Source organism: Ranitomeya imitator, chromosome 5 (assembly GCF_032444005.1).
Source record: "Ranitomeya imitator isolate aRanImi1 chromosome 5, aRanImi1.pri, whole genome shotgun sequence".
NCBI lineage: Eukaryota > Metazoa > Chordata > Amphibia > Anura > Dendrobatidae > Ranitomeya > Ranitomeya imitator.
The window spans coordinates 565,820,187-565,964,365 of NC_091286.1; the positions used below are offsets into that span (position 1 = coordinate 565,820,187).

The 144,179-nt window shown below is 44.7% G+C and overlaps 1 protein-coding gene across 1 annotated transcript; it reads right to left on the minus strand.

Annotated features, from left to right (window-relative positions):
- Window positions 1-48,116: 48,116 nt before the first annotated feature.
- AGXT (alanine--glyoxylate aminotransferase) lies at window positions 48,117-108,733 on the minus strand. Its single transcript, XM_069727732.1, has 11 exons — window positions 108,260-108,733; window positions 86,869-87,061; window positions 85,857-85,921; window positions 82,164-82,264; window positions 73,687-73,757; window positions 70,057-70,141; window positions 69,666-69,761; window positions 55,638-55,707; window positions 52,431-52,526; window positions 49,627-49,755; window positions 48,117-48,403 (listed from the first exon to the last, which is right to left on the minus strand). The coding sequence occupies exons 1-11, from the start codon at window positions 108,488-108,490 to the stop codon at window positions 48,296-48,298; spliced, it is 1,245 nt and encodes a 414-aa protein (XP_069583833.1). The 5' UTR covers window positions 108,491-108,733; the 3' UTR covers window positions 48,117-48,295.
- Window positions 108,734-144,179: the final 35,446 nt, after the last annotated feature.

Sequence of the window (144,179 nt, forward strand, 5' to 3'; positions counted from 1 at the left end):
CAAAGTGGCATGAGAAAAATGAAAATGTGTATTTTTATCACCTAAATGTCACTAACTTCTGAACAGGTTACTAGAGCTGACAGACTCTAAGGCCACTATTTGGTCATGAATTTCCATGACAAACATCAGGACCATGCAATCATGATCTGAGACCACCAATTGGGATAAAGAGGAAGCCCCCACACTCTGTTAACCGTTTATAATGATGTAGTCACTATTGACAGCAGCATCTAAGGGGTTAAATAGATTTGGACGGTGCAAACACTGATCATGGCTGATGCAGCAAGTTGTCAGCTATAGTGGACAGCTGACAGCTACTGGATTGTCACCTGTATGGGGATATAAGTCTCTTATATCTCAGGTCAGTTAAAAGGCGTATTGGTGGTCACTACATTTCCCATTTATTATCTGTATTCTTATTTCTGAGGATATTGTCCCAGTCTACCAGATTAAGGGCATCTCTAAGCTGGACTAGTAGTTATCTCTGAGATTCATTGTTCAGTGTTGGCTGGGCATCCTGGAATCTTTGGTACCAGAGATTTGGTGGCTAGATCCTTTTGGTGGCCGTCTTTGTCACGGGATGTGCGTTCTTTTGTGCAGTCCTGTGGGACTTGTGCTCGGGCTAAGCCCTGCTGTTCTCGTGCCAGTGGGTTGCTTTTGCCCTTGCCGGTCCCGAAGAGGCCCTGGACGCATATTTCTATGGATTTTATTTCAGATCTCCCCGTCTCTCAAAAGATGTCGGTCATTTGGGTGGTTTGTGATCGCTTTTCTAAGATGGTCCATTTGGTACCCTTGTCTAAATTGCCTTCCTCCTCTGATTTGGTGTCATTGTTTTTTCAGCATGTGGTTCGTTTACATGGTATCCCGGAGAACATTGTTTCGGACAGAGGTTCCCAGTTTGTTTCGAGGTTTTGGCGAATCTTTTGTGCTAGGATGGGCATTGATTTGTCTTTTTCCTCGGCTTTCCATCCTCAGACAAATGGCCAAACCGATCGAACTAATCAGACTTTGGAAACATATCTGAGATGCTTTGTTTCTGCTGATCAGGATGATTGGGTGTCCTTTTTGCCCTTGGCTGAGTTCGCCCTTAATAATCGGGCCAGCTCGGCTACTTTGGTTTCGCCGTTTTTCTGCAATTCTGGTTTCCATCCTCGTTTCTCTTCAGGGCAGGTTGAGTCTTCGGACTGTCCTGGTGTAGATACTGTGGTGGATAGGTTGCAGCAGATTTGGACTCATGTGGTGGACAATTTGACATTGTCCCAGAAGGCTCAACGTTTCGCTAACCGCCGGCGCTGTGTGGGTCCCCGACTTCGTGTTGGGGATTTGGTTTGGTTGTCGTCTCGTTATGTTCCTATGAAGGTTTCCTCTCCTAAGTTTAAGCCTCGTTTCATTGGTCCGTATAAGATTTCTGAGGTTATCAATCCTGTCTCATTTCGTTTGGCCCTTCCAGCTTCTTTTGCCATCCATAATGTGTTCCATAGGTCGTTGTTGCAGAGATACGTGGCGCCTGTGGTTCAATCCGTTGATCCTCCTGCCCCGGTGTTGGTTGAGGGGGAGTTGGAGTATGTGGTGAAGATTTTGGATTCTCGTATTTCGAGACGGAAACTCCAGTACCTGGTCAAGTGGAAGGGTTATGGTCAGGAAGATAATTCCTGGGTTTTTGCCTCTGATGTTCATGCTGCCGATCTGGTTCGTGTCTTTCATTTGGCTCATCCTGGTCGGCCTGGGGGCTCTGGTGAGGGTTCGGTGACCCCTCCTCAAGGGGGGGGGGTACTGTTGTGAATTCTGTTGTCGGGCTCCCTCCTGTGGTCGTGAATGGTACTTCGGCTGGTTCTGTCCATGGGCTTCCTCTGGTGGCTGTGGGTGTTTCTGAGTTTCCTTCCACAGGTGACAAGGCTAAGTCGTTAGTGGGCTGCTCTATTTAACTCCACTTAGATCTTTGCCCCATGCCAGCTGTCAATGTTGTACTATTGGTCTAGTTCGCTCCTGGATCGTTCTGGTTCCCTGTTTACTCCAGCAGAAGCTAAGTTCCTCTTTGCTACTTTCTTGTTGCTATTTTTTCTGTCCAGCTTGCTATTGTGAATATTGCCTTGCTTGCTGGAAGCTCTGGGACGCAGAGGGGCGCCTCCGCACCATGAGTCGGTGTGGAAGGTTTTTTTTTCCCTGCTCTCTCTGCGTGGCTTTTTGTAGGTTTTTGTGCTGACCGCAAAGTTACCTTTCCTATCCTCTGTCTGTTCAGTAAGTCGGGCCTCTCTTTGCTAAATCTATTTCATCTCTGTGTTTGTGATTTCATCTTACTCACAGTCAATATATGTGGGGGGCTGCCTTTTCCTTTGGGGAATTTCTCTGAGGCAAGGTAGGCTTTATTTTCTTTCTCTAGGGCTAGCTAGTCCTTAGGCTGTGACGAGGCGCCTAGGGAGCGTCAGGAGCGCTCCACGGCTATTTTTAGTGTGTGCGATAGGATTAGGGCTTGCGGTCAGCAGAGCTCCCACATCCCAGAGCTTGTTCTGTATGAGTTTAACTATCAGGTCGGGTGCTCCTAACCACCAGGTCATAACAGGCAATATGCTGGACACGCTGGGGCAGAATGCTGGACACACTGGGGGCAGAATGCTGGACAAACTGGGGGCAATATGCTGGACACACTGGGGCAGAATGCTGGAGACACTGGGGCAATATGCTGGACGCACTTGGGGCAATATGCAGGGCACACTGGGGGCAATATGCTGGACACACTGGGGGGCATTATACTGGACACGCTGGGGCAGAATGCTGGACACACTGGGGGCAGAGATGCTGGACACATTGGGGGCAATATGCTGGACATACTGGGGGCAATATGCTGGACATACTGGGGCAATATGCTGGACACACTGGGGGCAATATGCTGGACATACTGGGGGCAATATGCTGGACACACTGGGGCAATATGCTGGACACACTGGGGCAATATGCTGGACACACTGGGGGCAATATGCTGGACACACTGGGGCAGATTGCTGGACACACTGGGGGCAATATGCTGGAGACACTGGGGCAATATGCCGGAGACACTGGGGGGCAATATGCTGGACGCACTTGGGGCAATATGCAGGGCACACTGGGGGCAATATGCTGGACACACTGGGGCAATATGCCGGAGACACTGGGGGCAATATGCTGGACACACTGGGGCAATATGCAGGACACACTGGGGCAATATGCTGGACACACTGGGGGCATTATGCTGGACACGCTGGGGCAGAATGCTGGACACACTGGGGGCAGAATGCTGGACACACTGGGGGCAGAATGCTGGACAAACTGGGGGCAATATGCTGGACACACTGGGGCAGAATGATGGAGACACTGGGGCAGATTGCTGGAAACACTGGGGGCTGAATGCTGGACACACTGAGGGCAATATGCTGGACACACTGGCGGCAATATGCTGGACACACTGGGGCAGAATGCTGGACACACTGGGGGCAATATAATGAAGACACTGGGGCAGATTGCTGGACACACTGAGGGCAATATGCTGGAGGCACTGGGGCAGATTGCTGGACACACTGGGGCAGAATGCTGGAGACACTGGGGCAATATGCTGGAGACACTGGGGGGCAATATGCTGGACGCACTTGGGGCAATATGCAGGGCACACTGGGGGCAATATGCTGGACACACTGGGGGGCAATATACTGGACATGCTGGGGCAGAATGCTGGACACACTGGGGGCAGAATGCTGGACAAACTGGGGGTTATATGCTGGACACACTGGGGCAGAATGATGGAGACACTGGGCAGATTGCTGGTCACACTGGGGGCTGAATGCTGGACACACTGGGGGCAATATGCTGGACACACTGGGGCAGAATGCTGGACACACTGGGGGCAATATAATGGAGACATTGTGGCAGATTGCTGGACACACTCGGGCAGAATGCTGGACACACTGGGGGCAGGATGCTGGACACATTGGGGCAGAGATGCTGGACACTGGGGGCAGGATGCTGGACACATTGGGGCAGAGATGCTGGACACTGGGTCAGAGATGCTGGACATTGGGGGCAGAGATGCTGGACACTGGGGTCAGAGATGCTGGACACTGGGGGCAGAGATGCTGGACACTGGGGGCAGAGATGCTGGACACTGGGGGCAGAGATGCTGGACACTGGGGCAGAGATTCTGGACACTGGGGCAGAGATTCTGGACACTGGGGGCAGAGATGCTGGACATTGGGGCAGAGATGCTGGACACTGGGGGAAGAGATTCTGGACACTGGGGGCAGAGATGCTGGACACACTCTGGGGGCAGGACTGGAGACATGGGCAGAATGTAGATACGGGGCACGATTGGAGACACGGAGCAGAATGAAAGACATGGGGCTGGATTGGAGACAGATTGTGCAGGATCATGGGGCAGGAGGGATACAATGGAGACTGATGGGGCAGGATGGGGAGATCATATGGGGCAGGATGGATGCTCATGAGGGCAGGATGGGAGAACATATGGCTGGAGCCAGGAATGAGATACACGGGGCCAGAATGGGGGGATATTATTACCATAGGGGCTAATTAAGGGATATTATTACTGCAGTGATGTATTTTATTTTTGGAGGACACTGTTTTAAATGGGGGGTGGTCCTGTTACTGTGTAGAGTGACACTATATCGCCTTTTTTTCTTCATGTGGTGTAATGTAGAAGTTGGGAAAAATTAAGTAATGTGTTCTGCAAGCGGAGCTCGAGATAACTGTGTTATTTCCTGCAGAAACGAGTCCTGGCTGGAAGGAATGATGGCGGTCTGTGCTGGATGAAAGATGAAGGACTTCACCTAGAGACGTCACTGGTGAGTCAGTGTTACCTATACACTGACACTATACACTGTATACTATATACAGAGGTCCTGTGTATAATGTCACCGATGATCTTTGTATTACCTCTATACAGACACTGCATACTAAGTACAGATCTCCTGTGAATATTGGCAATTTTGGTGATAGTATTGTTTTTTTTTGTTTGTTTGTTTTTCTTCCTAACTGAAGGGTAAATTGACTAGATCAACGGATGTTTGACAGGTTATAGTTTCACACAGCAACTATTTTTCTGAAATAATCTGGTTCACGTATATGATGACCCCATCGCATGACCCCGTCACATGACCGGGGGCCCACAGTGTCTGAACAGCCCGGGGCCCTGGCTACCCTTAACCCACCCCTGTATATATGTATATTTACCGCATATACTCAAGTATAAGCCGACCCCCTAATTTTGCCACAAAAAACTGGGAAAACTTAATGACTCGAGTATAAGCCTAAGGTGGAAAATGCAGCAGCTACCGGTAAATGTCAAAAGTAAAAATAGATACCAATAAAAGTAAAATTAATTAAGACATCAGTAGTTTAAGTGTTTTTTTGAATATCCATATTGAATCAGGAGCCCCATATAATGTTCCATACAGTTCAAGATGGCCCCATAAGACGCTTCATACAAAATACGCCCCATATAATGCTCCATACAGATTATGATGGGCTCCATAAGATGCTCCATATTAAAATATGCCCCATTTAATGCTGCACAAATGCTGATTATGGCCCCATAAGATGCTCCAGAGATATTTGCCCCATATAATGCTGCACATGGCCCCATACAGATATTTGCCCCATATAATGGTGCACATAGCCCCATAAGATGCTCTGTACAGATATTTGCCCCATATAATGCTGCACATGGCCCCATACAGATATTTGCCCTATAATGCTGCACATAGCCCCATAAGATGCTCCATACAGATATTTGCCCCATATAATGCTGCACATGGCCCCATACAGATATTTGCCCCATATAATGCTGCACATGGCCCCATACAGATATTTGCCCCATATAATGCTGCACATGGCCCCATACAGATATTTGCCCCATATAATGCTGCACATGGCCCCCTTAAGATTTTCCATACAGATAATTGCCCCATATAGTGCTGCACATGGCCCCATAAGATGCTCCATACAGATAACTGCCCCATATAAAGCTGCACAAATGCTGATTATGGCCCCATAAGATGCTCCATACAGATATTTGCCCCATATAATGCTGCACATGGCCCCATACAGATATTTGCCCCATATAATGCTGCACATGGCCCCCTTAAGATTTTCCATACAGATAATTGCCCCATATAGTGCTGCACATGGCTCCATAAGATGCTCCATACAGATAATTGCCCCATATAACGCTGCACATGGCCCCATAAGATGCTCCATACAGATATTTGCCCCATATAATGCTGCACATGGCCCCATAAGATGCTCCATACAGATATTTGCCCATATAATGCTGCACATGGCCCCATAAGATGCTCCATACAGATATTTGCCCCATATCATGCTGCACATGGCCCCATATGTTGTGAATTCTGATGTCGGGCTCCCTCCTGTGGTCATGAATGGTACTTCGGCTGGTTCTGTCCATGGACTTTCTCTGGTGGGTGTTTCTGAGTTTCCTTCCACAGGTGACGAGGTTAATTCGTTAGCTGCCGCTCTATTTAACTCCACTTAGATCTTTGCTCCACGCCTCCTGTCAATGTTCCAGTATTGGTCTAGTTCTCTCCTGGATCGTTCTTGTGACCTGTCTTCCCAGCAGAAGCTAAGTTACAGCTTGTATTTCTTTGGTTTGCTATTTTTTCTGTCCAGCTTGCTATTTTTATTGTGTCTTGCTTGCTGGAAGCTCTGGGACGCAGAGGGAGCGCCTCCGCACCGTGAGTCGGTGCGGAGGGTCTTTTTGCGCCCTCTGCGTGGTCTTTTTGCAGGTTTTTGTGCTGACCGCAAAGTAACCTTTTCTGTTGTGAATTCTGTTGTCGGGCTCCCTCCTGTGGTCGTGAATGGTACTTCGGCTGGTTTTGTCCATGGACTTTCTCTGGTGGGTGTTTCTGAGTTTCCTTCCGCAGGTGACGAGGTTAATTCGTTAGCTGCCGCTCTATTTAACTCCACTTAGATCTTTGCTCCACGCCTCCTGTCAATGTTCCAGTATTGGTCTAGTTCTCTCCTGGATCGTTCTTGTGACCTGTCTTCCCAGCAGAAGCTAAGTTACAGCTTGTATTTCTTTGGTTTGCTATTTTTTCTGTCCAGCTTGCTATTTTTATTGTGTCTTGCTTGCTGGAAGCTCTGGGACGCAGAGGGAGCTGTTGTGAATTCTGTGGCAGAGCTCCCTCCTGTGGTCACAAGTGGTACTTCGGCTGATTCTCTCTGTGAGCTTCCGTTGGTGGAGGAAAGTGGTACTGCGGCTTCTGAGTTTCCTTCCTGAGGTGTGTGGTGAAGTCGTTAGGTGCTGCTCTATTTAACTCCACCTAGTGCTTTGATCCTGGCCTCCAGTCAATGTTCTAGTATTGGACCTGTTTCCTCCTGGATCGTTCCTGTGGCCTGCTGCTCTGCATAGCTAAGTTCTGCTTTGCTATTTTGTTTGCTGTTTTTTTCTGTCCAGCTTGTCTATTTGTTTTTTCCTGCTTGCTGGAAGCTCTGGGACGCAGAGGGTGTACCTCTGTGCCGTTAGTTCGGTACGGAGGGTCTTTTTGCCCCCTTTGCGTGGTTTTTGTAGGGTTTTGTGTTGACCGCAAAGTTACCTTTCCTATCCTCGCTCTGTTCAGAAAGTCGGGCCTCACTTTGCTAAATCTATTTCATCTCTACGTTTGTCTTTTCATCTTAACTCACAGTCATTATATGTGGGGGCTGCCTTTTCCTTTGGGGTATTTCTCTGAGGCAAGGTAGGCTTATTTTCTATCTTCAGGCTAGCTAGTTTCTCAGGCTGTGCCGAGTTGCATAGGGAGCGTTAGGCGCAATCCACGGCTGCCTCTAGTGTGGTTGGAGAGGATTAGGGATTGAGGTCAGCAGAGTTCCCACATCTCAGAGCTCGTTCAATGTTTTTGGGTTACTGTCAGGTCACTGTATGTGCTCTGACCTCTATGTCCATTGTGGTACTGAATTGCCTTATCATAACAGGGAGCGCCTCCGCACGGTGAGTCGGTGCGGAGGGTCTTTTTGCGCCCTCTGCGTGGTCTTTTTGCAGGTTTTTGTGCTGACCGCAAAGTAACCTTTTCTATCCTCGGTCTGTTCAGTAAGTCGGGCCTCACTTTGCTAAATCTATTTAATCTCTGTGTTTGTATTTTCATCTTTACTCACAGTCATTATATGTGGGGGGCTGCCTTTTCCTTTGGGGAATTTCTCTGAGGCAAGGTAGGCTTTATTTTTCTATCTTCAGGGCTAGCTAGTTCCTTAGGCTGTGCCGAGTTGCATAGGGAGCGTTAGGCGCAATCCACGGCTATTTCTAGTGTGTTTGATAGGATTAGGGATTGCGGTCATCAGAGTTCCCACGTCCCAGAGCTTGTCCTTATTATCAGTAACTATCAGGTCATTCCGTGTGCTCTTAACCACCAGGTTCATTATAGTCCTGACCACCAGGTCATAACAGTACAGGAGGCCCAAAGTACTCATGCATCTCAATAGAGGGATAAGAGAAGTTCTGAGACCATTTTTTTTTCTTCTTTGCAGTGTGTTTTGTCTCTCTTTTCCCCTTTACCTCTGGGTGGTTCAGGACACTGGTGTAAACATGGACATTCAAGGTCTGTCCTCTTGGATGGATAATCTCACTACAAGGGTACAAAATATTCAAGATTTTGTGGTTCAGAATCCGATGTCAGAGGCTAAGATTCCAATTCCTGATTTGTTTTTTGGTGATAGATCTAAGTTCTTGAATTTCAAGAATAATTGTAAATTGTTTCTTGCCTTGAAACCTCGCTCCTCAGGTGACCCTGTTCAACAAGTAAAGATCATTATTTCTTTGTTACGTGGTGACCCTCAAGACTGGGCATTTTCCCTTGCGCCAGGAGATTCGGCATCGCGTGATGTTGATGCGTTTTTCCTGGCGCTTGGATTGCTTTATGACGAACCTAATTCAGTGGATCAGGCAGAGAAAATCTTGTTGGCTCTGTGTCAGGGTCAGGATGAAGCGGAGATATATTGTCAGAAGTTTAGAAGGTGGTCTGTGCTCACTCAGTGGAATGAATGTGCCCTGGCAGCTATCTTCAGAAAGGGTCTCTCTGAAGCCCTTAAGGATGTCATGGTGGGGTTTCCCATGCCTGCTGGTCTGAATGAGTCTATGTCCTTGGCCATTCAGATCGATCGACGCTTGCGTGAGCGTAAAGCTGTGCACCATTTGGCGGTATGATCTGAGCATGGGCCTGAGCCTATGCAATGCGATAGGACTTTGACCAGAGCTGAACGGCAAGAACACAGACGTTGGAATGGGCTATGTTTTTACTGTGGTGATTCCACTCATGCTATCTCCGATTGTCCTAAGCGCACTAAGCGGTTCGCTAGGTCTGCCACCATTGGTACGGTACAGTCTAAATTTCTATTGTCTGTTACTCTGATTTGCTCTTTGTCATCCTATTCTGTTATGGCATTTGTGGATTCAGGCGCTGCCCTGAATTTGATGGACTTGGAGTATGCTAGGCGCTGTGGTTTTTTCTTGGAGCCCTTGCAGTATCCTATTCCATTGAGAGGAATTGATGCTACGCCTTTGGCCAAGAATAAGCCTCAGTACTGGACCCAATTGACCATGTGCATGGCTCCTGCACATCAGGAGGATATCCGCTTTCTGGTGTTGCATAATCTGAATGATGTGGTCGTTTTGGGGTTGCCATGGCTACAGGTTCATAATCCAGTATTGGACTGGAAATCTATGTCTGTGTCCAGCTGGGGTTGCCAGGAGGTACATGGTGATGTTCCATTTTTGTCTATTTCGTCTTCCACTCCTTCTGAAGTTCCAGAGTTTTTGTCGGATTATCGGGATGTATTTGATGAGCCCAAAGCCAGTGCCCTACCTCCTCATAGGGATTGCGATTGTGCAATTGATTTGATTCCTGGTAGTAAGTTTCCTAAGGGCTGATTGTTCAATTTATCTGTGCCAGAGCACGCCGCTATGCGCAGTTATATAAAGGAGTCCTTGGAGAAAGGCCATATTCGCCCGTCGTCATCACCGTTAGGAGCAGGGTTCTTTTTTGTGGCCAAGAAGGATGGTTCTTTGAGACCTTGTATTGATTACCGCCTTCTTAATAAAATTACAGTCAAATTTCAGTATCCTTTGCCGTTGCTGTCTGATTTGTTTGCTCGTATTAAAGGGGCTAGTTGGTTCACCAAGATAGATCTTCGAGGGGCGTATAACCTTGTGCGTATTAAACAAGGCGATGAATGGAAAACAGCATTTAATACGCCCGAGGGCCATTTTGAGTACCTGGTTATGCCATTCGGGCTTTCCAATGCTCCATCAGTATTTCAGTCCTTTATGCATGACATCTTCCGAGAGTACCTGGATAAATTCCTGATTGTGTATTTGGATGATATTTTGGTCTTTTCGGATGATTGGGAGTCTCATGTGAAGCAGATCAGAATGGTGTTCCAGGTCCTTCGTGCAAATTCCTTGTTTGTGAAGGGGTCAACGTGTCTCTTTGGAGTTCAGAAGGTTTCATTTTTGGGGTTCATTTTTTCCCTTCTACTATCGAGATGGACCCTGTTAAAGTCCAGGCCATTTACGATTGGACTCACCCGACATCTGTGAAGAGCCTGCAAAAGTTCCTGGGCTTTGCTAATTTTTATCGGCGCTTCATTGCTAATTTTTCTACTGTTGCTAAACCGTTGACTGATTTGACCAAGAAGGGTGCTGATGTGGTCAATTAGTCTTCTGCAGCTGTAGAGGCTTTTCAGGAGTTGAAGCGTCGTTTTTCTTCTGCCCCTGTGTTGTGCCAGCCAGATGTTTCGCTCCCGTTTCAGGTTGAGGTTGATGCTTCTGATATTGGAGCAGGGGCTGTTTTGTCGCAAAGAAGTTCTGATGGCTCGGTGATGAAGCCATGTGCTTTCTTTTCTAGAAAGTTTTCGCCTGCTGAGCGTAACTATGATGTTGGTAATCGTGAGTTGTTGGCCATGAAGTGGGCATTCGAGGAGTGGCGTCATTGGCTGGAAGGAGCCAAGCATCGCGTGGTGGTCTTGACAGATCACAAGAATTTGACTTATCTTGAGTCTGCCAAACGGTTGAATCCGAGACAGGCTCGATGGTCGTTATTTTTCTCCCGTTTTGATTTTGTGGTTTCGTACCTTCCGGGCTCTAAGAATGTGAAGGCTGATGCCCTGTCAAGGAGTTTTGTGCCTGACTCTCCGGGTGTTCCTGAGCCGGCGGGTATTCTCAAAGAGGGGGTAATTTTGTCTGCCATCTCCCCTGATTTGCGGCGGGTGCTGCAAAAATTTCAGGCTGATAGACCTGACCGTTGCCCAGCGGAGAAACTGTTTGTCCCTGATAGATGGACTAGTAGAGTTATCTCTGAGATTCATTGTTCAGTGTTGGCTGGGCATCCTGGAATCTTTGGTACCAGAGATTTGGTGGCTAGATCCTTCTGGTGGCCGTCTTTGTCACGGGATGTGCGTTCTTTTGTGCAGTCCTGTGGGACTTGTGCTCGGGCTAAGCCCTGCTGTTCTCGTGCCAGTGGGTTGCTTTTGCCCTTGCCGGTCCTGAAGAGGCCCTGGACGCATATTTCTATGGATTTTATTTCAGATCTCCCCGTCTCTCAAAAGATGTCGGTCATTTGGGTGGTTTGTGATCGCTTTTCTAAGATGGTCCATTTGGTACCTCTGTCTAAATTGCCTTCCTCCTCTGATTTGGTGCCATTATTTTTCCAGCATGTGGTTCGTTTACATGGTATCCCGGAGAACATCGTTTCTGACAGAGGTTCCCAGTTTGTTTCGAGGTTTTGGCGATCCTTTTGTGCTAGGATGGGCATTGATTTGTCTTTTTCCTCGGCTTTCCATCCTCAGACAAATGGCCAAACCGAACGAACTAATCAAACTTTGGAAACATATCTGAGATGCTTTGTTTCTGCTGATCAGGATGATTGGGTGTCCTTTTTGCCGTTGGCTAAGTTCGCCCTTAATAATCGGGCCAGCTCGGCTACTTTGGTTTCGCCGTTTTTCTGCAATTCTGGTTTCCATCCTCGTTTCTCTTCAGGGCAGGTTGAGTCTTCGGACTGTCCTGGTATAGATACTGTGGTGGATAGGTTGCAGCAGATTTGGACTCATGTGGTGGACAATTTGACATTGTCCCAGGAGAAGGCTCAACGTTTCGCTAACCGCCGGCGCTGTGTGGGTCCCCGACTTCGTGTTGGGGATTTGGTTTGGTTGTCGTCTCGTTATGTTCCTATGAAGGTTTCCTCTCCTAAGTTTAAGCCTCGTTTCATTGGTCCGTATAAGATTTCTGAGGTTATCAATCCTGTCTCATTTCGTTTGGCCCTTCCAGCTTCTTTTGCCATCCATAATGTGTTCCATAGGTCGTTATTGCGAAGATATGTTGCGCCTGTGGTTCCATCCGTTGATCCTCCTGCCCCGGTGTTGGTTGAGGGGGAGTTGGAGTATGTGGTGGAGAAGATTTTGGATTCTCGTGTTTCGAGACGGAAACTCCAGTACCTGGTCAAGTGGAAGGGTTATGGTCAGGAAGATAATTCCTGGGTTTTTGCCTCTGATGTTCATGCTGCCGATCTGGTTCGTGCCTTTCATTTGGCTCATCCTGGTCAGCCTGGGGGCTCTGGTGAGGGTTCGGTGACCCCTCCTCAAGGGGGGGGTACTGTTGTGAATTCTGTTGTCGGGCTCCCTCCTGTGGTCATGAATGGTACTTCGGCTGGTTCTGTCCATGGACTTTCTCTGGTGGGTGTTTCTGAGTTTCCTTCCACAGGTGACGAGGTTAATTCATTAGCTGCCGCTCTATTTAACTCCACTTAGATCTTTGCTCCACGCCTCCTGTCAATGTTCCAGTATTGGTCTAGTTCTCTCCTGGATCGTTCTTGTGACCTGTCTTCCCAGCAGAAGCTAAGTTACAGCTTGTATTTCTTTGGTTTGCTATTTTTTCTGTCCAGCTTGCTATTTTTATTGTGTCTTGCTTGCTGGAAGCTCTGGGACGCAGAGGGAGCGCCTCCGCACCGTGAGTCGGTGCGGAGGGTCTTTTTGCACCCTCTGCGTGGTCTTTTTGCAGGTTTTTGTGCTGACCGCAAAGTAACCTGTTCTATCCTCGGTCTGTTCAGTAAGTCGGGCCTCACTTTGCTCAATCTATTTCATCTCTGTGTTTGTATTTTCATCTTTACTCACAGTCATTATATGTGGGGGGCTGCCTTTTCCTTTGGGGAATTTCTCTGAGGCAAGGTAGGCTTTATTTTTCTATCTTCAGGGCTAGCTAGTTCCTTAGGCTGTGCCGAGTTGCATAGGGAGCGTTAGGCGCAATCCACGGCTATTTCTAGTGTGTTTGATAGGATTAGGGATTGCGGTCAGCAGAGTTCCCACGTCCCAGAGCTCGTCCTTATTATCAGTAACTATCAGGTCATTCAGTGTGCTCTTAAACACCAGGTTCATTATAGTCCTGACCACCAGGTTATAACACCCATAAGATGCTCCATACAGATAATTGCCCCATATAACGCTGCACATGGCCCCATAAGATGCTCATAGTAACATAGTTAGTAAGGCCGAAAAAAGACATTTGTCCATCCAGTTCAGCCTATATTCCATCATAATAAATACCCAGATCTACGTCCTTCTACAGAACCTAATAATTGTATGTTACAATATTGTTCTGCTCCAGGAAGACATCCAGGCCTCTCTTGAACCCCTCGACTGAGTTCGCCATCACCACCTCCTCAGGCAAGCAATTCCAGATTCTCACTGCCCTAACAGTAAAGAATCCTCTTCTATATTGGTGGAAAAACCTTCTCTCCTCCAGACGCAAAGAATGCCCCCTTGTGCCCGTCACCTTCCTTGGTATAAACAGATCCTCAGCGAGATATTTGTATTGTCCCCTTATATACTTATACATGGTTATTAGATCGTCCCTCAGTCGTCTTTTTTCTAGACTAAATAATCCTAATTTCGCTAATCTATCTGGGTATTGTAGTTCTCCCATCCCCTTTATTAATTTTGTTGCCCTCCTTTGTACTCTCTCTAGTTCCATTATATCCTTCCTGAGCACCGGTGCCCAAAACTGGACACAGTACTCCATGTGCGGTCTAACTAGGGATTTGTACAGAGGAAGTATAATGCTCTCATCATGTGTATCCAGACCTCTTTTAATGCACCCCATGATCCTGTTTGCCTTGGCAGCTGCTGCCTGGCACTGGCTGCTCCAGGTAAGTTTATCATTAACTAGGATCCCCAAGTCCTTCTCCCTGTCAGATTTACCCAGTGGTTTCCCATTCAGTGTGTAATGGTGACATTGATTCCTTCTTCCCATGTGTATAACCTTACATTTATCATTGTTAAACCTCATCAGCCACCTTTCAGCCCAAGTTTCCAACTTATCCAGACCCATCTGTAGCAGAATACTATATTCTCTTGTATTAACTGCTTTACATAGTTTTGTATCATCTGCAAATATCGATATTTTACTGTGTAAACCTTCTACCAGATCATTAATGAATATGTTGAAGAGAACAGGTCCCAATACCGACCCCTGCGGTACCCCACTGGTCACAGCGACCCAGTTAGAGACTATACCATTTATAACCACCCTATGCTTTCTATCACTAAGCCAGTTACTAACCCATTTACACACATTTTCCCCCAGACCAAGCATTCTCATTTTGTGTACCAACCTCTTGTGCGGCACGGTATCAAACGCTTTGGAAAAATCGAGATATACCACGTCCAATGACTCACCGTGGTCCAGCCTATAGCTTACCTCTTCATAAAAACTGATTAGATTGGTTTGACAGGAGCGATTTCTCATAAACCCATGCTGATATGGAGTTAAACAGCTATTCTCATTGAGATAATCCAGAATAACATCCCTCAGAAACCCTTAAAATATTTTACCAACAATAGAGGTTAGACTTACTGGCCTATAATTTCCAGGTTCACTTTTAGAGCCCTTTTTGATTATTGGCACCACATTTGCTATGCGCCAGTCCTGCGGAACAGACCCCGTCGCTATAGAGTCCCTAAAAATAAGAAATAATGGTTTATCTATTACATTACTTAGTTCTCTTAGTACTCGTGGGTGTATGCCATCCAGACCCGGAGATTTATCTATTTTAATCTTATTTAGCCGGTTTCGCACCTCTTCTTGGGTTAGATTGGTGACCCTTAAGTTAGATTGGTGACAGATATTTGCCCCATATGCTGTTGCTGCGATTAAAAAAATAAAAAATCACATACTCACCTCTCAGGCCCCCAGCACTTGCTATATTCACCTGCTCCCCGTTCCACCGCCGACCGCCGCTGCATCTTCTCAGTCCTATGCACTGACTGTTCAGGCAGAGGGCGGCGAGCACACTAATCGCGTCATCGCGCCCTCTGACCTGAGCGTCACTGCAGAGAATGAAGAAGACGCAGCAGCGCCGACGGTGAAACGGGGAGCAGGTGAATATAGCGCACTGCGTTATACTCACCTGCTCCTGGCGCGGTCCATGCACGTCTGTTCCCCGACGCCGGCAGCTTCTTCCTGTACTGTCCATGGTACCACTCATTACAGTAATGAATATGCGGCTCCAGCCCTATGGGAGTGGAGTGGGGTCCATATTCATTACTGTAATGAGCGGTACCATGTGACCACTCACTACAGGAACAAGCTGCCAGCGCCGGGGAAAAGACGTGCAGGGACCGAGCCAGGAGCAGGTAAGGCTAGTTCCACACTAGCGTTTTTTGCAATAGGTCGCAATGCGTCGTTTATGGCAAAAAACGCATCCTGCAAAGTTGTTTGCAGGATGCGTTTTTGCCCCTTAGATTAACATTAGCGACGCATTGCCACACGTCGCAACCGTCGTGCGACGGTTGCGCCGTGTTGTGGCGGAACGCCGGGAGCAAAAAAGTTAAATGTAACGTTTTTTGCTGCCGACGGACCGCTTTTTCCGACCGCGCATGCGCGGCTGGAACTCCGCCCCCACCTCCCCGCACCTCACAATGGGGCAGCGGATGCGCCGGAGAAATGCATCCGCTGCCTCCGTTGTGCGGCGCATCAAACGCTAGCGTCGGAATCTCAGCCTGACGCATTGCGACGGGGAGATTCCGATGCTAGTGTGAAAGTAGCCTAAGTATTATTACACAGCTCCGCTCCCCCACCCATGCCGACCCCTGCATATGTCTCGAGAATAAGCCGAGAGGGTTACTTTCAGCCCAAAAAAGTGGGCTGAAAATCTCGGCTTATACTCGAGTATATACGGTATATTTAATACATAGCTAGATAGCTTAACCCCTTCATGACCCAGCCTATTTTGACCTTAATGACCTGGCTGTTTTTTGCAATTCTGACCAGTGTCCCTTTATGAGGTAATAACTCAGGAACGCTTCAATGGATCCTAGCGGTTCTGAGATTGTTTTTTCGTGACATATTGGGCTTCATGTTAGTGGTAAATTTAGGTCAATAAATTCTGTGTTTATTTGTGATAAAAACGGAAATTTGGCGAAAATTTTGAACATTTTGCAATTTTCACATTTTGAATTTTTATTCTGTTAAACCAGAGAGTTATGTGACACAAAATAGTTAATAAATAACATTTCCCACACGTCTACTTTACATCAGCACAATTTTGGAAACAAAATTTTTTTTTTGCTAGGAAGTTTTAAGGGTTAAAATTTGACCAGCGATTTCTCATTTTTACAACGAAATTTACAAAACCATTTTTTTTAGGGACCACCTCACATTTGAAGTCAGTTTGAGGGGTCTATATGGCTGGAAATACCCAAAAGTGACACCATTCTAAAAACTGCACCCCTCAAGGTGCACAAAACCACATTCAAGAAGTTTATTACCCCTTCAGGTGCTTCACAGCAGCAGAAGCAACATGGAAGGAAAAAATGAACATTTAACTTTTTAGTCACAAAAATGATCTTTTAGCAACAATTTTTTTATTTTCCCAATGGTAAAAGGAGAAACTGAACCACGAAAGTTGTTGTCCAATTTGTCCTGAGTACGATGATACCTCATATGTGGGGGTAAACCACTGTTTGGGCGCACGGCAGGGCTTGGAAGGGAAGGCGCGCCATTTGACTTTTTGAATGAAAAATTGGCTGCACTCTTTAGCGGACACCATGTCACATTTGGAGAGCCCCCGTGTGCCTAAAAATTGGAGCTCCCCCACAAGTGACCCCATTTTGAAAACTAGACGCCCCGAGGAACTTATCTAGATGCAACGTGAGCACGTTGAACCCCCAGGTGCTTCACAAATTGATCCGTAAAAATGAAAAAGTACTTTTTTTTCACAAAAAAATACTTTTAGCTTCAATTTTTTCATTTTCACATGGGCAACAGGATAAAATGGATCCTAAAATTTGTTGGGCAATTTCTCCTGAGTACACCGATACCTCACATGTGGGGGTAAACCACTGTTTGGGCACATGGTAAGGCTCGGAAGGGAAGGAGCGCCATTTGACTTTTTGAATGAAATATTATCTCCATCGTTAGCGGACACCATGTCGCGTTTGGAGAGCCCCTGTGTGCTTAAACATTGGAGCTCACCCACAAGTGACCCCATTTTGGAAACTGGACCCCCCAAGGAACTTATCTAGATGCCTAGTGAGCACTTTAAACCCTCAGGTGCTTCACAAATTCATCCGTAAAAATGAAAATGTACTTTTTTTTCAAAAAAAAATTATTTTCACCTCAATTTTTTCATTTTCACATGGGCAATAGGATAAAATAGATCCTAAAATTTGTTGGGCAATTTCTCCCGAGTATGCCGATACCTCATATGTGGGGGTAAAACACTGTTTGGGCACACGGCAGGGCTCGGAAGGGAAGGCGCGCCTTTTGACTTTTTGAATGGAAAATTAGCTCCAATTATTAGCGGACACCATGTCGCATTTGGAGAGACTCTGTGTGCCTAAACATTGGAGCTCCCCCACAAGTGACCCCATTTTGGAAACTAGACCCCCCAAGGAACTTATCTAGATGCATATTGAGCACTTTAAACCCCCAGGTGCTTCACAGAAGTTTATAACGCAGAGCCATGAAAATAAAAAATAATTCTTCTTTCCTCAAAAATAATTTTTTAGCCTGGAATTTCCTATTTTGCCAAGAGTAATAGGAGAAATTGAACTACAAATGTTGTTGTCCAGTTTGTCCTGAGTACGCGGATACCCCATATGTGGGGGTAAACCACTGTTTGGGCGCACGGCAGGGCTTGAAAGGGAAGGCACGCCATTTGGCTTTTTAAATTGAAAATTAGCTCCAATCATTAGCGGACACCATGTCGCGTTTGGAGAGGCCCTGTGTGCCTAAACATTGGAGATCCCCCACAAATGACCCCATTTTGGAAACTAGACCCCCTAAGGAACTAATCTAGATGTGTGGTGAGCACTTTGAACCCTGAAGTGCTTCACAGAAGTTTATAACGCAGAGCCATGAAAATAAAAAAAAATTTTTCTTTTCTCAAAAATGATTTTTTAGCCCGCAATTTTTTATTTTCCCAAGGGTAACAGGAGAAATTTGACCCCAAAAGTTGTTGTCCAGTTTCTCCTGAGTACGCTGATACCCCATATGTGGGGGTAAACCACTGTTTTTGGCACATGCCGGGGCTCGGAAGTGAAGTAGTGACGTTTTGAAATGCAGACTTTGATGGAATGCTCTGCGGGCGTCACGTTGCGTTTGCAGAGCCCCTGATGTGGCTAAACAGTAGAAACCCCCCACAAGTGACCCCATTTTGGAAACTAGACCCCGAAAGGAACTTATCTAGATGTGAGGTGAGCACTTTGAACCCCCAAGTGCTTCACAGAAGTTTATAACGCAGAGCCGTGAAAATAATAAATACATTTTCTTTCCTCAAAAATCATTTTTTAGCCCACAATTTTTTAATTTTCCCAAGGGTAACAGGAGAAATTTGACCCCAATATTTGTTGTCCAGTTTCTCCTGAGTACGGTGATACCCCATATGTGGGGGTAAACTACTGTTTGGGCACTTGCCGGGGCTCAGAAGTGAAGGAGTGACGTTTTGAAATGCAGACTTTGATGGAATGCTCTACGGGCGTCACGTTGCGTTTGCAGAGCCCCTGATGTGGCTAAACAGTAGAAACCCCCCACAAGTGACCCCATTTTGGAAACTAGACCCCGAAAGGAACTTATCTAGATATGTGGTGAGCACTTTGAACGCCCAAGTGCTTCACAGACGTTTACAACGCAGAGCCGTGAAAATAAAAAATCATTTTTCTTTTCTCAAAAATTATGTTTTAGCAAGCAATTTTTTATTTTCTCAAGGGTAACAGGAGAAATTGGACCCCAGTAATTGTTGCGCAGTTTGTCCTGAGTATGCTGGTACCCCATATGTGGGGGTAAACCACTGTTTGGGCACACGTCGGGGCTCGGAAGTGAGGGAGCACCATTTGACTTTTTGAATACAAGATTGGCTGGAATCAATGGTGGCGCCATGTTGCGTTTGGAGACCCCCTGATGTGCCTAAACAGTGGAAACCCCTCAATTCTACCTCCAACACTAACCCCAACACACCCCTAACCCTTATCCCAACTGTAGCCATAACCCTAATCACAACCCTAACCCCAACACACCCGTAACCCTAATCACAACCCTAACCCCAACACACCCCTAACCACAACCCTAACCCCAACACACCCCTAACCCTAATCCCAACTGTAGCCATAACCCTAACCACAACCCTAATTCCAACCCAACCCTAAGGCTATGTGCCCACGTTGCGGATTCGTGTGAGATTTTTCAGCACCATTTTTAAGAAATCCGTGGGTAAAAGGCACTGCGTTTTACCTGCGGATTTACCGCGGATTTCCAGTGTTTTTTGTGCGGATTTCACCTGCGGATTCCTATTGAGGAACAGGTGTAAAACGCTGCGGAATCCGCACAAAGAATTGACATGCTGCAGAAAATACAACGCAGCGTTTCCGCGCCAAGGAGGGCCAATAACCATGGTCCCTCTCTAGGCTATTAATATCTGCCCTCAGTCACTGGCTTTCCCACTCTGGCGGAGAAAATTGCGCGGGATCCCACTCCAGTTTTTTCTGTGATTTAACCCTTTATTTTAACAGCTAGAGCTCCCAAATTTTACACACAGACACTTCTAACATTAGTAGTGAGGAATATGTAAAAATATAAGGGATATGAAATGGTTTACTGTATGTAAAGCATGTCTCATATCCTGTCGGGTTTGATAAGGAGATAGCAAAAGCCGGCTTTTCTGCTATCTAGTTCTGTATGAAAGATAGATAGATAGATAGATAGATAGATAGATAGATAGATAGATAGATAGATAGATAGATAGATAGGATAGATAGTATATTTGTTTTCACAAATATTTGAGCCCATGGATCCATTATATGTCCATTATGCAAGCCGTCTTGCCGTATGGATGCCATACGGATGACACACGGATAATTTTTGGAAAAAAAAAATCGCATCCTCGCATTGAATACGGATCACTGTTCAGGAACTTTTCTGCGTTTTTCGGCCGTAAAAAAACTGAACGTATTTTGATAGATAGATAGATAGATAGATAGATAGATAGATAGATAGATAGATAGATAGATAGATAGAGGGTATTGAGGTGCAAGACTTGTCCGAATTTCTCGCAAGTGTGACCCCGGCCTTAAACACATTATCTGTTTAATTTAAAAAAAAAAATGGAAAAAAAATTGCATGGGCTCCCGGACAATTTTCAAGTCTAGAGTGGGAAAGTCGACGCTTGGGGGCCGATGTTTATAGCCTGGTAAGCTGGTAATACCCATGGATCTTCCCAGGCTATATCGGCCCGCAGCTGTCTGCGTAGCCTTTACTGGCTATTAAAATAGGGGCTCACAAAAACGTGGGTTCTCCTATAATTTGTAGCCAGAAAGGCTACGCAGACAGCTGCAGGCTGATATTCAGAGCCTGGGAAGGGACAATGGATATTGCCCTCCCCTGGCTACAAATACCAGCTCCCAGCCGCCCCAGAAAAGGCACATCTGTAAGATGCGCCAATTCCGGCATCAGCCTCTCTCTTCCCACTGCCCTGTAGCGGTGGCATATGGGGTAATAAGGGGTTAATGTCACCTTTGCATTGTAAGGTGACATTAAGCCTGGTTAGTAAGGGAGAGGTGTCAGTAAGACACCTATCCATTACTAATCTAATAGTATTGAAAGAGTTAAAAAACAGACACAGCCAGAAAAAAGTATTTTAATATTCTTAATTTCACCATACTTACAACCACGCCTAATTCCCCGAAGCCATCAATCGCCTGCAAAAAATAATAAACCAACAGTATACTCCCTGTTCCGACGTAGTCCATTTAATAATGAGTGTCCCATGACGATCTCCCCTATAGAGCAGTGACATCAGGAGATGTAACCACTCTATAGGCCTTCAGTGACACACTGACAGGAGACAATGGCTCCTGCAGTGTTATCACTGAGGGCTCAATTAGTTCATTGCTCTCACTTTACGGCACTGCTGCGTGAGAATTTTCCCACGCAGCTGCGCCGCAAGTGACAGTATGAACTATACTGTACTCACAGCGGCGGAGGGATACAGTGCGGAAGGATACCTTCCGTCATTGTATCCCGGAGCTCCTGGAGAGCAGTGGCATCTACTGATGTGACAGCTCTCCAAGGGAGATTGTCGTGGGACACTCGTTATTACATGGATTACTGCAGATCAGGGAGTATACTTTTGGTTTATTATTTTAATATTTCTTACAGGTGATCGATGGCTTTGGAGATTAGCTGTGTGGTGAGAATGTACTGTATGCTGTATGTATTGTATGTGTGTTTGTATTTTTGCTTTTTTTTACACTTGAACACAGTAGCCAGATGATGGGGCTATACTGTCCCATCATCCGGCTAGCTGTCACTGTAGCAGGCATAGCTGAATGGGACTAGTAGTCCCCCTTCTGATCTGCAGCGTTTCTCGCACGCAACTCCGCAGCAAAACCGCAGATCCTGTGGTTTTGCTGCAGATTTGACTGAATCAAGGAAGACAATGGGTGCAGAAACGCTGCAGATCCGCAAAAAGAATTGACATGGTCCTTTTTTGAATCTGCTGTGTTTTCCGTGTGGATTTTTCCGCACCATTAGCACAGCATTTTTTTCCCCTTATTGATTTACATTGTACTGTAAATCACTTGCGGATCTACAGTGAAATCTGCAACGTGTGCACATACCCTGAGGATTAGTAGACCTGCTCTGAAAACTGCTGATGCTTGGGGACTTGTGACTTTGTAATGTTTATAATGGCCGCATGTCCCGAACTGAGAAGGAAGAGAAGGAGCTGAACAGCTGTATAGAAATCAATGGGCTGGAGAGAGGTGGCTGAAATGTTAGGAGCTAACTCCTCTCCTGGAATTTACAGCGGCATGTAAAAGTCTGAGCACCCCTTGTCGAAATGAATGTTATTGTGAACAGTTAAGTAAGTTGAAGATTAACTTTAGCCCTTTTAGAGGTGATTTACGGTAAAGATGCCACCTTTCCTTTGTATTTTAGGCAAAAATACATATTTATATTGATCTTTTACATTTTAAAAATTACAAAAAGTAAAATGGCCCGATGCAAAAGTTTGGGCATCCTGCATGGTTAGTACCTATTAACACCCCCTTTTGAAAGTATCGCAGCTTGTGAATGTTTTTTTGTAGCCAGAGAAGAGTCTTTCAGTTCCTGTTTGAGGCATTTACATTGAAATATATGTGGACCAGAACTTTGGAGCTGAAAAAAATTCTCTCCCTCTGCAACGGGCGTCACCTGGAACTCTGAACGTTGCAACAGACTTCCCGGAGAAGACACTAAAGGTCACAATGCGTCGTTTTGCAGAAAAAACGCATCCTGTAAAAGTGCTTGCATGATGCGTTTTTTCCCCATAGACTTGTATTGACGACGCATTGCGACGGATTGCCACACGTCGCATCCGTCGTGCGACGGATGCGTCGTGCTTTGGCGGACCGTCGGGAGCAAAAAACGCTACATGTAACGTTTTTTGCTCCTGACGGACCGCTTTTTCCGACCGCGCATGCGCGGCCGGAACTCCACCCCCACCTCCCCGCACCTCACAATGGGGCAGCGGATGCACCGGAGAAATGCATCCGCTGCCTCCGTTGTGCAGTGCGTTAAACGCTAGCGTCGGAATCTCTGCCCGACGCATTGCGACGGGGAGATTCCGACGCTAGTGTGAAAGTAGCCTAACAGTACAAACAACAAACGTTTGAAGTTGGGGTTTATTCACCTGTAATGGTGACAGGAGCTCTTTAAGGCTGGATCTCTCAACAAGAGTCCTGTTTTCAATATCAACCAGCAACATTGTGTCACTGGACGATATAAAATGACTGTAACGTAGGAACAGTGCAAGACAGAAGTAATATAAAGCAATCCAAAATGACTCACACTGGTATTAAAATATTTATATTTATTGTAATAGTGTTTCAAGGTGGACTACACACTTAAAGGAGAAGTCTACTAAATTGTTAGACATGAAGGGATATTAAAAATAAACAAGTTATTCCCTATCGGATAGATTATTCCCAGAGATTGTGAGAAGTGAGCTCTACAGTCCTGTCCTAAAAGGAGCTGTACACGGCAGTCCCATAGACAATGAGTGGAGAAGCGGCTGAGCTTGTCACCTCTACTTCTGGGCTACAGAGGGGTCCCAGTGGGCAGGGAGTTACCTCTTCTCCTATGCAACAACTAGGATCGGGGACAGGTAGTTTTGGGGGAATAAACACTACAGTACAGAACATAGTGGTGTGCTGCTGATGGGATCGGTGACAGTCGGGGTCCTGCTGAGGACCCCCATGGCTGCCATGTTGGAAGCTCAGCTGCAGGCTGTGCCGAATACTGGGGCTCTGCACTATACACAACCAGTAATAGTAAAGGTAAAATACGTTTTTAAAACTTGAAGAAGTTCAGACTAACAAACTATAAATGATTTCTCTGGGATAACAATGACATGTCAGGCTGGCACTTGTAGTTCTGCTGCCTGCTCCTCCATACACCGAGCACAGAGGCTGCAGTAATCCCTGACATGGCCAAGAGGTTCCTGAAGAAACCAAGTGCGCAGGACGTGCCCTCACCTGAATCACGGCCTCCAGCTTCAGAGCGGAACCCTCCTCGCTGGCCATAGTGTCGCGATCCGCTCCGCACCTCCCCGCGATCAGGCACGTTCTGACCGTCTGCTGTGGGCCAAGAAGCCAGACCTTACCGTTACCATGGTAATAGCGGACGCCGCGGCTCCGGCCGTTACCCTGGTAACAGAAAGCGGCGGCAGCGGTGGGCTAGGGAAGCGAGCAGTGATTGGCAGTTAAGGGCGGGGTTTTCCAGCGGTAACCAAGGCGATGGCAGCTGTGGGCGTGGTTGTGTAGAATAACTGGAATTGACGAGCGCTGGTGGGCGGGGCGAAAGGAGAGCGCGGGAAAGGGCCGCCATAAGGAGGGAGAGGAGGACGAAGGAGGCCTCAGAGCCTATGCCGTGACTAAAAAGCCACGAAGCTGAAGTTGGTTTCTTATTCCTCAGTTTCTTATTCGGAGTTGAAGTTGGTTTCTTATTCGTCAGTTTCTTATTCGGCAATTTTTTCTTTTCTGTTTTTTATAGGTTTAACAACAAAAAATAATCATCACAATAATAACATACAATGCAGCGAGGAGCCCTGATGTGAATACGCTTAAAAACGGCTACAAAAACAATAAAACTGGCACAAAAATGGGCATCAAAGTGGGCACCAAAGAGCGCTGAAGAAAGGGTTAAATGCCTTTGGGCCACTGATCTCACACTGCAGACATATAGAACAGGGCGCCCCACATCCAAACCTGTTATTTCCAGCCTGGCCCAAATGGGTTCTGGGCATCAGAACTGGCATCAAAGTGGGCAAACAGCCCATTTTCTTAGATTTGAATAAGTAACTGATGTTTTTAGGGGGTTAAATGCCTTTGGGCCACTGATCTGACACTTAAAATATACAGACAGTGATGCCCTGCATCAAATCCACGTCCCTCCAGCCTGGCCCAATTGGGTTCTGGGCACCAGAACTGGCATCAAAGTGGGCAAACAGCCCATTTTCACATATTTGAATAAGTAACTGATGTTTTTAAGGGGTTAAATGCCTTTGGGCCACTGATACAATACTTAAAATTCACAGACAGTGATGCCCTGCATCAAACCCAGGTCCCTTCAGCCTGGCCCAAATGGGTGCTGGCCACCAGAACTGGCATCAAAGTGGGCAAACAGCCCATTTTCACATATTTGAATACGTAAATGATGTTTTAAGGGGTTAAATGCCTTTGGGCCACTGATACAACATTTACAATACACAGACAGTGATGCCATGCATCAAACCCAGGTCCCTTCAGCCTGGCCCAAATGGGTGCTGGCCACCAGAACTGGCATCAAAGTGGGCAAACAGCCCATTTTCACATATTTGAATAAGTAACTGATGTTTTTAAGGGGTTAAATGCCTTTGGGCCACTGATCTGACACTTAAAATATACAGACAGTGATGCCCTGCATCAAATCCACGTCCCTCCAGCCTGGCCCAATTGGGTTCTGGGCACCAGAACTGGCATCAAAGTGGGCAAACAGCCCATTTCCACAGATTTGAATAAGTAACTGATGTTTTTAAGGGGTTAAATGCCTTTGGGCCACTGATACAACACTTAAAATTCACAGACAGTGATGCCCTGCATCAAACCCAGGTCCCTCCAGCCTGGCCCAAATGGGTTCTGGGCACCAGAACTGGCATCAAAGTGGGCAAACAGCCCATTTTCTTAGATTTGAATAAGTAACTGATGTTTTTAAGGGGTTAAATGCCTTTGGACCACTGATCTGACACTTAAAATATACAGACAGTGATGCCCTGCATCAAATCCACGTCCCTCCAGCCTGGCCCAATTGGGTTCTGGGCACCAGAACTGGCATCAAAGTGGGCAAACAGCCCATTTCCACAGATTTGAATAAGTAACTGATGTTTTTAAGGGGTTAAATGCCTTTGGGCCACTGATACAACACTTAAAATTCACAGACAGTGATGCCCTGCATCAAACCCAGGTCCCTTCAGCCTGGCCCAAATGGGTGCTGGCCACCAGAACTGGCATCAAAGTGGGCAAACAGCCCATTTTCACATATTTGAATAAGTAACTGATGTTTTTAAGGGGTTAAATGCCTTTGGGCCACTGATACAACATTTACAATACACAGACAGTGATGCCATGCATCAAACCCAGGTCCCTTCAGCCTGGCCCAAATGGGTGCTGGCCACCAGAACTGGCATCAAAGTGGGCAAACAGCCCATTTTCACATATTTGAATAAGTAACTGATGTTTTTAAGGGGTTAAATGCCTTTGGGCCACTGATCTGACACTTAAAATATACAGATAATGATGCCCTGCATCAAATCCACGTCCCTCCAGCCTGGCCCAAATGGGTTCTGGGCACCAGAACTGGCATTAAAGTGGGCAAACAGCCCATTTTCTCAGATTCGAATAAGTAACTGATGTTTTTAAGGGGTTAAATGCCTTTGGGCCACTGATACAACACTTAAAATTCACAGACAGTGATGCCCTGCATCAAACCCAGGTCCCTTCAGCCTGGCCCAAATGGGTGCTGGCCACCAGAACTGGCATCAAAGTGGGCAAACAGCCCATTTTCACATATTTGAATAAGTAACTGATGTTTTTAAGGGGTTAAATGCCTTTGGGCCACTGATACAACATTTACAATACACAGACAGTGATGCCATGCATCAAACCCAGGTCCCTTCAGCCTGGCCCAAATGGGTGCTGGCCACCAGAACTGGCATCAAAGTGGGCAAACAGCCCATTTTCACATATTTGAATAAGTAACTGATGTTTTTAAGGGGTTAAATGCCTTTGGGCCACTGATCTGACACTTAAAATATACAGATAATGATGCCCTGCATCAAATCCATGTCCCTCCAGCCTGGCCCAAATGGGTTCTGGGCACCAGAACTGGCATTAAAGTGGGCAAACAGCCCATTTTCTCAGATTCGAATAAGTAACTGATGTTTTTAAGGGGTTAAATGCCTTTGGGCCACTGATACAACACTTAAAATTCACAGACAGTGATGCCCTGCATCAAACCCAGGTCCCTTCAGCCTGGCTCAAATGGGTTCTGGGCACCAGAACTGGCATTAAAGTGGGCAAACAGCCCATTTTCTTAGATTTGAATAAGTAACTGATGTTTTTAAGGGGCACTGTGAGACGGTACCCTTAGAAGGAGACCCAGCCAACATTTCTGTTTCTTATACTGCAAACATTGTTTTTAGATGTTTTTAATTTGTTTTTTTTGTTTGTTTGTTCTTGTACACCCAAATAAAATTGACTTTTTAAGATATTATCTATAGATTTGTTGGTCCCTACTTTATGACATGTCTCTTCTATATTCTTTTGAAAGTAGACCCAACCAGGAGCATACACATTTACAACAATTAGTGGCAGACACCAACAAAGTGGCATCAATTGCAGTAAAGTATAATTAGTATAGCGGGGACCGACACCTCTTACACTACAGCCAACACAGCAGATTGAGACTGTAATGGGCAAGGTGGTGGAATCACTGTTCCGTATCCCTCTGAAAGCATGGAAGGGGTGTAACTAGGTGGCCTACCAAATCCCTACTCGGACAAGTGGCAGCAGGGGAAAACTGTGACCCAAGGAGGTACAAAGAGGTGGCACCAGGTGCTACTCCATAGCTGACCTACAGAATGTGGCAGCTGACCCCCTAGAGCGGTTAAGTTGATAAGGCCCAATGAATTGAAGAAAAATGCAGTCAGGCACTGTAGGGACTCTGGAACCACGGATGCAGATGTGACTGGCTGAGGAACAGAAAAGTACTGGCAGGTGCGCTCTGGACTGGGAGTTAGGACAGATGGGTGCTGGCAGGTGCGATCTCGCCCGGCTGATGGACAGAAGAGCGCAGACAGGTATGAGCAGTTGGGCACAGACAGGTAATAGCAGATGGGTACAGGGTAGACAAGCAGACAGACTGACCTGGGGAACCTGACAACTAGCAAGCATGCAAGGAAAACTAACACTGTAGCTCTGGCACCTCCATATTCAAGGAGAAGCCCTTTAAATAGAAGGTGTCACCCAGCACATAGGGGGCGAGATGAGGAGGTGGTGTGTGAGTGGGAGTTACTGAATGTCCTGTCTGTTAGGTATGAGGAGATCCAACTAAAGGCCAAATCTGTAATGTCAACAGATCAGAACGTCTGTAGTAAGAGGGAATGGTCCACTGTATCAAAGACAGATGGCAGATACAGGAGGAGGACAAACTCGTGTTGCTTTTATTTGGCAGTAAGGCTACGTTCACATTTGCGGTGCGTCTGGCGCAACCGCTGCGACGCATGCGCCATGCGCCCCTATATTTAACATGGGGGGGCGCATGGACATGCGTTTTGTTGCGTTTTGTGACACATGCGTTTTTGGGCGCAAGCATCGGCGCAGAGAACGCAGCTTGTTGTTTTTTTTTGCGCTATAAAAATGAACGCATGCGTCACAAAACGCAGCGTTTTGCATGCGTTTTTGCATGCGTTGTGTGTTGCGTCGCCGACGCAGCACACAACAACGCAAATGTGAACATAGCCTTAGTAGGTTGTTGATGACTTTAGTCAGGGCAGTTGCAGTGGAATGCTGCGGTCTGAAGCCAGATTGTACTTGGTCAAAGAGGGAGGAAGTGGAGAGGTGGGATTAGTTTAAAATGAACATGCTCCAGTAGTTTCGTGGCCTAGGGGAGAAATATGGGGCAATAGGTGATCACAGAGGATGGGTCAATGGCGTGCTTTTTGAGGATGGGTGTGATTGAGATATGTGTCAATCAGGAGAGAAGACACAAGTTATTAGTGACAGGTTGAAGAGGTGGGTTAGGCTTGTGATGAAGACTGTGTTAAAGTTTGGAATGAGGTGGGATGTTATTGTGTCACGTTCACAGGTGGTGAGGCAAAGTATTCAGATGAGAGGAAAGTGTGGGGGAACTGGTGAACGCAGAAAAGAATTGAAATTACTGAATAGCTGTTTAGGGTTGTGAGACAGGTATGATATGAGGGCTGAGAAGGCGGTTGGTTTTGCTTCATTCATAATTTCAACAGAATTTTTACTACTTCTGTTACTGGATGGGTAACTCCTCTCACTTTCTTTTCCAGCCGTACAATGGTACGCTTTGTAGATGAGGGCCAGAAAGAACATGTGCTCCAGTATATGGCAACCGCTGCATCAAGTGGCCTCTGCTCTTCTTCCTCCACTTTAACATCACACTCAGTATAGTCCTCAGTGGTGACACTCCAACTAAACTTTTTTTCCCCAACATCACAACTCTCCAAGCTCCCAACTGACTGTGGGGAACCACAGATGGACGATTCTGCAGAGCTGTTCACACACTATATTCCATATGTATCATATGGCTGCTCTAAACATTCACAGAGTCAAGTTTATTAAATAATCTGAACCAATGGGCACATATTTTCACACTTAGATCTATGGCCTGACAAATTTTATTCAGAGCATAAACCAAACCCTCTTGAACAGACGTTAAATCCATTGGGTGAAGGTGATCCATTTGTGACAAGACTCAGATATTTGAAGCATCCACAGACTGTACTGTGCTGTCAAGGCAGTAAGAGGAGGAGGGTGCCTCTCAGGGTGAGGAATGGGAGAACAGAGAGGATGACGATGAGGTAGTAGCTCACACATGTTGTAAACCCCAAGGCATGCAGCTAACTAGCTCAGCAGAGGAGGAGGATGAAGATGAGGTTGCGTACACAGAGTTATGCAATCACGACAACCAATGCATCCTGAGGCCCAACTCTTGCAGTGGACAGCATTTTTGGTGGTTTTGCATTTGCCTAGCATGGGTCCTTTTTTGCACACTTTAAAAAATAATAAAAAGCATTCTGTAAAAATTTGGTAAAAACAGAGTAAAAAAAAAAAAATTTCAGTACTACATGAGGGGCCCAAAGGCATTTAACCCCTTAAAAACATCAGTTACTTATTCAAATCTAAGAAAATGGGATGTTTGACCACTTTGATGCCAGTTCTGGTGCCCAGAAACCATTTGGGCCAGGCTGGAGGGACGTGGATTTGATGCAGGGCATCACTATCTGTATATTTTAAGTGTCAGATCAGTGGCCCAAAGGCATTTAACCCCTTAAAAACATCAGTTACTTATTCAAATCTGAGAAAATGGGCTGTTTGCCCACTTTGATGCCAGTTCTGGTGCCCAGAACCCATTTGGGCCTGGCTGGAGGGACGTGGATTTGATGCAGGGCATCACTGTCTGTGTATTTTGTGCATCAGATCAGTGGCCCAAAGGCATTTAACCCCTTAAAAACATCAGTTACTTATTCAAATATGTGAAAATGGGCTGTTTGCCCACTTTGATGCCAGTTCTGGTGGCCAGCACCCATTTGGGCCAGGCTGAAGGGACCTGGGTTTGATGCAGGGCATCACTGTCTGTGAATTTTAAGTGTTGTATCAGTGGCCCAAAGGCATTTAACCCCTTAAAAACATCAGTTACTTATTCAAATCTGTGGAAATGGGCTGTTTGCCCACTTTGATGCCAGTTCTGGTGCCCAGAACCCATTTGGGCCAGGCTGGAGGGACGTGGATTTGATGCAGGGCATCACTGTCTGTATATTTTAAGTGTCAGATCAGTGGCCTAAAGGCATTTAACCTCTTAAAAACATCAGTTACTTATTCAAATCTGTGGAAATGGGCTGTTTGCCCACTTTGATGCCAGTTCTGGTGCCCAGAACCCATTTGGGCCAGGCTGGAGGGACGTGGATTTGATGCAGGGCATCACTGTCTGTATATTTTAAGTGTCAGATCAGTGGCCTAAAGGCATTTAACCTCTTAAAAACATCAGTTACTTATTCAAATCTGAGAAAATGGGCTGTTTGCCCACTTTAATGCCAGTTCTGGTGCCCAGAACCCATTTGGGCCAGGCTTGAGAGACGTGGATTTGATGCAGGGCATCATTATCTGTATATTTTAAGTGTCAGATCAGTGGCCCAAAGGCATTTAACCCCTTAAAAACATCAGTTACTTATTCAAATCTAAGAAAATGGGATGTTTGCCCACTTTGATGCCAGTTCTGGTGCCCAGAACCCATTTGGGCCAGGCTGGAGGGACGTGGATTTGATGCAGGGCATCGCTGTCTGTGTATTTTGTGCATCAGATCAGTGGCCCAAAGGCATTTAACCCCTTAAAAACATCAGTTACTTATTCAAATCTAAGAAAATGGGATGTTTGCCCACTTTGATGCCGGTTCTGGTGCCCAGAACCCATTTGGGCCAGGCTGGAGGGACGTGGATTTGATGCAGGGCATCGCTGTCTGTGTATTTTGTGCATCAGATCGGTGGCCCAAAGGCATTTAACCCCTTAAAAACATCAGTTACTTATTCAAATGGCAAAAATTGACTGTCTGCCCACTTTGATGCCAGTTCTGATGCCCAGAACCCATTTGGGCCAGGCTGGAAATAACTGGTTTGGATGTGGGGCGTCCTGTTCTATATGTCTGCAGTGTTAGATCAGTGGCCCAAAGGCATTTAACCCTTTCTTCAGCGCTCTTTGGTGCCCACTTTGATGCCCATTTTTGTGCCAGTTTTATTGTTTTTGTAGCCGTTTTTAAGTGTACAGTATTCACACCAGGGCTCCTCACTGCATTGTCTTTTATTATTGTGATGATCATTTTTTGTTGTTAAACCTATAAAAAACAGAAATGAAAAAATTGCCGAATAAGAAACTGACGAATAAGAAACCAACTTCAGCTCCGAATAAGAAACTGAACGAATAAGAAACCAACTTCAGCCTCGTTAAAAAGCCGCAGTAATAACGCACCATTGTACAGACATTACAGTTCCAGGGTTAGGGTTGTCACCAACGGGAAATTCCAAGTTTTTGATCCCTGGAGGCCACATCAAAGCGGGGGATACTGACATCGGCTTATTAGTATGTCCAATGTCAGTAAGGGGTTAAAAGTGTTCAGTGAAATTAAAAAAAAACCAACGAACTTGCGGAAAAGTGGCTAGTGTTCCCGCCATGTGGGACTCTGCGCTATACAGGGTGCAGCCTATTAGTTTCCTGTGACCCAGTGACTGAGATCCAGCAGATGTTCAGGTGTCCATCATTTTTTAAAGCATTAACCCCTTCACGACCTTGCGATTTTCCATGTTGGTGTTTTGCTCCCCTTTTCCCAGAGCCATAATTTTTTATTTTTCCGCCAATGTGAGGGCTTGTTTTTCGCGGGACGAGTTGTACTTTTGAACAACGCAATTGATTTTGCCATATATTATACCAGAAAATGAGAAAAAAATTCCAAGTGCGGTGAAATGGAAAAAAAATGCAACTCCACAATTATTTTCTTGTTTTTTTATTTATCATGTTCACTAAATGCTAAAACTCACCTGCCGTGATGATTCTCCAGGTCATTATGAGTTCATAGATACCAAATGTTGTATAGGTTCTTTTTTATTTAAGTGGTGAAAAAAAATCCCAAAGTTTGAGTAAAAAAAATGGCGCCATTTTACGAGACCGGAAGTCTCTCCGTATGTCTCCATTTTTTTTGTCATCTGGGACTGGGTGAGGGCTTATTTTCTGCGCTCCGAGCTGACGTTTTTATTGATACAATTTTGGTGCAGATTCAATTTTGTTATCGCTCGTTATTGCATTTTATTGCAATGTTGCGGCGACTAAAGAAGCATAATAGTGGCATTTTGATTTTTCTTTTCTACTGGTCAGATTAATTTGTTACATCTTGATAGATCAGCATTTCTGAATATGACGATCCCAAATATGTGTATACTGAAGAGTACGGCGGAGCATGTGAGAATCCACAACCCGTTCCACCTCATGCTCGGTAACTATGTGTCGGGATGTGCTGCAAAAAACTGGAGAAAAGGGAGGTCTACAGAAAACAGCTATGGATGTGAAAAGTCATCATGGCATCTACACCATGTTCCAAATTATTATGCAAATTGGATTTAAGTGTCATAAAAATTTAATTGTTTTGTTTTTCAAATAAACTTGTGGATGGTATTGTGTCTCAGGGCTCAATGGATCACTGAAATCAGTCTTAAACACACGTGATAATTAGTTTTACAGGTGATTCTATTTAAAGGAAAACTACTTAAAATTATGTTCCACATTATTAAGCAGGCCACAGGTTTCAAGCAATATGGGAAATAAAAAGAATCTCTCTGATGCTGAAAAGCATTAAATATTGCAATGCCTTGGACAAGGTATGAAAACATTAGATATTTCACGAAAACTTAAGAGTGATCATCATACTGTGAAGAGATTTGTGACTGAAACAGCACAGACAGAGTTCATGCAGATAAAGGCACAATGAGGAAGGTTTCTGCCAGACAAATTTATTGGATTAAGACAGGGGTCTCCAACTCCAGGCCTCAAGGGCTGCCAACAGTGCAGGTTTTCAGGATTTCTTTAGTATTGCATCGGTGGTAATGTAATCATCTGCACAGGTGATGATTCCAACCCCTGTGCAATACTAAGGAAATCCTGAAAACCTGCACAGTTGGCGGCCCTCGAGGCCTGGAGTTGGGGACCACTGGATTAAGAGATCAGCTGCCAAAATACCATCTCAAAGCAGCAAACAGTTATTTGAATCTGCTGGTGACTCTGATGTCCCTCGAACCTCAAGGTGTAGGATCCTTCAAATGCTTGCTGTGGTGCATAAACCTACTATTCGGCCACTCCTAAACAGTGTTCCCAAGCAGAAACGGTTGCAGAGGGCCCAGACATACATGAAGACTAATTTTCAGTCTTGTTTACTGATGAGTGTCGAGCAACCCTGGATGGTCCAGATGGATGGAGTAGTGGATGGTTGGTGGATGGCCACCATGTCCTAACAAGGCTGCAACGTCAGCAAGGACGTGGAGGTGTCATGTTTTGGGCTGGAATCATGGGGAAACAGCTGGAAGGGCCCTTTAAGGTTCCTGAAGGTGTGAAAATGACCTCTGCAAAGTATATAGAGTTTCTGACTGACAACTTTCTTCCATGGTCTAAAAAGCAGAAACGTGCCTTCAGGAGCAAAATCATCTTCTTGCATGACAATGCACCATCTCATGCTGCAAAGAATACCTCTGAGTCATTGGCTGCTATGGGCATAAAAGGAGATAAACTCATGGTGTGGCCACCATCTTCCTCTGACCTCAACCCCATAGAGAACCTTTGGAGTATCATCCAGCACAAGATCTATGAGGGTGGGAGGCAGTTTACATCAAAACAGCAGCTCTGGGAGGCTATTCTGACTTCATGCAAAGAAATACAAGCAGAAACTCTCCAAAAACTCACAAGTTCAATGGATGCAAAATTGTGAAGGTGATATCAAAGAAGGGGTCCTACGTTAACATGTAACTTGGCCTGTTAGGATGTTTTGGAGGTAAATAGCTTTCTTGTTCAGTGAATGTGACCTCCTAATGCTGCAAATTCCACAAATGAGCATTTTCAGTTCTTTAAAACATATCAAATGTTTAGAAATTCTACTGTGCCTAATAATTTGGAACAGTGCATTTTGAGTTTTTATTCATTATGGAGATTATACTGTTATCATTGTGAGGTTTATTCAATAAAATTCGATGTATACTCTATTGGGTGATGACTTTTATTAGACTGTTATTTGCACCGACCATATAGGAAAATCCTAGAAAAATGTAATTTGCATAATAATTTGGAACTTGGTTTAGACGCATTGGAGATGATAAGAAAGAGACGACTCCAGAGATGATGTAATCTATATGGTACCTGGATGTAAATGTGATACTGGCAATTCTCATCAGTACTGTGGTTCCTGTATGGTCCACAGTCTGATGATGGCGGTTAATAACAACTCCCAGTATCTCCTTTCCAATGTTAAGGACATACTGGGAGTTGTAGGATCATGTTATACAATTGTTTATGGGGTTCTCTTGATATTATTCTTGGTTGTATTCAAGTACTCTTGGTTCTGGTCATGTATTCATATACTGATGGAGGTTCTGTTGACTTTAATTTACTGATGGTGGTTGTGATGATGTAGTCAAGTACTGATGGTGGGTCTGTTGATGCATTCATGTACTGATTGTGGATCTAGTGATGCATTCATGTACTAATGTGTTGTGAATTCTGTTTTCGAACTCCCTCCTGTGGTCATCAATGGTACTTCGGCGAGTTCTGTCCATGGACTCCCTCTGGTGGCTGTGAGTGGAGCTGCTGCTTCTGAGGTTCCTTCCACAGGTGATGTAGTTTATTCTTTGGCTGGCTGTTCTATTTAACTCCACTCAGATCGTTACTCCATGCCAGCTGTCAATGTTCTTGTACTGGTTCAGTTCGCTCTTGGATCTTTCTGGTGACCTGTCTACTCCAGCAGAAGCTAAGTCCCTGCTAGTTAATTATTTGTTCATTGTTTCCTTGTCCAGTTGGCTATCATGATTTTGTCTTGCTAGCTGGAAGCTCTGGGATGCAGAGTGGCACCTCCGCACCGTGAGTCAGTGCGGAGGTCTTTTTGCACACTCTGCGTGGTCTTTTGTAGTTTTTTGTGCTGACCGCAAAGATACATTTCCTATCCTCAGTCTGTTTAGTAGTCTGGCCTCCCTTTGCTGAAACCTGTTTAATTTCTGTGTTTGTGACTTTCATCTTAACTCACAGTCAATATATGTGGGGGGCTGCCTTTTCCTTTGGGAATTTCTCTGAGGCAAGGTAGGCTTTATTTTCTATCTTTAGGGCTAGTTAGCTCTTAGGCTGTGAAGAGGCGTCTAGGTCGTGTTAGGTACGCTCCACGGCTATTTCTAGTTGTGTGATAGGATTAGGGGTTGCGGTCAGCAGAGCTCCCACTTCCCAGAGCTTGTCCTGTGTGAGTTTAACCATCAGGTCGTCCCGGTTGCTCCTAACCACCAGGTCCATAACAGTACAGCTGGCCCAAAGTATTAATGCATCTTAATAGAGGGATAACAGAAGTTCTGAGACCATTTTTTTTCTCTGCAGTGTTTTTTGTCTTTCTTTTCCCCTTAACCTCTGGGTGGTTCAGGACACAGGTGTAGATATGGACATTCAAGGTCTGTCCTCTTGTGTGGATCATCTCACTGCAAGGGTACAAAACATTCAAGATTTTGTGGTTCAGAATCCGATGTTAGAGCCTAGAATTCCAATTCCTGATTTGTTTTCTGGGGATAGATCTAAATTCCTGAATTTCAAAAATAATTGTAAACTGTTTCTAGCTTTGAAACCCCGCTCCTCTGGTGACCCCGTTCAACAAGTAAAAATCATTATTTCTTTGTTGCGTGGTGACCCTCAAGACTGGGCATTTTCCCTTGCGCCAGGAGATCCTGCATTGCGTGATGTAGATGGGTTTTTCTGGCACTTGGATTGCTTTATGATGAACCAAATTCAGTGGATCAGGCAGAGAAAATCTTGCTGGCTTTGTGTCAGGGTCAGGATGAAGCGGAGGTGTACTGTCAGAAGTTTAGAAAGTGGTCTGTGCTTACTCAGTGGAATGAGTGTGCCCTGGCGGCAATTTTCAGAAAGGGTCTTTCTGAAGCCCTTAAGGATGTCATGGTGGGATTTCCCACGCCTGCTGGTCTGAATGAGTCTATGTCCTTGGCCATTCAGATCGATCGGCGCTTGCGTGAGCGCAAAGCTGTGCACCATTTGGCGGTATTCTCTGAGCATAGGCCTGAGCCTATGCAATGTGATAGGACTTTGACCAGAGCGGAACGGCAAGAACACAGACGTCGGAATGGGCTGTGTTTTTACTGTGGTGATTCCACTCATTCTATCTCCGATTGTCCTAAGCGCACTAAGCGGTTCGCTAGGTCTGCCACCATTGGTACGGTACAGTTTAAATTTCTTTTGTCCGTTACTCTGATTTGCTCTTTGTCGTCCTATTCTGTTATGGCATTTGTGGCCAAGAAGGATGGCTCTTTGAGACCTTGTATTGATTACCGCCTTCTTAATAAGATCACAGTCAAATTTCAGTACCCTTTGCCGCTGCTGTCTGATTTGTTTGCTCGGATTAAGGGGGCTAGTTGGTTCACCAAGATAGATCTTCGAGGGGCGTATAATCTTGTGCGAATTAAACAGGGCGATGAATGGAAAACAGCAATTAATACGCCCGAGGGCCATTTTGAGTACCTGGTTATGCCATTCGGGCTTTCTAATGCTCCATCTGTGTTTCAGTCCTTTATGCATGACATCTTCCGAGAGTACGTGGATAGATTCATGATTGTATATTTGGATGATATTTTGGTCTTTTCGGATGATTGGGAGTCTCATGTGAAGCAGGTCAGAATGGTGTTCCAGGTCCTTCGTGCGAATTCCTTGTTAGTGAAGGGGTCAAAATTTCTCTTTGGGGTTCAGAAGGTTTCATTTTTGGGTTTCATTTTTTCCCCTTCTACTATCGAGATGGACCCTGTCACGATATGGTATGAAATATCATATAATTTTAGTTGCTCGTCAGCTCATGAGGTGGGCTAAACCCCCCCCCTCACTAGCTGACTCTACTTGTTTCTCTCTGGGCTACGGACTGTATGCTAGAAGGGGGTTTTATTGCTCTGGGGTCGTAAATTCCAGGCTCAGAGGAAAGTCCCTCACCCCTCCCACATTCTCTAGTTCAAACTGGAAAAGTGGCTCCAAGATTCAGGAAAGATTCTTTGTTTAGTTTTTGTTAGATATTAGGCAAACGATTTAAGCTAGGAACATGAAAATATATATTCGTAGTCTCACTCGGTGTATCTACACCTCCCATGAAACTCGGGTTTCTAACTCCGTCTGGTAAAGAAGTAGGGTTTTCTCTGTAAATATGTATCCCAGATAGGACATATTTGATCTCATTAGAATGCTCACGTTAATCCGAGATGAATGATAGGTTTGGTCTGACCCTGACACGTTTTGTAGTGAAGTTATAGAAATTAGAGAGAATAGTTTAAAGTTTAGGCAGAATGTAGAGAGAGGAGGGTCTGGATAAGCCAGCCTTTCTGTGATGTCACAGCCTTAATGTTTTAAGTGTCTGGCAGGCTCTGAGGAGTCTCTTGCTGCTTGATTCCTTGTCTTGTCCTGGAAGAGCCCTGCTCACGTCCAAATGAGCTGGGACGTATGGGAAAAACTGCCCTAGCCTGGTTGCCTGTCATGCTTTGAACATGTAAGTGTTGCTTTTTCTCATTTATTCCCTTTATGTTATAATTACCCTTGTACATATTTGCAATTGTCTCATTTATAACTTCTTTATAAAATATTTTTGATAAAGCACTGCCTAATTAATTTCAATGGAATATACTATTATATATTAGTTCGTTCATCCATGCTCTAAACTTACCCAGTCTTCTGAAGTGAAATACGCTACTGTTATTGTTGTGTTGGGTTAGCTTCGGACCCGTTTAATCGAAGCTGGTGGCAGTGATACCGATAGTGTGCAGACTTTTGGGTGATGCTGAAGCGGCTGCGGGGTTAATAATTATTGTTCCTGCCTGAGTGGGAGTAGTTATCGCGTCGCTGCAGCGTGCCCAATAGCCAGTACATAGCAGGCAGCCTTTCTGGCGACTAATTACCCAGGGTGCAGTACCTAATCTGACCTGAGAGTAAGGGGGCGCCAGAGAACTGCAAGTGTTAAGTTGAACTGTAAGCGGGATATACATAAATCCCTGCAGTTTGTGGTATATTGAAAGCAGTGGGATACCTAGAATAAGCCCCTGCTGTAAGCTAAGAGGTCAATAGCCTTGTGTGTGGTTTTTCATCACATCGTGGAGTGGAGGGATAACTAAGATAAGCCCCCCTGCACATGTGATAGCCGTCTGTTGGCCTAAAGTCACCTCAATCCGTGACGTAGGGGTGACGGTCACGGTGTGAATCCTGACCCATTGGTGACAGCGGTCAGGGGAATCGTGACAATTGGTGGCAAGGCGGTGGGATATCTTAGAGCATTAGTGATTTGGTTTGAGTAATCATTCCTCTCACTAAAAACTTGCAGAAAGTTCTTGCGAGGACTCTGCGCAAATAAGTTTGGAGAACGAACTCAGTGCTTTTTAGTTGTGAGACAATTGCGTACTGGTAATTATCCCTTCCCTTTCTCTTCGTTTTTCTATCCTATCTTTTATTTGGCAACCATGGTTGTGCTGGGAGAAACCTTCTATGAGCAGCAGACCAGAGACACCCTTGTCGCCTTATGCAAGTCACAGCACATTGACTTTGCAAGCAAAAACAAAGCCCAACTGGTCGCAGATCTGGTGCAATGGGAAGCCGCTCGAGACCGCTCTCAGAGCGCAGAGGCCGCAGAAGCCAGCACGAGCAGAGGTGCTGCAGCAGAGGTCCAACCACTGAATGCTGGCCCTGTTAGCAATCCGGGCGAATTGGACCCCCACCTGCAGGCGGCCTTGAAAGAATTCCCCACTGACGACCATGAGGGACGTCGGCAGCTGATTCAGCAATACCGGCAAGAGGCCCGAGCTGAGCGAGAGGCCCGAGCTGAGCGAGAGGCTCAGGCCCAGCGAGCCGAGCGGGAGGCTGAGAGAGCCGAGCGCCAAGCCCAGCGAGCTCATGAACTGGAGATGCTCCGGCAGGGGGGGATGCCCTCCACCGCCCAGAGACGTGAGCCCAGCAGCGCTCAGATACCTAAGCCCCGGCCCGATCACTTCCCTGTTATGGAGAAGGATGGGGACTTGGACACTTTTCTGCGGGCCTTTGAGAAAGCCTGCAGGCAGTACCAGCTGCCTACAGATGAATGGGCACGATACCTGACACCAGGGCTGAGAGGTAAAGCTCTGGAGGCGTTTGCTGCCCTCCCTCAAGAACAAGATGGTGACTATGAGGCCATCAAAAAGGCTCTGATAGCCAAGTACCAGCTTACACCCGAGGTGTACCGTAGAAAGTTCCGGACCCTCCAACGTGGCCCACACGACAGTTACAGTGATGTGGTGCATGGACTGGGGACCCACTTTGGCCAGTGGACCCAAGGACTGTCAGTGACCACCTTTGCACAGCTGCGAGACCTGATGATCAAAGACCAGTTCTTTCATCTTTGCCCAGCTGAGGTGCGACAGTTCGTGATGGACAGAGAACCCAAAGACGTGACGAAAGCAGCGCAGATTGCCGATGCCTATGAGGCCAACCGTAGATCGGAAGCGCGGAAGCCAGTCACCACCAGCTGGAGAGGGGGTAAGCCTGCAACCAACGCCAGTACCCCTGCCAGCCAGCACACCAGAGGTCCTGGCCCTGTGGCCAACAACACCAGACCTACCACCGAACCTCGCCAGTGTTACTACTGCAAGCGGCCTGGGCATATCAGTACCTTCTGTCCAGACAGGCCGAAGAACCCCCCAGCCAAGGCCCCAGGGCCTAATGCAGCAGTTCTTTTGGTGGGTGGTGTGGTTGGGAGGGTGTGTGACAACGTACAGCCCGTTACTGTGGGGGGCCATGTTGCTACAGGCCTCAAGGACACCGGGGTTGAACGAACCCTCATCCGACCCGAACTGGCGGCCCCTGAAGAAATCATTCCGGGGAAAACCCTAACTGTCACTGGGATTGGGGGCATCAGCTGTCCCTTACCGATGGCCCGGGTTTTTATTGATTGGGGTGCTGGGAGCGGGGTGAAGGAAGTGGGGCTGTCTGATAATTTGCCCACTGATGTTTTGTTGGGGACTGATATGGGGAGGATGTTTGCATACTACGTTCCTGACACCCCTCCCCAATCTACTATTGCGGGTAAAGTTAACCCTGATGATGATGGGAAATCGCATGTGTTACCTGACCATGCTTTATCTTGTAATGATGCATCTAATAACCATTTTTTCCCTAGGATTGATGGTGAAAATGTTGTACCTGTGCCAGCTGAACCTGATAATGATTCTTCTGTGAAGGTTAATGTGTCCATAGGTACAGGCGTGCCCAGCCACGTCGCTCTGCGGAGTGAGACGGCTGAGGAACCCCTAACAGGGGCAAGTGTCGGTGCTACCGGAAATGGGGAGATGCATGGGAACCGTGAGGAAGGTGACGCCATGAAAGTGACCAGTGCCACCGAGGAAGGTAACTGGCCCATAAGTAGCACTGCCCCTGGAGTGTTGGGGGTGGATGGGGAGGTAGAGCCCATAGCAGCGCCGGCTGATGGGTCTGTAGAAACCCCCGGGGAGACAGCCTACGTAGCTGCTGTCACCCGCAGTCAGAGTGCCCGGAACGCAGATAACTGTCTGCCTTCCGGACCCTCCTCAGTCACCACTGTGACTGAACCAGAGGTGGACCCAGAGCAGGTCCAAGAGGGTTCCCGTGGGGAAGGGACCCTGACGTCGCTTTTGGCTTCCCCTAGCCAGGAGTTTCAGGCCGCTCTGCACACAGATGCGAGCCTAGAGAGTTTGAGACAACTCGCCGGGACGCGCTTCTCCGAGACCGATAAGGAGAAGGTGTTCTGGGAACAAGGTAGGTTGTACCGGGAGACAGTACCCGGAGAATCACAAAAGGAGTGGTTGAGGGAAAGACAGCTGGTCGTCCCACAGCAATTCCGGGGTGAGATGTTGCGGATTGCCCATGAGATCCCGCTAGCTGGACACTTGGGGATCAGCAAAACTAAGGCCCGGCTGCCTCAACACTTCTATTGGCCTAAGATGGGGACAGATGTGTCAAACTACTGCCGCTCCTGTGTCACCTGTCAAAGGGTGGGGAAAGCGGGGCCTGCTCTTAAGGCTCCCCTGATCCCTTTGCCAGTGATAGAGGAGCCTTTCCAGAGGATCGCGGTGGACATTGTGGGCCCGCTGGCCGTCCCCAGCAGGTCTGGAAAGCAATACATCCTTACTGTGGTAGACTACGCTACTCGGTACCCAGAGGCAGTAGCTCTGTCGTCAACTAGGGCAGATAAGGTGGCGGATGCCCTGTTGGCCATCTTTTCACGTGTAGGATTTCCCAGGGGAATGCTTACTGATCAAGGGACCCAATTTATGTCTCGCCTAATGGAGGCTCTCTGTAAGAGAATGCAGGTGAAGCACCTGGTATCGAGTGCGTATCACCCACAGACCAATGGCTTGTGTGAACGCTTCAATGGTACCCTCAAACAGATGCTACGCATGCTGGTTGAGACTCAAGGGCGCGACTGGGAGCGGTACCTCCCACACCTGCTGTTCGCTTACCGAGAAGTTCCACAGGCCTCGACGGGGTTCTCCCCCTTCGAGCTCCTGTACGGCAGGCGAGTCCGGGGACCCCTTGGGTTGGTAAGAGAATCCTGGGAAGAGGAGCCGAACCCTTCTGAAGTGTCCATAGTGGAGTATGTCATGCGCTTCCGTGACAAGATGCAGACCTTGACGCAGTTGGTGCATGACAACATGACGCAGGCTCAGGCTGATCAGAAGCACTGGTACGACCAGAACGCCCGGGAGCGGACCTACCACGTGGGTCAAAAGGTGTGGGTGCTGGTCCCGGTACCAACGGATAAGCTTCAGGCAGCCTGGGAGGGCCCGTACGTCGTCCACCAACAGCTCAACCCGGTCACGTACGTGGTCACGCTTGACCACGCTCGGGGTAGGCGAAAGGCCTTTCACGTCAACATGATGAAGGCTCATCACGAACGTGAACCTTTCGTCCTACCGGTCTGCAGCCTTTGAGAGACAGGGAGATCTGAAATAAAATCCATGGAAATATGCGTCCAGGGCCCAAGGGCAAAAGCAACCCACTGGCACGAGAACAGCAGGGCTTAGCCCGAGCACAAGTCCCACAGGACTGCACAAAAGAACGCACATCCCGCAATTATGATGTTGGCAATCGAGAGTTGTTGGCCATGAAGTGGGCATTCAAGGAGTGGCGACATTGGCTTGAAGGAGCCAAGCATCGCGTGGTGGTCTTGACGGATCACAAGAATTTGACTTATCTCGAGTCTGCCAAACGGTTGAATCCTAGACAGGCTCGATGGTCGCTATTTTTCTCCCGTTTTGATTTTGTGGTTTCGTACCTTCCGGGCTCTAAGAATGTGAAGGCTGATGCCCTGTCAAGGAGTTTTGTGCCTGACTCTCCGGGTGTTTCTGAGCCGGCGGGTATTCTCAAAGAGGGGGTAATTTTGTCTGCCATCTCCCCTGATTTGCGGCGCGTGCTGCAGAAGTTTCAGGTTGATAGACCTGACCGTTGTCCAGCGGAGAAACTGTTTGTCCCTGATAGATGGACTAGTAGAGTTATCTCTGAGGTTCATTGTTCGGTGTTGGCGGGTCACCCTGGAATCTTTGGTACCAGAGATTTGGTGGCTACATCCTTTTGGTGGCCTTCTTTGTCACGGGATGTGCGTTCTTTTGTGCAGTCCTGTGGGACTTGTGCTCGGGCTAAGCCCTGCTGTTCTCGTGCCAGTGGGTTGCTTTTGCCCTTGGGCCCTGGACGCATATTTCCATGGATTTTATTTCAGATCTCCCTGTCTCTCAAAGGATGTCGGTCATTTGGGTGGTTTGTGATCGCTTCTCTAAGATGGTCCATTTGGTACTCTTGTCTAAATTGCCTTCCTCCTATGATTTGGTGCCATTGTTTTTCCAGCATGTGGTTCGTTTGCATGGCATTCCGGAGAACATCGTCTCGGACAGAGGTTCTCAGTTTGTTTCGAGGTTTTGGCGGTCCTTTTGTGCTAAGATGGGCATTGATTTGTCTTTTTCTTCAGCTTTCCATCCTCAGACAAATGGCCAAACCGAACGAACTAATCAGACTTTGGAGACATATCTGAGATGCTTTGTTTCTGCTGATCAGGATGATTGGGTGTCCTTCTTGCCTTTGGCTGAGTTCGCCCTTAATAATCGGGCCAGCTCGGCTACTTTGGTTTCGCCTTTTTTCTGTAATTCTGGTTTCCATCCTCGTTTCTCTTCAGGGCAGGTTGAGCCTTCGGACTGTCCTGGTGTGGATACGGTGGTGGACAGGTTGCAGCAGATTTGGACTCATGTGGTGGACAATTTGACATTGTCCCAGGAGAAGGCTCAACGTTTTGCTAACCGCCGGCGCTGTGTTGGTCCCCGACTTCGTGTTGGGGATTTGGTTTGGTTGTCATCTCGTCATGTTCCTATGAAGGTTTCCTCTCCTAAGTTTAAGCCTCGTTTCATTGGTCCGTATAAGATTTCTGAAGTTCTTAACCCTGTGTCATTTCGTTTGGACCTTCCAGCTTCTTTTGCCATCCATAATGTGTTCCATAGGTCGTTATTGCGGAGATATGTGGCGCCTATGGTTCCCTCCGTTGATCCTCCTGCCCCGGTGTTGGTCGAGGGGAAGTTGGAGTATGTGGTGGAGAAGATTTTGGATTCTCGTATTTCGAGACGGAAACTCCAGTACCTGGTCAAGTGGAAGGGTTATGGTCAGGAAGATAATTCCTGGGTTTTTGCCTCTGATGTTCATGCTGCCAATCTAGTTTGTGCCTTTCATTTGGCTCGTCCTGATCGGCCTGGGGGCTCTGGTGAGGGTTCGGTGACCCCTCCTCAAGGGGGGGGGTACTGTTGTGAATTCTGTTTTCGAACTCCCTCCTGTGGTCATGAATGGTACTTCGGCGAGTTCTGTCCATGGACTCCCTCTGGTGGCTGTGAGTGGAGCTGCTGCTTCTGAGGTACCTTCCACAGGTGACATAGTTTATTCTTTGGCTGGCTGTTCTATTTAACTCCACTCAGATCGTTACTCCATGCCAGCTGTCAATGTTCTTGTACTGGTTCAGTTCGCTCTTGGATCCTTCTGGTGACATGTCTACTCCAGCAGAAGCTAAGTCCCTGCTAGTTAATTATTTGTTCATTGTTTCCTTGTCCAGTTGGCTATCATGATTTTGTCTTGCTAGCTGGAAGCTCTGGGATGCAGAGTGGCACCTCCGCACCGTGAGTCGGTGCAGAGGTCTTTTTGCACACTCTGTGGTCTTTTGTAGTTTTTTGTGCTGACCGCAAAGATACCTTTCCTATCCTCAGTCTGTTTAGTAGTCTGGCCTCCCTTTGCTGAAACCTGTTTCATTTCTGTGTTTGTGACTTTCATCTTAACTCACAGTCAATATATGTGGGGGGCTGCCTTTTCCTTTGGGGAATTTCTCTGAGGCAAGGTAGGCTTTATTTTCTATCTTTAGGGCTAGTTAGCTCTTAGGCTGTGAAGAGGCGTCTAGGTCGTGTTAGGTACGCTCCACGACTATTTCTAATTGTGTGATAGGATTAGGGGTTGCGGTCAGCAGAGCTCCCACTTCCCAGAGCTTGTCCTGTGTGAGTTTAACCATCAGGTCGTTCCGGGTGCTCCTAACCACCAGGTCCATAACACTAATGGTTCTGGTGACATATTCATGTACTGATGGTGAATGTAGAGATGCATTCATGTACTAATGGTGTTTCTGGTGACATATGCATGTGCCGATGGTAGTCCTAGTGACATTCATGTACTGAAGGTGGTTCAGGTGATATATTCATGTATTGATGGTGGGTCTGGTGACGTATTCATGTACTGATGGTGGTTCTTGTGATATATTAATGTACTGATGATGATTCAGGGGATGTATTTATTGATGATGTTTCTGGTGCCATATTCATGTACTATTGATGGCTCTGGTGCTCTAATTATGTACAGATGATGATTTTCTATTCATATTCATGTACTGATGATGGTTTAGGTGAGGGATATATCACCAAGATCATCATCAGTACATGAATACCACACCAAAACAACCATCACTACATGAATATGTCACCAGAATCAGAATGCATGACCAGAACCACCATCAGGTTTATGAAAGCTACATTTGTTGCATGATGGAAGCAAAAGCCATCAGACATATCCCTTTATTTATAATAGGGGTCTGTTTATTTTCCAGTAGGACATTTGCCAAATGCTGGATACCTTAATTGAAACCAAATGGCCTTGATTATAGTTACACTTTATTAATTTCCATAACTATCCTTGGGTCCTACGTTTACAATAAAGGACATCAGGGATGAATATCGCTATTTTTTTTCCCTGTATTGTGCAAATGTTCCGCAAAAAACGATTGATTCTGTATCTAAATTTTAAATTGCTCTCCCTGTTAAGTCACATCCCTATAGTAAACCACTTTTTTTTGTTACTTCCGATAACATTTTTTGTGAAAAAGGTAAAGGTACTGTCACACTAGACGATATCGCTAGCGATCCGTGACGTTGCAGCGTCCTCGCTAGCGATATCGTCCAGTGTGACAGGCAGCAGCGATCAGGCCCCTGCTGGGAGATCGCTGGTCGGGGAAGAAAGTCCAAAACTTTATTTCGTCGCTGGACTCCCCGTAGACATCGCTGAATCGGCGTGTGTGACACCGATTCAGCGATGTCTTCACTGGTAAGCAGGGTAAACATCGGGTAACTAAGCGCAGGGCCGCGCTTAGTAACCTGATGTTTACCCTGGTTACCAGCGTAAAAAAACAAACAGTACATACTTACATTCAGCTGTCTGTCCCTTGCCGTCTGGTTCCTGCACTGACTGCTGGCCGTAAAGTGAAAGCAGAGCACAGCCACAGCGGTGAGTCACCGCTGTGTGACTCACCGCTGTGCTGTGCTTTCACTTTCACTTTACGGCCAGCAGTCAGTGCAGGAACCAGACGGCAAGGGACAGACAGCTGAATGTAAGTATGTACTGTTTGTTTTTTTACGCTGGTAACCAGGGTAAACATCGGGTTACTAAGCGCGGCCCTGCGCTTAGTTACCCGATGTTTACCCTGGTTACCGGGGACCTCGGGATCATTGGTCGCTGGAGAGCTGTCTGTGTGACAGCTCTCCAGCGACCAAACAGCGACGCTGCAGCGATCCGGATCGTTGTCGGTATCGCTGCAGCGTCGCTAAGTGTGACGGTACCTTAACAATTCTAGCCAAAGTGGTCATCAGAGTTTGCTACCTAACCCATTGGAGGGAAAGGAGGATGTGCATAAGGGTCTTGTTACCTTATTCTCTGAGCCATTCCTTTGCTTTGGGGTTGTGGGGCACCAAAATACTTTGTTCCTGAACGGATTTGTTCATAAATAAGAAGGCTGATTGAGGTCACTCCAGGTCACCATAAGTTTGTACTCTTAGATTCTTCTGTGGGATATCACTTTGATCACCCCTGAGGAAGCTGTTGTGAAACGCGCGTAGGGGCGCGTCATCACTCCCATGGATACAGATAAGGGTAAAATCTAAAGGCTGGTCCTATGTCTCTTTCCTTATTTGGGTTATAATACCTATATGGTCTAATAAAACTGAAGCCTATAATATGAAGCTAACTTAGAGACTTATCGTGACTTAGTTTGTAGACTTATGGGATGGATAAAATAGAATGCACTGTCAACTTAGAGACTTAATGTGACCAACCTAATCTGGAGACTTAAGATATGGATAAAATAGAATGCACTGTCACTTTACACTACATATGGAGAAGAGGACCCTGTGTGGGCCACAAGAGATAGTCTAATGTCCAGGTATCTGTTCCTGTGGTATCACCAAGTTTTGGTGCACCCTTAGCTGTAATTGATTGCTCTGTTTTAATTATTATTTACTATGTAGTATTGTCATAACTGATTGTACCAATAAAATATGTATTTTTTATGATACTTATTGCTTGTGGTTATATGCTCCATATTGTGGTGTTGTTCTTCTGTGGGATATGAAGGTACCTTTCAATGCTAGCAATTCTATGTCCATGGTGTTGTGATCAGGGTTACACAAATCTTTGGCCACAGGTAGAGCTATTCTTTCTTTAATTGTGTGGTGATGAACGCCAATATTTACTGCCACAACTGTTTCTCTCCTTCCCATACTGTTAGTTCTGCATCACATCACTTATCTTTTGCATTATTCATGTGTCCTGTTGCACATAAATATGTGAATCTTCAGATTTTGTGTTAGTCTATGCCTGATGAAGGGACCTGAGTAGTCTTGAGAGCTTACAATTTGTTACCATCTTTTCAGTTGGCCATTAAAAGGTATCAACCAACTGAGGACTCTCAAATTGTAATATTTTTCTATCTACCGGCTAACACGGTGCATATACTGTATATTTTTCCTGTATCTGCATCATGTCTTCTGTATATAATGGAAACCCTAATGCGGTGTCAGATCCATAGTATGGAGGTATAGAGGATACTGCCAATGACTTATGGACCCCTGTGGCGTCCATAGCTATAACAAGAAGTACATTGCTGCCAAGGGGCTCACGTGCTGTTCTGGCACAAATGTCATACTCTGAATGACGGCAGTAATCACAATGTAAATGTCTTTATTCGGGTACATTTGATAGAAATGAACACATATGTTATATATAAGTTTCCATTACAAATATTTGCATTGTAACAATGTGAAGGAGGTGAAAAATCTTGATGCTTCATTAAGACAGTGAGTTTCCTTGTCAGTTGTACAGTACCGAGTTTTTACATTTTGTTTTTGGGGCAGCGCTGCAGAGCATCGCGCAGAGCGTTCAAGACACGATCTACATTTGTTTTTGTTGAGTTGTATCCCATAAGACCGATGCGAAGAACCTGCAGTGCGGGAGAAGATTGAGAGAATGATGTAGATGGACAGGTTATCATTCAAAGGTGGTCCGTGCCATGTAAATATTTTATCCATGGTGGGTTACAAAACTCTGGGGTATAACCTGGATTCAGACTTTGAAGAAGTGAGCAGGTTTGGACAATTCCTTTCTATGTGGCAGGTGAGCATATTTCACAGTCCGTTTATGATCCCCAATGCCCGTGGGTTTCCCGGGCAGAACATATAGCCTCATAGACACATATCAGGCTGTTAGTTCGGGTCAGGAGACCTGCGGTCAGTCTGGGCATTGCAGTCCATTTACAGACTGCGAAATACATCTGAACCCGGTCTATGAAAGACCCCCAAATAATAATTATATGGCAGGTAGGTGGGGGTTAATCAGCTTTTCTTACTGGGGAAGCAGTTGCTAACTCAACAATTAGGAATTACATGATGATCAACAGCAAGATGAAAATAACTGATTTCTATGTAGTTGTTCACTGCTGCAGACTCCTCATTACTAAAGGGCTACTTCTGCCTCAATGTTTGATGTGTCGTCACCTTGGCAGTGCCCATCACCACTGAAGCCAATCACCGAACTCAGCGGCTCTGATGTAGATGGCACACAGCGGCTTGTACTGTCTACATTGATAGAGCTGTTTAGCTCAGTGATTGGCTGCAGCGGTGATGTGACCTGTCAATTTTTTTTTCACTGAAACTTTGAGACGAAAGCTATGATCGAGAAATGATGCTGGACCCAAGGAGGGTGAGTTTGTTCTGATTTTGTTATTTTACACAGGTTCCATCATTTGGCGACCACTTTTTTGTGGAAAAAACCCCTTAATGTTCACTTGTAGATTATTGTTAGTGGGGGCTTTGTACGAGGGATTGTTCCATTAACCAAATATATGCCGTGTGTGCAGGATCAGTAATAAATGTATGATATATGTGCAGAAACCTTTCGAAAAGGAACCTGTGTTGGAATCGAGGAATTGTCATGTATGTTTGGTGCCCCTCTATTATTTGTGTGCATGCTCCATTCAAAATGGAGGCACATGAGATTGGGGACCCAGTGATTTATCACTTATACTGTGGCGACCGTTGCTCTGTTCAATCTAGTGATGTAGGACTCACACTCCTGCCATCAGACACTTATCACCTATTCTGCAGGTGCTAAGTTATGATTGTGGGAAAACTGAATGAAGTTCCTACATTTACTTTATGGAAATACCTTTCCGGTAGACGGCCCCAGCCCCCCGGTGATTTCAATGCTGTGATTCTTCATTATATACGTGGTGATATCTTTCCAGTCATATCCGTCGGGCACGCAGATTGTTGTCACAGTGGGGAGTCGTAGAGCCTGCAAACAATACTTTGTTAATACTGACAAGCTATAGTGCTTAGCAGAGCAGCAAATAATATTTTTTACATGGTCAATTTGGGGCATGTTCAAACTTGGTATATGGTGTCAACTAAGAGAAAAGTCGCTTAGCAAACAAAAGCTAAGCTGAACTGTTAGGTAATATAACACCAATTTCCTTTTGACCTTTTGAACATATAATGAAGCGGCAGAAGATTTTTATGCCATGTTAGCGCCACATTTCACTAGCCAGCTTGTATAGAAGTGTCAAGTCACAAAATAATCATTACCAGCAATTGTCAAAGCTATTCTGGCTATGTGAAATTACGTGAAATATGGCGTCATCCATAAATAAGTGTACTGGAATTTGTAAAATCAAAATAGAAATCATTTTATGTACAGTCTTTTTTTTGTTTTTATGTTTTTGCAGGACAGGAGTGTGGGACCATTGCAGAGCTGATTAGAGGATTGTAATTAAAGTGTATTTGTAAGTTACTTAACAGAAATTGAGTTAAATACTTTATAAAAATCACTAGTCTCTACTGATTCTGCCGCTCTTTTCAGTTTTTCACTGTGTTGCTCCATTGCAGAGATATTCACATTTGTTTCCTTTTGGAGCGCAGTATGTGAAATCTCTGCTTGTATTGCAACTGTGCGTTTCCTTAGAGTCTTTTCTGGGGGCGTGCACATTCACTCCTTTTTCATAAATGCTGCCAGCCACAGAAAGGCAACTTCTGAGACTGGTAGAGTGCTAGATCAGCTGCTGAGCTGTGCAGCATTTGGCAGGTGGTCGTCTGTGGGATGCAATACCGTTACTCACACATTTAATTAATGTCTCCATATGGGGAAAAAAGTTATGTGGCAATTACAAGAATCATGCCCATTGTTCATTACAGGAATGTTGTGATTTTACCACTAATCACAGGTGAAGTAATACTCCATGGGATAGGGGATAATTTACCAATCTCTGGGGGTGGGACCACTGGAACTGTCAGCAATTCCAAGAACCAGACTCAACAGAGGCCCTGTTTTAAATGGAGCGGAGATGCACATGCTCGACCTTCTCTCCATTCATTGCCTATGAGATAGATGGAGAAAACCAAGTACAGTGCTCCACTATTTCTGCCAGTCTCATAGACAATGAATTGAGTGTAGGTCAAGCATGTGCACCTCCGCTCCATTCATAGCCCGATTCTTGGGTTCCAGGGTCCCATTCTGAAGATTGCTGGGTATGCAAGTGGTTGGATCCCCAACAGTCAGTAAGGTATCCACTATTCCTTTTGAGAATAATCCTTTTAAGAAAATTAGTTATGACAAAAATCTGGCGCAGTTGAACATTGCATTATCCAGAATTTTGTCGTGAGGTCTCGTGGATACAGTTTATTCCCTAGTATGATAGATTCAGATGATGTCTAGCACTTCCAACGATCAGTCGGACGTGCTCAATTGTCAATATGTACAATCTTTGTGTCGCTTACACCAATTTTTAGATTTCTTTTTCAACACAAGGTTTATAATGCGCTCAGCATACAATATCTTTTAAATGAATTGTCCAGTCTTACACTCATGAAGCTCAAATAGGTTTTCCACTTTTAAAAAAGTGGTCCCCAAACAATAGATCTTGTGTAAAATAACAAAATCAGATAGTTCTCACCCTCCCCTGGTCTAGCTCTGGGTCTCTGCCACTGTTTTGTCTGCAGCAGGGACGTCATGTCGACATTGAACATCACCACTCCAGCCAATCACAGAGCCAAGTGACCCCCATCGATCCAGAGGATAACAGAGCTGGAGGGGGTCTCTAAGGTAGGGCCGTAACCAATAATTAGGTGATAGAGTATCCTCGCAATATGCCATCAGTTACTAAGATGCGAAGATCACTTTACCTCCACAGCAGTAACGGTTAAAGCGGCCTTATGTTACCAGTCTGCAGTCATTTTTATGTGACTGCAGACATCTGAATCTTCACATCGCATGCACCGTGTGCTGTGAAATTGTCTGGTGCCGGCGGCGCCTGGTGTAATGACTGCAATTATGTGATTTGCATACATGTGATCACATTCTGGCTAGTGTATTGAGTGAGGCCGGACACATCTACTTGGAATGTGGCCAGAAGTATGCAAATCGCATACTAGCAGTCACATGACCTCCCTCTTCTAGCACCAGATAATCATCACAGTGTGCAGTATGTGCGCTGTGAATATTCACAAGTCTGCAGTCTGAATGACTGCAGACTTGTAGCCAAAGACCTATTTAAACCAGTATAATCATTTAATATGTAGAAACCACATTTATTTCTTTACTTCCATATTTCCTTAGACTGGCAATAGACATTAGATTAATGTGGCGGATAATATATGCCATCCTAGACTGACCCTCATCAGAAATTTGGGGGAGACAGCCATTTTGAACTTCAGGAAGCCACTCCTTTTGTTCTTCTGGGAGTTCTATGTATGTATATTATCTATGTATATTAATTTAGATTTTACCATCAATCACCCGACTAAATGTACAGAATTTACGGTACGTAGTTACCGAAGCGCTATATCAATCAATATATAATAAAATTTGCTACCCAAATGTGTTCATTTCCTTCATTTTCACTCACAGTAAGTACTGAAAAAGTGATGACATTGATTGTAAAAGCTTCAGAGAAAAGGTTACATGGTATTACTTACTGGATCCTTCACAAAAAGTTTTAGTCCTAGATCTTCTAATCCTTTGTAAAGTTTCAGCGCATTCTCACGGTGGATTTCCCAAGAGTGCTCTAGACCCTGGAAATAGGCACAAATTAGTATACAGCGCCGGCATTGTTCAATCAATATCCGAGCTCGTACAGATAAAAGGGATTGTGCCGCAGTAGAAAATCCTCAGCATCTTATGTGTAGGATGATGTACACTTTTTTTTTTGCTGATTAAATTAGTGTTATTTTGGGTATATTAAAACAATTCTGCAATGTTTAAGTAAATGAAAATCAGATCTCTCCTTTCTGTTATACATAGGAACCTTGTTTAATCCCGGGGGGCACAAAATCTGTTCTTACAGTATATGGTGATTTGTGTGCTGAATGACAGCAAGCAAAGATTTTGAAAACTTTAATGAATTGCTGTAGACAGGGTTAGTTGTATACAGGCTGATAGAAGTCTAAGGGTATGTTCACATGTGGCATTTTTGTAACTTTTTTTTTGCGTGGAAAGAAGCTGCATTTTAGAGTTCCAGCAAAAGCAATTTAAGAAATCTCGTGAACATTCAGCTTTTTTTTTTTTATTTCTTACTGAATTTGAGCACTGCAGCATTTTTGTAAATCTGCAGCTTGTCAATACTTTCAGCATTTTTTACCCATCCAGCAGAGGGCACATCACCGCAACTGGAGGTAACTACAGGTCATTCCCCTGCATTCCATTCATTCCCCGGGTTTTTACAGGCAGGGGCGGCTGCATTAGCAGGCTTCTGCTTGTAAAATTAGTTAACCTTTTCAGATGGATTTACAGAGTGGGACAAGACTAAATGACGGAAGGTATGGAATATTGTTGTTTGTTTTGTTTAACTTTGTTCCAGGTGACAAGGGTCTTCAGGTGGATTAAGAGTATAATAAAATATTAAAACAACCTGTGTCTTTATTTCCTTAAAATACTTTGTAATAATATGTGTGTGTTTTATTAACCATTTCATACTATTGGATTATGAATGGATAGGTGTCATAATTGACGCCTCTCCATTATTAATCTGGCTTAATGTCACCTTACAATAGCAAGGTGACATTAACCCTTCATTACCCCATATTCCACCGCTACACGGGACTGGGAAGAGAGTGGCCAAGTGCCAGAATAGGCGCATCTTCCAGATGTGCCTTTTCTGGGGTGGCTGGGGGCAGATGTTTTTAGCCAGGGGGGGGACCAATAAGCATGGACCCTCTCCAGGCTATTAATATCTGCCCTCAGTCACTGGCTTTCCCACACTGGCGAAGAAAATTGCGCGGAGCCCACGCCAATTTTTTCCGGAATTTAACCCTTTATTTTAATAGCTAGAAGCACCAAATTTTACACCAAGTGAAGAATATGCGGCTCCACCTCCCATAGGGGTGGAGCCGCATATTCATCACTGTAATGGGCGGCACCACGTGACCGCTCATACAGGAGAAGCTGCGGTGAGGAGAGGAAAGAGCGAGGGAGCCGGGTAAGTATTTTATTAACAGCGGGGGGGCGTACAGGGGGTGGGAGGGGGTTGGGGACAGGGATCTTTTTTTAAACACCAAAAAAAAAAAAAAAGATTTTTCATATCTTCTCTCCAGCGAACGTTGCTGGAGAGAAGAAATGAAAGGCGGCTTCAGCACCAGATGCAGGGGACAGCGCTTAACTGTAGCGCTGTCTCCTGCACGGTGCGTGTGGTACCCAGTCGGCACACGGATGCCACACGTGTGCCACACTGATGTGCCATGTGAGCACACGGACACGGATAATTCTGGTACCGATTTTTCCGGTACCGGAATTATCTGGACGTGTGGGACTGGCCTAATAGGGAGAAAGTGGAGAATCTTTTTTTTCTTGACGTTAGAGAAAAACTGATGCCACTCGGACAACTCTCTGATCAAAGTAATCATTCCATTTATCTCAGGTGAGAAAAACTAACGTTTAAATGAGGCCTGAAAGTAATAAGAAATTGCAAAAATGCTGAAAAATGCAGTGTAACATTTGTTCTGCTTTTTTTTCTGGGTTTTTGCTGGATAAAACTGATTTTAATAACATGTACAATACACAAATCACACATGCAATCAGCCTGTATGGCAGCAAGTAGCTCCGTTTTATTCTCAGCGTTTTCCCTGCCAGGAGTGATGGTTTGGTTGCATAAAAAAATGCTGCAAAAACTCCATGTGTGAACATACCCTAAGGGTACCGTCACACAGTGCAATTTTGATCGCTACGACGGCACGATTCGTGACGTTCGAGCGATATAGTTACGAGATCGCAGTGTCTGACACGCTCCTGCGATCAGGGACCCCGCTGAGAATCGTACGTCGTAGCAGATCGTTTGAAACTTTCTTTCGTCGTCTAGTGTCCCGCTGTGGCGGCATGATTGCATGGTGTAACATATATCGTATACGATGTGCGCATAGTAACCAACGGCTTCTACATCGCACATACGTCATGAAATTATCGCTCCAGCGTCGTAGATTGCAAAGTGTGACAGCAGTCTACGACGCTGGAGCGATATTGTTACGACGCTGGAGCGTCACGGATCGTACCGTCGTAGCGATGAAAATTGCACTGTGTGACGGTACCCTAAGTGTCAGTACACAATTAACCTTGCCTTTCTGAGAAAAGCATAGAAAAGACAAAGAAAGTAACTGGTGGGGGTCTCAATGGCATTTACACTAGACGTGCATCATAAACTAGAAATGCTTAAGGCTCATTCACACAACAGTATTTTCAGTCCGACTTCTGTCCGTGAAAAAACTGACAGCACTTGGGCCAATGTTATTCTATGAAGCCATGCAGATGAGAGATTTTTTCATCGACTGAATCTGCGTGTGAAAAATTGCAGCATGCACTAGCTTCTTTCGTATATCAGATGAGCCGCGCCCATTCAGGACTATGGGTGCATGAAAAAAATCGGATGCCATATGGAGCCACAGTATAGAATCTGATTTTTACGGATACATTGCAGTTCTGTAACATCGGAGACTGTAAATGGTCCTGTAAATGATTAAAAGTTGCTGCTATAAAAAAAAACTGTTTGCACATGGATGACAAGTGAAAAAAAATTGTCCTGCATGAAACTGAACAATTGTTTTGTACGCTCCTGTGAACCTGCCATACTGTGGTCTGAACATAACAGTACAATTTTGACAATTATGTGCCATTACATATGAGTTATAAAACATCACCTTCTCAGCTAGGATTGCTAGTCCTTCCCTCAGGGTGTAGAAATTGGTCACTGGTCCTGTGTGATGGTATCTGAAAAACGGCAGCATTCACAATTCAGTCAATATACAGTAATTTTGGCACATAGTTATAACATCTGTCTCTAAAGAGTTGATTTTGGGGCACGTATCATATGGCACAATAAAGAGGCAGGTGTCCAGGAAGCAGAGATATAGGCTGGTGTATGTAAAGACCTCACAATTTACCGGTACATCACATTCAAAACTTAGTACACCAAAGCAGAGGATAGATTTGGTCTGCAGGTTCTCTCTTCTTTACTAAAGCTATCTCCCCAGTAGCGTAGCTACCCAGGGGGCAGAGGGGGCCATCTCCCCGGGCCCAGTGCTCTGAGGGAGCCCACCCGGAGCTACGCTACTGTAACGCAGCGCGCCGATACAGTTACATTCTGCGGCAGAGCAGGGAGAATCAATCTCCCTGCTCTGCTGCTATGGGGCCCCTGAGCAGGCGGGGGTACTGCCTTATATACAGGATCTGCCTATGGGGGTGTGCTGCCTTATACTACAGGATCTGCCTATGGGGGGATGCTGCCTTATATACAGGATCTGCCTATGGAGGGGGGGTGCTGCCTTACATACAGGATCTGCCTATGGGGGGTGCTGCCTTACATACAGGATCTGCCAATGGGGGGTGTGCTGCCTTATACTATAGGATCTGCCTTGGGGGATGCTGCCTTATATACAGGATCTACCTATGGAGGGGGGTGCTGCCTTATATACAGGATCTGCCTATGGAGGGGGGGTGCTGCCTTATATACAGGATCTGCCTATGGGGGGGTGCTGCCTTATATACAGGATCCACCTATGGGGGGTGCTGCCTTACATACAGGATCTGCCTATGGGGGGTGCTACCTTATATACAGGATCTGCCTATGGGGGGTGCTGCGCGCGCCGATACAGTTATATTCTGCGGAAGAGCAGGGAGAATCAATCTCCCTGCTCTGCCGCTATGGGGGCCCTGAGCAGGCAGGGGGGCTCGGTGCCAGCAGTGGGCCCCACGCCGTCATCGCAAGGTCAGCTATATCGGCATCTAGCCGATAGAGCTGACCGTGGTGATGAGGGAAGGAGCGCTGCGCTCCTTCTCCAATCATCCCCCACATCGTCTGACAGCGGGCGCGATGACGTCACCGCCCGGCTACCGCTGTCAGATGAGCGGGAGCAGAGAGCATTGCTGGAACAAGGAGGAAGAGAGGTGAGTATTTATTGTGTTTCTTTTTTATGGGGGTGCTGTCTTATATACTGGATCTGCCTATGGGGGGTGCTGCCTTACATACAGGATCTGTCTATGGGGTGGTTCTGCCTCATATACAGGATCTTCCTATGGGCGTGCTACCTTATATAAAGGATCTGCCTATGGGGTGTGCTGCCTTATATACAAGATCTGCCTATGGGGGGTGCTGCCTTATATACAGGATCTGCCTATGGGGGTGCTGCTTTACATACAGGATCTGCCTTTGGGGGGTGCTGCCTTACATACAGGATCTGCCTATGGGGGGGTGCTGCCTTATATACAGGATCTGCCTATGGGGGTGCTGTCTTAAATACAGGATCTGCCTATGGGGGTGCTGTCTTATATATAGGATCTGCCTATGGGGGTGCTGCCTTACATACAGGATCTGCCTATGGGGGGTACTGCCTTATATACAGAATCTGCCTATGGGGGTGCTGCCTTACATACAGGATCTGCCTATGGGGGGTGCTGCCTTATACTACAGGATATGCCTATGGAGGGGGGTGCTGCTTTATATACAGGATCTGTAGGATCTGTTGTTCCATCCAACAAGTCCAAATGGATATTTTCTCTCTGAACTCCGCTTATACAAGTACTATACAGATGATCAAGTTTTAAATACATCAGATAGGGATTATATACATTAGATAGGACTGCTCTATTATGGGTATACCCTGGCGATTGGTGGAGCAGCTTAATATACATTTTTTGCAAAAAAACGTATTAACTAAATACCCTGTATTTTTTTTTTCATTTTTTGACTAGCACGTGCTTATTTACTGTGACTTCTTTACAACAGAGTATTTTTTGACCTCGCTGTGCTCTTTTTGTGTCTTTATATACAAGATCTGCCTATGGGGGTGCTGCCTCACATACAGGATCTGCCTATGGGGGGTGCTGTCTTATATACAGGATCTGCCTATGGGTGGGTGCTGCCTTACATACAGGATTTGCCTATGGGGGTGCTGCCTTATACTACAGGATCTGCCTATGGGGGTGCTGCCTCATATACAGGATCTGCCTATGGGGGTGCTGTCTTATATATAGGATCTGCCTTTGGGGGGTGCTGCCTTGCATGCAGGATCTGCTTACCGGGGGTGGTGCCTTATGTATAGGATCTGCCTATGGGGGGTGCTGCCTTATATACAGGATCTTCCTATGGGGAGGCTGCCTCATATACAGGATCTGCCTATGGCGGTGCTGCGTTATGTACAGGATCTGCCTATGGGGGGTGCTGCCTTATATACAGGATCTACCTAAGTGGGGTGCTGCCTTATATGCAGGATCTGCCTATGGGGGGTGCTGCCTCATATACAGGATCTGCCTATGGGGTGCTGTTTTATATACAGGATCTGCCTTTGGGGGTGCTGCCTTACATACAGTATCTGCATATGGGGGTTGCTGCCTTATATATAGGACCTGCCTATGGGAGGTGCAGCCTTATATACAGGATCTGCCTTTGGGAGGGTGCTGCCTTCCATACAGGATCTGCTTATGGGGGGGTGCTGTCTTATATACAGGATCTGCCTATGAGGGGGTGCTACCTTATATACAGGATCTGCCTATGGGGGGTGCTGCGTGCGCCGATACAGTTAGATTCTGCGTCAGAGCAGGGAGAATCAATCTCCCTGCTCTGCCGCTATGGGGCCCCTGAGCAGGCGGGGGGCCCCATGCCAGCAGTGGGCCCCCCGCCTTATATACAGGATCTGCCTATGGGGTGCTGCCTTACATACAGGATCTGCCTAAGGGGGGTGCTGTCTTATATATAGGGTCTGCCTATGGGGGGGTGCTGCCTTACATACACTATCTGCCTATGGGGGTGCTACCTTATATACAGGATCTGTCTATTGGGGGTGCTACCTTACATACAGGATCTGCCTATGGGGGGTGCTGTCTTATATACAGGATCTGCCTATGGGGGGTGCTGCCTTACATACATTATCTGCCTATGGGGGGTGTGCTGCCTTATACTACAGGATCTGCCTATGGGAGGATACTGCCTTATATGCAGGATCTGCCTATGGAGGGGGGGGTGCTGCCTTATATACAGGATCTGCCTATGGAGGGGGGTGCTGCCTTATATACAGGATCTGCCTATGGGGGGTGCTGCCTCATATAGAGGATCTGCCTATGAGGGGTGCTGCCTTATATATAAGATCTGCCTTAGGGGGGTGCTGCCTTATATATAGGATCTGCCTATGGGGGGTGCTGACTTATATACAGGATCTTCCTATGGGGAGCTGCCTTATATACAGGATCTGCCTATGATAGGTGCAGCCTTATATACAGGATCCGCCTTTGGGGGGTGCTGCCTTACATACAGGATCTGCTTATGGGGGGGTGTTGCCTTACATACAGGATCTGCCAATGAGGGGGTGCTGCCTTATATACAGGATCTGCCTATGGGGGTGCTGCCTTATATACAGAATCTGCCTATGGGGGTGCTGCCTTACATACAGGATCTGCCTATGGGGGTGCTGTCTTATATACAGGATCTGCCTATGGGGGGGTGCTGCCTTACATACAGGATCTGCCTATGGGGGGTGCTGCCTTATACTACATGATATGCCTATGGAGGGGGGTGCTGCTTTATATACAGGATCTGTAGGATCTGTTGTTCCATCCAGCAAGTCCAAATGGATATTTTCTCTCTGAACCCTGCTTATACAGGTACTATACAGATGATCAGGTTTTTAAATACATCAGATAGGGATTGTATACATTAGATAGGACTGCTCTATTATGGGTATACCTTGGCGATTGGTGGAGCAGCTTAACCCCTTAGCGACCGCCGATACGCCTTTTAACGGCGGCCGCTAAGGGTACTTAAATCACAGCGCCGTTAATTAACGGCGCTGTGGAAAAAGTAAATAGCGCCCCCCAGAGTCGGATTTTCTCCGGGGTCTCGACTGCCGGGGGTAGCCGAGACCCCAGAGAACATGATTCGGGGGGGTTTTTACCCACCCCGCATTTGCGATCGCCGGTAATTAATCGTTTAACGGCGATCGCAAAAAAAAAAAGCGATCTCTTTTTAATTTCTCTGTTCTCCGATGTGATCGCACATCGGAGAACAGAGAAAAGGGGTCCCAGGTAGCCCCCCAATACTTACCTATCTCCCCCGGTGCTCCTCGTGGCTCCCGGTGGGCGCCGCCATCTTAAAAATGGCGGGCGCATGCACCCCACGGCCGGCCCCGCGAGAATCTTTGGGGTCTCGGCTGCCGGGGGTAGCCGAGACCCCAAAGAGCATGATCGGGGTCGGTTTTACCGACCCCTGTTTTGCGATCGCCGGTAATTAACTGTTTACCGGCGACCGCAAAAAAAAAAAAAGTAAAGTGTAATTCTCTGTCCTCTGATGTGATCGCACATCAGAGGACAGAGAAATAGGGGTATTCGGGGACCCTACAATACTCACCTGCGTCCCTGGATCCTCCTGTTGCTCCTCCTGGCCGCCGGTAAAAGAAAATGGCGGGCGCATGCGCAGTGCGCCCGCCATCTGTCTCCATCTGCTGGCCGGCAGGAGAACAGCAGTTGGGGCTAAAATTAGGGGTAGGGTTAGGGCTAGGGTTAGGGCTAGGGTTAGGGCTAGGGTTAGGGGTAGGGTTAGGGGTAGGGTTAGGGCTAGAGGTAGGGTTAGGGCTAGGGTTGGGGCTAGGGTTGGGGCTAAATTTAGGGTTGGGGCTAAATTTAGGGTTAGGGTTGAGGCTAAATTTAGGGTTAGGCTTCTTTCACACTTACGTCGGTACGGGGCCGTCGCAATGCGTCGGCCCGACATACCAACGCACGTTGTGAAAATTGTGCACAACGTGGGCAGCGGCTGTAGTTTTTCAACGCATCCGCTGCCCAATCTATGTCCTGGGGAAGAGGGGGCGGAGTTACGGCCACGCATGTGCGGTCAGAAATGGCGGATGCGATGTACAAAAAAACGTTTCATTGAACGTTTTTTTGTGCCGACGGTCCGCCAAAACACAACTGATCCAGTGCACGACGGACGCGACATGTGGCCATCCGTCACGATCTGTCGGCAATACAAGTCTATGGCCAAAAAACGCATCCTGCGGGCACATTTGCAGGATCCGTTTCTTGTCCAAAACGACGGATTGCGACGGATGCCAAACGACGCAAGTGTGAAAGTAGCCTTAGGGCTAGGGTTAGGGTTGGGGCTAAAGTTAGGGCTAGGGTTGGGGCTAAAGTTAGGGTTAGAGTTGGGATTAGGGTTAGGGTTTGGATTAGGGTTGGTATTAGGGTTAAGGTTGGCGTTAGGGTTACGCTTGGGATTAGGGTTAGGTTTGGGATTAGGGTTAAGGTTAGGGTTGTGATTAGGGTTAGGGTTGTGATTAGGGGTGTATTGGAATTAGGGTTAGGTTTGAGGTTAGGGTTGAGATTAGGATTAGGGGTGTGTTGGATTTAGGGTTTTGATTAGGGTTATGGTTAGGGTTGACAGGGTTGTTTTGGGGTAAGGGTTGTGATTATGGTTAGGGTTAGTGATTAGGATTATGGATCAGGTTGGGATTAGGGTTAGGGGTGTGTTGGGGTTAGGGTTGGAGCTAGGATTGGGGGGTTTACACTGTTTAGTTACATCAGGGGGTCTCCAAACACGACAGCCAATTTTGCGCTCAAAAAGTCAAATGGTGCTCCCTCCCTTCTGAGCTCTGCCGTGCGCCCAAACAGTGGGTTACCCCCACATATGGGGCATCAGCGTACTCGGGATAAATTGGACAACAACTTCTGGGGTCCAATTTCTCTTGTTACCCTTGTGAAAATAAAAACTTGGGGGCTACAATATCTTTTTTGTGGAAAAAAAAATATTTTTTATTTTCACGACTCTGCATTCTAAACTTCTGTGAAGCACTTGGGCATTCAAAGTTCTCACCACACATCTAGATAAGTTCCTTGGGGGGTCTAGTTTCCAAAATGGGGTCACTTGTGGGGGGTTACTACAGTTTAGGTACATCAGGGGCTCTGCAATCGCAACATAATGCCCACAGACCATTCTATCAAAGTCTGCATTCCAAAAAGGCGCTCCTTCCCTTCCGAGCTCTGCCGTGCGCCCAAACAGTGGTTTACCCCCACATATGGCGCATCAGCGTACTCGGGATAAATTGGACAACAACTATTGCAGTCCAATTTCTCCTGTTACCCTTGTGAAAATAAAAACTTGGGGGCTACAATATCTTTTTTGTGGAAAAAAAAAATATTTTTTTTACGGCTCTACATTATAAACTTCTGTGAAGCACTTGGGCATTCAAAGTTCTCACCACACATCTAGATAAGTTCCATGGGGGGTCTAGTTTCCAAAATGGGGTCACTTGTGGGGGATTTCTACTGTTTAGGTACATCAGGGGCTCTCCAAACGCGACATGGCGTCCGATCTCAATTCCAGCCAATTCTACATTGAAAAAGTAAAACGGCACTCCTTCTCTTCCAAGCTCTGCGGTGCACCCTAACAGTGGTTTACCCCCACATATTGGGTATCAGCGTACTCAGGAGAAATTGCACAACAACTTTTGTGGTCTAATTTCTCATGTTACCCTTGTGAAAATAAAAATTTGTGGGCAAAAAGATCATTTTTGTAGAAAAAAATGCGAATTTTTTTTACGGCTCTACATTATAAACTTCTGTGAAGCACATGAGGGTTCAAAGTGCTCACCACACATCTAGATAAGTTCCATAAGGGGTCTAGTTTCCAAAATGGGGTCACTTGTGGGGGGTTCCACTGTTTAGGCACATCAGGGGCTCTCCAAACGCGACATGGCGTCCAATCTCAATTCCAGCCAATTCTACATTGAAAAAGTAAAACGGCACTCCTTCTCTTCCAAGCTCTGCGGTGCGCCCTAACAGGGGTTTACCCCCACATATTGGGTATCAGCGTACTCAGGAGAAATTGCACAACAAATTTTGTGGTCTAATTTCTCCTGTTACCCTTGTGAAAATAAAAATTTGTGGGCAAAAAGATCATTTTTGTAGAAAAAAATGCGATTTTTTTTTACGGCTCTACATTATAAACTTCTGTGAAACACATGGGGGTTCAAAGTGCTCACCACACATCTAGATAAGTTCCATAAGGGGTCTAGTTTCCAAAATGGGGTCACTTGTGGGGGGTTTCCACTGTTTAGGCACATCAGGGGCTCTCCAAACGCGACATGGCGTCCAATCTCAATTCCAGCCAATTCTACATTGAAAAAGTAAAACGGCGTTCCTTTACTTCCAAGCTCTGCGGTGCGCCCAAACAGTGGTTTACCCTCACATATGGGGTATCGACGTATTCAGGAGAAATCGCACAACAACTTTTGTGGTCTAATTTCTCCTGTTACCCTTGTGAAAATAAGAATTTGTGGGCGAAAAGATCATTTTTGTGTAAACAAAAGCGATTTTTTATTTTCATGGCTCTACGTTATAAACTTCTGTGAAGCACTTGGGGGTTTAAAGTGCTCACCACACATCTAGATAAGTTCCTTAAGGGGTCTAGTTTCCAAAATGGTGTCACTTGTGGGGAGTTTCCACTGTTTAGGCACATCAGGGGCTCTCTAAACGTGACATGGCGTCCAATCTCAATTCCAGCCAATTCTGCATTGAAAAAGTCAAACGGCGCTCCTTCACTTCTAAGTTCTGCGGTGCGCCCAAAAAGTGGTTTACCCCCACATATGGGGTATTGGCGTATTCAGGAGAAATTGCATAACAAAATTTATGGTTACATTTCTGTTTTTACACTTGTGAAAATAAAAAAAATGGTTCTGAATTAAGATGTTTGCAAAAAAAAGTTAAATGTTCATTTTTTCCTTCCACATTGTTTCAGTTCCTGTGAAGCACATAAAGGGTTAATAAACTTCTTGAATGTGGTTTTGAGAACCTTGAGGGGTGTAGTTTTTAGAATGGTGTCACACTTGGGTATTTTCTATCATATAGACCCCTCAAAATGACTTCAAATGGTGTTGTAAAAATGAGAAATTGCTGGTCAACTTTTAACCCTTATAACTCCCTAACAAAAAAAAATTTTGTTTCCAAAATTGTGCTGATGTAAAGTAGACATGTGGGAAATGTTATTTATTAACTATTTTTCGTGACATATCTCTCTGATTTAAGGGCATAAAAATACAAAGTTTGAAAATTGCAAAATTTTAAAAATTTTCGCCATATTTCCGTTTTTTTCATAAATAATCGCAAGTAATATCAAAGAAATGTTACCACTAACATGAAGTACAATATGTCACGAAAAAACAATCTCAGAATCAGCGGGATCTGTTGAAGCGTTCCAGAGTTATAACCTCATAAAGTGACAGTGGTCAGAATTGCAAAAATTGGCTTGGTCATTAAGTACCAAATTGGCTCTGTCACTAAGGGGTTAATATACTTTTTTTGCAAAAAAACGTATTAACTAAATACCCTGTATTTTTTTTTTCATTTTTTGACTAGCACTTGCTTATTTACTGTGACTTTTTTACAACAGAGTATTTTTTGACCTCGCTGTGCTCTTTTTGTGTCTTCATGTTTCTTGGTGGTGTGAACAGGTTTCTACAGACTTGTTCACTGTGCAAGTAACCCATGTGTTTTTGGTTCTATAATTGTTTTCTTGTTTCTACAAGACTGGGGAGTCCACCACTCCTCTGTGGGCCATTTGCACTGAAGTTGTTCCATCCAGCAAGTCCAAATGGATATTTTCTCTCTGAACCCTGCTTATACAGGTACTATACAGATGATCAGGTTTTTAAATACATCAGATAGGGATTATATACATGAGATAGGACTGCTCTATTATGGGTATACCTTGGCGATTGGTGGAGCAGCTTAATATACATTTTTTTGCAAAAAAAGTATTAACTAAATACCCTGTATTTTTTTTCCCATTTTTTGACTAGCACGTGCTTATTTACTGTGACTTCTTTACAACAGAGTATTTTTTTACCTCGCTGTGCTCTTTTTGTGTCTTTATATATGGGTGGGTGCTGCCTTACATACAGGATTTGCCTATGGGGGGTGCTGCCTTATACTACAGGATTTGCCTATGGAGGGGGATGCTGCCTTATATACAGGATCTGCCTATGGGGGGTGCTGCCTTATATACAGGATCTGCCTATGGGGGGTGCTGCCTTATATACAGGATCTGCCTATGGGGGGTGCGGCCTTATATACAGGATCTGCCTATGGGGGTGCTGCCTCATATACAGGATCTGCCTATGGCGGTGCTGTCATATATAGGTTCTGCCTTTGGGGGGTGCTGCCTTGCATGTGCAGGATCTGCCTATGGGGGGTGGTGCCTTATGTATAGGATCTGCCTATGGGGGGTGCTGCCTTACATAAAGGATCTTCCTATGGGGAGGCTGCCTTATATACAGGATCTGCCTTTGGGGGTGCTGCCTTACATACAGGATCTGCCTATGGGGGTGCTGTCTTATATACAGGATCTGCCTATGGGGGGTGCTGCCTTATATACAGGATCTGCTTATGGGGGTGCTGTCTTATATACAGGATCTGCCTATGGGGGGTGTGCTGCCTTATACTACAGGATCTGCCTATGGGGGGATACTGCCTTATATACAGGATCTGCCTATGGAGGGGGGTGCTGCCTTATATACAGGATCTGCCTATGGGGGGGTGCTGCCTTATATACAGGATCTGCCTATGGGGGTGCTGCTTTATATACAGGAACTGCCTATGGGGGGGTGCTGCCTCATATACAGGATCTGCCTATGAGGGTTGCTGCCTTATATATAAGATCTGCCTTTGGGGGTGCTGCCTTACATACAGGATCTGCCTATAGGGGGGTGCTGCCTTATATATAGGATCTGCCTATAGGGGGTGCTGACTTATATACAGGATCTTCCTATGGGGGGCTGCCTTATATACAGGATCTGCCTATGGGAGGTGCAGTGTTGTGAATTCTGTGGCTGAATTCACTCCTGTGGTCACAAGTGGTATTGCAGCCTCTGGGCTTCCTCCCTCAGGTGTTTTGGTGAGCTCGTTGGCTGCCTTGCTATTTAACTCCACCTGAGTCTGTCTTCCTTGCTCCTTGTCAATGTTCCAGTGTTGGATCTGAGCTACTGCATCTTTCCTGTGGCCTGCTGCTCTGCTAGATAAGTGTTACTTTGTTTTTGTTTCCGTTTTTTCTGTCCAGCTGTGCTATTCTCTTTTGCTGGAAGCTCTGAGACGCAAAGGGTGCACCGCCGTGCCGTTAGTTCGGCACGGTGGGTCTTTTTGCCCCCCTTTGCGTGGTTCTGCTTTAGGGTTTTTTGTAGACTGCATAGTTCTCTTTGCTATCCTCGCTCTGTCTAGAATATCGGGCCTCACTTTGCTGAATCTATTTCATTCCTACGTTTTGTCTTTTCATCTTGCTAACAGTCATTATATGTGGGGGGCTGCCTATTCCTTTGGGGTATTTCTCTGAGGCAAGTCAGGCTTGTATTTCTATCTTCAGGCTAGTCAGCTCCTCAGGCAGTGCCGAGTTGCATAGGTAGTGTTAGGCGCAATCCACTGCTGCTTTTAGTTGTGTGAGGATAGGTTCAGGTATTGCAGTCTGCAGAGATTCCACGTCTCAGAGCTCGTTCTATTGTTTTTGGGTTATTGCCATATCACTGTATGTGCGCTGATTACTGCACACTGTGTTGCCTGATAGCACAGCATAACAGTGCAGCCTTATATACAGGATCCGCCTTTGGGGGGGTGCTGCCTTACATACAGGATCTGATTATGGGGGGTGCTGCCTTATACCACAGGATCTGCCTATGGGGGTGCTGCCTTACATACAGGATCTGCCTATGGGGGGTGCTGCCTTACATACAGGAAGCCCTCCTACATACAGGATCTGCCTATGGGGGTGCTGCCTTATACTACTGTATCTGCCTGTCGGGGTGCTCCTTATGCCTATCTGCCTATGGGGTGGGGTGCTGCCTTATACTACAGGATCTGCCTATCCTATGGGGGGAGTGCTGTCTTATACTACAGGGTCTGCCTATGGGGGTGCTGCCTTGTATTATATTGAGGACTTTCTGGCACATTATACTATATGGGGCCATCATACAGTATGGGGATTACAGTGAAGGGGCCATTATACAGTGTTGGAGCCATCAAACAGTTTGGAGGCTACTAAGGAGTCAGTATACTGTGTGGGTGGTACTATACAGTGAGGGGGCATTGTACTGTGTATAGGGGAGCTGTACAGGGGGAGACTCGGGACATTATTAAATGTAAAGTGGGCACTTATTGTTATAGGGGAACTTGGGTTACTGTGACTATCAAAGGGGCACACAGGGCAATATTACTTTCTAGGGGGCAAAATATGAGCACTGTTGTCTAGGGCACTTGAACCCGGCATTACCATATTATAGAAGGGTGCTTTAGAATTTACTCAGCAGGTGCAGTAATAGGGTCACATATGGCAGCAGAGGCTCAGTAACGGGGTATCAGGTGCAGTAATAGGGACAAATACGGCAGCAGCAGCTCAGTATTGGGGTATCAGGTGCAGTAATAGGGATACATACGGCAGCATCGGCTCAGTATTGGGGTATCGGGCAGTAATAGGGACACATATGGCAGCAGCGGCTCAGTATTGGGGTATCAGGGGCAGTAATAGGGACACATATGGCAGCAGCAGCTCAGAATTGGGGTGTCAGGGGCAGTAATAGGGACACATGCAGCAGCAGTGGCTCAGTATTGGGGTATCAGGTGCAGTAATAGGGACACATACGCGGGCAGCGGCTCAGTATTGGGGTATCAGGGGCAGTAATAGGGACACATACGGCAGCGGCGGCTCAGTATCGGGGTATCAGAGGCAGTAATAGGGACACATATGGCAGCAGCGGCTCAGTATTGGGGTATCAGGTGCAGTAATAGGGTCACATACGGCAGCAGCGGCTCAGTATCGGGGTATCAGAGGCAGTAATAGGGACACATACGGCAGCAGCGACTCAGTATTAGGGTATCAGGGGCAGTAATAGGGACACATACGGCAGCAGGCGGCTCAGTATTGGGGTATCATGGGCAGTAATAGGGACACATACGGCAGCAGGCGGCTCAGTATTGGGGTATCATGGGCAGTAATAGGGACACATACGGCAGCAGGCGGCTCAGTATTGGGGTATCAGCAGGATGAGGAGTTTGTGCAGGTTGGAAATAGATGGTGATGGGGCTGGAATATGAGAAGTGAAATTTGTCTTTGTTGTATTCTCTGCAGACGAGTCCTGGCTGGAAGAAGTTGTCATGTCGCTCTGGGCCAGATGGAAAAGACGGGAAAAGTGAACGATTCCATCAGAAAGGACGTCAGCGGTAAGACATTATCTGTAACTGTGCTGTGATCTCTTATATGTTCTGTAGGGCTGATATCTACCACTGACCATATGGCGGTAATATCAGTGTTGGTCTTTATATAGAGATTATCTTCAGTAACAGCGCAGTCATCTGCTGAGGTTCTTCTCCACTATTAGGGCGCATCCCCCAGTTGTTATCAAGGTTACCTGGTTAGGGGCCCACTCAGAAGCTTTACCCCCCTGGACCAAAACCCTAGCTACGCCTCTGTATCTCCCTTTAGGGATCCTCTTTTTAAGCCAAATATGGCTCTAGAGTTACTGTACCACCTCGAGTTATTTAGCTTACAAAAAAGACACAAGTCAATCTAGTTAACGTTTCTTATAAAGAAACCGTCATAATATTTAGTATTCATGAAAATAAGTAACTTTGTAATATATCTTATCAGAGAAATCTGCTTCTTTCTCCTCCAGGATTGATCAGTCAATCTGAATTTTCTCCATTCAGGTTGAAAATCTGTATTTAGTGAATACAGATTTTTTCTATTGCCGAAATAGGAGATGGCAGTTGAGGCTTTTAACAATTTAGGGAGAGGGAAAAATTCTGCTGCAAGTTCTCCTGAAACAACAGTTACAGTTCTCCATAGAACTTTATGAGCACCAACTGTCATCTCCTATCTCAGTACTTGGAAAATCTGTATTTACTTAAACTACATTGAAATGAGAATTTTGAAAACGATTGATAAGTTCAGGAGGAAAAAAAAATCTTTAAAAAGATAGATTAGATTTATGTGTACTATAAATGTAGTTAAGGAAGCCCTCCTCCCATCAACATTTTTATCCTCTTAATATATTGCAGTCATCATATTATATAGCACTATGTACTTACAATTGCTCATTTTGCCTTTCTACCCAGTTTTATTTTTATTGTTTCTGTTCTATGTAGAAACAGGAAGTCTCTTTTCCCTGCAGAAATAATTCCTTATGACTCATGCAGGCAAAATTGATCTTCTGTTTCTACACAGAGCTTAGAAGGAATCAGCTAGTCAGTTTTTAATCACGTGATGTCATAGGAAGACTTAAGTGGGTAGAAAGGCAAAATGAGCAATTGTAAGTACACAGTGCTATATAATATGATGACTGCAATATATTAAGAGGATAACAATTTTGATGGGAGGAGGAGCGCTTCTTACAGAAAAAATAACTTTTTATTAGCAATTCTATCAAGTAATGCCAACACTGCAGTATCCCAGATAGCTAGGGGTTAATCGTGTTGATGGCTAAAGTGACGATAGCTGGAGATGGTTTGGCCTAGGTTATTTAGGGGTTGTGGTTTCCACTCGGGGTCAGTCGCATATTGAGAGCTCTTACATATCACCACTTGTGCCTCCTTTGATGTTAGGCAATGAGTTGGGGGTTCTCAGAAATCCATGATTGTTAAAAACACTTTTATCAACGTTTTAGTCCAGCTGGCGTAGGGTAAGTGGTGCAAGCTGAATTGTAACTTACATTCTTGGCTTTCCATCACAGCCCCAGTAGTTGGAAAGCCAGGTCAGGTCTACATATAGAGATGGTGGTTTTGTCTTACGGCTGAATATCTTCTTACTGTGCAAGAAAAGAAGGCGACATCTCTGTTAGCAGGAAAGTCATAGTTACATCTGAGCTTCTTATACATATACACTTCATGTTACAGTTTACGTTCCATACATATGATTTCCAGGGCTTTAAAACAAAACTTTTAATTAGAGTAAGTTACTGTACATAAACATGTTGGGCATAACTAGCAAAAATAGTGAAGCACAAACGCCTTCCTGTGCAACGAGGGACATTGCAGAACCTGTGTATGATGGATGGAATACTGTTTTGTACAATCCATCTATCCACTTGCTTTACCACTTACCTTGCTGCGTCACTAAACGAGATGGGTGCCGTTCCCGGAGGAGCATTTAATACCTTCTGAGAACCAGAGTAAAGGATGTCAATTCCTATTAGAGACACAATAGAAAGGACAGATGTACAGTGGGCTAGCAACAGTGGCGTATCCAGCGGGGGGGGGGGGGGGAGGGGGCAGCCGGAGCATGTGCCCCGGGCGCAGCCGACAGGGGGGCGCCAGCTGACCGCCTGATGCAGCGTTCCAAGGAGGAGGCTCCCCGTCGGCGGAATTCTACCGCCCCCACATTGAGATGCTTCCGTTCTCTGAGCCGGCTGTCAAATTGACAGCCGGCTCAGAGAAAGTGCTGCGCGTCGGTTCCCAAGAATGTTCTTGATCTATGCCAGGGGTCTCAAACACGCGACCCCTGAGGCAAGCATCTGCGGCCCGAGGTGCACGCTAGCAGAGAGGAGGCAGCACAGAGCTCTGCGACTTTTGCAGCTGCTGGAGAGCCCGCGGTGCACGCTAGAAGAGAGGAGGTGGCACGGAGCTCTGGGACATTCGCAGCTGTTGGAGAGCTGCCCACAATGTGTCGCCATGGATACGCAGAGTGACTTCCGACCGTCCAGTGCCCGGAGAATGAGCCGCGCGTCGCCAAACAGGAAGTGTGCAGCACCTGACACCTGGAGCAAAGGATTGCGGGGGGATGCAGAGCCTGGCTGGGAGGACAAGGTATGGGCTCTTATATACTGCGACTGCGTGGGCTGTGTTATATACTACGTGGGCTGCTATTTACTATGTGGGCTGTGTTATATACTACGTTGGCTGCTATTTACTACGTGGGCTGTGTTATATACTGCATGGGCTGCTATATACTACGTGGGCTGTGTTATATACTACGTGGGCTGTGTTATATACTACGTGGGCTGCTATATACTACGTGGGCAGTGCTGTATACTACTATGTGGGCTGTGCTGTATGCTACTGTGTGTGCTGTGCTGTATACTACTATGTGGGCAGTGCTGTATACTACTGTGTGGGCTGTGCTATATACTACTATGTGGGCTGTGCTATATACTACTGTGTGTGCTGTGCTGTATACTACTATGTGGGCAGTGCTGTATACTACTGTGTGGGCTGTGCTATATACTACTATGTGGGCTGTGCTATATACTACTACGTGAGGACTGAAGCAAGGGCAGGGGGCTGGATGGGTGCAATGTCCTGATTTCTGCCCCCATAATGTGCTCAGATTTCTTCTGCCCCCTTAATGTCCTGATTTCTGCCCCCATCCCCCCCATGTGTTACTCAGATTTCTCCACCACATGCAACTGCACCTGGGAAGGGATGGGGGCAGGAATCAGGACATTATGGGGGCAGTAGAAATCTGAGGACATTATGGGGGCAGAAGAAATCTGAGGACATTATGGGGGCAGAAATCTGAGGACATTATGGGGGCAGAAATCTAAGGGGGGGGGGGGGGGCAAACTGATCCTTTGCTCCGGGTGCAGGAAGAGCTAGATACACCTCTGGCTAGCAACAATGAAAGCCATCATATGCGAGTTGTAGTTTGGATACTTGCTGTGCTATAGTGTATTACTCTGTCTGTCCTTTAGGTGGCACTATAAGACCACCCAGCTGGCCTCCATCATCGCTGAGTACACCAGTCTTTATAATTTAAAAAGGACCCGTCGCTAGGTTAACAATGCCCAGTTTTTTCTCTTATTTTATTCTTGCTGCTCCCCGAAGTAATTTTTTAAATTTTTTTTGCCTTCCGTCATATGGTACCAGAGATGTGGGCCTTTTTATTTAATGCTATTTTTTTCCAAGAGGGTGGGGTTCACATGATTCTCTGCAGGCACATCTTTACTCTGCTCTGTATTATTACACTGTGAGCAATGCCCTCTCGGTAAGGCCTTATTCACATGACCATATTTTCGGTCTGAGTGCTGTACATGGTAAAAACGGATGGCACTCGGACCTATGCTATTCAATGGGGCAGTGCAGATGAGCGATATTTTTTTCACTGACTGAATATGTGGGTGTAGAAAACATAGGAGCATCCAACAGTTTCTTCCATATATCAGATGAGACTCGTCCATTCAAGTCCATGGGTGCGTAAAAGAAATCGGATGCCATACGGAGCCACAGTAAAATACCTGTTTTTTTACGGATACATTGCATTTCTGTACCATAGGACACTGCAAATATTATTATATTGTGCTGCTGTAAGAAAGCAAATTGCACAAGGATAACAAGTGAGAAAACATTTTTCCTACTTTTCTGGATGAAACTCTGAACGATTATTTATATGTTCGTGTCAAGCTACCCTAAAGATCATAAAAATGTATACTACATAAAAAGGCCCATATCTCTGGAACTGTACGGCGGATTTCAAAAAACACAAAACATGGCATACTCAGGAGCAGAATAGAAAAAAGAGCAGAATGGCCGCTATTGGCCCAATGATTGGTCCTCTTTAACACCACACAAATAATATGTTCCATTTTTTGGTCTGTGCTGACGTCTAACCAGTAATGTAAACTAAAACCCTCAGCATAAATAGTCAGAGGATATAAACCTCAATTTATTTAACTCACTTATAAATCGCTGCAATCAGGGTCTCTGCCCCTAGATGCTGCTCTCAGATTACATAGCAAAAACCTGCTGCACATATTCCCTTTAACTGTACAGTGAAATGCTAAACACATAAGTCAAAATTACAGTTTCCCTTAAAGGAGTGACCCAAAATTTTCTAAAATCACTATTTAATGCCATAAAATGAAGTGTCATAAAAAAGGAAGTAGGGAAAAAAAAAAAGAAAAGCATGAAATTTTTAATTAATGTACATTAAAAAATAGTTTATATTATGCCTGTAAATAGATAGGGATTTGGGATGGAAATTAATTTGGATTTTGGACCACCCCTTAAAAGTTTTGAGATTTCAGTGTTTTAATGATTAGACCAGAATTGAATTTCAACGGGTGGCTCTTAACATGGCTGAATTCCTTAGAATCCATCAAAACAAAAAGAAACGGAGTATTAAGTCCAAAATTACTGTAAAAGGTATAATTTTAATAACATATTTAATAAATAACAACAAACATTTCATCATAGAATAACCATGATGTACACAATAAGTTTAAGAGACACAGACAGCAAAGGATCAGGTAGATGATGGCTAGTGTGTCCTGACTGAAGCCAGCAAGGGCATAATGTAAAGTGCTAGTGCCTTATAAGTCCCACATGGGGATGAAGGGGTGAACATCAATGTAAATATATCAGACAGCTCGTCCTATTACTCCATACACCTACCATACTTGGAAGTACTATCCCCGGGTCTCACCCAAAAGTGCTTACCCATGCTAGCAGTCAGGCAGGAACACACGCCACACCGCCACCGACGCGCGTTTCATACAAATGGTTTTCTTGATGGTTTATATTTATTGAATTCCTTAGCATGCATCATCTTATAAATGGTGTTATGATTTAGTACTTTGAAGTGTAAGATATTGTGTGGCGGTGGGTTTAAGATTACACTGATCTCACCTATGTAATCTAAAGAAATCTAGCCATATATGTCCTTGTAGAAGGGTACAGGAGTATTACAGTGCTGGAAAAGAATGATTGACCGGAAGACATACGTGATAAATTGCTTACCCTGCTGGTCCATGTAGATAGGAGCACCTCCTAGAGATGCCACAGAGTCTACTAGAAGGAGGCAGCTATACCTGTATACGGAACAGATATCAAATATCAACATTCAATGCTAATTTGGAGCTCCAGTTTTCCAAATCCTCAGAATAGTAACATAGTAACATAGTAACATAGTTAGTAAGGCCGAAAAAAGACATTTGTCCATCCAGTTCAGCCTATATTCCATCATAATAAATCCCCAGATCTACGTCCTTCTACAGAACCTAATAATTGTATGATACAATATTGTTCTGCTCCAGGAAGACATCCAGGCCTCTCTTGAACCCCTCGACTGAGTTCGCCATCACCACCTCCTCAGGCAAGCAATTCCAGATTCTCACTGCCCTAACAGTAAAGAATCCTCTTCTATGTTGGTGGAAAAACCTTCTCTCCTCCAGACGCAAAGAATGCCCCCTTGTGCCCGTCACCTTCCTTGGTATAAACAGATCCTCAGCGAGATATTTGTATTGTCCCCTTATATACTTATACATGGTTATTAGATCGCCCCTCAGTCGTCTTTTTTCTAGACTAAATAATCCTAATTTCGCTAATCTATCTGGGTATTGTAGTTCTCCCATCCCCTTTATTAATTTTGTTGCCCTCCTTTGTACTCTCTCTAGTTCCATTATATCCTTCCTGAGCACCGGTGCCCAAAACTGGACACAGTACTCCATGTGCGGTCTAACTAGGGATTTGTACAGAGGCAGTATAATGCTCTCATCATGTGTATCCAGACCTCTTTTAATGCACCCCATGATCCTGTTTGCCTTGGCAGCTGCTGCCTGGCACTGGCTGCTCCAGGTAAGTTTATCATTAACTAGGATCCCCAAGTCCTTCTCCCTGTCAGATTTACCCAGTGGTTTTCCGTTCAGTGTGTAATGGTGATATTGATTCCCTCTTCCCATGTGTATAACCTTACATTTATCATTGTTAAACCTCATCTGCCACCTTTCAGCCCAAGTTTCCAACTTATCCAGATCCATCTGTAGCAGAATACTATCTTCTCTTGTATTAACTGCTTTACATAGTTTTGTATCATCTGCAAATATCGATATTTTACTGTGTAAACCTTCTACCAGATCATTAATGAATATGTTGAAGAGAACAGGTCCCAATACTGACCCCTTCGGTACCCCACTGGTCACAGCGACCCAGTTAGAGACTATACCATTTATAATCACCCTCTGCTTTCTATCACTAAGCCAGTTACTAACCCATTTACACACATTTTCCCCCAGACCAAGCATTCTCATTTTGTGTACCAACCTCTTGTGCGGCACGGTATCAAACGCTTTGGAAAAATCGAGATATACCACGTCCAATGACTCACCGTGGTCCAGCCTATAGCTTACCTCTTCATAAAAACTGATTAGAATAGTCATTTGGATGAAAGGGTTGTCCTGGAAGTTATGAAAGTTGTCTAATAGTAGGCATATAAAAGTAACCTTAAAGGGAATCTGTCAGTAGGATTAACCCTCCTAAGCCGTCTATATGGGCATGTAGGTCATAGGAAGCCAAGTAACATGATACCTTGATATCTGTGATCCGATGTCTTATTCCATAGAAATCCACATCTTAATATGTTAATGAGCTGTTAAGATCTATGGGTGGGACACTGATCTCCCTGAGAATCTACCTACAGGGCTTATTGTAAATGAAAGGGGGAGTTATCAGTGTGAGACATGTAATGACTGACAGTCTGCTCTCCTGATCTACATGTCTCACAATGGTAACATCCGCTTTCATTCAACTCCTAAAGCCACATGATAGATATATCCATCATGGAACATGTCAGCGACTTTGGAGCTGGCTCAGAAAGAAAGTCCGCTCCATTGAGGGCAGATGTCAGTTATACTACAGAGCTGACATCTGCCTCTAACATCAGCGGTTGGTGTGCCCACCGATTGCTGCTGTTAAACTCTGCTGTCAATTTCTGAGAGCGGCATTTAAGCGCCATGATCCAGGCCAGATGTCAGTTTGGGTGTCTATTAGCTTCCCTCTAACATGATAGCAGGAAAATCATGGGTTGCTGTTATAGCCAGTGTCCGGTTGAACTCTCCCCGTGCCTGTCATGTGATCCCCTCTGTGACATCCGGCTTTTACTGTACACAGCAATGCTGTGATATTGCTGTGTATAGTAGAATCGGTCAGACGATCGCAGGTTCAGGTCTCCGAAGGGGACTAACAAATGAAGTAAAAACTACAGAAAAAGGTTTTTAAAAAAGTATAAAAAATATATAAAAGTTTAAATCACCACCTTTTACCCAGTTACCAATAAGAAAGTAAAAAAAAAAAAAAAACTTATATACAGGGTGGGCCATTTATATGGATACACCTAAATAAAATGGGAATGGTAGGTGATATCAACTTCCTGTTTGTGGCACATTAGTATATGGGAGGGAGAAACCTTTTCAAGATTGGTGGTCCCCATGGCGGCCATTTTGAAGTTGGCCATTTTGGATCCAACTTTATTTTCAATGGGAAGAAGGTCATGTGACACATCAAACTTATTGAGAATGTCCAAGAAAAATAATGATGTGCTTGGTTTTAATGTAACTTTATTATTTCATGAGTTATTTACAAGTTTCTCTTTGTTTACAGCCATTGGCATGTCGCAGAGGTTAACACGTGAGGAGCGGATAGAAATTGTGTTGCTGTCTGGTGAACGCAGTACCCGGATTATTGCAGCAGATTTCAATGCAAGACACCCTACGAGACCACCCATCTCCCATGCTACAGTTAGCAAACTACTTGCCAAATTTCGTGAAAGAGGTTCAGTGTTGGATTTGCCAAAATGTGGACACAAGACAACTGTCACTAATGAAGAAACATCAGTGGCTTTAGCTTCATTCAGGAAGAGCCCACAGCGTAGCACTGGCCACATGTCACTGGAGAATGGCATCAGTAGAACATCCCTTTGGCGGATATTAGCTACTCACAAATGGCACCCTTACAAAATCTAAGGGTGCCGCTGCAGCATCTCATCGAGGATGATCCAGATCGGCGCAAAGAATTTGCAGAATGGGCAAAACAAAAATTGGATCAGGACCCTCAGTTTACACAGAACATTATGTTCAGTGATGAGGCAAACTTTTTTGTGAATGGTGAAGTTAACAAACAAAACCACCGCTATTGGTCTGACAGTAACCCACAGTGGATAGATCTCTCCAAGACTGTTGGAACACAAAAATTGATGGTATGGTTTGGTATATGGGGTACAAAAGATAGTGGGGCCATACTTCATCAATGGAAACCTCAATGCCACTGGATATCTGAAATTACTACATGATGATGTGTTGCCCTCTTTATGCACTGAAGATGGCAGGTTCCCTGAGTTTTTCCAGCAAGATGGAGCACCACCACATTATGGGTGTCAGGTCCAAGCATTCCTATATGAACAGTTTCCTGGAAAGTGGATTGGTCGTCGTGGGCCAGTTGAATGGCCACCAAGGTCTCCCGATCTGACCCCTTAGACTTTTATCTTTGGGGTCATCTGAAGGCAATTGTCTATGCTGTGAAGATACGAGATGTGCAGGATCTGAAACAACGGATACTGGAAGCCTGTGCTAGCATTTCTTCTGCAGTGTTGCTATCAGTGTGTCAAGAGTGGAAGAAGAGGGTTGCATTGACAATCCAACACAATGGGCAGCACTTTGAACACATTTTATAAGTGGTCATAAACTTGTAAATAACAAATGAAAGAATAAAGTTATGTTAAAACCAAGCACACCCATATTTTTCTTGCGGAATTCTCAATAAGTTCGATGTGTCACATGACCCTCTTCCCATTGGGAAAAATAAAGCTGGATCCAAAATGGCTGACTTCAAAATGGCCGCCATGGTCACCACCCATGTTGAAAACTTTTCCCCCTCCCGTATACTAATGTGCCACAAACAAGAAGTTGATATCCCCAACCATTCCCATTTTATTTAAGTGTATCCATATAAATGGCCCACCCTGTATATAGTATCAAGATGTTCACACACATATATATATATATATATATATATATATATACAGCTCTTGCAATAATTAAGAGACCATCACATCAAAACCCTGTCATGGGCAGCCCAATCTCCAGACCTGAACCCCATTGACAACCTCTGGAATGTAATCAAGAGGATGATGGATAGTCACAAGCCATCAAACAAAGAAGAACTGCTTAAAAATTTTGCGCCACAAGCAGTGTGAAAGACTCTTGGAAAGCATGCCGAGATGCATGAAAGCTGTGATTAAAAATCATGGTTATTCCACAAAATATTGATTTCTGAACTCTTCCTGAGTTAAAACATTAGCATTGTTGTTTCTAAATGACTATGAGTTTGTTTTCCTTGCATTATTTGAGGTCTGAAAGCAGTGTTTTTTTTTTTATTTTGACCATTTCTCCTTTTCAGGAAAAAAAAATCAAAATTTATTGCTTGGAACTTCGGAGACATGTTGCCAGAAGTTTCTAGAATAAAAGACACCCCAGTCTAAAGAGATGATTTGCATAGCTCCTCCTACTGCAAAGGATTCTGGGTAAACCTGCTATTCTTTGTATTATGCTGCTTGCAAGTACTTTCCGTTTCAGGAAAGCATCCACTATGTATTTCCTTTAAGTAGAGGGCTTTTCGGTCTCTTTCATCCCGCTACATTTAGCCCAACTTGGGTCTCTCCCTAAGGTGGCTAGCATATATGTATCGCTTGCTCACCGAGCCCCACTCCATACAGCCAACCAATTCCAGCCCTGTGCTGATGAGGGCCTAAAGCCCGAAACACGTGTCCACAGGTAGGAATTGGTTGGCTGTGTAAATTTAGAAACTAATCCGCAGCATTGCACGCTTGGCAGTTCCAAGCGCTGTGGATTAGACTGGGGTGGAAAGAGATGATTTGCATAGCTCCTCCTACTGCAAAGGATTCTGGGTAAACCTGCTATTCTTTGTATTATGCTGCTTGCAAGTACTTTCCGTTTCAGGAAAGCATCCAATATGTATTTCCTTTAAGTAGAGGGCTTTTCGGTCTCTTTCATCCCGCTACATTTAGCCCAACTTGGGTCTCTCCCTAAGGTGGCTAGCATATATGTATAGAATAAAAGAACAATTTACATTTCACTCAAAAATATACCTATAAAGAGAAAAATTAGACAAGCTGAACATTCTGCAGTGGACTCTTAATTTTTGCCAGAGCTGTGTATATACCGTATACAGGTCCTTCTCAAAAAATTAGCATATAGTGTTAAATTTCATTATTTACCATAATGTAATGGTTACAATTAAACTTTCATATATTATAGATTCATTATCCACCAACTGAAATTTGTCAGGTCTTTTATTGTTTTAATACTGATGATTTTGGCATACAACTCCTGATAACCCAAAAAACCTGTCTCAATAAATTAGCATATCAAGAAAAGGTTCTCTAAACGACCTATTACCCTAATCTTCTGAATCAACTAATTAACTCTAAACACATGCAAAAGATACCTGAGGCTTTTATAAACTCCCTGCCTGGTTCATTACTCAAAACCCCCATCATGGGTAAGACTAGCGACCTGACAGATGTCAAGAAGGCCATCATTGACACCCTCAAGCAAGAGGGTAAGACCCAGAAAGAAATTTCTCAACAAATAGGCTGTTCCCAGAGTGTGTATCAAGGCACCTCAATGGTAAGTCTGTTGGAAGGAAACAATGTGGCAGAAAACGCTGTACAACGAGAAGAGGAGACCGGACCCTGAGGAAGATTGTGGAGAAGGACTGATTCCAGACCTTGGGGAACCTGAGGAAGCAGTGGACTGAGTCTGGTGTGGAAACATCCAGAGCCACCGTGCACAGGCGTGTGCAGGAAATGGGCCACAGGTGCCGCATTCCCCAGGTAAAGCCACTTTTGAACCATAAACAGCGGCAGAGGCGCCTGACCTGGGCTACAGAGAAGCAGCACTGGACTGTTGCTAAGTGGTCCCAAGTACTTTTTTCTGATGAAAGCAAATTTTGCATGTCATTCGGAAATCAAGGTGCCAGAGTCTGGAGGAAGACTGGGGAGAAGGAAATGCCAAAATGCCTGAAGTCCAGTGTCAAGTACCCACAGTCAGTGATGGTGTGGGGTGCCATGTCAGCTGCTGGTGTTGGTCCACTGTGTTTCATCAAGGGCAGGGTCAATGCAGCTAGCTATCAGGAGATTTTGGAGCACTTCATGCTTCCATCGGCTGAAATGCTTTATGGAGATGAAGATTTCATTTTTCAGCACGACCTGGCACCTGCTCACAGTGCCAAAACCACTGGTAAATGGTTTACTGACCATGGTATTACTGTGCTCAATTGGCCTGCCAACTCTCCTGACCTGAACCCCATAGAGAATCTGTGGGATATTGTGAAGAGAAAGTTGAGAGACGCAAGACCCAACACTCTGGATGAGCTTAAGGCCGCTATTGAAGCATCCTGGGCCTCCATAACATCTCAGCAGTGTCACAGGCTGATTGCCTCCATGCCACGCCGCATTGAAGCAGTCATTTCTGCCAAAGGATTCCCGACCAAGTATTGAGTGCATAACTGAACATTATTATTTGTTGTTTTTTTTGTTTGTTATTAAAAAACACTTTTATTTGATTGGATGGGTGAAATATGCTAATTTATTGAGACAGGTTTTTTGGGTTATGAGGAGTTGTATGCCAAAATCATCAGTATTAAAACAATAAAAGACCTGACAAATTTCAGTTGGTGGATAATGAATCTATAATATATGAAAGTTTAATTGTAATCATTACATTATGGTAAATAATGAAATTTAACACTATATGCTAATTTTTTGAGAAGGACCTGTATATATATATATATATATATATATATATATATATATATATATATATATAGTATCAAGGTGTTCACAAATCCGATCTATGAAAATGTAAGATTAATTAACCCAACCTGTTAAAACTATAGAGAGAAAAAAGATTGAAATGCCCAAATTGCAAGTTTTCGTTGCCGCAACGCCACAAACCAATGCAATAGGAAGTGATCAAAGTTTCGTATATACCCAAAAATAGTGTACATAAGAACATCAGGTTACCTTGCAAAAAATTAGATCTCACACAGCTCCAACAACCGATGTCTGAATTTTTTGTCACTACTTGTAGTGAAACATCAAATGTAAGTTTGATATCGTCATAATCATACTGACCTGGACATAGTAACATAGTAACATAGTTAGTAAGGCCGAAAAAAGACATTTGTCCATCCAGTTCAGCCTATATTCCATCATAATAAATCCCCAGATCTACGTCCTTCTACAGAACCTAATAATTGTATGATACAATATTGTTCTGCTCCAGGAAGACATCCAGGCCTCTCTTGAACCCCTCGACTGAGTTCGCCATCACCACCTCCTCAGGCAAGCAATTCCAGATTCTCACTGCCCTAACAGTAAAGAATCCTCTTCTATGTTGGTGGAAAAACCTTCTCTCCTCCAGACGCAAAGAATGCCCCCTTGTGCCCGTCACCTTCCTTGGTATAAACAGATCCTCAGCGAGATATTTGTATTGTCCCCTTATATACTTATACATGGTTATTAGATCGCCCCTCAGTCGTCTTTTTTCTAGACTAAATAATCCTAATTTCGCTAATCTATCTGGGTATTGTAGTTCTCCCATCCCCTTTATTAATTTTGTTGCCCTCCTTTGTACTCTCTCTAGTTCCAATAATATTTCCTGGTAATTTTTACTGGAGAATAAATGTCGAGAAAACAAAGCCTGAAAACAATTGTGGTACTGCATTTTTTTCCGCTATTTCTCTTCACTTGGAATTTTTTTTCCATTTTGCAGTAAAATGGATGGAGTTATTGAAAAATACAACTAATCCCTCAAAAAACAAGTCCCGCATGGCTTTGCCATCGGGAAAATAAAAACGTTAAATTATGGAAGGAGAGGTAAAATCAAAGCGTAAAAATGAAAAATTGCTTGGTTCTTAAGGCGTTCAAAATAAGCTATGAATACAGATTCTAAGGTAGATCTTTGTCCAGCCCAGAGATCTCATTCTTAATAGCTCATTTACATATTAATAAAAAACGTGGATTTCTCGGTAACTATTCATTTGATCGCAGATATCAAGTTATCGGTTTTTTTTCTATGATCTGAATGCCCATATAGATGGCTTAGTTGGGGTGAGCTGACAGACAGAATTCAACTTTCATAATCCCTGCCGTTCTGATTATGTCGCTCTTGTTATTTCTGATGCTCATGCAGAGGTGATGTCAAATTTATTTCTGATGCGACCGGTGCAAATCATCACTGTGGACCACTAGAGCGGCGGCATTGAAGCAATGGAGGTATTAAAATGTGAGTTATCACAGCGCCAATGTTAGGCAGCTTTCATTAAATTGCAGTTAAATTATAAAAGCCTTTCTAGTCTTTATTTAGTCTAGCATATTTTTAACTTTTTTTGTTTGATTTTTTTTTTCCAAATACACATACCGGTGACAAAGGTCTCCAATACCATTTAATGGCTGTACTACTCCACTGGATGACTCTCCATGAGTGATGAAGAAGAGAGAAGGCTTGTGCTCAGCTAGACCCTGGATTAATAGAAGGAAACACATGGCCTTGGGTAATGAGTATTTGTCACCATGATCTTTGCATCAAATCAAAACTATTGATCCAGTTAAGCGCTTCTGTGTAACCAAGATGTAGATTCAGCAATTTGTCACTAGAAACTGTAGCCAAAGATTGATAATTCTATTTGAGGTATATTAAAGGGAACCTGTCACCCCGAAAATCGCGGGTGAGGTAAGCCCACCGGCATCAGGGGCTTATCTACAGCATTCTGTAATGCTGTAGATAAGCCCCCGATGTTACCTGAAAGAGGAGAAAAAGACGTTATATTATACTCACCCAGGGGCGGTCCCGCTGCTGGTCAGGTCGGATGGGTGTCTCCGGTACGCTGCGGCGCCTCCCATCTTCATTACAAGACGTCCTCTTCTGATCTTCAGCCACGGCTCCGCCGCAGGCGTACTTTGCTCTGCCCTCTTGAGGGCAGAGGATAGTACTGCAGTGCGCAGGCGCCGGAAAGGTCAGAGGCCCGGCGCCTGCGCACTGCAGTACTTTGTCTGCCCTCAACAGGGCAGAGCAAAGTACGTCTGCGCCGGAGCCGTGGCTGAAGATCAGAAGAGGACGTCTTGTAATGAAGATGGGAGGCGCCGCAGCGGACCAGAGACGCCCATCTGACCGGACCGCAGCGGGACCGCCCCTGGGTGAGTATAATATAACGTCTTTTTCTCCTCGTTCAGGTAACATCGGGGGCTTATCTACAGCATTACAGAATGCTGTAGATAAGCCCCTGATGCCGGTGGGCTTACCTCACCCGCGATTTTCGGGGTGACAGGTTCCCTTTAAAGGGTCACTCCTTTCTGTATGTCATATTTGGTAACCATGGGGTGATTTAAAGGTCTTGTGTAGATCTTTTTTAACGAATGGGTCCTAGTTTCTAATAGTCTACCAAACAGACTGGGGAACGGGTACAAAGGAGCTCATCAAAGATCCAACATTTCCTCTAATTACAGTTGAAACAAGAAGTTTCCATCCACTATATAAAAAGACACATATGCATACAGTATTTTTCTCAATATCTGACATGAAAACAGAATAAACGTTTTCCGTTTTAGATCAATTAGAATTACCATAATTATTAATATTTGCCAAATGTCAGAATAATGAGAGGCAGAGAATTTCCTTGCCAGACAGGGACTAGTGTAAGACTTCTGTGGAACGCTATGCCATGTCTTGTCATGAATTAGATGGGCGACCGCTTGCCACGCATTGTCCCGGCCATGCTCTGCACACTGAGAGGTGCTCAAAAAATGTGAGATTTTTCAAAGTGTTTTACTCCAGTTTTCTGGCGTAAATACTGTGATGAATTGGGGCCATATTTCTGCAGTGCAGATGTATAAAAACTGAGCACTTTGTGCTCTGCACCCTCACAGATTACTGCTGATTTCTGAGAATCCTAAGAGCAAAACCCTCAACCCTCAGGCTCAGTACAAAACCCCTTAATGATTACTCAAAAGCTGACTCTAGGTCCCAGACCCTACAATTAGATCGGTGTCGGATGCTGTTGCACTTTGGTGCTCTTTGCACTAAGCAAAAAAAAAAAAAAAGAATTAGACCCAACCCAAAACCCCAACATGTCAAATTTCAGTTACCCTAACAGGAAATTGTAAAGGATTGTCAAGCAGTTCTCTTTAGACATTGCGCTATCGCCACAAATATCTTATATGTAGGGCCAGCTTTACACAAGTTTATATTATGATATTTCTCCATGTGCCTTTCTACTTATTAATATGACTTATTACACCTGACCACAGAACAGCACCTGGTGCCTGAAAAGTTAGTGTATTTTTAAAGGGGTTGTCTCAAGGTCATAAATGGGTAAAATTGCAAAGTGCTTGTAAAAACATTCTTAAGAATGGAGGGATTTTTAATTTTATAATGTACAGCTCATTGTTAAGGTTACAAGCCGTCCTGCAGTCCTGGTCTGGCCTACACAAAGAGCGCGAGGCACGAGCAGATTCTGCTTTACAGCTTGCGTGGCTCTGATGCTTGCCAGATCGCCAGATCCAATGAGCCACAATTTGTCGTGCTCCTATGCTGCAGGCTCAAGGCTGCCGCTGCTAGCAGCCTGGAAGAGAGCACAGTTGTCTAAGCCGCTGGTCTGAACTATCAATTTTCAGGACTGCATCGAGAAAGCGAAGTCAGGAGCAGTGCAGTTCTGAACATACAGCTTGATAAAACATCTTTAAGGGGTTGTCTCAGAGAGAACTCCTTTCAGAACTCTTCTAGAAGAGATGTAAGTATAGTGGGTACAGGGAGCTTAAATCACACCATGACCCTCAATCTTACAGGGGTCCAAAAGATCTCCTTGACCCATATTAGAAGACCAATTTTATTTACTCTTGAAATTTGGGGGCCCTTTTGGATAACTTGCATTGGGTCCACATGCTCCGAGTTACACCACTGACTCCTATCACCAAACAGCTCATCAAGTCAGAAATGTACTGTAGTATTGCATGGGCATCCTGTTCGTGTAATACATGAACAGCTCAAGTCTGCTAAGTCAGGACCTTTTCTTATTGAGTGTCTCTCTGTTCTCATGGATGGGGATAAAGTTGATGCAAATGAGCTTGCAAGACCCAGTCCATTGGTCACTTCAGTAATTTGTGATTGGTGAACAGGATCCTGCAGAACCACCTTTTACCCGATAGCATCTAAGGCAGGGGTGTCAAACTGCATTCCTCGAGGGCCTCAGACCATGTGTGTTTTCAAGATTTCCTTTGCATTACACAAGGTGCTGGAATCATTCTGTGCAGGTGATTACATTATCTCCTGTGCAATACAAGGAAATCCTGAAAACATGACCTGTTTGCAGCCCTCGAGGAATGCAGTTTGACACCCCTGATCTAAGGCTTTTCTTTTTATTATTGCCAGGCCGGCTAATCAAAAGAGAAGCCCAGGATGCCATCAGGTAAGAGGCAGTTCTCGGGATCCCATCCAGAGGCCACAGATTACTGACATGGCTGATGGACCGGATCCTGCAAATTCACAGGTACCCTCCTGTGACTATGACATCCATAGGTTCTTATTGTAGGCTTTAGAGTTGAGTAAAAAGATTTGCAAGACCCTCGTACAGTGGCCAAGTTGCTAGTCTTTTACTGCCTGATGAAAGCGAACCTGTTTGTCGGAACCCCAGTGCCTTTGCTGATAATGAGACCCAGTTCAAAATTATGCTGACAGGTCGGAGGTTCGCAGGGCTCTCGGCCGGCAGCCACAAACTACCTCAAACTACCTACAGTATGTGCCACTGGACTAAGGTCATGTAAATCATTTTTGCTTAGCTATAGTGGGTTTAGTTCAGGAGGCAACTCCTATAAAGAGATGTAAGACCAGGGCGATGGGTAGGAGAGCAAAACAAGATGATATGTATAACATTGACATAACACAAAATATTGTATCTTAGTCCCCTTATCTGTGGAAATGTGGCGCACTACATTTTTTGTTTTTCTTTTAGGTGAGTTCCTGTGCAGAAGCTGCTATTTGAGGGACCTATGAAGATAATGAGATTTCTGTTGTCTGGCATTTTGCTCATTGTAGAATATCGTGACGGGTTTGCATTACCTTTTCTATTTCTTTTAGGGTGAACCCTTCACCAGGTGGCTTTGTCAAGAGACGAACATCAGCACCTGAATTACACAAAGAAAACAGTGTGCTTGTTACTATCAATTTCTGTTTCAATAATTACATTTTACATAAAGTTCTCACAAGCCAACGGGAAATGCTGCTAAGGTGCAGATTTTCGAATTGTTGCACTTGTTCATTCCAAAGGTATAATTTTATGAACACCTGCCAAAGACCAGTTCTCCGATAGTGTGTTGAGGATTCTTAGTTTGCACGGACATCTGCTGAGATCTACGGACTTTTCAATCCCAGACATAGAAAAAGTCCAGCAGTGCAGAGATAATCCCATTATTAACTTTTATTCTATCATGATTAAAATAAGGTGTTATGGGGTCAACTCTGCATTGCGTTTGAGAAAGATATAATTTTGGTTCAGAATGAAGCTAGGAAAGTGTTAAGTTTGAGCGTGAATATTTGTCAGAATGCAGGAACAGCAGCAAGAGCAGAGTCCACAGGAACATTGCTGAGAACAGAGCAGGTGCAAGTGTTAGACAACGGGAAGATGGCAATAATTAACCCTGGAACAGAATTTCAAGTTCGGGTCACTTTGGTTATATACCTGATATAAGTTATAACATGGCCAATATGAGCTCGTGTTCATACATTGGTAACAATATTTTATTGCAGCAAGCCTCTTGTGAGGACGGAGTCATGTATGGAGCATAGTCCAAACCTTCATGGTTTTTACGTGACCATGGTGATACGCACTTCAGCGTCTATGATCTATAGCAGTGTTCCCCAACTCCGATCCTCAAGAGCCATCAACAGGTCATGTTTTCAGTATTTCCTTAGTATTGCACAGGTGATAATTGCATCACCTGTGCAATACTAAGGAATCCGGAAAACATGACCTGTTGGTGGCTCTTGAGGACCGGAGTTGGGGAACACTGATCTATAGGATAGAGCCTACAAATGTCTCACAGCACTGAGTTGGCTTGTCCGTCCTTCTTACCTATCCTCTGAGCAATGTCAGCAGCTCTTTCCCCCCAAATGCCCTTTGAAGCCACAAGGACTACATCCCCTTTTTCCACCACATTAAAAATGGCGGTCTCCATAGCGCAGTGTCCAGAACCGCTCACTGCCAGGGTCAATGTGTTCCGTGTCTGGAAGGCATACTGTATCCCAAGTTTTATGTCATCCATTATCTGTAGGGAAGAAAGATGCATAAATGACTAAATTGTGCATAATCCCAGTCACATACATCAGCCATATATGTTTTTACCCTTTGAAGATAGTATTAACCCTTTAATGAACAGGTCCATTTTCTTATTAGCCAAGTAAATGATCGAGTAGGGTTTTTTTCCCCCATTTTTTTAATTCTTGAATTCAAAGAGCCATTTTATTTTACACTTGATAAATCTGTACGATGGCTTTTTTATGGAATGAGTTCTATATTTTATTATCACCATTTTGGGGCAAATATACTTTATTGATTAGTTTTTATAATTTTTTTTTTTTTGAGGGGACAGGATGCAAAAAATCCTACCGTTCTATTGTTGCTCTTTGAGTTTTTTTGTGTTGATGCACCCAAGGGACAGAACGTTTTTATTTTTTCTCCAATGTAGTTACGTGTATTCCTTTTTTTTAATTTTATTTATTATTTAAGGTATGTCTTATAGCTTTTAGTGATGTAATTTTTGGGTACTTACAATGTATGGACAGATTTGGGGATTTTTTTGGTGAGGGAGGTGTTTGGAGGGAAAAAAATTGCCACCTACGGGACCCGTAGAAGCGCCGTAGCGTGAAACGGCCGTCGTCCGGTCTCTCCTCACTCCCGCTCCCTCACACTTCCCTGCTGATGCCGTTTAATGTCCTATTAAGCTATTGTCGCTGAATAAAGGACACACTTTTTCATGAAGAACGTGGGTGAGTGCTGCATTTATGTTTCTTCTTATGTCATGGTTTTGGACTAGCTCTGGCATATGCCCAGCACCTCCCTTAATTCATGTGGAGACTTTACTCGTCCTGCTTAATCAGATCACAATTGCAGAGTTTCCATTGCTGGTTAGCGGATCTCAGTGCCGGTCATCTATTTATTCTTAATGGAGAAGTGATCTATTAAGTATCACCTACTCTGTGGATAGCTAACATATCTCCACTGGACAAACTCCATTAAAAAAACAATTTAGCAGTTATACGTCTGTTTTACTGAATGCTTGTAGGACCTTTTATCACAATACTATGTTGTGCTATTCCTGTTATTTGAGGTCACCACTCTGTTGTGAATTCTGTGGCAGAGCTCCCTCCTGTGGTCACAAGTGGTACTGCGGCTTCTGAGTTTCCTTCCTCAGGTGATGTGGTGAAGTCGTTAGGTGCTGCTCTATTTAACTCCACCTAGTGCTTTGCTCCTGGCCTCCAGTCAATGTTCTAGTATTGGTCTTGCTTCCTGCTGGATCGTTCCTGTGGCCTGTCTGCTCAGCATAAGCTAAGTCTGCTTGTGTTTATTTTGTTGCTATATTTTCTGTCCAGCTTGCTTTTTGGGTTTTGCTTGCTTGCTGGAAGCTCTGAGACGCAGATGGAGCACCTCCGTACCGTTAGTCGGTGCGGAGGGTCTTTTTGCCCCTCTGCGTGGTTGTTTGTAGGTTTTTGTGTTGACCGCAAAGCTATCTTTCCTATCCTCGATCTATTCAGTAAGTCGGGCCTCACTTTGCTAAATCTATTTCATCTCTGTGTTTGTATTTTCATCTTACTCACGGTCATTATATGTGGGGGGCTGCCTTTTCCTTTGGGGAATTTCTCTGAGGCAAGGTAGGCTTATTTTTCTACCTTCAGGGCTAGCTAGTTTCTCAGGCTGTGCCCGAGGCGCCAAGGTCTGGTCAGGAGCGCTCCACGGCTACCTCTAGTGTGGTATGATAGGATTAGGGATTGCGGTCAGCAGAGTTCCCACGTCTCAGAGCTCGTCCTATGTTTTGTGCGTTTTGTCAGGTCACTTGTGTGCTCTGAACTTCAAGGTCCATTGTGGTTCTGAATTACCTAATCATAACAGTACTGGAGGCCCAAAGTACTAATGCTTCTCAATAGAGGGAAAAAAGAAGTTCTGAGACCATTTTATTTTTCTTTGCACTGTGTTTTGCCTTTTTTTTCCCCTAGACATTTGGGTAGTTCAGGACACAGGTGTAGTGATGGACATTAAAGGTCTGTCTTCATGTGTGCATCATCTCACTGCAAGAGTACAAAATATTCAAGACTTTGTGGTTCAGAATTCTATGTTAGAACCAAGAATTCCTATTCCTGATTTGTTTTCTGGAGATAGAGCAAACTTTCTGAGTTTTAAAAATAATTGTAAACTGTTTCTGGCTTTGAAACCTCGCTCCTCTGGTGACCCAGTTCAACAAGTTAAGATCATTATTTCTTTATTACGTGGCGACCCTCAAGACTGGGCATTTTCCCTTGCGCCAGGAGATCCTGCATTATGTAATATTGATGCGTTTTTCCTGGCGCTCGGATTGCTGTACGATGAACCTAATTCGGTGGATCAGGCAGAGAAAAATTTGCTGGCTCTGTGTCAGGGTCAGGATGAGATAGAGATTTATTGTCAGAAGTTTAGAAAGTGGTCCGTGCTCACTCAATGGAATGAAGGAGCGCTGGCAGCTATCTTCAGAAAGGGTCTCTCTGAAGCCCTTAAGGATGTCATGGTGGGATTTCCCATGCCTGCTGGTCTGAATGAGTCTATGTCTTTAGCCATTCAGATCGGTCGACGCTTGCGTGAGCGTAAATCTGTGCACCATTTGGCGGTATTATCCGAGCATAAACCTGAGCCTATGCAGTGTGATAGGACTGTGACCAGAGTTGAACGGCAAGAACACAGACGTCAGAATGGGCTGTGTTTCTACTGTGGTGATTTCACTCATGCTATCTCCGATTGTCCTAAGCACACTAAGCGGTTCGCTAGGTCTGCCACCATTGGTACGGTACAGTCAAAATTTCTTTTGTCCGTTACTTTGATCTGCTCTTTGTCATCTTATTCTGTCATGGTATTTGTGGATTCAGGCGCTGCCCTGAATTTGATGGACTTGGAGTATGCTAGGCGTTGTGGGTTTTTCTTGGAGCCCTTGCAGTGTCCTATTCCATTGAGAGGAATTGATGCTACGCCTTTGGCCAAGAATAAGCCTCAGTACTGGACCCAGCTGACCATGTGCATGGCTCCTGCACATCAGGAGGATATTCGCTTTCTGGTGTTGCATAATCTGCATGATGTGGTCGTGTTGGGGTTGCCATGGCTACAAGTCCATAACCCAGTATTAGATTGGAAATCAATGTCTGTGTCCAGCTGGGGTTGTCAGGGGGTACATGGTGATGTCCCATTTCTGTCTATTTCGTCATCCACCCCTTCTGAGGTCCCAGAGTTCTTGTCTGATTACCGGGATGTATTTGATGAGCCCAAGTCCAATGCCCTACCTCCGCATAGGGATTGTGATTGTGCTATCGATTTGATTCCTGGTAGTAAGTTTCCTAAAGGTCGACTGTTTAATTTATCTGTACCTGAGCACGCCGCTATGCGGAGTTACGTGAAGGAGTCCTTGGAGAAGGGTCATATTCGCCCGTCATCGTCGCCATTGGGAGAAGGGTTCTTTTTTGTGGCCAAGAAGGATGGTTCGCTGAGACCTTGTATAGATTACCGCCTTCTAAATAAAATCACGGTCAAATTTCAGTACCCCTTGCCGCTGCTATCTGATTTGTTTGCTCGGATCAAGGGGGCTAGTTGGTTCACCAAGATAGATCTTCGTGGTGCGTATAATCTTGTGCGTATTAAGCGGGGCGATGAATGGAAAACTGCATTTAATACGCCCGAGGGCCATTTTGAGTACCTAGTTATGCCTTTCGGACTTGCCAATGCTCCATCGATGTTTCAGTCCTTTATGCATGACATCTTCTGAGAGTACCTGGATAAATTCCTGATTGTATACTTGGATGATATTTTGGTCTTCTCGGATGATTGGGAGTCTCATGTGAAGCAGGTCAGAATGGTGTTCCAGGTCCTGCGTGCTAATTCTTTGTTTGTGAAGGGATCAAAGTGTCTCTTTGGTGTTCAGAAGGTTTCATTTTTGGGGTTTATTTTTTCCCCTTCTACTATCGAGATGGACCCTGTTAAGGTCCAGGCCATCTATGATTGGACTCAGCCGACATCTCTGAAGAGTCTGCAAAAGTTCCTGGGCTTTGCTAATTTTTATCGTCGCTTCATCTGTAATTTTTCTAGTATTGCTAAACCTTTGACCGATTTGACCAAGAAGGGTGCTGATGTGGTCAATTGGTCTTCTGCTGCTGTGGAAGCTTTTCAAGAGTTAAAGCGTCGTTTTTCTTCTGCCCCTGTGTTGTGTCAACCAGATGTTTCGCTTCCGTTCCAGGTCGAGGTTGATGCTTCTGAAATTGGAGCGGGGGCTGTTTTGTCTCAGAGAAGTACTGATTGCTCGGTGATGAAACCATGCGCCTTCTTTTCCAGGAAGTTTTCGCCTGCTGAGCGAAATTATGATGTTGGCAATCGAGAGTTGCTGGCCATGAAGTGGGCATTCGAGGAGTGGCGTCATTGGCTTGAAGGAGCTAAGCATCGCGTGGTGGTCTTGACTGATCACAAGAACTTGACTTATCTCGAGTCTGCCAAACGGTTGAATCCTAGACAGGCTCGTTGGTCGCTGTTTTTCTCCCGTTTTGACTTTGTGGTTTCGTACCTTCAGGGCTCTAAAAATGTGAAGGCGGATGCCCTGTCTAGGAGTTTTGTGCCCGACTCTCCGGGTTTGTCTGAGCCGGCGGGTATTCTCAAAGAGGGAGTAATTTTGTCTGCCATCTCCCCTGATTTGCGGCGGGTGCTGCAAAAATTTCAGGCTAATAAACCTGATCGTTGCCCAGCGGAGAAACTGTTTGTCCCTGATAGGTGGACGAATAAAGTTATCTCTGAGGTTCATTGTTCGGTGTTGGCTGGTCATCCTGGAATCTTTGGTACCAGAGATTTAGTGGCTAGATCCTTTTGGTGGCCGTCTCTGTCGCGGGATGTGCGTTCTTTTGTGCAGTCCTGTGGGATTTGTGCTCGGGCTAAGCCCTGCTGTTCTCGTGCCAGTGGGTTGCTTTTGCCCTTGCCGGTCCCGAAGAGGCCTTGGACACATATCTCTATGGATTTTATTTCGGATCTCCCCGTCTCTCAAAAAATGTCGGTCATTTGGGTGGTTTGTGATCGCTTCTCTAAGATGATCCATTTGGTACCCTTGTCTAAATTACCTTCCTCCTCTGATTTGGTGCCATTGTTCTTCCAGCATGTGGTTCGTTTACATGGCATTCCAGAGAACATCGTTTCCGACAGAGGTTCCCAGTTTGTTTCGAGGTTTTGGCGAGCTTTTTGTGCTAGGATGGGCATTGATTTGTCTTTTTCCTCGGCTTTCCATCCTCAGACTAATGGCCAGACCGAACGAACCAATCAGACCTTGGAAACATATCTGAGATGCTTTGTTTCTGCTGATCAGGATGATTGGGTGTCCTTCTTGCCTTTGGCTGAGTTCGCATTTAATAATCGGGCTAGCTCGGCTACCTTGGTTTCGCCGTTTTTCTGCAACTCTGGGTTCCATCCTCGTTTCTCTTCAGGGCAGGTTGAGTCTTCGGACTGTCCTGGTGTGGATACGGTGGTGGACAGGTTACAGCAGATTTGGACTCATGTAGTGGACAATTTGACATTGTCCCAGGAGAAGGCTCAACGTTTCGCTAATCGCAGACGCTGTGTGGGTCCCCGACTTCGTGTTGGGGATTTGGTTTGGTTGTCATCTCGTCATATTCCTATGAAGGTTTCCTCTCCTAAATTTGAGCCTCGTTTCATTGGTCCGTATAGGATTTCTGAGGTTCTTAATCCTGTGTCTTTTCGTTTGACCCTTCCAGATTCTTTTTCCATCCATAATGTATTCCATAGGTCATTGTTGCGGAGATACGTGGCACCTATGGTTCTATCTGTTGATCCTCCTGCCCCGGTTTTGGAGGAGGGGGAGTTGGAGTATATTGTGGAGAAGATTTTGGATTCTCGTGTTTCGAGACGGAAACTCCAGTATCTGGTTAAGTGGAAGGGTTATGGTCAGGAAGATAATTCCTGGGTCTTTGCCTCTGATGTCCATGCTGCCGATCTTGTTCGTGCCTTTCATGTGGCTCATCCTGGTCGGCCTGGGGGCTCTGGTGAGGGTTCGGTGACCCCTCCTCAAGGGGGGGTACTGTTGTGAATTCTGTGGCAGAGCTCCCTCCTGTGGTCACAAGTGGTACTGCGGCTTCTGAGTTTCCTTCCTCAGGTGATGTGGTGAAGTCGTTAGGTGCTGCTTAATTTAACTCCACCTAGTGCTTTGCTCCTGGCCTCCAGTCAATGTTCTAGTATTGGTCTTGCTTCCTCCTGGATCGTTCCTGTGGCCTGTCTGCTCAGCATAAGCTAAGTCTGCTTGTGTTTATTTTGTTGCTATATTTTCTGTCCAGCTTGCTTTTTGGGTTTTGCTTGCTAGCTGGAAGCTCTGAGACGCAGAGGGAGCACCTCCGTACCGTTAGTCGGTGCGGAGGGTCTTTTTGCCCCTCTGCGTGGTTGTTTGTAGGTTTTTGTGTTGACCGCAAAGCTATATTTCCTATCCTCGATCTATTCAGTAAGTCGGGCCTCACTTTGCTAAATCTATTTAATCTCTGTGTTTGTATTTTCATCTTACTCACGGTCATTATATGTGGGGGGCTGCCTTTTCCTTTGGGGAATTTCTCTGAGGCAAGGTAGGCTTATTTTTCTACCTTCAGGGCTAGCTAGTTTCTCAGGCTGTGCCCGAGGCGCCTAGGTCTGGTCAGGAGCGCTCCACGGCTACCTCTAGTGTGGTATGATAGGATTAGGGATTGCGGTCAGCAGAGTTCCCACGTCTCAGAGCTCGTCCTATGTTTTGTGGGTTTTGTCAGGTCACTTGTGTGCTTTGAACTTCAAGGTCCATTGTGGTTCTGAATTACCTAATCATAACACCACTCCTATCGTTGTATAGGACTCTTTAATAATTGAGTTCGTCTTCGGGCCTACATGTATTTCCTTGACTTATTCTGCCATCTTAATACGGTACTTAAAAGATGACATAGCAGCTGTTTTGCCCATTAACTATCAATTCTAGATCACCTTTTCTCATAACTTTGTGTTGTGCCATTATTTATTATCTCATCTTTAAGGCTCTGAAAAAAAAAACGAGCGTTGGGAGCGTTGGTTGTTACCCTTCCCATTATCGAAGGGGCATGTTACTAAACATTTTGACATTAACAACAGTGATTGGACAGTGTCAGACTCTGCACACACACTCCTATCCGGTAACACCCAATTGTTAAGTTATCCTGGCAAAAAAATGCCACAGAATTTCTGTTCATGGGAAAATACGGTATTTCCTAAAAGCGATATGTCTTGGGTGATAGGTCCTCTTTAATCAAGTAGGCTTTTCTGATATCCTATTCTCAGCCATTTGCTGTTTTTGCTTTTACAGCAATCACTGCAGACGTCCTAACAGTGCCGTTCTCTGGACAGGAGTACTGGGAGCTACGAACCTCTGCCTGTTATCATTTACCAGTATTACTGTTGCTTAGGTCTGTGCAAAACTAAAGGGCCTGCATTCCAGAAATTAAAAAAGTGTTTGAAATAGGCAGTTTGTATCACCCAGTGTAAATGTGCACTCAGATGAGACTTACAAAGGTGTTGTTCTGATTTTTGCCATTCCCAGTGACCAAGAATAGTCTTTTATAGTCATGAAATGATATTGTTATTGTTGAATGGTAAGATACCAGACCATGTATAGTCCTTCTAAGGCCAGTGTCACACTTGCAACTGCAATGCAAGAAACTCTCCTCAATACCTGGCACTGCCGCCGGCACTCGGGACCAGAGCGTGCGGCTGCATGTATTTCTATGCAGCTGAACGCTGTGGTCCAAACCGCCGCCGGCAGTGCCAGGTATTGAGGCGAGTTTCTCGCATTGCAGTTGCAAGTGTGACACCGTCCTAAAAAGGGGTCATGCACATTGAGTAGATTGAAGAGATGTCGGTGAACCTTTGTTTGGTTGGCCATTATTCTTGCTGACTTCCGTGTGCCAACTTACTTCGGCTGAGCATGCATGTGTTCCGAGCGAGGAGAAGGATGTATGTAATCCACTGCCAGATATCTCTGGCGGCAGCTTATCTTTACTGTACAACATGTCAATTCTTTTCTTTTTCTCGACATTTGGTGATTGAACTCTGGCCAGATATCTAGAAAAAAAATGGTTGGCTGGTCTTGCTGAAATCAGTGGCTTCAACATAGCTGCCCTTAGTCTTGCCTAGTATTAACTACACATTTATGGCAGCCAAAGAATGTTATTGGGTATCCGAAATTTAGCCTTTTTGTTTTATGTCAATTGGTAATTCTGCCGATATTGCTGATGTCAGATCAATGGGAGTTATAAGAAAGTGAATAAGTAGTTAGTGTAATCCATAAAGTGTACGACATGAGGGATGTTATTCTGGATTATCTCAATGAGAATAAGTGTTTAACTCCATATCAGCATGGGTTTATGAGAAATCGCTCCTGTCAAACCAATCTAATCAGTTTTTATGAAGAGGTAAGCTATAGGCTGGACCACGGTGAGTCATTGGACGTGGTATATCTCGATTTTTCCAAAGCGTTTGATACCGTGCCGCACAAGAGGTTGGTACACAAAATGAGAATGCTTGGTCTGGGGGAAAATGTGTGTAAATGGGTTAGTAACTGGCTTAGTGATAGAAAGCAGAGGGTGGTTATAAATGGTATAGTCTCTAACTGGGTCGCTGTGACCAGTGGGGTACCGCAGGGGTCGGTATTGGGACCTGTTCTCTTCAACATATTCATTAATGATCTGGTAGAAGGTTTACACAGTAAAATATCGATATTTGCAGATGATACAAAACTATGTAAAGCAGTTAATACAAGAGAAGATAGTATTCTGCTACAGATGGATCTGGATAAGTTGGAAACTTGGGCTGAAAGGTGGCAGATGAGGTTTAACAATGATAAATGTAAGGTTATACACATGGGAAGAAGGAATCAATATCACCATTACACACTGAATGGGAAACCACTGGGTAAATCTGACAGGGAGAAGGACTTGGGGATCCTAGTTAATGATAAACTTACCTGGAGCAGCCAGTGCCAGGCAGCTGCTGCCAAGGCAAACAGGATCATGGGGTGCATTAAAAGAGGTCTGGATACACATGATGAGAGCATTATACTGCCTCTGTACAAATCCCTAGTTAGACCGCACATGGAGTACTGTGTCCAGTTTTGGGCACCGGTGCTCAGGAAGGATATAATGGAACTAGAGAGAGTACAAAGGAGGGCAACAAAATTAATAAAGGGGATGGGAGAACTACAATACCCAGATAGATTAGCGAAATTAGGATTATTTAGTCTAGAAAAAAGACGACTGAGGGGCGATCTAATAACCATGTATAAGTATATAAGGGGACAATACAAATATCTCGCTGAGGATCTGTTTATACCAAGGAAGGTGACGGGCACAAGGGGGCATTCTTTGCGTCTGGAGGAGAGAAGGTTTTTCCACCAACATAGAAGAGGATTCTTTACTGTTAGGGCAGTGAGAATCTGGAATTGCTTGCCTGAGGAGGTGGTGATGGCAAACTCAGTCGAGGGGTTCAAGAGAGGCCTGGATGTCTTCCTGGAGCAGAACAATATTGTATCATACAATTATTAGGTTCTGTAGAAGGACGTAGATCTGGGGATTTATTATGATGGATATAGGCTGAACTGGATGGACAAATGTCTTTTTTCGGCCTTACTAACTATGTTACTATGTTACTATGTAAAAGGTTGTCCTAAACCAATAATATGGGGTGACAGTAGGGAAAGCGCTGGTGAGAGCAGAAGCAAAATGGCTGAACTCGTGACTTGCTCCAAGGCAGAATAAAGCATACCGTAAGTAACGAGGATGAACATGAAGCTCGGATTCAGATGGCCATATTGGAAATCGTGCCAGATTGCACATGGGTATAGGTGTAAGTGTAGCAGCCACCTTTACAATTTATCCAGTATTCTGGTACATAAAATGGACTAAAGTATTGCATGCTGTGTTTCTTTTCTACGGAGACCATCCTATCAGTCCACGTGCAATATCGGCTATGTGCACTGGCATGCGAGTTATAGTAGGGCCTTGTGCTCTCCGTGCGCGGTCCGTAGTGTACATGTCCCGATTATATGTTTGCCTGAACAAGCCATTACAGTCGCACAGCAAATAATCTGCATTAGTGACTAAATCACATTTCATCCTCCCTTCACACAGTACAATGTTAGATGTTTCATCATAAAGAGACAGGCAAAAGGTGGCCCCACAAGTAATTAAATGAATTGTCCAGGATAAGAATATAGGGTTAACTTTTGTTTAAGAAACAGCACCCTTCTTATCTATGGGCTATGTCTGGTATTCCAGCTTATTTTCATACTATCAGACAATGTGGCAAGGTTTCTGTAAAAATGTGAACCTTTTTTAATTTATCCTAATGCCATTTTATTAAAAAAAAGTGCTCAGAATAAAATGACCAAATAGAATCCTATATGTAGCTGATGATTGGGAGCACACCACGTGGTTGTACTGACACCTATTATTGCCGGCTGGGTTACAACTTGAGCCAAATGCCGTGCCTTGATAATAGCTGGGGTAGTGTGTTAGCAGTAAATTTTGGATTGTGCTAATTAGACATCACCTTTATATATGACCCCTGGCCCGTAGATAAAGGATGTACAAAAAATTATTAATCGCAGTGATGATATAGAGAAGCCACGTGAACTTATTTCCCCATCTGATGAAGAGGTGGGGTGTACGGTTAGGAATCATCTGGAAAAAGCCTGCTTTTTATAAATATACAGGGGGATTGTGAAATGTTTGGACGTGGCTCCATTCCCCATAGCAAATATTTACATTAGCTATTTGTTCTAATTGTTAACTAACGGTTGCAAGACAATATAATAACAGCTTCTCCGAAATTCTCGCTTCTCTTTTTCCAGAAAGCCTTCTTCTGCAATTATTATAAGGTCCACTGAATACATTTCTCTTCCAGTGGTTTTCCTAGTGATACTCTGATTAGGGATAGATGTTTGTGACCCAGAGAATCCATGAATTATGAACTGCAATATTGTGCTGTAAATTATTTCTAAAAGTCATGAATAGACCTGACACTATCTCATCCACCTTGTACAGAAGACCCAGATCATTCAAAAAGACAACTGTGCTTATATTTTGGTCCAATTTGTTCTGTAAGGTGCAGTATATTATGGCGATAATGATCTTTTTTTGGCCTTACCTTGTACATCTCAGAATGTAATGGACTGATTGTTGTTTGCCCTCCTGCCGCCAGAATTCGAGGTGGCACGTTTGCGGGACCTGGTCCCAGAAGGAGTTTTTGAGGGACATGTAAAGGCAGCTGTAGGGATTCTGGACTGCTCACAGATAGCAAGGAAGTCATGTTTCTTTTCAAGTTTCAGAATCTAAAACAAGCTCAAGTGACTGACTGTCTCTTATACCTTGTGTTAATTATCCTGTGTTAACTAATGAACCATATCTTGGCCCACCAAGCCTTAAGCGCCTTCCAATCAAGACTATCCTGCCTTGACACCTACTTCTTAGAAACATATTCTACGAATGTTTAATTATTTATTCACAGTGAGCCGAGGGATCTGATGAGTCAGGTATGTTTCATAAGTGGTCAAACTGTTCATGTCCGAGCGATTATGAGCAGATGAATCACATAACAGGCCAATTATGTCGTTTCTAAAAAAAAAAGTCAAAGATCTACCATGACAACCAATCTGTTCGACTATTATAAATAATTGGTTATTAATAAAACGGTGTACTATTTTGCAGCATTCTAGAACATTAAATCTATTCTATAAGTAGCTTTCATTCAAGAAAATGAGGTGTTGTCTGCTTTAGAAACATGATTTTGAGTAAAAAAAGGAGGCTAAAGGACCCTCATCTATCAACCATTGGAAGTTCTGCAACTGTCCTATTCATCTGTTACAAAAATATTCAGATAAGTAGAACTAGTCACAGTCAGGCCGTGTTCACACAAACATAGTTTTGGTCAGGGCACTGTGCGTGTGGAAAATGGACCACGCACAGACAAAATACCGCCCAATGTTAAGAAATGTGTTAGTTAGGGCTGACTTGAATTTGTAAACCGTTTGCTTGAATGTGATAATGTCTTTCTGTTTGAGTTCTGTTTTCTCCCTGCGCCGATCTTCGTCAATTCCTGCAGATTTTTAGTAAGGCTGTTATGCCAGGGTATGTTTATTCAGCACATTGTGCCATGCACATGGTGGGCCATAGAGTCAAGGAACAAGGAGATTGTGGTGTGGGAGAAAATGTTGGCTGTGTCTTGGAGTGAGGCTGTGGTTGAGTTTTGAGGTAAAACATTTCCCTGCTGGGTTTTAAACAAAGTTTTACCTTACAGAAAGAATCAGCTGTGATTCCGTGCTGTCCTATCTGTATACTCTTGTTCCCCCCCCCCCCCCCCCCCCCGCCCAGGAGCTGTGGTATGATCAGACCACTTCCTTGTATGGTGAGACACAGCCATTACACAGTACACAGCAGGGGCACATTTATAAGATTATCTCAGCTCATGGGCATTTTATGTAAACACATCCAATTGTAGAAATTATTATTATTCCAAGATCTATTCATTAAAATTAACTTTTCTTAATTGGAAAACCCCTTTAACCCCTTAGTGACAGAGCCAATTTGGTACTTAATGACCAGGCCAATTTTTGCAATTCTGACCACTGTCACTTTATGAGGTTATAACTCTGGAACGCTTCAACGGATCCCGCTGATTCTGAGATTGTTTTTTCGTGACATATTGTACTTCATGTTAGTGGTAACATTTCTTCGATATTACTTGCGATTATTTATGAAAAAAACGGAAATATGGCGAAAATTTTTAAAATTTTGCAATTTTCAAACTTTGTATTTTCATGCCCTTAAATCAGAGAGATATGTCATGAAAAATAGTTAATAAATAACATTTCCCACATGTCTACTTTACATCAGCACAATTTTGGAAACAAAATTTTTTTTTGTTAGGGAGTTATAAGGGTTAAAAGTTGACCAGCAATTTCTCATTTTTACAACACCATTTTTTTTAGGGACCACATCACATTTGAAGTCATTTTGAGGGGTCTATATGAAAGAAAATAACGAAGTGTGACACCATTCTAAAAACTACACCCCTCAAGGTTCTCAAAACCACATTCAAGAAGTTTATTAACCCTTTACGTGCTTCACAGGAACTGAAACAATGTGGAAGGAAAAAATGAACATTTAACTTTTTTTTGCAAACATCTTAATTCAGAACCATTTTTTTTATTTTCACAAGTGTAAAAAAAGAAATGTAACCATAAATTTTGTTATGCAATTTCTCCTGAATACGCCAATACCCCATATGTGGGGGTAAACCACTGTTTGGGCGCACCGCAAAGCTTGGAAGTGAAGGAGCGCCGTTTGACTTTTTCAATGCAGAATTGGCTGGAATTGAGATCGGACGCCATGTCACATTTAGAGAGCCCCTGATGTACCTAAACAGTGGAAACTCCCCACAAGTGACACCATTTTGGAAACTAGACCCCTTAAGGAACTTATCTAGATGTGTGGTGAGCACTTTGAACCCCCAAGTGCTTCACAGAAGTTTATAACGTAGAGCCGTGAAAATAAAAAATCGCTTTTGTTTACACAAAAATGATCTTTTCGCCCACAAATTCTTATTTTCACAAGGGTAACAGGAGAAATTAGACCACAGAGGTTGTTGAGCAATTTCTCCTGAGTATGCTGATACCCAATATGTGGGGGTAAACAACTGTTAGGGCGCACCGCAGAGCTTGGAAGAGAAGGAGTGCCGTTTTACTTTTTCAATGTAGAATTGGCTGGAATTGAGATTGGACGCCATGTCGCGTTTGGAGAGCCCCTGATGTGCCTAAACAGTGGAAACCCCCCACAAGTGACACCATTTTGGAAACTAGACCCCTTAAGGAACTTATCTAGATGTGTGGCGAGCACTTTGAACCCCCATGTGCTTCACAGAAGTTTATAACGTAGAGCCGTGAAAAAAAAAATTGCATTTTTTCTACAAAAATGATCTTTTTGCCCACAAATTTTTATTTTCACAAGGGTAACAGGAGAAATTAGACCACAAAAGTTGTTGTGCAATTTCTCCTGAGTACGTCGATACCCAATATGTGGGGGTAAACCACTGTTTGGGCGCACCGCAGAGCTTGGAAGAGAAAGAGTTCCGTTTTACTTTTTCAATGTAGAATTGGCTGGAATTGAGATCGGACGCCATGTCGCGTTTGGAGAGCCCCTGATGTGCCTAAACAGTAGAAATCCCCCACAAGTGACCCCATTTTGGAAACTAGACCCCCCATGGAACTTATCTAGATGTGTGGTGAGAACCTTGAATGCCCAAGTGCTTCACAGAAGTTTATAATGCAGAGCCGTGAAAATAAAAAATATTTTTTTTTCCACAAAAAAGATTTTTTAGCCACCAAATTTTTATTTTCACAAGGGTAACAAGAGAAATTGGACCCCAAAAGTTGTTGTCCAATTTGTCCTGAGTATGCTGGTACCCCATATGTGGGGGTAAACCACTGTTTGGGCGCACGGCAGAGCTCGGAAGGAAGGAGCGCCGTTTTGGAATGCAGACTTTGATAGAATGGTCTGCGGGTATTATGTTGCGTTTGCAGAGCCCCTGATGTACCTAACCAGTAGAAACCCTCCACAAGTGACCCCATTTTGGAAACTAGACCCCCCAAGGAACTTATCTAGATGTGTGGTGAGAACTTTGAATGCCCAAGTGCTTCACAGAAGTTTAGAATGCAGAGTCGTGAAAATAAAAAATATTATTTTTTTCACAAAAAAGATTTTGTAGCCCCCAAGTTTTTATTTTCACAAGGGTAACAAGAGAAATTGGACCCCAGAAGTTGTTGTCCAATTTATCCCGAGTACGCTGATGCCCCATATGTGGGGGTAACCCACTGTTTGGGCGCACGGCAGAGCTCAGAAGGGAGGGAGCACCATTTGACTTTTTGAGCGCAAAATTGGCTGTCGTATTTGGAGACCCCCTTATGTACCTAAACAGTGGAAACCCCCCAATTCTAGCTCCAACCCTAACCCCAACACACCCCTAACCCTAATCCCAACCTCATCCATAATCCTAATCACTAACCCTAACCATAATCACAACCCTTACCCCAAAACAACCCTAATGTCAACCCTAACCATAACCCTAATCAAAACCCTAAATCCAACACACCCCTAATCCTAATCTCAACCCTAACCTCAAACCTAACCCTAATCCCAATACACCCCTAATCACAACCCTAACCTTAACCCTAATCCCAAACCTAACCCTAATCCCAAGCGTAACCCTAATGCCAACCCTAACGCTAATACGAACCCTAATCCAAACCCTAACCCTAATCCCAGCTCTAACCCTAACTTTAGCCCCAACCCTAGCCCTAACTTTAGCCCCAACCCTAACCCTAGGGCTACTTTCACACTTGCGTCGTTTGGCATTCCGTCGCAATCCGTCGTTTTGGACAAGAAACGGATCCTGCAAATGTGCCCGCAGGATGCGTTTTTTGCCCATAGACTTGTATTGCCGACGGATCGTGACGGATGGCCACACGTCGCGTCCGTCGTGCACTGGATCAGTTGTGTTTTGGCGGAGCGTCGGCACAAAAAAAGTTCAATGAAACGTTTTTTTGTACGTCGCATCCGCCATTTCTGACCGCGCTTGCGTGGCCGTAACTCCGCCCCCTCCTCCCCAGGACATAGATTGGGCAGCGGATGTGTTGAAAAACTACAGCTGCTGCCCACGTTGTGCACAATTTTCACAACGTGCGTCGGTATGTCGGGCCGACGCATTGCGACGGCCCCGTACCGACGTAAGTGTGAAAGAAGCCTAACCCTAAGTTTAGCCCCAACCCTAACCCTAAATTTAGCCCCAACCCTAACCCTAAATTTAGCCCCAACCCTAACCCTAAATTTAGCCCCAACCCTAGCCCTAACCCTAGCCCTACCCCTAACCTAACCCTACCCCTAACCCTACCCCAACCCTAACCTAACCCTACCCCTAACCCTACCCCTAACCTAACCCTAACCTAACCCTAACCCTAACCTAACCCTACCCCTAACCCTACCCCTAACCTAACCCTACCCCTAACCCTAACCCTACCCCTAACCCTACCCCTACCCCTAACCCTACCCCTAACCCTAACCCTACCCCTAACCCTAACCCTACCCCTAACCCTAACCTAACCCTAACCCTACCCCTAACCTAACCCTACCCCTAACCCTACCCCTAACCTAACCCTAACCCTAACCCTACCCCTAACCCTACCCCTAACCCTAACCCTAATTTTAGCCCCAACTGCTGTTCTCCTGCCGGCCGGCAGATGGAGACAGATGGCGGGCGCACTGGGCATGCGTCCGCCATGTTCTGCTGCCGGCGGCCAGGAGGAGCAGCAAGAGGATCCAGGGACCTAGGTGAGTATGCTAGGGTCCCCGAATCCCCCTATTTCTCTGTCCTCTGATGTGCGATCACATCAGAGGACAGAGAATTACACTTTACTTTTTTTTTTTTTGCGGTCGCCGGTAAACAGTTAATTAATAACCGATAATAATACCGACCCCGATCGTGCTCTTTGGGGTCTCGGCTACCCCCGGCAGCCGAGACCCCAAAGATTCTCCCGGTGCCGGCCGGCGGGCGCACTGCGCATGCGCCCGCCATTTTGAAGATGGCGGCGCCCACCGGGAGACACGAGGAGCATCGGGGGAGCTAGGTGAGTATTGGGGGGCCACCTGGGACCCCTTTTCTCTGTCCTCCGATGTGCGATCACATCGGAGGACAGAGAAATTAAAAAGAGATCGCTTTTTTTTTTTTTTTTTTTTTGCGATCGCCGGTAAACGGTTAATTACCGGCGATCGCAAATGCGGGGTGGGTTAAAAACCCCCCGAATCATGTTCTCTGGGGTCTCCGCTACCCTCGGCAGCCGAGACCCCGGAGAAAATCGGCCTCTGGGGGGCGCTATGGACTTTTTCCACAGCGCCGTTAATTAACGGCGCTGTGGTTTAAGTACCCTTAGCGGCCGCCGTTAAAAGGCGTATCGGCGGTCGCTAAGGGGTTAAGGACTAAGGGAGCAATAACTGTGAGGGCATATATTAACATTTTAAAGGGAATCTGTCAACAAGTTTTTGCTACCTAATCTGGAAGAAGCATAATGTAGGGACAAAGATATTTACTAGGCTGCTTAGTGTAGTTTTTATAAAATCAGTGTTTTATCAGCAGGAGATTATTACTAGGAGACTAGTATGACAGGGAGTCTAACCACACTCCCATCACCGATTGGCAGCTTTCTGCCTATGCACATTGGAGAGGGTGGCGCTATACAAAGCTCAGCATTGAATCTTCAATCAAAACTGCAGCAAGCAGCTCAGTAAGTGATACATCACTGTAATCAGTTTATCTGCCCATACATTATACTTTCCTCAGAAGGGGTAGCAAGAATGGGTGACAGAGTTTCTTTAAGGAAGTATTACTGTGGAATTTTTATAAAAATAGGAGGTCCTGTTATTTTAGTTAATTGCTCTTACCCTCTGTTCATATCTGGTATATTTCTGGTATATTTATGACGTGTACAAAGAGACCAAGGTCAGAATAGACCTATGGCTGCAAAGCTGCAAATTTATACTACTTCAGATGCTCTTGAAAGTTGCCAGGTGTGAACCAGAGCATAGGAGAAATATGTGAGATAGGGCAGAGAATCAATGAGAAAAGGATGTATAAAGGCAGTCAATATAAACAATATGCTAATTTACAGATTGAAGAAAGAAATGGAAAGTGACGTATCAGGAAGCTTGTGAGAAATGTTTGAATCTGTGGTGCTGTGATGAAATGTGTGTGTGTGTGTATGTATATATAGTATGTATATACACACTTAACAATAGAAACTTTATATATATATATATACATATATATATATATATATATATATATATATATATATACACATATATATATATATCCATAAAAAATTTTTTTGCTCCATGTAAAGTTTTTAAATTTTTATGTTAAAAAAGAAACACATTGGTATTGTATTGTTCGTAACAATCCAGACTATTAATTTATCAGTTTACATAACCCACCATGAGCATAATTAAGAAAAAAATCCTGTTTTTAGTTGTACTGCAGTACATAAAAATTGCATAAAAAGTGATAAAAATGTCTTATGTACCCTTAAGATATACAAGAAAAACGATAGCTTCTCTTACACAACATGCCATTTATATTACATAGTAAATGACATAAAAAAACACATTAAACAACGTCAGTATTGCTGTTTTTTATTCTGCTAAAAAAAAAAGAATAAAGAAGCAATCAAAAGTCACAGGCATATCAAAATTGTACCAATTAACATATCAATTAATTCTTCAAAAAAAACAAGCCTTCTCTCAACATGACTGAAAAGCAAATACGAATTTTTTCATGACAAAGTGTTTTTATTCTTCAAAAGTGGTAAAACATATATTAAACTATAATCACTGCCTTAGTTGAAATTAAGCTAGTGATTTTTTTACTGTATGGTAAGGTGCAGAAAAACAAATGATGCAAAAAAACAATGTCAGAATTGTGGAGTTTTATCCATTCACCCCTAGAAAGCATAAAAAATTAGTTCACAATCAGTTATATGCATCCAAAAAAGGTGCCATCAAAATTACATCTTATTATGTCAAAAGAAAAACCTAACTGCTACAGTGAAAGGGGAGCGACCCTTACTGATATACAGTTATATGAAAAAGTTTGGGCACCCCTATTAATCTTAAGCTTAATGTTTTATAAAAATGTTTTTTTTTTGCAACAGCTGTTTCAGTTTCATATATCTAATAACTGTTGGACACAGTAATGTTTCTGCCTTGAAATGAGGTTTATTGTACTAACAGAAAATGTGCAATCTGCATTCAAAACAAATTTTGTTGTTTTGGATCATTGACTTGCTGAAAGATCCATCCCCTGCGTAACTTCAACTTTGTCACTGATTCATGAACATTATTGTCAAGAATCTCCTGAGACTGAGAGGAATCCATGCGTCCCTCAACTTTAACAGGATTCCCGGTGCCGGCATTAGCCACTCAGCCCCAAAGCATGATGGAACCTCCACAAAATTTTACTGTGGGTAGCAAGTGTTTTTCTTGGAATGCTGTGTTTTTTGGCCGCCATGCATAACGCCTTTTTGTAAGACCAAACAACTCAATCTTGGTTTCATCAGTCCACAGGATTTTCTTCCAAAAAGAAATTGGCTTCTCTAAATGTGCTTTTGCATACCTCAGCCGACTCTGTTTGTGGCGTGCTTGCAGAAACGGCTTATTTCGCATCACCTTCCCATACCGCTTCTCCTTCTGCAAAGTGCGTTGTATAGTTGACCGATGCACAGTGACACCATCTGCAGCAAGTTGATGCTGCAGCTCTCTGGAGGTGGTCTGAGGATAGTCCTTGACTGATCTCACCATTCTTCTTCTCTGCCTTTCTGATGTTTTTCTTGGCCTGCCACTTCTGGCCTTAACAAGAACTGTACCTGTGTTCTTCCATTTCCTTACTATGTTCCTCACGGTGGAAATTGACAGGTTAAATCTCTGAGACAGCTTTTTGTATCCTTCCACTGAACAACTATGTTGAATAATGTTTGTTTTCAGATCATTAGACAGTTGTTTTGAGGAGCCCATGATGCCACTCTTCAGAGGAGATTCAAACAGGAGAACAACTTGCAAGTGGCCACTTTAAGTAGCTTTTCTCATGATTGCATACACCTGGCTATGAAGTTCAAAGCTCAATGAGGTTAGAAAACCAAAAAAAAAGTGCTTTAGTAAGTCAGTAAAAAGTAGGTCGGAGTATTTAAAACAAGAAAATGATAAGGGTGCCCATACTTATGCACCTGTCAAATTTTGTTTGAATGCAGATTGCACATTTTCTGTTAGTACAATAAACCTCATTTCAAGGCAGAAACATTACTGTGTCCAACAGTTATTAGATATATGAAACTGAAATAGCTGTTGCAAAAAAAACAATTTTTTATAAAACATTAAGCTTAAGATTAATAGGGGTGCCCAAACTTTTTCATATAACTGTATGTGGTACTGGTACATCACATTCCAGCTGCCTGACTTTGATGCTGGCAGATGATGGTTGCCCCTAAGAGCTGCAGGTGAAAGTGGCATTTACAGCACGTTGGAAGGGAGACTCATCATTCTATCTGCCCATCGGTGCCTTCATGATGCACTCATGGGGCACCAATGGGTTGCCATGATGGCTAGGGTTCTGCTGAAGACCCTTGTGCCTGTCATGATGGTTCTTCTCTGAATGCCAGGTTCTGGCTGGTGTTTATAGGAGACCGTGATTTTTGCTATATACAGCAATACCATGGCATTGCTGTTTATAGCACAAGCGATTGGATTATTGCCGGTTTAAGTCCTCTAAAGGGACTAGCAATTACAGTGAAAAATGAAAAAAGGTATTTAAAAATATGAAAAAAATGCAAGATCAAATCTCTTCCTTTTCTCCCCAAATTTTTTTTTTTAAAATGTGGTATCGCTACATTTGTAAAAAGCTGATCTAGCAAAATATAACATTAATTAACATGATCCGTAAATGGCGTAATGAGAAAAAATCTAAACTCCAGAAGTATGTTTTTTGTCCACTCCCACACTGGAAAAAAATGCAATAAGAGGTGATCAAAACATCAAATCTACCTCAAGATGGTATGAATAAAAACATCGGCTCAGGGTGCAAAAAACAAGACCTCACACAACCCCATTGACCAAAAACTGATATCCCTTACGGATCTCAGAAAATGTCACCGCAACTGGAATTTTTACCACTGTCCAGGACATCACAAGATAAAATGAATGGTGTCATTCAAAAGTACAACTCGCCCTGTAAGAAGTAAGCCTTTATATGGCTACGTGGGCAGGAAAATAAAAAGCTATCTTGGCTCTCGGAAAAAGGAGAGGGAAAAATGAAAAATAGCCATATCGGAAAGGGATTAAAGTCCATAGAATTTATTATAGTTCAGCATGTCCTGATGGGATAAACTCAGTTGAGAAAAATTTGGATACGGGAAGAATCAGACGGCCGTATGGATGGGAATGAAATACAAGCTGTCACACTCGGGTTTGGAGAGCTGCTGGTATGTCCGGATTCTGTCTGATTTGTATGGCCATCTGACACTTCCCTAAGGAGCACTGATTACAGGATGAATTGCAAGTTGCGCCCCCATATGCCATTGATTACTAGTCTTAACTAAGTGACTTACCTGAAACATTTCGGGGTGCATGTGACCAATGACCTGTTGAGCCCCCGCAGCTTGTACCCGTGGAGGAACATTTGAAGGGCCAGGACCCAGCATTAGGCGTTGGGGGACATGTAGCGGCTGCTGTAGGGCTGGAGACGGAGGTACGATTGTATGAGTAGACATCCTGACAGATCCTGACAGCCGGGCAGCATGAAGAAGAGAATAGGATATTCTTCTAACTGTCCCTTGCATCTTTATTAACCATTGACTGGATGGAGGACGATGACGCACAGTGAACCTTCACCCAGTCTCTGTGTCTCTGCAGCTCAGCCATCATATGAATGCTACCTTTCCTCCTCCCACCCTCTCGCTGGATTTGTCACACAGTGTCACTCCCACACTAACCCCGGGGTCACAGGCGTCTGACCTGTACACGGTAACACTAGGGACATTACACCTGACCACATCTAACAAAACATCTTCTACATTAAAACTGTTGAAACTGTGAAATGTGCAGTCACAGTGAATATTATGCCAAGGGCTCGTGAGCCAATATGCTTGATAAGTGACTGAGAAAATCAGTCTTATCTCCAAACTGCTGATAAAATATCTGCATTCATGGATAATAGACATATTAGTTTTAGCTAGAAGCAGAGGTGACATGGACAACCATGATGTCCCCAAATGTGTTATTTGAAAGGACAGGGTGTGAGGTTTGGTAATAGATAAAAACACACAAATAAGAAGTTACTTATTATACAGTAGTGCGTTCTAGGTGAAGAATCACTGACTGCTGACGAGGCAAATGGCTAGATTGATAACCAATGTCCCTAGTCCTGAGCCAAAACCAATGAGAAATCATATTTTCTTGCTTTGGATCCAGCTATGAAATATTTATCCTCAGGAGCAAGTGTGCTTGACAATGTTTGGAAGTGTCATAAAAATGAACCGATAAACCTGCTCATATGCACCCACCTGTCCATTGCTGGTGGTGCGTCACTTAGCTGTGTTCTCGAGAAAGATGTGGGCCCTAGTAGTACCACACAAATCTAACAGACATTTATGGAATAACCGGTGGCTATACAATAATTGTCCTGAGAAGTAATAAGCCTTTTGATTACACGATCCATATACGGTATGAACAAATGCTTTATGTAAAACAATTTAATCAAAAATCTGTCTTTCCCTATTAAAGTCAATAATAACTAGAAACATAGCACAAATAACTTGAGAGTATTCAATTTGGACAACCAAAGGACTGGAAACAGTGGAATCCTGCACCACAAAGCGGCCCACAGTCTCAATTTCACCAGTATCTGCACCCTCGGAGGGTAAATGCAATGATGGAAGAGGGAGTTGTCAGATTACCCTTCTACCATTGAGCCTGTGCATCTGAGAGCCCAGCAAGTACCATGACGGCACTACATCTTGCCAGTTGTGCATAGCCTCAGTATACGACGCAGACCAGATCAGTAGGGGAACAAGGTTAGGTGAGTAGTTTTATTTTCTAAAATTGTCTGTATTTGTGGGAATGTTTTGGGACATCATACTGCATGGAGGGTTGTGGGAGGACATCGTACTGCATGCGTTTCTTTGTGGGGACATCATATTGCATGCAAGGCTGTGTAGGGACATCATACAGTGTGGGTGGATTGTGAAGGCATCATACACAAATGTCTTTTTTTGGCCTTACTAACTAAGTTACTATTATTGTATCATACAATTATTAGGTTCTGTAGAAGGACGTAGATCTGGGGATTTATTATGATGGAATATAGGCTGAACTGGATGGACAAATGTCTTTTTTCGGCCTTACTTATGTTACTATGATACTGCATGTGGGGGCTTTGTGGGGACATCCTACTGTGTGTTGGGTTATATAGGGTCATCAATCTGCATGTGGAGTTGTATGGAGATATCATACTTAATTTGGGTGCTGTGTGGGGACATCATGCTGCATGAGGTGGCTTTTTAGGGACATCATACAGTGTGTGAGGAAACGTTGTGAAAACATCATACTGTGTGTTGGGCCATGATACTTTGTGGTGATATTATGCTCTGTGGGTAGCTGTGTGTGGACATCATACTTTGCGGTGGGGGGGCCGCGCGGGTATATCATACTCTGTGGGGAGACATACTTTGTGGGGACACTATACTGTGTGAGGTGCTTTGTAGGGACTGTGAGGCAATGATACTATGTTTGGAGTTGTATATTAAGGTACAAGCGCTGAAGATCCAGAGCAGTATGATTTACTGTTTTTGATAACTTTATAAGAAGGAGTAAATTACATGGTTTTGATTTGCTGCCACAGGTAAGAATACATATTGCAATAAGCCCTTTCATAACATGTATTAGCAGTAGCAGCGATATGCAAATTGCCTCTTGAGAGAAAAAGAGGACTTGAACTCTATAGCGCCACCTGTTGGAAGTAGCGATCCTACAAGTTACAATCAACCCTTTAACCCCTTCCCGACTTCTGACGCAGCGTATGTGTCATGAAAACCTGTGCCATTCCGACCTGTGACGCAGCATATGCGTCATGGCCGGATTGGGCTCCTGCAGGCCGGGTGAAAGGGTTAACTGTAATTTCACCCGGCCTGCAGGGACAGGAGGAGTTGTACTTTAGCCCAGGGGGGTGGCTTCAACACCCCCCCCCCCCCTCCGTGGCTACGATCGCTCTGATTGGCTGTTGAAAGTGACGTTTCACTTTCACTTTCAATCAGAGCGATAGTAATATTTCACCAATGAAAATTGGTGAAATATTACAATCCAGCGATGGCCGATGCTGCAATACCATCAGCCATGGCTGGAGATCGCGATGTGCCCCCCCCCCCCACCGCCACCGATCACCTCCCCTCCGGTCCTCCGTCCGGTCAAGTAGTGTCCCCCACTCCCCTCCGTCCTCCTGTCCGCTCCCCCCGCTGTCCTGTCCCCCCCGCTGTCCGATCCCCCCATCATACTTACCTACCTCCCGTGTGCCTCCCAGTGTCCATCCGGCTGCTGCATGGGCGCCGCCATCTTGGAAAATGGCGGGCGCATGCGCAGTGCGCCCGAGGAATCTGCCAGCCGGCAGATTCGTTACAAGTACATTTTGATCGCTGTAATAGGTGTTGGCATATGCAACAGATTGGGACTTATTATAAGTGAAAGGAGGACTTTATACTAACCAGACAGCAGATGGCGATAGTGTGTAAAGTCATATACTTGCTGTAATGTGGGGAGGGAAGCTCTCAGTGGTTGGTTGTTTTTTCTTACTTTCGGTTTTGCTTTTCTTCATGAATGTGTTGTCTTCAGTGCACGGACTGTGTGACACTGAATTGTATCTCATGTTTATCCAGTATGAAGTAAATACTGTTTACTCAAGATATCTTGCTGATTGAAGCTCTCCTAAGTACAGCGGTGACTGCAAGAAGACGCACTCTGCAACAGGTTATGGGCCCAGGCACCCCAGGCATCCCAGATAAGCCCAGGCACCCCAGATAACCCCAGATCACTCCAGGCACCCCAGACACTACAGGTTTGCACTACAAGCTCAGGCAGAAGGATCCTGGTTTATAGCCCAGATAACGGAGCACACAGATAAGCTCTGTAAACAGAAGGAACTAAATCCAGATACAGAGTGACAGAGGAATTCAGCATCCCAGGAGCTGGATATAATTGCAGAGAATTCACAGGACATACAGGAGAATATCTTCAGTACAACTCTCTAAACAAGTAAGACTATATAAAGATGATGAGTAACACAGAACTGAAATTTACAGTAGCTAAACTGAATAGTGAAAATTATCAGTTATGGAAATTCAAAGTAGAGATGTTGTTATCTAAGGATGATCTATGGGAAGTAATTGTTACAGCAAGACCAGATCAAGATAATCAGACATGGGATAAGAAGGATATGCAAGCGAGAGCCACCATTAGCTTATTAGTGGATGATGCTCAATTAATACATATAAGAAATGAAGAAACAGCTAAGAGAATGTGGGAAGCATTAAGAAAACTGTATGAAAGACCTAGCTTGAATCACAAGTTGTTTTTATTAAGAAAGCTGTACAGTATGAGATTGAGTGCAAATGACGATATGCAGAAGCACATATTCTCAATGATGGAAGTGATATCACAGCTAAGATCTATTGGTGAAGATGTTAAAGAAAGTCATGTAGCAGCTATATTATTGTGCAGTTTACCAGATTCGTATACAGCCTTGATAAATGCCCTTGAGACGAGACCAGAAACTGACATTACATTAGATTTTGTGAAAACAAGACTAATAGATGAATATCAGAGAAGAAAAGAACAAAGAAATGATTCTTCTACTGAAAAGGACAGTGAAAACGCTCTTAAAGCTACAGAATTAAAAAAAAACTATAATAAAGAGACAAGAGAATGCTTCAGATGTAAGAAAAAAGGTCATTTAAAGAAAGACTGTACCATATGGAAAGCAGAACAACAAAAATTACAACATAAAAAGCATACAGAGAAAGTAAAAAACACAATTTCCGATTCATCTGAGAATAATTGGAATGGCACATTTAAAGTAACAGACAAGAAATCATCACTTGGTTGGTTTATTGATTCAGGAGCAATGAGTCATATGACAAGTGACAAGAATTTCTTTACTGATCTTGATTTAGATAAGAAAGAAGCCATTTATCTCGCAGATGGAAGCAAAATAACCGCAGAAGGTATCGGACAAGGTATGCTAAATTGTTCAAACAAGTTCGGACAAGATTCAAAGATACTTGTACAAGATGTGTTGTATGTTCCAAAATTGGAAGGCGGATTATTATCTGTGAAACGTTTAACAGCAAAAGGACTTACAGTGAAATTCAAAGACAATGAGTGTGCAATTATTGCAGGAAACAAGGTGATAACCAAAGTCAAGGCAGATGAACAATTATATCATTTTGACACACCAAAGGAACAGATGAAGGTATGTACACATGATCACAAAAACTGTATTCACATGTGGCATAGACGTCTAGGACATAGACACCCTGACAGTATAAGGGAACTACAGAGAAAAGAATTGACAAAAGATTTAAAGATATCAGATTGCTCAATTACCATAAGATGTGATTGTTGTATAAAATCCAAAGCCACAAGGATATCTATTCCAAAAGAAAGTGAGATGAAAAGCGAAAGACCACTTGATTTGGTGCGTACTGACGTATGTGGACCCATGAAAGTGACTACATCAGGAGGCAATAGATACATGTTGACTTTTATAGACGATTACTCAAGATACACAGTCACATACTTAATTAAGAACAAAAGTGAAGTTTTTGATAAACTTGTAGACTATGTAACAAGATCAAGTAACAAATTTCAAAGAAAGCCAATTGTCATCAGAAGTGATAATGGAGGTGAATTTACAGGTCACAGAATAGAAGACTACTTAAGACAAAATGGGATAGAACACCAGAAAACGGTTCCATACACACCTGAACAAAATGGAGTAGCAGAAAGGAAAAACAGAACTCTAACAGAGATGATAAGATGTATGCTGACAGATTCCAAACTACCAGAGAAATATTGGGGTGAGGCAGCAATGACAGCTACTTATCTACAGAACAGACTTTTTTCCAGAAAACTGACGAAAACTCCATATGAACTGTGGCAAGGTATGAAACCAAGTGTCAATCATTTAAAAGTTTTTGGATGTAAAGTTTTCATATTCATTCCAACAGAAAAACGTTCCAAACTTCAAAACAGATCCATGGAAGGAATATTTGTTGGATATAGTGAAAATTGCAAAGGATACAGAATCCTAGATCCCAAAACAGACAGCGTTACAGTGAGTAACAGTGTGACATTCATTGAAGATTTAAATGAAGATATTATGATTTCAGTTGAAACAAAAAAATGAGAAAACCAATAATGACACAACTGAAGAAATATCTGATGAGAAAGAAGCAGAAGTTAATGAAGAACAAAATACTGAAAGTGAAGAATCACAACTACAAACAGACACAGAACCAAGACGTTCAATGAGAGAGAACAAAGGAAAACCACCAAAACGTCTCTCATACAAGACAAGCACAAGAAAAATCTATGAGCCTACTTCTTGGGAAGAAATATCTAAACTGCCTGTAGGAGAAGACTATGATGAGACATTTGCTCCAGTTGTCAAACACACTACAATAAGAACTTTACTTACAGTTGCAGCAATGAAACAGATGCAACTGAGACATCTGGATGTAAAGACAGCTTTTCTGAATGGAGATTTAACAGAAGACATTTATATGGAACAACCTCCAGGATTCAAAGATGAAAGAAATCCAAACAAAGTTTGTAAACTACAGAAAAGCATATATGGTTTAAAGCAAGCAGCTAAAGCGTGGAATGACAAAATCACGGAAGTACTTACAAATGAAAAATTTCAAAGAAGCAAAGCTGATCCATGCTTATACACAAAAAGGCTGATTAATAGATGGATTTACATACTCATATATGTAGACGTTATTTTGATTTGTTTTGAACAAGAAAGGGATAACGAAAACATTCTAAAAATCCTGAAGCAACATTTCGAAATCAAAGACTTGGGAAATGTAAAACAATATCTAGGAATACAAGTAGAAAGAGAAGAAGATGGAAGTTTCCTACTGAATCAAAATCACATGATTCAAGACATAACAGAAAAATTTGGATTAAAAGATGCAAAAACAGTAAAGTCTCCAATGGAAACTAATTATCTCAAAGAGATGAACAGTGAACAAAATATGCTACCAAATAATGAAGAATACAGAACAGCAATAGGAAAACTACTGTATCTAGCAACCGTTCCAAGACCAGACATCGCAGCAGCAGTAGGAATCCTGAGTAGAAAGGTATCAAAACCAAATAAAGCTGATTGGAATGCCGTGAAGAGAGTAATACGTTATTTGAAAGGAACTAGCAATGTTAAGCTGAAATTACCCACAAGCGATGATTGCATTTTAACAGGATATGTTGATGCAGATTGGGCTGGAGATCCAACTGACAGAAGATCTACCAGTGGACATATTTTTTTCCTCTCAGGTGGACCAATAAGTTGGACAAGTAAGAAACAGTCAATTGTGACACTATCTTCAACAGAAGCAGAATATGTTGCTGCAGCACATGCGAGTCAAGAAGTACTGTGGTTAAGACAATTGTTGACAGAATTAGGACAACCACAGTTGGCACCAACAAAACTAAAAGAGGACAATCAAGGATGTCTTGTTCTTGCTCAGATGGAAAGAGTCAATCCAAGAACCAAGCATATTGATGTGAAATATCATTTCTTGAGAGATCATCAGGAACAAGGAGTCTTGAAGTTAGAGTACTGTCCTACTGAAGAAATGACAGCAGACATTTTCACGAAGGCGTTGAATGCTGATAAACATCAGAGACTAATAAAAAAGTTGGGTTTGATTGAATAAGTCCTTACTGTTGAGAAAGGGTGTTGGCATATGCAACAGATTGGGACTTATTATAAGTGAAAGGAAGACTTTATACTAACCAGACAGCAGATGGCGATAGTGTGTAAAGTCATATACTTGCTGTAATGTGGGGAGGGAAGCTCTCAGTGGTTGGTTGTTTTTTCTTACTTTCGGTTTTGCTTTTCTTCATGTGCACGGACTGTGTGACACTGAATTGTATCTCATGTTTATCCAGTATGAAGTAAATACTGTTTACTCAAGATATCTTGCTGATTGAAGCTTTCCTAAGTACAGCGGTGAATGCAAGAAGACGCACTCTGCAACAATAGGTTCTATCACAGCGATCAAAATACAAAAATAATAAATAAACCCCCCCTTTATCACCCCCATAGGTAGGGACAAAAATAAAATAAAGAATTTTTTTTTCTTTGCCCCACTAGGGTTAGGGTTAGTTCACACTGCGTCTAAGCAGTCCGTTAGACGGACTACGTTACACCACGGCATAAACACGGTGTAACGTAGTCCGTTATGGCCGCCATTGACAACAATGTCGGACACATCACTAGCGCACGCCCACAATGGGCGTACGCTAGGGATGTGCCGTCATTGAGTGGAGACGCGGGCTGCAGTGTTTCCGGGTCCGTCACTGCTAGCGCAGATAGAGCTAGCAGATGCTCTATCTGCACTTGCGCGATGCAAACGTCGGCACTTGCGCTAGCAGCAGCCCATTAGTGTATGTGCTGAACGGGCTGCTGCTAGCGCAATGTGAACCTGGCCTTAGGGTTAGGGTTTGGGTTACAGCTAGAATTAGGGTTAGAACTAGGCTTTGTGCACACGGTGCGGATTTGGCTGCGGATCTGCAGCAGATTTGGCTGCGGATCCACAGCGGATTGGCCGCTGCGGATTTGTAGCAGTTTTCCATCAGGTTTACAGTACCATGTAAACCTATGGAAAACCAAATCCGCTGTGCCCATTGTGCGGAAAATTCCGCGTGGAATCGCTGTGTTGTATTTTCCGCAGCATGTCAATTCTTTGTGCGGATTCCGCAGCGTTTTACACCTGTTCCTCATTAGGAATCCACAGGTGAAATCCGCACAAAAAACACTGGAAATCCCTGGTAAATCCGCAGGTAAAATGCAGTGCCTTTTACCTGCGGATTTTTCAAAAATGGTGCGGAAAAATCTCACACGAATCCGAAACGTGGGCCCATAGCCTTAGGGTTAGGGTTGGAATTAGGGCTAGGGTTGGAAATAGGGTTAAGATTAGGCTGTGGTTAGGTTCATGGTTAGGGTTGGGGGTGTGTTGGGGTTAGGGTTGGGATTAGGGTTAGGGGTGTGTTGGGGTTAGGGTTGTGGTTAGGGGTGTGTTGGGGTTAGGGTTGTGATTAGGGTTATGGCTAGAGTTGGGATTAGGGTTAGGAGTGTGTTGGGGTTAGTGTTGGAGTTAGAATTGAGGGGTTTCCACTGTTTAGGCACATCAGGGGTCTCCAAACGCAACATGGCGCCACCATTGATTCCAGTCAATCTTGCATTCAAAAAGTCAAATGGTGCTCCCTCTCTTCCGAGCCCCGACGTGCACCCAAACAGTGGTTTACCCCCACATATGGGGTACCAGCATACTCAGACAAACAGGGCAACAATTATTGGGGTCCAATTTCTCCTGTTACACTTGTGAAAATAAAAAATTGCTTGCTAAAACATCATTTTTGAGAAAAGAAACATGATTTTTTATTTTCATGGCTGTGCGTTGTAAACTTCTGTGAAGCACTTGGGGGTTCAAAGTGCTCACCACATAACTAGATAAGTTCCTTGGGGGGTATAGTTTCCAAAGAGGGGTCACTTGTGGGGGGTTTCTACTGTTTAGGCACATCAGGGGCTCTGCAAACGCAATGTGACGCCCGCAAATCATTCCATCAAAGTCTGCATTTCAAAAGTCACTACTTCCCTTCCGTGCCCCGACGTGTGCCCAAACAGTGGTTAACCCCCACATATTGGGTATCAGTCTACTCAGGACAAACTCAGCAACAACTATTGGGGTCCAATTTCTCCTGTTACCCTTGTGAAAATAAAAAATTGCTTGCTAAAACATCATTTTTCAGAAAAGAAACATGATTTTTTATTTTCATGGCTGTGCGTTGTAAACTTCTGTGAAGCACTTAGTGGTTCAAAGTGCTCACCACATATCTAGATAAGTTCCTTGGGGGGTCTAGTTTCCAAAGAGGGGTCACTTGTGCGGGGTTTCTACTGTTTAGGCACATCAGGGGCTCTGCAAATGCAATGTGACGCCCGCAAACCATTCCATCAAAGTCTGCATTTCAAAAGTTACTACTTCCCTTCCAAGCCCCGACGTGTGCCCAAACAGTGGTTCCCCCCCACATATGGGGTATCAGCGTACTCAGGACAAACTGGACAACAACTTTTCGGGTCCAATTTCTCCTGTTACTCTTGTGAAAATAAAAGATTGTGGGCTAAAAAATAATTTTTGAGGAAAGAAAAATGATTTTTTATTTTCACGGCTCTGCGTTATAAACTTCTGTGAAGCACTTGAGGGTTTAAAGTGGTCACCACACATCTAGATTATTTCCTTGGGGGTCTAGTTTCCAAAATGGGGTCACATGTGGGGAAGCTACAATGTTTAGGCACACAGGGGCTCTCCAAACGCGACATGGTGTCAGCAAACGATTGGAGCTAATTTTTCATTCAAAAAGTCAAATGGCGCTCCTTCCCTTCTGAGCCCTACCGTGTGCCCAAACAGTGGTTTACCCCCACATGTGAGGTATCAGTGTACTCAGGAGAAATTGCCCAACACATTTTAGCATCCATTTTATCCTGTTACCCATGTGAAAATGAAAAAATGGAGGCTAAAAGAAATTTTTTGTGGAAAAAAAAGTACTTCTTCATTTTTACGGATCAATTTGTGAAGCACATGGGGGTTCAATGTGCTCACTATGCATCTAGATAAGTTCCTTGGGGGTCTAGTTTCCAAAATTGAGTCACATGTGGGGAAGCTACAATGTTTAGGCACACAGGTGCTCTCAAACGCGACATGGTGTCAGCAAACGATTGGAGCTAATTTTTCATTCAAAAAGTCAAATGGCGCTCCTTCCCTTCTGAGCCCTACCGTGTGCCCAAACAGTGGTTTACCCCCACATGTGAGGTATCAGTGTACTCAGGAGAAATTGCCCAACACATTTTAGCATCCATTTTATCCTGTTACCCATGTGAAAATGAAAAAATTGAGGCTAAAATAATTTTTTTGTGAAAAAAAAGTACTTTTTCATTTTTACGGATCAATTTGTGAAGCACCTGGGGGTTCAAAGTGCTCACTATGCATCTAGATAAGTTCCTTGGGGGTCTAGTTTCCAAAATGGGGTCACATGTGGGGAAGCTACAATGTTTAGGCACACAGGGGCTCTCCAAATGCGACATGGTGTCAGCAAACGATTGGAGCTAATTTTTCATTCAAAAAGTCAAATGGCGCTCCTTCCCTTCTGAGCCCCACCGTGTGCACAAACAGTGGTTTACCCCCACATGTGAGGTATCAGTGTACTCAGGAGAAATTGCCCAACACATTTTAGCATCCATTTTATCCTGTTACCCATGTGAAAATGAAAAAATTGAGGCTAAAAGAAATTTTTTGTGAAAAAAAAGTACTTCTTCATTTTTACGGATCAATTTGTGAAGCACCTGGGGGTTCAAAGTGCTCACTATGCATCTAGATTAGTTCCTTGGGGGTCTAGTTTCCAAAATGGGGTCACATGTGGGGAAGCTACAATGTTTAGGCACACAGGGGCTCTCCAAACGCGACATGGTGTCAGCAAACGATTGGAGCTAATTTTTCATTCAAAAAGTCAAATGGCGCTCCTTCCCTTCTGAGCCCTACCGTGTGCCCAAACAGGGGTTTACCCCCACATGTGAGGTATCAGTGTACTCAGGAGAAATTGCCCAACACATTTTAGCATTCATTTCATCCTGTTACCCATGTGAAAATGAAAAATTGGAGGCTAAAAGAAATTTTTTGTGAAAAAAAAGTACTTTTTCATTTTTACGGATCAATTTGTGAAGCACCTGGGGGTTCAAAGTGCTCACTATGCATCTAGATAAGTTCCTTGGGGGGTCTAGTTTCCAAAATGAGGTCACATGTGGGGATGCTCCAATGTTTAGGCACACAGGGGCTCTCCAAACGCGACATGGTGTCCGCTAATGATTGGAGCTAATTTTTCATTCAAAAGTCAAATGGCGCTCCTTCCCTTCCGAGCCTTGCCGTGTGCACAAACAGTGGTTTCTGACCACATATGAGGTATCGGTGTACTCAGGAGAAATTGCCCAATACGTTTTAGGATCCATTTTGTCCTGTTACCCATGTGAAAATGAAAAAATTGAGGCTAAAATAAATTTTTTGTGAAAAAAAAGTACTTTTTCATTTTTACGGATCAATTTGTGAAGCACCTGGGGGTTCAATGTGCTCACTATGCAGCTAGATAAGCTCCTTGGGGGGTCTAGTTTCCAAAATGGGGTCACTTGTGGGGGAGCTCCAATGTTTAGGCACACAGGGGCTCTCCAAACGCAACATGGTGTCCGCTAAAGATTGGAGCCAATTTTTAATTGAAAAAGTCAAATGGCGCTCCTTCCCTTCCGAGCCCTGTCGTGCGCCCAAACAGTGGTTCCCTTCCACATATGGGGTATCGGTGTACTCAGGACAAATTTTACAATAACTTTTGGTGTCCAATTTCTCTTTTTACCCTTGGGAAAATAAAAAAAATTGTTGCTAAAACATCATTTTTGTGACTAAAAAGTTAAATGTTCATTTTTTCCTTCCATGTTGCTTCTGCTGCTGTGAAGCACCTGAAGGGTTAATAAACTTCTTGAATGTGGTTTTGAGTACCTTGAGGGGTGCATTTTTTAGAATGGTGTCACTTTTGGGTATTTTCAGCCATATAGACCCCTCAAACTGACTTCAAATGTGAGGTGGTCCCTAAAAAAAATGGTTTTGTAAATTTTGCTGTAAAAATGAGAAATCGCTGGTCAAATTTTAACCCTTATAACTTCCTAGCAAAAAAGAATTTTGGTTCCAAAATTGTGCTGATGTAAAGTAGACATGTGGGTAATGTTATTTATTAACTATTTTGTGTCACATAACTCTCTCGTTTAACAGAATAATAATTAAAAATTTGAAAATTGCTAAATTTTCAAAATTTTAGCCAAATTTCCATTTTTTTCACAAATAAACGCAAAAATTATCGACCTAAATTTACCACTACCATGAAGCCCAATATGTCACGAAAAAACAATCTCAGAACTGCTAGGATTCGTTGAAGCGTTCCTGAGTTATTACCTCATAAAGGGACACTGGTCAGAATTACAAAAAACGGCCAGGTCTTTAAGGTCAAAATAGGCTGGGTCATGAAGGGGTTAATGAGACTTACAATATGACTTAGGCTAGGGTCACATTGCATTAGTGCAACCCGTTTAGCGCTAGCGGGTTGCGCTAACGCAATGTTTTTACTGTGGCCGCGTCCCGGGGTCGCGGTAACGTCCCCGCTCTCGCAGATCCCCGATCTGCGAGAGCGGGGAACGGACCGCGGGCGTGCCTCGGACGCTGCAAGCAGCGTCCGCGGCACGCCAGGAAACACCGGCGCGTCGCTAGCGCGTGCCGAACATGGCACGCGCTAGTGCAGCGCGTTCCCATTGCCGTGAATGGGCGCGCTAACGGACGCGTTGCACGGCGTTAATTTCGCCGTGCATCGCTGTCCGTTAAGCGCGTTCCCATAACGCAATGGGAACCCAGCCTTAGGATAAAATGCAAAATCAGTATCTCAATTCGCAGACACAGTGTTTTCTCTGAAGAGGCAATTTGCATATTAAATTTCCCAGAGGAGCATTGCACGGCGAATAAGCCTCCTTACAAGCATGGGCTGGTATATCACTCTCCACAAGGAGAAACCTTACCCCTTAGACCTCAGTAGCAGTGAGTCAACAGACTTATTTTTGCTCAATATTCACCCCTTTCTGACATTGGACATAATAAGCCATCGATGTGACCTGGGCCTATTTGACCACGGATGGATTATTACGTCCGCGTGATCGCCCGTGCACACTGATTCTGACAGCTGACAAGCCAGGAGCGGTCATGCACTGCTCCCGCCACTTTAACCCCCGAAATGCTGCAATCGAACACTATTAAAGCATTCCGGGAGAAGGCAGAGTGCTGACAGCCCCTCTGACTTTGGATCAGAGACCTTGCAGAGTGACGCGGGGTTCCGATCGTTGCCATGATGACCGGATGTCATCATGACGACATCTAGGTCACCAAAGCTAGGAAACTTTCCCTGTTTAGGCAGAGCTGACAGTTTGTACAGCATGGGAAAGATTCCCTTCAGTGAGGAAGATGGAGGCACTGTGCACGCCGTCTGACCTATGAACCGGCGGTGTCCGTTTTTTTAGGATTGCATAAAAGTGCCGTCGGCCACAGTTTTGTGCACTTCTGAAAAGAAGGACACCACTGAACAGAGTCCAGACAGAGTCCAGAGTAACTCTGCTGCTTCATTATAGTGAATGGATCCTTCGTGGGTTTCATCTGAATCACGTCACGCAGAGATTTAGATGGAAACCCCAAAGAAAGTACTCAGCATAGATATCTGTGATCCAAAACGATACGTAAAATGTTCCCAATAAAAGCTTCAACTCAATCCACAAAAAAAGCAAGTCCCCACTCAGGTCTGTCATCTGCTAACGGAAATATAGGAGGCTTCCACGTTACTGATGTGGAAAGGCTCTGGAAAAGCAAAATGGCTCCATAACCCTCCAAAAGAAATTCAGCAAATTCTGTACACCCAAATCCAAATGCCCCTTCCCTTCTGAGCCTCACAGTGTACCTAAACCACATATAGCATCCACATGTTTGGCACTTCTGAAGTGATGAAAGCCCACCTAACTTACGGGCATAAAGTACTGGTGACTGCAACGTACTGGTCACTACAACGGCAGTTTGCAATTTTCACTCGGCAACATTAATTGCTGCTTCTTTCTGGAAAATACTCATGAAGTCAAAATCAGCACTACACCTGTAGATAAATTCCCAAAGAGGTATAACTTCTAAAATGGGATCACTTGAGTGGAAATTCTGGCTGCGGAGGACCCCTTAACAAGGACATTACTACCCCCACCTTCTGTCTTTCATTTCCAGAGGCCCGGGGACGCAACTCAAAAAACAACTTACATCCCTCCTTAAAGACCCGGAACTATTTTTTATCCCCAGAAAAAGTATCGGGTAACTTTACCGGTGGTTCGGGGTCCGCTAGGGATACATTAGAGGGACCCCCCTCCCGGGACCGCAATGGAGCAGACATCTGTAAAGCACCTGCCACATCTCTCTGCGCCTGTTGGTGCGAGTGGGCCAGGGCTTGCTGTTCCACGGACGGCTTCTGAAAAAGCCGGGAGAGCTCATTAATCTGCCCCGTGAGAGCCATTACCGGATCCATGGCATATAAACACCCCCCACCAGTGAGAAAGACTTTACAGTCAGCTTTAATGGCACAGCTCCCATGTATTAATGTTGCAGGGAGAGCTGCACACAGCAGCAACAGAGCTGAGCTAAACGCCGGGTACTAACCTAGTCACCCACAGGACCTTAGGCATGTGACAGAGTGACCAGGTAACCAACAGGACCTCAGACATGTCACAGAGTGGGAGGAGGTCAGGGGGCGGAGCCAGATGCAGAGGAACAGAGAAGAGATAAATACTTAGAGAAATACCAAGCAATCAGAGATCTGGGCCAGAAGATCAGGAGGTACCAAAGGGACGAGACAGGGGATAGTCAAAAGCAAAGCCAGAGGTCAGGAATCCAGAATAGCAAACAGAGAAATGCATGGAAAGCAAGGTAAACACAGTGCAGACCGAACATACACTCCAGGAGTCAGGCACACAAACCAAAACAGAAGGTATAGTTGACAAAAAACCCCAGCTGGAAGCAAGTATAAATACCCCTCCCATCTTGAAAGAGAGGCTAACCGTATTAACCATACGAGAACAGGACATTAACCATGTCCTAACCATGACTGGAGTCATCAGTAGCCACGTTCAGTAAAAATTGTGGGGCAAATTTTGGTTCCATTTTTACCAACTTTTTGTGTGAAAATGTAAAATCTGGGGCTAAAACTAAATTTTGATGGTAAAAATATAGTTATTTTTTCTTCACTGCTCAATGGTATAAAATTCTGTGACACACCCAAGGTGTAAATATGATCACTGCACGCTTAAATGAATTCATTGAGAGGTGTAGTTTGTAAAATGGGGTCACTTATAGGGGGTTCTGCTGTTCTGGCACCGCACCTCATGGGCTCTCCCAGTAGGTCATGGCACCTGCAAACCATAAATCCTAAAGTCTGGTGCTCCTTGCCCTCTGAGCTTTGCACTGTGCCTGAAAAATATTTCCCGATTACATGTAGGGTATTGGCGCACTCAGAAAGAAACGGACCTATTTCCTATTAGCCCTTAGAAAAATTAAAAACTTGGGGCTAAAACAATATTTTTGTGTGGAAAATGTGATTTTATTTTTTCACGGCTCAATGTTATAACCTTCTGTGAAACACCTAGGGGTTCAAGGTGCTTACTATGCATCTAAATACATTCCTTGAGGGTTCTAATTTCCAAAATGGGGTCACTTGTGTGGGTTTCCACTGTTTAGGCACATCAGGGGCTTTCCAAATAGGACATGACGTCTGCTAATGATTCCAGGAACTTTTACATTCATAAAGTCAAATGACGCTCCTTCCCTTCCAGGCCCTGCCGCGCATCCAAACAGTAGTTTTCTCCCTCATATGGGATATCGGCATACTCAGGAGAAATTGCACTGCAAATTGTGTGGTGCAATTTCTCCTGTTACCCTTCTGAAAATGAAAAATTTGCGGCTAAAATAACATTTTTGTGAGGAAAATGTGATATTATTTTCATGGCTCAACTTTATAAACTTCTGTAAAGCACCTGGGGGTTCAAGGTGCTCACCACACATCTAAATACATTCCTTGAGGGGTCTAGTTTCCAAAATGGGGTCATTTGTCTGGGGTTTCCACTGTTTAGGCACATCAGGGGCTCTTCAAATTGAGCATGATGTCCGCTAATGATTCCAGGAAATTTTACATTCAAAAAGTCAAATGACGCTCTAGTGCGCCCAAACAGTAGTTTTCTACCTCATAGTGGGTATCGGCATACACAGGAGAAATTTCACAAAAAATTGTATGGTGCAATTTTTCCTGTTACCATTATGAAAGTGCAATATCTTGGGCTAAAAAACATGTTTGTGGGGAAAATTTGATTTTTTTAATTTTTACAGCTCAACATCACAAACTTCTGTGAAGCACCTGGGGGTTCAATGTGCTCTCCACTCATCTAGATCAGTTCCCGGAGAGGACTAGTTTCCAAAATGGCGTCACTTGCGGGGGATTTGCACTGTTTAGGCAAAATATAGGCTCTCCAAACACAACATGGCATCCGCCAATTGTTCTGGAAAATTTTGCATTCAAAAAGTCAAATGGCGCTCCTTCCCTTCTGAGCTCTGCCGTGCACCCAATCAGTGGTTTTCTCCCTCATTTGGGGTATCAGCATGCTCAGGAGAATTTACACAACACATTTCGGGGTCTATTTTTTTTCCTGTTACTCTTGTCAAAATAAAAAAAAATTGGATCTGAAGTCAATTTTTTGTGAAAAAAAGTTAAGTGTTATTTATCTTTTTTCATAAAATTTCTGTGAAGCACCTGAAGGGTGAATAAACTTCTTGAATATAGTTTTGATCACTTTGAGGGGTGCAGTTTTTAGAATGGTGTCATTTTGGGGTATCTTCTATCATATAGACCCTTCAAAGTGACTTCGAATGAGATGTGGTCCCTAAAAAAAAATGGTTTTGTAAATTTTGTTGGAAAAATGAAAAATCGCTGGTCAACTTTTAACCCTTATAACTTCCCAACCCCCAAAAAAATTTTGGTTCCAAAATTGTGCTTATGTAAGGTAGACATGTTGGAAATGTTATTTATTAACTATTTTGTGAGACATATCTCTGTAATTTAAAATTGCTAAATTTTCCAAATTTTTGCCAAATTTACGATTTTTTTCACAAATAAGCATGTCATACCAAATAAATTTTACCACTATTATGAAGTACAATATGTCACGAAAAAAATAATCTCAGAATCACGTGATCTGTAGAAGCATTCCAGAGTTATTACCTCATAAAGTGACAGTGGTCAGAATTATAAAAATTAACGGTCATTAACGTGCAAACCACCTTTGGGGGTAAAAGGGTTAAGAGATAAAAAATAATATAGAAGTAATAATGTGCAGAAAGTTTGGCTGGTTGATTCGGCACTTCACCACAGTCAGGTCTCTCACGTGGCCCCTTGGGAAAATTGCCCACCCATATTCTATGTCTAGTGGAAAGAAAGTTTCATCATTATCACAGACTGCGATTCTTTACTGTACGAGTAAGATCATGAAACATGGCAGTGAGACTGCGAGCACATACAGTAATAGACAATTTATTCACTAATCAAGCTCAAGAAGGACCTGGAACAATTTATTATTACAGATTATGGGTACTCGATTTTGGAGATGAGATGTTGATCAAGGAAGCTAATCTGATTGAAGTATGTTGAGTCGAGAATAACTTTTTTTCCCCTAATATGGGGCAATTAGCATCTGCCTCTAGGGATTTTGGCTTCCTCTAGTTCAACATTTTAGGTTATGCTGTAAGTTTAACTCAATGGATTTGTACTTTTTTTCAACCTTAAATTGGTTGTCCATTGCCAAACAGCCCCTTTTCATTATCCCTAATGTGCCCAGTAAAATTAAATAAGAGTACTTGCTTCTTGGACTGGTGCCGCTTGTTCACTTCGAGCGCTGAGTCTCTCAGTTATCTCATGGTATTGATTATCTCATGTGAGCACTGCAGTCTATCAATAGCCGCTGATTGTCTGCAGCCTTCACACTTCCATGTGACAGCAAACATGAAATGCCTGACAATAGAGATCACTTAAACAAAGTATGGGCACCATGGAAGACTAATATGTGATCACTTGTCTTACCTGAGCTATGCTACCCTTAACTGTATCAGTGTGCTGTGCAAGTAATCCCTGCGTGCCCAATAGCCAGTACATAGCAGGCAGCCTTTCTGGCGACTAATTACCCTAGGTGCAGTACCTAATCTGACCTGAGGGTAAGGGGGCGCCAGAGCGCTGCAAGTTCCAAACCGGAACTGGGAAGTGGGATGTAGATAAATCCCTTTCAGAAGGAACCAGGGGCACCCAAACAACCCCGGTTCGTGACAAATTGGTGTGAGTAGTGGGGACGATAAAGATATCCTCCCCAGGATCCCTGACATATTGTTGGGATCTGTGACATACTGTTGGCAGCACGGTGTGAACCATGACACAGTACAACAATTTTTAATCTCGCTGGAGTACTCCTTTAAGTGAGAACTTAGGAAGCATTTGTCTTATAGGGGCAGTCAAAGTACTGTGGCCGTCACAGGGGCAAAATATGGGACTGTTTTCTAGGGCATTTACACAGTGCATTAATATTTTTTAAGGGGCAATTCCACCATCTAGAGGGCACAAAGGAGGCCTTATTACTATGTGATTGTAATGGGCACACTGGTGGGCATTATTATATGGGGCACTAAGAGGTTAGCTGTTATTTTGCCAAAAAGCAGGTGCAATGATAAAGGCACATATCGTAACAACGGCTCAGTATTGGGGTATCAGTAGGATGAGGAGTTTGTGCAGGTTGGGAATTGATGGAGATGGTGCTGGAAATGTGAGAAGTCAACTGTCTTTTTGTTGACACTTCTGCAGACAAGTTGGAAAAGACAGGACAAATAAATGACAGAAAGAACTAAGTTACTATACAGTATATAACTGTACTGTAATCACTTGTATATTCTAGAATACTGGTATCAACCACTATGGCAACCATTTACCGTATATACTCGAGTATAAGCTGAGATTTTCAGCCCAATTTTTTAGGCTTATACTCTAGTCATTGTCCCAGGCGGTCAGTGGGGGAGGGGGAGTGGCAGCTGTCGAATCATACTCACCTGCTCCCGGAGCGTCTCTGCATATCCCTGCTTCTCCGGCACCCACAGCTCTTCCTATGTTCAGTGGTCACGTGGTACCGCTAATTAAAGTAATGAATATGGACGCGACTCCGCTCCCATAGGGGTGGAGCCACATATTCATTACTTTAATAAGCGGTACGATGTGACTGCTGAACATAGGAAGAAGCTGCGGGCGCACGGAGACCATCTGTCAGTGAGAAGCTGCCAGGGGCCGCGCCGGGAGGGTGAGTATAATGGGGGGAGGGTGAACATTCCGATATTCACCTGTCCCTGTTCCACCGCTGCGCGCTGCTCCGTCTTCCGCGTCCTCTGGCTGTGGCGTTCAGGTCAGAGGGTGCAATGACGTGTTTAGTGTGCGCGCCGCCTTCTGCCTGAACATTCAATGCAGAGAGACTGAAGACAGAGCGGCGCGCAGCGGTGGAACGGGGACAGGTGAATATCGCAAGTGCTGGTGTCCTCGCCTGCTCAGGATAAGAGGTGGCTATGTCCTTTTTCTTTTTAATCGCAGCAGCAGCATATGGGGCAAATGTTTCTATGGAGCATCTTATGGGGCCATAATCAACCTTTATGCAGCATTGTATGGGGCATAATATTCTATGGAGCATCTTATGGGGCCATAATCAACCTTTGTGCAGCATTGTATGGGGCAAATGTTTCTATGGAGCATCTTATGGGGCCATAATCAACCTTTATGCAGGATTATATGGGGCAAATGTTTCTATGGAGCATCTTATGGGGCCATAATCAACCTTTGTGCCGCATTATATGGGGCATATTTTTGTATGGAGCATCTTATGGGGTTCGTCATGAACTTTATGGAGCATTATATGGGGCGTATTTTGTATGGAGCATCTTATGAGTCCCATCAAGAACTTTATGGAGCATTATATGGGGCTCCTGATTCAATATGGATATTCAAAAACACTTAACCTACTGATTTCTCAGTGAATTTCACTTTTATTGGTATCTATTTTTATTTTTGAAATTTACCAGTAGCTGCTGCATTTCCCACCTTAGGCTTATACTTGAGTCATTAATATTTCCCAGTTTTTTGTGGCAAAATTAGTGGTCTCAGCTTAAGGTACCGTCACACTAAGCGACGCTGCAGCGATACCGACAACGATCCGGATCGCTGCAGCGTCGCTGTTTGGTCGCTGGAGAGCTGTCACACAGACAGCTCTCCAGCGACCAACGATGCCGGTAACCAGGGTAAACATCGGGTTACTAAGCGCAGGGCCGCGCTTAGTAACCCGATGTTTACCCTGGTTACCATCGTTAAAGTAAAAAAACAAACACTACATACTTACCTACCGCTGTCTGTCCTCGGCGCTCTGCTTCTCTGCTCTGGCTGTGAGCACAGCGGCCGGAAAGCAGAGAGGTGACGTCACTGCTCTGCTTTCCGGCCGCTGTGCTCACAGCCAGAGCAGAGAACGAAGCACAGCGCCGAGGACAGACAGCGGTAGGTAAGTATGTAGTGTTTGTTTTTTTACTTTAACGATGGTAACCAGGGTAAACATCGGGTTACTAAGCGCGGCCCTGCGCTTAGTAACCCGATGTTTACCCTGGTTACCAGCGAAGACATCGCTGAATCGGTGTCACACACACCGATTCAGCGATGTCAGCGGGAGATCCAGCGACGAAATAAAGTTCTGGCCTTTCTTCCCCGACCAGCGACATCACAGCAGGATCTCGATCACTGCTGCGTGTCACACTGGACGATATCGCTAGCCAGGACGCTGCAACGTCACGGATCGCTAGCGATATCGTTTAGTGTGACGGTACCTTTATACTCAGGTCTGCTTATACTCAAGTATATACAGTAGTTGTAATCATGGTTACTGGTTAGGGGCCCATTCAAATGTTTTGTCTTCCCCCGAGCCGAACCCCTTGCTACACCTCTGAATTCTTCCCATATAATTATATACCATTTTAAAACTAATTACTTAGACCTTTACCACAATTGGAGGCCAAATTTTTGGAGACAATATCCTGCTGTAAGAGTGCAAATGTTTTGTTTGATGTTGTTCCCCCTTCACCTACAGTGGCCCTTTGTGGTAGAGTAGTACACAGGAGACAGTTCAAGAAAAACGTTACTCATGAAGAGGTAAATAGCTTGGTGGTTATAGAAAGCAACAATCTTGTTGGTTTCAGCAATAAAATAATATACACAATCTACTCTTTACAAGCTTCTCTGTATCCCTGGAACAGAGGGTGCCGTACCCAGTGGCGTAACTACAAAGTTATTGGCCCTGATGCAAACTTTCAAATGGGTCCCCCCCACCATGCCAAAATATTTTCCACCCAAATTGACATTTTCCCTATTCATTTCGCACACTATAGCTTTATTGCAAAGTTGTACAGTGTGACCTCAGTGGCGTAACTATCCGGTGCCCCATCCTGGTATATATTTGTCCCCTGTACTGCCAATTGGTATGTAATGTACTGTATACAAGAAAATAAATCATTATACTCATCAGGGGCTTTCATAGAAGTCATGGGGATCCATATGAGAAGTATAATGCACCCCCATAGTCCTCCTTATAATATAATGCACCCCGATAGTCCTCTATATAATATACTGCACAGTTCATAGTCATCCATATAGCATAATACACTGCCAATAGTTCTCCATATAGTATAATACACTCCCCATAGTCCTTCATATAGTATTATACACTCCCCATAGTCCTCCATATAGTATTATACACTCCCCATAGTCCTTCATATAGTATTATACACTCCTCAGTCCTCCATATAGTATAATACACTCCTCATAGTCCTCCATATATTAAAATACACTCCTCATAGTGCTCTATATAGCATAATACACTCCTCGTAGTGCTCCATCTAGTATAATACACTGCTCAGTCCTCCATATAGTATAATACACTGCTCAGTCCTCCATATAGTATAATACACTCCTCATAGTGCTCCATATAGTATAATGCACAGCCACTGTCATCCATATCGTACAATTCCCTTCCCATAGTATAATGCACCCTATAGTCCTTCATATACTATAATGTATTCCCCATAGTCCTCAATACAGTGTAATGCAGCCCACATATAGTATAATGCAGTCACTCCACAAAAGTATAATGCAGCCCCTCCATACAATATAATGCAGCCCCTCTATTCAGGGGCAGTGAGAAAGAAATGGGTAAACGGTGACTAGGGGACGAGAGAAGGACACAAGGGGGCTAGGGGAGACAGGCATAAGAGTGACACAGGGGGGCTAGGGAGCAAGGAAGACAGGCACAAGGGGATACACGGGGTTAGGAGGCAGGGGAGAAGGGCACAAGGGGACTAGTGGGCAAGGGAGACTGACACAAGGGGACAAGGGAAACTGACACAAGGAAACACAGAGGGACTAGTGGGCCAGGGAGACTGACAAGGGGACACACGGGGACTAGTGGGCAAGGGAGACTGACACAAGGGGACTAGTGGGCAAGGGAGACTGACACAAAGGGAGACAAGGGGACAAGGGACACAAGCACAAGAGGACAAGGGCAACAGGCACAAGGGGGCTCATGGGGACTAGGAGGAAGGGGAGAAGGGCACAAGTGGGCAAGGGAGACAGGCACAAGAGGACACAAGGAGACTCCGAGGGCAGAGTAGATATCGACGCATGGGTAAATGGGGCTGCAAGGGCACAGGGGAAGACGGGGGGTTGGGGGGAGACTTGGGAGCAGGGAAGAAGGGGAGCATAGGGATTACAAGGACAGGGTAGATGGAGAACACACGATGAGAAAAGGGACAGGGGAGACTTGAGAGCAGGGCAGACGGGTCATACGTAGACATGGGGCAAGGGGGGTGCAGGAGGACTCAGGGCATGGGAAATGGGGAGCATTGGGGGACCAGGGGAGGAGGGACAAGGTATGTACGGGGACCCGGAGGAGCACAATGACCTGAACCTGGGGACCTATTAGGACATGGGGCACGGGAGAGCAGGGAGGAAACGGAGCTGGTGTCACAGGGGGCCGCAGACGGCGACACATGGGCAGCAGACACACCTCACTGCTACTGGTCCCGTACACCTCCATATTCCGGTCCTCCACATGGCTGAGCTGCTGTGGCATCCCACTCCTGGGCGGCTCGATCCACGCGCCCCCGCCAGCCCTGGAGACGCCTGTTCCAGGTCACAGCAGCTGCCACAGGCTCCGCCAATATGGCGGTCGCCATCACCTGTGCAGACGCTGCACTGCCTGTGCCCCGCTGTTGTGAATTCTGTGGCTGAATTCACTCCTGTGGTCACAAGTGGTACTGCAGCTTCTGAGCTTCCTCCCTCAGGTGTTCTGGTGAGCTCGTTAACTGCTTCATTACTTAACTCCGCCTGATGCTGCTATCCTTGCTCCTTGTCAATGTTTCAGTGTTGGATCTGAGCTTCTCCTGATTGTTCCTGTGACCTGCTGCTCTGTATAGCTAAGTGCTTTTTGCTTTTTTGTTGCTTTTTTTCTGTCCAGCTTGTCTTTTGTTTTGCTGGAAGCTCTGAGACGCAAAGGGTGTACCGCCGTGCCGTTAGTTCGGCACGGTGGTTTTTTTTTTGCCCCCTCTGCGTGGTTTTGCTTTAGGGTTTTTTGTAGACTGCAAAGTTCGCTTTACTGTCCTCGCTCTGTCCTAGAATATCGGGCCCCACTTTGCTGAATCTATTTCATCCCTACGTTTTGTCTTTTCATCTTACTCACAGTCATTATATGTGGGGGGCTGCCTTTTCCTTTGGGGAATTTCTCTGGGGCAAGTCAGGCCTATTTTTCTATCTTCAGGCTAGCTAGTTTCTTAGGCTGTGCCGAGTTGCCTAGGTAGTTGTTAGGCGCAATCCACAGCCGCTTTTAGTTGTGTTTAGGATAGGATCAGGTGTGCAGTCTACAGAGTTTCCACGTCTCAGAGCTCGTTCTTGTATTTTTGGGTATTTGTCAGATCACTGTGTGCGCTCTGATCGCTAAGCACACTGTGTTTCTGGATTGCCTTCATAACACCTGTCATTAGCAAACATAACAGTACAAGGAGCCCAACTAATGATTCTCAATAGAGGGAAAGAAAAAGTTCTGACATCATTTTTTTTTTTTCTGCTCTGTGTTCACTTTTTTTTTTTTTCCCTAGACATTTGGGTGATTCTGGACACAGGTGTGGACATGGATATTCAGGGTCTGTGCTCTTCAATGGATAATCTCGTTATAAATGTACAAAAAATTCAAGATACTATTGATCAGAAATCTATGTTAGAACCAAGAATTCCTATTCCTGATTTGTTTTTTGGAGATAGAACTAAGTTTCTAAGTTTCAAAAATAATTGTAAGCTATTTCTGGCCTTGAAACCTCATTCTTCTGGTAATCCTATTCAACAGGTTTTGATTATTATTTCTTTTTTGCGCGGCGACCCTCAGGACTGGGCATTTTCTCTTGCGCCAGGAGACCCTGCATTGAGTAGTGTCGATGCGTTTTTCCTGGCGCTCGGATTGCTGTACGATGAGCCTAATTCAGTGGATCAGGCTGAGAAAAATTTGCTGGCTTTGTGCCAGGGTCAGGATGATATAGAAGTATATTGTCAGAAATTTAGGAAATGGTCAGTACTCACTCAGTGGAATGAATCTGCGCTGGCAGCTTTGTTCAGAAAGGGTCTCTCTGAGGCTCTTAAGGATGTCATGGTGGGATTTCCTATGCCTGCTGGTTTGAATGAGTCTTTGTCTTTGGCCATTCAGATCGGTCGACGCTTGCGCGAGCGTAAATCTGTGCACCATTTGGCGGTACTGCCTGAGGTTAAACCTGAGCCTATGCAGTGCGATAGGACTATGACTAGAGTTGAACGGCAGGAATACAGACGTCTGAATGGTCTGTGTTTCTACTGTGGTGATTCCACTCATGCTATTTCTGATTGTCCTAAGCGCACTAAGCGGTCCGCTAGGTCTGCCGTCATTGGTACTGTACAGTCCAAATTCCTTCTGTCCATTACCTTGATATGCTCTTTGTCGTCGTTTTCTGTCATGGCGTTTGTGGATTCGGGCGCTGCCCTGAATCTGATGGATTTGGACTATGCTAAACATTGTGGGTTTTTCTTGGAGCCTTTGCGGTGTCCTATTCCATTGAGAGGAATTGATGCTACACCTTTGGCCAAGAATAAACCTCAATACTGGGCCCAGCTGACCATGTGCATGGCTCCTGCACATCAGGAAGTTATTCGCTTTCTGGTGTTGCATAATCTGCATGATGTGGTCGTGTTGGGGTTGCCATGGCTACAAACCCATAATCCAGTATTGGATTGGAATTCCATGTCGGTATCCAGCTGGGGTTGTCAGGGGGTACATGGTGATGTTCCATTTTTGTCGATTTCGTCATCCACCCCTTCTGAGGTCCCAGAGTTCTTGTCTGATTATCAGGATGTATTTGAAGAGCCCAAGTCCGATGCTCTACCTCCGCATAGGGATTGTGATTGTGCTATCAATTTGATTCCTGGTAGTAAATTCCCTAAAGGTCGATTATTTAATTTATCCGTGCCCGAACACGCCGCTATGCGCAGTTATGTGAAGGAATCCCTGGAGAAGGGACATATTCGCCCATCGTCATCACCACTGGGAGCAGGGTTCTTCTTTGTAGCCAAGAAGGATGGTTCGCTGAGACCGTGTATTGATTACCGCCTTCTTAATAAGATCACTGTTAAATTTCAGTATCCCTTGCCATTGTTATCTGACTTGTTTGCTCGGATTAAGGGGGCTAGTTGGTTCACTAAGATAGATCTTCGTGGTGCGTATAATCTGGTGAGAATCAGGCAAGGAGATGAATGGAAAACTGCATTCAATACGCCCGAGGGTCATTTTGAGTATCTAGTGATGCCGTTCGGACTTGCCAATGCTCCATCTGTGTTTCAGTCTTTTATGCATGACATCTTCCGTGAGTATCTGGATAAATTCCTGATTGTTTACTTGGATGACATTTTGATCTTCTCAGATGATTGGGAGTCTCATGTGAAGCAGGTCAGAATGGTTTTTCAGGTCCTGCGTGCTAACTCTTTGTTTGTGAAGGGATCAAAGTGTCTCTTCGGTGTGCAGAAAGTTTCATTTTTGGGGTTCATCTTTACCCCTTCCACTATCGAGATGGATCCAGTTAAGGTCCAAGCCATCCAGGATTGGATTCAGCCGACATCTCTGAAAAGTCTGCAAAAGTTCCTGGGCTTTGCTAATTTTTATCGTCGCTTCATCTGTAATTTTTCTAGCATTGCCAAACCATTGACCGATTTGACCAAGAAGGGTGCTGATTTGGTTAATTGGTCTTCTGCTGCTGTGGAAGCTTTTCAGGAGTTGAAGCGTCGTTTTTGTTCTGCCCCTGTGTTGTGTCAGCCAGATGTTTCTCTTCCGTTCCAGGTCGAGGTTGATGCTTCTGAGATTGGAGCAGGGGCGGTTTTGTCACAGAGAGGTTCTGATTGCTCAGTGATGAAACCATGTGCTTTCTTTTCCAGGAAGTTTTCGCCCACTGAGCGTAATTATGATGTGGGCAATCGAGAGTTGCTGGCTATGAAGTGGGCATTCGAGGAGTGGCGTCATTGGCTTGAAGGAGCTAAGCATCGCGTGGTGGTATTGACTGATCATAAGAACTTGACTTATCTCGAGTCTGCCAAGCGCTTGAATCCTAGACAGGCCCGTTGGTCGTTATTTTTTGCCCGCTTCGACTTTGTGATTTCGTACCTTCCGGGCTCTAAAAATGTGAAGGCGGATGCTCTGTCTAGGAGTTTTGTGCCCGACTCTCCGGGTTTATCTGAGCCAGCGGGTATCCTCAAGGAAGGAGTCATTGTGTCTGCCATCTCCCCTGATTTGCGGCGGGTGCTGCAAAAATTTCAGGCGAATAAACCTGATCGTTGTCCAGCAGAGAAACTGTTCGTCCCTGATAGGTGGACTAATAAACTTATCTCTGAACTTCATTGTTCGGTGTTGGCTGGTCATCCTGGAATCTTTGGTACCAGAGAGTTAGTGGCTAGATCCTTCTGGTGGCCATCTCTGTCACGGGATGTACGTACTTTTGTGCAGTCCTGTGGGATTTGTGCTAGGGCTAAGCCCTGCTGTTCTCGTGCCAGTGGGTTGCTTTTGCCCTTGCCGGTCCCAAAGAGGCCTTGGACACATATTTCGATGGATTTCATTTCTGACCTTCCCGTTTCTCAAAAGATGTCAGTCATTTGGGTGGTCTGTGATCGCTTTTCGAAAATGGTCCATCTGGTGCCCTTGGCTAAATTGCCTTCCTCCTCTGATTTGGTACCTTTGTTCTTTCAGCATGTGGTTCGGTTGCATGGCATTCCTGAGAATATTGTTTCTGACAGAGGTTCCCAGTTTGTTTCAAGGTTTTGGCGAGCCTTTTGTGGTAGGATGGGCATTGACCTATCCTTTTCCTCGGCTTTCCATCCTCAGACTAATGGCCAGACCGAACGAACCAATCAGACCTTGGAAACATATCTGAGATGTTTTGTTTCTGCAGACCAGGATGATTGGGTGTCCTTTTTGCCGTTGGCTGAGTTCGCCCTTAATAATCGGGCCAGCTCGGGTACCTTGGTTTCTCCATTTTTTTGCAATTCTGGGTTCCATCCTCGTTTCTCTTCAGGACAGGTTGAGTCTTCGGACTGTCCTGGTGTGGATTCTGTGGTGGATAGGTTGCAGCAGATCTGGACTCAGGTAGTGGACAATTTGATCTTGTCCCAGGAGAAAGCTCAACTTTTCGCTAATCGCAGACGCCGTGTGGGTCCCCGACTTCGTGTTGGGGATCTGGTTTGGTTATCTTCTCGTCATATTCCTATGAAGGTTTCCTCTCCTAAATTTAAACCTCGTTTTATTGGTCCGTATAGGATTTCTGAGGTTCTCAATCCTGTGTCTTTTCGTTTGACCCTCCCAGACTCCTTTTCCATACATAATGTATTCCATAGGTCGTTGTTGCGGAGATACGTGGCACCTATGGTTCCATCTGTTGAGCCTCCTGCCCCGGTTTTGGTGGAGGGGGAATTGGAGTATATTGTGGAGAAGATTTTGGATTCTCGTGTTTCTAGACGGAAACTCCAGTATCTGGTTAAATGGAAGGGTTATACTCAGGAAGATAATTCCTGGGTTTTTGCCTCTGATGTTCATGCTTCCGATCTTGTTCGTGCCTTTCATGCGGCTCATCCTGGTCGGCCTGGGGGCTCTGGTGAGGGTTCGGTGACCCCTCCTCAAGGGGGGGGTACTGTTGTGAATTCTGTGGCTGAATTCACTCCTGTGGTCACAAGTGGTACTGCAGCTTCTGAGCTTCCTCCCTCAGGTGTTCTGGTGAGCTCGTTAACTGCTTCATTACTTAACTCCTGATGCTGCTATCCTTGCTCCTTGTCAATGTTTCAGTGTTGGATCTGAGCTTCTCCTGATTGTTCCTGTGACCTGCTGCTCTGTATAGCTAAGTGCTTTTTGCTTTTTTGTTGCTTTTTTTCTGTCCAGCTTGTCTTTTGTTTTGCTGGAAGCTCTGAGACGCAAAGGGTGTACCGCCGTGCCGTTAGTTCGGCACGGTGGTTTTTTTTTTGCTCCCTTTGCGTGGTTTTGCTTTAGGGTTTTTTGTAGACTGCAAAGTTCGCTTTACTGTCCTCACTCTGTCCTAGAATATCGGGCCCCACTTTGCTGAATCTATTTCATCCCTACGTTTTGTCTTTTCATCTTACTCACAGTCATTATATGTGGGGGGCTGCCTTTTCCTTTGGGGAATTTCTCTGGGGCAAGTCAGGCCTATTTTTCTATCTTCAGGCTAGCTAGTTTCTTAGGCTGTGCCGAGTTGCCTAGGTAGTTGTTAGGCGCAATCCACAGCCGCTTTTAGTTGTGTTTAGGATAGGATCAGGTGTGCAGTCTACAGAGTTTCCACGTCTCAGAGCTCGTTCTTGTATTTTTGGGTATTTGTCAGATCACTGTGTGCGCTCTGATCGCTAAGCACACTGTGTTTCTGGATTGCCTTCATAACACCTGTCATTAGCAAACATAACACCCCGCACACAGCGGATGCGCAATGAAGTGACATCATCGTGTACCCGCAGTATCAGAGGCAGAGGGCAATGATGGTAGAAGGAGCGTCAGATGACGCTCTCTCCTCCATCATTGCTTTGAACTTTACCAGCATCTATGACGCCAGTATAGTTTGATGCAGCGGCCAGGGGGAAGTTGGGTGCCTCTGAGCTGCCAGGCTCCTGACCTGTCAGGCCTGTGTATAGTATAGGGAAGGTATAGGGTATATATTGGCCATGTATAGGGTAGTTACAGGGTGTGTACACGTTAGTTACATGTCCTCTTATGCATCATGCACAGAAAATAACTTCCCCGCACAGCAGCACCAGACAAGGCTGCATTGGCAGAATCCCCCCTGGGAGGAGAGGACGCCACCGGGAGCACACACACACCTGAATGTCCAGCATGGAAGGTCTGAGAGGCGCTGGCCCCGCCTCCTCGCTGTGACTTTCATCTTCCCCGCAGCCTCCTCCTCTCTCCATCCTGACCCTCGGCCCCATCTTGTCCGGTCTTCTCTGCTCGGGTTTCCTCCATGTTCAGTGAGCTGCAGGTAACCGCATCCCCGCCGCCTACGTCCCTGTGCTCCCTGACATGCCTGTCACCGTCGGCGCTGCGCTCATCACTAAGGTAACCTGTCGGTGCAGGCTCCATTCTGTGCGGGGTTAGACCAGTGAGGGCTTCGGTGACGACGGCGGTGAGGGCTATGGGGTGCATGGAGAGCATATAGGACCGCTGCCGCCTGTAATGCGGCCACATTGACAGTGAGGAAGGTTAACCCTTTCAGAAGCAGTGCCTTACAGCAGTCACGGGACCCTGACAGGAGGATGGTTCCTCCTAAGCCTGTATATGGCATGTAGGTCATAGACGCCGATATAGTTTAATGAGGAAGTTGCGGCAGGAGTCAAGTGCCTCTGACCTGCCGGGCCCCCGACCTGCCGGGCCCGGTCGCAGCAGCGACCGCTGCGACCATGGTAGTTACGCCCCTGGCCGTACCCATTTTTAAGGCCCGAGTCACACTACCGTGTAACTCGGTTGAGTGCTATGTGATAAATCATCACATAGCACTCTGCCCAGTGTTATTCTATGGTGCAGCTCAGATCTGCAGTTATTTTCTCATGCTGATTCGGCACGAGAGAACAAACGCAGCATGTTGTGATTGGCAGCGAGACTCTGCTCATTCGCACCCATACAAGTCTATGGGTGCGAGTGAAGCACTGTACTGCACTCAGATATCACCCGAGTGCATTGCGATATACGCTGCCGCCGGTAGCAGAGAAGATGGAGAAAGTCATTTCTCCATCTCCTCCGCAGCTGTGCTGTGATCCTGTCATGCAAGAGGATTGGAGCACAGAGCACTAACACTCGGCTCATGGTCGCAGCAAACCAGCAGCCGAGCGTCATTAGCATATCGCATCCAGTTTTCTCGCACCAGATGCCATACACTGATGTGACTCCTGTTGTGAATTCTGTGGCTGAATTCACTCCTGTGGTCACAAGTGGTACTGCAGCTTCTGAGCTTCCTCCCTCAGGTGTTCTGGTGAGCTCGTTAACTGCTTCATTACTTAACTCCGCCTGATGCTGCTATCCTTGCTCCTTGTCAATGTTTCAGTGTTGGATCTGAGCTTCTCCTGATTGTTCCTGTGACCTGCTGCTCTGTATAGCTAAGTGCTTTTTGCTTTTTTGTTGCTTTTTTTCTGTCCAGCTTGTCTTTTGTTTTGCTGGAAGCTCTGAGACGCAAAGGGTGTACCGCCGTGCCGTTAGTTCGGCACTGTGGGGTTTTTTTGCCCCCTTTGCGTGGTTTTGCTTTAGGGTTTTTTGTAGACTGCAAAGTTCGCTTTACTGTCCTCGCTCTGTCCTAGAATATCGGGCCCCACTTTGCTGAATCTATTTCATCCCTACGTTTTGTCTTTTCATCTTACTCACAGTCATTATATGTGGGGGGCTGCCTTTTCCTTTGGGGAACTTCTCTGGGGCAAGTCAGGCCTGTTTTTCTATCTTCAGGCTAGCTAGTTTCTTAGGCTGTGCCGAGTTGCCTAGGTAGTTGTTAGGCGCAATCCACAGCCGCTTTTAGTTGTGTTTAGGATAGGATCAGGTGTGCAGTCTACAGAGTTTCCACGTCTCAGAGCTCGTTCTTGTATTTTTGGGTATTTGTCAGATCACTGTGTGCGCTCTGATCGCTAAGCACACTGTGTTTCTGGATTGCCTTCATAACACCTGTCATTAGCAAACATAACAGTACAAGGAGCCCCAACTAATGATTCTCAATAGAGGGAAAGAAAAAGTTCTGACATCTTTTTTTTTTTCTGCTCTGTGTTCACTTTTTTTTTTTTCCCCTAGACATTTGGGTGATTCTGGACACAGGTGTGGACATGGATATTCAGGGTCTGTGCTCTTCAATGGATAATCTCGTTATAAATGTACAAAAAATTCAAGATACTATTGATCAGAAATCTATGTTAGAACCAAGAATTCCTATTCCTGATTTGTTTTTTGGAGATAGAACTAAGTTTCTAAGTTTTAAAAATAATTGTAAGCTATTTCTGGCCTTGAAACCTCATTCTTCTGGTAATCCTATTCAACAGGTTTTGATTATTATTTCTTTTTTGCGCGGCGACCCTCAAGACTGGGCATTTTCTCTTGCGCCAGGAGACCCTGCATTGAGTAGTGTCGATGCGTTTTTCCTGGCGCTCGGATTGCTGTACGATGAGCCTAATTCAGTGGATCAGGCTGAGAAAAATTTGCTGGCTTTGTGCCAGGGTCAGGATGATATAGAAGTATATTGTCAGAAATTTAGGAAATGGTCAGTACTCACTCAGTGGAATGAATCTGCGCTGGCAGCTTTGTTCAGAAAGGGTCTCTCTGAGGCTCTTAAGGATGTCATGGTGGGATTTCCTATGCCTGCTGGTTTGAATGAGTCTTTGTCTTTGGCCATTCAGATCGGTCGACGCTTGCGCGAGCGTAAATCTGTGCACCATTTGGCGGTACTGCCTGAGGTTAAACCTGAGCCTATGCAGTGCGATAGGACTATGACTAGAGTTGAACGGCAGGAATACAGACGTCTGAATGGTCTGTGTTTCTACTGTGGTGATTCCACTCATGCTATTTCTGATTGTCCTAAGCGCACTAAGCGGTCCGCTCGGTCTGCCGTCATTGGTACTGTACAGTCCAAATTCCTTCTGTCCATTACCTTGATATGCTCTTTGTCGTCGTTTTCTGTCATGGCGTTTGTGGATTCGGGCGCTGCCCTGAATCTGATGGATTTGGATTATGCTAAACGTTGTGGGTTTTTCTTGGAGCCTTTGCGGTGTCCTATTCCATTGAGAGGAATTGATGCTACACCTTTGGCCAAGAATAAGCCTCAATACTGGGCCCAGCTGACCATGTGCATGGCTCCTGCACATCAGGAAGTTATTCGCTTTCTGGTGTTGCATAATCTGCATGATGTGGTCGTGTTGGGGTTGCCATGGCTACAAACCCATAATCCAGTATTGGATTGGAATTCCATGTCGGTATCCAGCTGGGGTTGTCAGGGGGTACATGGTGATGTTCCATTTTTGTCGATTTCGTCATCCACCCCTTCTGAGGTCCCAGAGTTCTTGTCTGATTATCAGGATGTATTTGAGGAGCCCAAGTCCGATGCTCTACCTCCGCATAGGGATTGTGATTGTGCTATCAATTTGATTCCTGGTAGTAAATTCCCTAAAGGTCGATTGTTTAATTTATCCGTGCCCGAACACGCCGCTATGCGCAGTTATGTGAAGGAATCCCTGGAGAAGGGACATATTCGCCCATCGTCATCACCACTGGGAGCAGGGTTCTTCTTTGTAGCCAAGAAGGATGGTTCGCTGAGACCGTGTATTGATTACCGCCTTCTTAATAAGATCACTGTTAAATTTCAGTATCCCTTGCCATTGTTATCTGACTTGTTTGCTCGGATTAAGGGGGCTAGTTGGTTCACTAAGATAGATCTTCGTGGTGCGTATAATCTGGTGAGAATCAGGCAAGGAGATGAATGGAAAACTGCATTCAATACGCCCGAGGGTCATTTTGAGTATCTAGTGATGCCGTTCGGACTTGCCAATGCTCCATCTGTGTTTCAGTCTTTTATGCATGACATCTTCCGTGAGTATCTGGATAAATTCCTGATTGTTTACTTGGATGACATTTTGATCTTCTCAGATGATTGGGAGTCTCATGTGAAGCAGGTCAGAATGGTTTTTCAGGTCCTGCGTGCTAACTCTTTGTTTGTGAAGGGATCAAAGTGTCTCTTCGGTGTGCAGAAAGTTTCATTTTTGGGGTTCATCTTTACCCCTTCTACTATCGAGATGGATCCAGTTAAGGTCCAAGCCATCCAGGATTGGATTCAGCCGACATCTCTGAAAAGTCTGCAAAAGTTCCTGGGCTTTGCTAATTTTTATCGTCGCTTCATCTGTAATTTTTCTAGCATTGCCAAATCATTGACCGATTTGACCAAGAAGGGTGCTGATTTGGTTAATTGGTCTTCTGCTGCTGTGGAAGCTTTTCAGGAGTTGAAGCGTCGTTTTTGTTCTGCCCCTGTGTTGTGTCAGCCAGATGTTTCTCTTCCGTTCCAGGTCGAGGTTGATGCTTCTGAGATTGGAGCAGGGGCGGTTTTGTCACAGAGAGGTTCTGATTGCTCAGTGATGAAACCATGTGCTTTCTTTTCCAGGAAGTTTTCGCCCGCTGAGCGTAATTATGATGTGGGCAATCGAGAGTTGCTGGCCATGAAGTGGGCATTCGAGGAGTGGCGTCATTGGCTTGAAGGAGCTAAGCATCGCGTGGTGGTATTGACTGATCATAAGAACTTGACTTATCTCGAGTCTGCCAAGCGCTTGAATCCTAGACAGGCCCGTTGGTCGTTATTTTTTGCCCGCTTCGACTTTGTGATTTCGTACCTTCCGGGCTCTAACAATGTGAAGGCGGATGCTCTGTCTAGGAGTTTTGTGCCCGACTCTCCGGGTTTATCTGAGCCAGCGGGTATCCTCAAGGAAGGAGTCATTGTGTCTGCCATCTCCCCTGATTTGCGGCGGGTGCTGCAAAAATTTCAGGCGAATAAACCTGATCGTTGTCCAGCAGAGAACCATTATTTCTTATTTTTAGTGACTCTATAGCGACAGGGTCTGTTCCGCAGGACTGGCGCATAGCAAATGTGGTGCCAATATTCAAAAAGGGCTCTAAAAGTGAACCTGGAAATTATAGGCCAGTAAGTCTAACCTCTATTGTTGGTAAAATATTTGAAGGGTTTCTGAGGGATGTTGTTCTGGATTATCTCAATGAGAATAACTGTTTAACTCCATATCAGCATGGGTTTATGAGAAATCGCTCCTGTCAAACCAATCTAATCAGTTTTTATGAAGAGGTAAGCTATAGACTGGACCACGGTGAGTCATTGGACGTGGTATATCTCGATTTTTCCAAAGCGTTTGATACCGTGCCGCACAAGAGGTTGGTACACAAAATGAGAATGCTTGGTCTGGGGGAAAATGTGTGTAAATGGGTTAGTAACTGGCTTAGTGATAGAAAGCAGAGGGTGGTTATAAATGGTATAGTCTCTAACTGGGTCGCTGTGACCAGTGGGGTACCGCAGGGGTCAGTATTGGGACCTGTTCTCTTCAACATATTCATTAATGATCTGGTAGAAGGTTTACACAGTAAAATATCGATATTTGCAGATGATACAAAACTATGTAAAGCAGTTAATACAAGAGAAGATAGTATTCTGCTACAGATGGATCTGGATAAGTTGGAAACTTGGGCTGAAAGGTGGCAGATGAGGTTTAACAATGATAAATGTAAGGTTATACACATGGGAAGAGGGAATCAATATCACCATTACACACTGAACGGGAAACCACTGGGTAAATCTGACAGGGAGAAGGACTTGGGGATCCTAGTTAATGATAAACTTACCTGGAGCAGCCAGTGCCAGGCAGCAGCTGCCAAGGCAAACAGGATCATGGGGTGCATTAAAAGAGGTCTGGATACACATGATGAGAGCATTATACTGCCTCTGTACAAATCCCTAGTTAGACCGCACATGGAGTACTGTGTCCAGTTTTGGGCACCGGTGCTCAGGAAGGATATAATGGAACTAGAGAGAGTACAAAGGAGGGCAACAAAATTAATAAAGGGGATGGGAGAACTACAATACCCAGATAGATTAGCGAAATTAGGATTATTTAGTCTAGAAAAAAGACGACTGAGGGGCGATCTAATAACCATGTATAAGTATATAAGGGGACAATACAAATATCTCGCTGAGGATCTGTTTATACCAAGGAAGGTGACGGGCACAAGGGGGCATTCTTTGCGTCTGGAGGACAGAAGGTTTTTCCACCAACATAGAAGAGGATTCTTTACTGTTAGGGCAGTGAGAATCTGGAATTGCTTGCCTGAGGAGGTGGTGATGGCGAACTCAGTCGAGGGGT

What these genes read in the sequence shown, in the direction of transcription:
- AGXT (XM_069727732.1), bottom strand. Translation starts at nt 108,490, where the DNA reads ATGCAAGGGACAGTTAGAAGAATATCCTATTCTCTTCTTCATGCTGCC. An exon ending in TGCACCCCGAAATGTTTCAG is followed by an intron (nt 87,062 to 108,259) that starts GTAAGTCACTTA and finishes TCTTCCCTACAG; the next exon opens with ATAATGGATGACATAAAACT. An exon ending in AACTTTTTGTGAAGGATCCA is followed by an intron (nt 49,756 to 52,430) that starts GTAAGTAATACC and finishes TATTGTTTGCAG; the next exon opens with GCTCTACGACTCCCCACTGT.